General features: G+C 40.3%; 3 protein-coding genes and 1 gene segment (V, D, J or C); 2 read left to right on the top strand and 2 right to left on the bottom strand.

Annotated features, from left to right (window-relative positions):
• Positions 1-27,671: 27,671 nt before the first annotated feature.
• Positions 27,672-125,418, bottom strand: LOC102997302 (immunoglobulin kappa light chain-like). The gene is made up of 5 exons (XM_057558766.1): positions 125,370-125,418; positions 125,178-125,240; positions 95,716-95,950; positions 31,239-31,276; positions 27,672-28,176 (listed from the first exon to the last, which is right to left on the bottom strand). Exons 1-5 carry the CDS (start codon positions 125,416-125,418, stop codon positions 27,854-27,856), a joined length of 708 nt encoding a protein of 235 aa, XP_057414749.1. The 3' UTR covers positions 27,672-27,853.
• Positions 56,377-56,917, bottom strand: LOC130709447 (immunoglobulin kappa variable 3-11-like). The segment is given in 2 exon segments: positions 56,377-56,681; positions 56,869-56,917. Coding segments are annotated over 2 exon segments (354 nt in total).
• Positions 69,147-70,519, top strand: LOC130709446 (lysine-rich coiled-coil protein 1-like). Its single transcript, XM_057558765.1, has one exon. The coding sequence runs from the start codon at positions 69,234-69,236 to the stop codon at positions 70,005-70,007; it is 774 nt and encodes a 257-aa protein (XP_057414748.1). The 5' UTR covers positions 69,147-69,233; the 3' UTR covers positions 70,008-70,519.
• On the top strand, positions 108,473-109,844 carry LOC130709445 (lysine-rich coiled-coil protein 1-like). The gene has a single exon (XM_057558764.1). The coding sequence runs from the start codon at positions 108,560-108,562 to the stop codon at positions 109,331-109,333; it is 774 nt and encodes a 257-aa protein (XP_057414747.1). The 5' UTR covers positions 108,473-108,559; the 3' UTR covers positions 109,334-109,844.
• Positions 125,419-129,145: the final 3,727 nt, after the last annotated feature.

The following is a 129,145-nucleotide window of genomic DNA, read 5'->3' as shown; positions in this document are numbered from 1 at the left end:
GTCTAATCTTTCTTTCTGGGGATTTTGGGGCAATATTTACCAAGAATCTTCAAATGAATCAATCCTTTTTAGTCACATCCAGGAATCTAGTCTGATCAAATACTTATAAATGTAAATAGAAATTTATGTACAAAGATGTTCATACCAATGTTACAATCTGGCAAACATTAGAAGTTTGAATGACACAAATCAGTTAAGGTGTGATGTCATGAGATATTATGCAGCCATTAAGAAAGTTTTGTAAAGAATGAAAGATACCAGAAAAACTTTATAGAATAATATTGAGGGATAAATTAACCAAAGATTGTAGATGTGAGTGACATATGTCAGTCATGACCTAGTCAGGAAAGTAAACCACTCTAGGCATTTCAAACAGAGGGAACTCATTATGGGAAATGCTTCACAGGAGATGGAAGGGCAGAGAATCAATCCTTATGTTAAAACAACTCAGAGATGAGTGACGGCCACAGGCCACTGCCCTCCCAGGGCTGGAGGAGGTGGTGTTACCAGAACCCAGAAACTGGGCACTTGGTAGAAGCTAGGACCACAGAGGAGATGTAGCCAGTGCTGGAAAATTCCTCCCCAAAGCAGAGAGGGACTAAGGCCTTGGTTTAACCCTAATTCCCACTCTCTAAACTTTCGCCAGCGCCTCCCATCAGCCAACCAGCCAAAGTCAGTCGGCAATGGAGCCAAGGGCAGGAAATGCATCTGACAGTAGATAGAGCATGATCTCCACTAGATGAAAACTGTGCGTATTAAATGATGTTAAAATTAATAGTTATTTTGCTGATGGAATTATATATGACTTTTACTTTCATGGTTTTTTGTATTTTCTAAAGAACCCAAACAATATTACTAAAAAAAATGGTGAGTATATTCAGGGGAGATGCCGAATATTCTTACAAAGATAATACGTACCTAAGGATGGATGTGATGCAGTCAAACAACAGCGTTTTAGATACTGGGTCTCTTTCATCAAGCTCCAGGCTTTAGTGAGTGGTCCTCCTAGCGCTGGATGTTCTCTCTTCATGGCAGCCAGCAGGGGGCACGCCAGCCCAGCACACAGGCTGGCTGGCAGGCTGGGGTTTCCGGCGGCCCTTGCCGAGTGGGACCCTAGGGGAGAGGTTGCTCTGTTGACTAGCCTGGCCCCAAGAGATTTGTCTCTGTCAGGCCTCCATCTCAGAGCTGCCCCTCCCTTCCATTTTACACAAGCTATTGCCAAGATTCATGAGAAAGCCAAGCCAAGCACCCCTGGAACTTGAGGGGCTTTCATTGTCCCTTTGGGGTGTTTGGCACGTGTGTCCATTGAATCTTGAGCCCCACTGTACTGATTATGCTGGGCCTAAGGGGACTTTCCTGGAGGTGCCAGTGGTCACTGGTTAGACTCTCAGCCCTAGATGTCATATAACAGTACATGCTGTACGAATCCATCTTGGCGTTTCCTTGAGTATGGACCTGAAACTGCTGTGTGCAAAGCTCCATATTTTGCAGTTTCTGCTGTTTCTTCAAACTATCTCACCTAAAGCGACTGATTCTGGTAGACCAGCTTGGGCTGCTTCACCAGCTAAATGCCAAAAGTAGTTCGAGCTGCATTACTGAGTGGCCAGAGGACTTTTTTTTTTTTTGCGGTCAACATGAGTACCTTGACAGTCAAGGTACCTCTGTTCACCTAACCTTTATCTTTGCCTGTTCCCCGGGGTACACAGAGCTTTCGCATGGCTGGAAGTGCAGGCTGGGCTGGGCTGGGCTGGAATTCCTGCCTTCCCGAAGCAACTCCATGACCTCTTCAGGCAGATGATCTTCCCTGGACACCTATATACAGGTCCCCAGGGGTCACAGGAGATTGCGCTAGGGAGTGGGGAAGCTTACCTGGGAGAGAAGGGGTCAAATTCTGAATAGTGGACATTGTAAAAATGTAGCAGGTCTCTGATACTGAAGGCACCTGCAGCCCCATCAGGAGCTGCCCTGGGCTGCCACTAGGGCCCCCACAGTGAGTGCTGCCAACCTGCTGCCCGTGCAGAAACTCTGGGGTAAGAGCTGGGCCCTGGAGTCCCACCCAGGCTGTGTGTGTGTGTGTGTTGTTGGAAAATCCAAGGGAGGTCCAGTGAGGTGGAAGCATAATTTCATATAACTCTGGATAGTGTGTCTTTTCCAGGCATCCTCTCTCTTACTCCCCAACGGAGAGAGTGTGCTTTCATTTGGGTGGTTTCCTTTCCCTTAATAAGTATAGAATGCTTTACAAGTTTATGCTTTTCTGTTTTGGGAAATGAGTTAAAACTTCTCTAAGGAGAAGATTGCTTTGGTGAAATGTAATTAAAGAGATTGCGTAAGCAAAATACAATTTGTAAGTGTTAAGAGGGTGACATGCAAATTTTTTTTTAGTTTTATTGTTTTTTTAAATTGAAGTATAGTTGATTTGCAGTGTGTTAGTTTCAGGTGTACAGCAAAGTGATTCAGATATATATATATATTCTTTTTGAAATTCTTTTCCCTTACTGGTAGATGCAACTTTAATTGGGAAAAATAAGCATAGTTTCATCAAAGTAAACTATTTTAGGCATGAAAAGTTAAGTCTCTGATTAAGCATGAATCCAGGCTGATAATGCTTGTAAATGTTGATCTGGGAAGTTCTTGGGGTACTTTGCAGTGCTGAGAGCTGGGTCCTCTGGGCTGCTGGCTTAGATCAGCTCCTTTCACTCAAGTACAATTTTCTTGGGTTTTATTTAAGGCACTCTTATTTTTTATTGAGATATAATTCACATACAATAAAATTCACCTCAATTTCATCTTCCTAAAATTGATTGCTGTTATATAAGATGTATGCATAAGTATTTTTCCATTTATGTTTAAAAGTTTTGAGGAGAAAAGGGGAATCTTTCTCTAAGTAACCTTGTAGATTTTTGTTTTTAATTATGGCAAGTACTCATTAATTATAATTTTTTCTTTTTGTTCCTTTTCAAAAAATTGAAGTATAGTTGATTTATAGTGTTTCCGGTGTACAGCACAGTGATTCAGTTATACATATATATATATGTATATGTATATTCTTTTTCAGATTCTTTTCCATTATAGGTTATTACAAGATATTGAATATAGTTCCCTGTGGTATACAGTAGGTCCTTGCTGTTTATTTTATATATAGTAGTGTATATCTGTTAATCCCAAATTCCTAATTTATCCCTCTACTCTCATTACTTATAAATTCATTTCATGGGGCAAAATATATTTTCTGCATACCCCTATCCATAGGAACCTCAAGGGATCATGTCATTTTTGTATACCAGATACAAATAATGGCAATTAGTAAATGACCCCAAATATTTATCCAAATAAGAGACTGAATTCTAGAACTTATTTTTTGAATACTTTTCTGTAATTAAAATAATTAACACTTTGATAACTTGAATTTTTATAGTAAGGAAAATTCTAAAAGAATTCCACAAGTATTGGTTTTGGAAGTAGTTCAAAAATTAGTTTGCTCTGTAAGGAGAGTTTATGTAGCATGTACCTCGAGGTCTCACTTCTTGTTATGTCTTTTCTAACATTCCAGTTTTGTGTTTCAGCTCACTTTTATTAAAAAACCTACTTGAGAACTAAAGTATTTTATTAAAAATTTATTAGTCTGGGGGATATGGAGTGGTGGAGAGAGAATTATTTCCCATGATTTTTCTTTTGTATTGTATGAGTGTTTTGCCAAGTTCATGGATTACCTTTTTAACAATCAAATGGAAAAATTTTCAGTAAAATACTTGATGCCCTTTAGTGTTTTTTCATTAACCTATTTCTGCCTTTTTAAGTCCTTTCAAGAATGGAACTAGACAAATGGATGTGAGAAATTAGAGAGAAGCAACTTAATTCACTAAAGCATGCATCTGCCCCCAAACATACCCTTGGTAATTTATTTTAGGCAATTGTCTAAACCTAAAGTATTTTCAGTTCTCAATCCAGAATGACTGAACTTATTTTTATAGTTCACGTGTCACTTGACAATAAAGGATAATTTCAGATTCTGAGAAGTATTTGCTGTAACTGGTAGAATTTAACCTTTCAAATCACTGAGTCCAAACTGTTAGGAAGCAATAAGCTCTCATGTTTGTCTGGTTAAATAACAGTGCTTTATTTACCCTGGGTGCTGGGGCAGGATCTTCACAGCTGGGGAATGATCTGCCCAGGGCCTGGCACAGAGCTGGTGCTCAGGAGGTATTGGTTCTATTTGAATCTGAAAACAGAACAATTTATTTCTGACTTCCACTGTGCAATCTTGGCAATATTTTCCTGTTCCGAAATATTACTTATTGGAAAATGATATTCTAATAACAAAAATTTCGAAGGAAGAAAATTCACAAATTTGAACTTTATAACAGTTTTAGCATTTTGTCCACGTTTTCTTTCCAGCCTTTGTTCGTAGGCACATGTATTTTTACATAAAGCTAACTGTAAGGCATATAGAGTTCCATACTTTACAGATGCCTCATTAATTGAATTTTCCATGTTGCTGCACAGACTTCAGAAGCCTCCTCTCAAATGACTGTAAGTTAGGTCACTGAGTTGGCTTTCCATAATTTCCTTGGCCACTTCTCCTATTGTTGGGCATGTAAGAGTTTTCTAACGTTTGGTTTTTAGACTTCTTGAAATTTTTGAGTTAAAGGGAATGAGATTTTAGTGGCTTCTGATATGTGTTACTAAATTTATTTTGAAAAGGTCATACCAATTTACAATGCCAATTAAGTGTTTCACAAGTGTCATTTTTCACCCATAGGAGAATTATGTTACAGTCTGTTTATACACATCTGTATCTCTCCTGTACAGCCAGCAAAAAAACTGGCTTGAGGGTGAAGTAAGACCTAGACATACATAAATACCTGTATGTTCACTGTGAATGTCTAAGCTTCACACACTAAATTCTACAGATATTATCTCACTGAGAAATACAGAGATAACCCACTTAGCTCCAGGCCTCAAGTCTGGCATTAGGTCTTTTTTGAGAGCCCGATTCTGTAAGTTTTTGGTCACAAACCCTTATCAGCAAAAAGTGGAGACTTTGACTTTCTGTTTCCGACTATGATCACAGGTGTCTCTCCAGAAAGAAGGATTTGAGGGAAATTGTTCCCACCCATGTAATTATTCAGGACTAACTAAGTGCCCAGCATGGAGGCAGGAAGGAGAGCACGCCTGTGAGCCCACCACACGTGGAGAAAACAGTTTTGTTTCATGTTGCCGGTGGGATAGGAAGTGACACCATGTTGCTTTTTATGAAATGAATTCTGTGCTTGTCCCTGGGAACTGTTGTTCAGAAGACTGGGTACAATAAGCTTGCCAGGAGTTTTCTTAAACATTGTTTGCGTGACCGTTATTCAACACTGTGTAGGACATAAGGTGTTTTTATCCTCAATTTTATACTGAGACTTTATTTTATCTGGACTAAGTGACTCAGTCAGCATAACAGGAGCAGAACCAGAGCCAAGTACAAAAGTCTGTATTCAAATCCAGTGTGGTTTTACTAGGTTTTATTGCCATCTTAGGCCACTTTATTTATTTATTTATTTATTTATTTATTTATTTATGGCTGCGTTGGGTCTTCGTTGGTGTGCGCGGGCTTTCTCTAATTGAGGCGAGCGGGGGCTACTCTTCGTTGTGGAGTGCAGGCTTCTCATTGCGGTGGCTTCTCTTGTTGCGGAGCACAGGCTCTAGGTGCACAGGCTTCAGTAGTTGCAGCACACAGGCTCAGTACCTGTGGCACGTGGACTCTAGAGCACAGGCTCAGTAGTTGTGGCGTGCATGGGCTTAGCTGCTCCGCAGCACGTGGGATCTTCCCGGACCAGGGATCAAACCTGCATCGCCTGCATTGGCAGGTGGATTTTTAACCACGGCGCCAGCAGGGAAGTCCCAGGCCACTTATTAAAAACGTGCCATTTGAGGGTAGAAATCTCTCAATCTGCATCCCCAGCACAGACGAAGGGGAAATTAGATCAGTTGCCTTCACAATTTTGTCCAATGTTGACTCATTGGATAGGGTACCCAAACCAGGATACTCAGGGATTTCTAGATTTAATTTGTTTCCTTCTGACGGCATTGTTTATATCATCTGGGTAGTCTCCTACTTTCGCTCTTGCACTCTGTAGGCATATTCTCAACACCCACGTGGGTGAGAGCCTGCTTTGGGTGATAAGCTCCTAAAGGTCTCTGGAGGCCTGGTACAAGACCCACACATCAGGGGGGGTCATAGGTTAACCTGCATGGTGGGCCCAATCCATCGCTGGTGGAGCTGTTACCTTACTTTCTCTTTGGCTAGTTACCTTCCTTAGAGCAGTGCCTCATTATATGCCTTTTCATCTGCTGAAACTTTAAAAATCCTTGCTAAAAGGAATACTTCAAAGCCTCTTTTTCATATTATTTATTTCTATATTATACTTAGCAAGTCATGTTCAAAGAAAGGACCTTAAAAATTCTTCATATTGTCATGAAGGAATCATAGCACCTTAGATGTGGAAGGAAACTTCACAGACACCCAGTTCAACCTGCTCATCCTACAGACTGGAAAACTGGGCCCCACTGGCTTGCTCTAGATTGTTAGCAAAGTGGTGCTAAGGAGGGTCTCCAGCACATCTTTGGATTCCAGTCCACTGTTTTAAAGACTGTGTAACGAGCACCTGATGTTTGCTCTTCTATGAAAGGAGAGCAGACAAAAAGAAAAATACCCTAGTTCTGGAATCAGAGGCATACAATATTCATGATCATGGGAACCCCTTACAACTGTGAAGCCCTCTGTAGTTTATAAAGCTCTTGCACACTCAGAAGTAGGAATTCATACTCAGAAGTATGAATACATAAAATCAAATTTATTTGCTATTTTCTGAGATAGTTTCTTAATTGGCCAACATTTTGCCCCTTTATAGTACTACAGTAATTTTTGGGGAGATTCTGAAGTGACTTCTGAATTATCAACGAAATAAAATTGCTAGAGAGAGGAAACCAGATCTACTGGTTTTATTTCACCTCAGTCATGATCTTTTAAAATCTATTTACTTTAACTAGAATAACCCATGCCTTAAGTAAGGCAGCTAACAGGGAATTTTCTGAGGTTGCTTAAAAAATTTTGGCGATTTTGTTAGTCCTCCATTGGATGCTTCTTCTTTCACCTTTTGTGAAAGAAGTAGGGTTTGTGGATTTTGATAACTACACACAACAGATTTTATATCATCAAGTTTTGATAGAACAAGGAGGTCTAATGACATGATTTAAACTAAAATTCACAGAATCCTTTGAATTTGAATGACAGTTTCTTGAGAAGAGGATGGGGAGGGGGGCGCTAGAAAGTGGCTGCTGTATCATTAGTGGAGCCCTGAGGCTGGGATTGATTGCTTACGTTCCGAAATGAAGAAACAGCAGTGAAGCATCTCATGTGAGCTGGAAAGTTGTAAAGCAATGCGTGCGTGTAGGTTGATAAAAAGAACAAGAGTAGTTACTTTTACCTAGGCTCTGCACTAGGTGCTTTCATGTTGTCACTGTTCTTACGGTAACCTTCAAAGAGGTGCTCAGTTATTATCTTAAAATTACGGACGAGGAAACTGATGTTTTGAGAGTGTCACTAACTTGCTCAAGGCCAGTCACCCAAGTTATGGTAGAGCTGGATTCAAAGTCATGTCCGCCTGTTCTGAAGTCCATAATCTTTTCATGGAACTTTTATTACCATGCTGAAAAAACTATGATTAAAATATTTTTCTGCTTTTCTTGGTAATTTATTCCAAGATTGAATGATTTCCTTTTTCTGGACATGTGCGGGCTCTTCACTTCTCTTCCTCTAACTATGGCTGGGCTGGACCTTCTCTTGTTTCCCATTCCTCCTGCGTAATCAGCACACAGTGGTTGGGGGAGCGCCTGTATCAGCCAGGCTATTAAACAGTCTCTTTCTCCGACTTTTCCTTACTTCCCCCTTGGTGTTATGGGGAAAAGCTCTGTAGTAACTGAAACTGGGAGTCTTAGGAGAAAAGGTTCCACTGTGGGGTACACGTCAGCAACATTTGGTTCCTCCATTGTGGCTTAAGCAACCTGTGAGCTGGACCCTCATGCCGGCCCCCTAGTGAAAAAAAGCCTGTTTTCATTTCTTCTCTTGCCAAGCCCAGCTGGATAGCGCAGGTGCAGGGCTGGGCTCTTAAAATAGAAGCCTTTGTTCCATGTGACGTGGCCACATGGAAACCCCCTTGCCTCTTCACCTGCTGTTCAGATTAATGAAATGATGAAGATCTGTTTTCCATCGTGCCATTTTCCTGACTTCTGTGGGACCTTTCATTTGTCAGTTGACGTTTCTAATTTCTTCACTTATAAAATAGAGGTAACCTCGAGGATCCTTCCTAGCTTTGATATTCTGTGTCCGTGTTTCTGATGAGAGCTCAGATCTTGGAATTCACCATCTCTATTTTGTTTCATTCTCCCAGCAATATTATTCTAGCAGGAGTAGCTGAGCCTACAAATGAGTCTTGTTGGTTTGAGTACGTCACCCCACTATCTTGACTTCCCATTTGTTCTGCATCAGCAACCCTCTCTAAACAAGTGTCAAGCACCATTTAAAACCTTGAATAAATCCCCATGTATACGTATCGGATCACAGAAAACAACAGGTGATTTAATTTAACATCAGGGAGGGTTATTTCCATGACAGCTGTTTTTCCTTTCTGGCATAAGAATTAAAGATTCCTTTCAAAAGTTCTAAATCTTAAGAGATTAGACTTTTTTAAAAAAATATAAATTTATTTATTTATTTATTTTGGCCGTGTTGGGTCTTTGTTGCTGCGCACGGGTTTTCTCTAGTTGCGGTGAGTGGGGGCTACTCTTCGTTGTGGTGTGTGGGCTTCTCATTGCGGCGGCTTCTCTTGTTGCAGAGCACAGTCTCAGGCACGCCGGCTTCAGTAGTTGTGGCACGCGGGCTCAGTAGTTGTGGTGTGTGGGCTCAGTAGTTGTGTTGCACAGGCTTAGTTGCTCCATGGCATGTGGTATCTTCCCAGACCAGGGCTCGAATCTGTGTCCCTTGCATTGGCAGGTGGATTCTTAACCACTGTGCCACCAGGGAAGTCCCAAGAGATTAGACTTTAAGAAATTGATATTTATAAAACTCCTCCGGATTTTTTCCTGATGGTCAAACTAATCTTTGAGTCCTATTCTCCATTTTTTGTAATTTAGGAATAGTAATGCCTCCTTCATGGGGTTGTTGTGGGAAATAAATGGGAAAAAGGATGTGGCTCTGCTTAGCAAGTGCCTGACACATATTAGGTGCACAGAAAATGTTTGTTCACTTAGGGTCAAATAATAAGTTACATTTTTTCTGCTCATGTGTGCTACCTATTGATTGGCCTAGCTACTGATTTGGCCCCATGATCTCAAGAAGCTAGCAATATTTTAATGAGACAAAATAAACATATGAAACAATTAGAGAACAACTTAAATCAGGACATGACCAGTTGTTGCTCTGGGGATAAGATGCCCCAAGCAGAGCAGGCAAATTCTCACAGTGATGGTCTCTGAGTCAAGTTTTCAAGGAGAGTGGTGTGTCAGCATAGCTGACCATTCTAAGAAAGAGTCAAGGCCACAGGTTGTGGGTTCCAACAATGGGGAAAAGGCTAAGTAAAATTATGCACTATCAATAAGAGAGAATGATGTGTATCTTTCAAAATGATCAATATAATATCTAAATCAAAAATAGAAGTGCTGGGAAAAAACAGCAAGTGAAAGAAGTTGAACACAAAATTGTAGTAATGATGTGAATTACCCCTGTCACTATGAATGAAATACATAAATAAATATTAGAAAATAAGATGATGTGAGGAATGAAAATAATAGATGTATTAGGGTTATGGACTTATGGATAAATTTCAAAAACATTCTCTTCAGTAGTCTTTCACTTTTAATAATCGACATAGACCAAATATTTTGAATAACTTCATAGTGAATAATGGCCTGGATTGAATTTTGTACCAGTGCATGGGTGAAGGCTCCATCCTTCTCTGGGGTAGGACTTCCTCTCTGATATTCAATGTGATCTCTGTCTTGAATGACCTGATTTTTTTTTTTAAAGAGAAAAAAGTATAAATCCAGTAGGTTGTGGAGTCCTCTTCCATTTACATTTCTTCCATTACATTTACAATTCTTCCTAAATTCCCTACAACCTGATATTGAACCCAAAAGAAGGGAGAGGCCCTGAGAGCTCTGATTTTGAGCTTCATGGATTTGTCCTGCTACTTCTCTAGAAAATGTCTGCTTCCTCCATGAATCAGTCGGCCCCAATAGAGGCTCATATCTCTTCAAGAAGAAAACAATATACCAACAGTCAACTTGGCAAATGGATAATTTATGTTTTATTTTGGCAGATGGACCCCTTATTTTCAAAAGAATTCCTCATAAATATCCCTTAAAAATATATTGACCTTTCAGGAACACATTGATTTCATGCAGTGACTTGCCCTATAGATCAAATCATGAGTACTTAGGGCTGGTTCTGCTAGAGCTTGACCAACCCTAACCCTAACCCTGACACTCTTTTTTTTAGGGTTCTTGTTAAGGGGAAGAATCTGAGGAGATGCAACACAACTGGGACCCTCAGTAGTCTTCCAGCTTTCAATTCGATTTAAGTCAAATTGATTCGACTCTACGCAAGCCCATCCAATGCAAACTAGTCCAGTCTAACCAGCCCAGAAAACATGTGGGTGTTTTGGGCCAGTGACTCTGAGGATCAGTCATTCCCCCCGAATCAGAAGTTAACAAAGCAGCCTGGCCCAGGTTGCCCTCTCATCTTTCCTGCCACCACCGGGATTCCTTTCCACTCACCCTATGTGCCAACTTCTCAAGGCCTCCTTGCCTGAGTCTGCTAGAGGAAGGAGAAATGGGCAGAGAGCCTCAAGACTGGCTTCTAGTCTTGGCTCAACTTCAACTGCTAAGTCATTGGAAGTTCACTAGTTATCTACTTAGTCAAATACAAAGTGCTGAATAAGTCAGTCAATCTCTCGAGGGCTTAGTCTCCATATTTATTACAATAAAGAGGGTAGACTGACTTTTCTGGCTGCTTCTCTTCAGTCCTAGTGGTCTGTGAATTCACCTCCAGCTCTTTTATCCAAACTTCTTGATTAATTCAAACCAAATCCAAATCACTGTGATACTTTTAGCTGGCTCTTCTTGGGGTGATAGTACTCAATTTGGCACTATTCTAATTTTCCCATGTCTATGCCCATTTTGGGGGGGCGGCAAGGATTATGTTCTATTTTTTACACAGACTTCTTGAGGATAGAACTTGTGACTTCCATGTCCTTATATCTCCTCACAGTGACCTGAACTTCTAGGGCCATTGTAAAAATGACATTCTTCTCGGCGAGTCTATCCTTTCTTTTAGAGTCTTTCTCCTGTCTATAAAACATTCTTCACTCAAGAGTAAAAAGTTATCAAAATTTAAATAAATCCTTGAATTTTTATAGCTCCAATATTTCTTTTTAGAGTAAATGTTGGAAGTAACTTTATACACACAAATTTTTTTTAAAAGGTTTATTCTTAAAACTAAATGAGGGGGCTTCCCTGGTGGCGCAGTGGTTGAGAATCTGCCTGCTAATGCAGGAGACACGGGTTCGAGCCCTGGTCTGGGAAGATTCCCACATGCCACGGAGCAGCTGGGCCCGTGAGCCACAGCTGCTGAGCCTGCGCGTCTGGAGCCTGTGCCCCGCAACGGGAGGGGCCGCGATAGTGAAAGGCCCGCGCACCGCGATGAAGAGCGGTCCCCGCACCGCGATGAAGAGTGGCCCCCACTTGCCGCAACTAGAGAAAGCCCTCGCACGAACCGAAGACCCAGCACAGCCAAAAATAAATAAATAAATAAATAAAATTAAAAAAAAAAAAAAAAAAAAACTAAATGAGGTTGTTTGATAAATCCATCTGGTGAGAAACACAAACAATCGTTTCCAGTTGTGAAAGAGCAGTGATATTAAGTTATTTTAGTGCAAATAAGCAGTTCTTTCCTGTCAACTCAAAGACTTCTTACCTCTGGTCAAACCATTCTGCCCAAAAGTGTACTTCCTTTCCACTCAAAGAGAAAGTGCCCATCGTGTGTGCACAGAGGTGGAGAGAATGGCATGGTGCTGGGTAGGGTGTGGTGTTGGTGGATTTGGATTAGATTATCTGGGATTGTGAGAAATGACATTTCATTTCTGGGTGGCTGGCTCCAGAAGGTGCAATCTCCTATCCTTACATGAAATCGGAACTTACATTCATTGGAACTGAAGGCAGCATAGAGCATATATGCTATATAAGGATAGCAAAGCAATAGGAAGACCAGTCCCTGAAGTTCACTTTTGGAAAGTGGATTCCAAGTCCAGCGGGACTCTTTAGGAGGACCTGGATGGTCAGATCCAATTATGTTGTTCCAGGCAGGTGGTTGTGTTGAGCAAAAGGAGGAACAGGCTTGAAATCAGAGGGCAGGTATCTGAGAGACGGCTTTTCCACTTGGGCAAGTCTCTCAATCTTTCCGGTTCTGTTTCTTCATCTGTAAACTGGGGTAATAGTGTCACACCCTGTGAGTTGGTCTATCCAAATAACAAACAAACACAACCACGCACACAGAAAAACAACCCCTATAATAGTTCTCCCAACACATATCAACCGTAAACAATTCATTATTCATTCACCCATTTATTTATTCAACAAATGCTTTTGCAACCAAGGCACTGTGCCTTGTGCTAAGCACTGCAACAAGTATACAACTGCATAAAAATGAAGGTGCAAAAATTCTAGTTCAAGTCCTTAATAAATGGTAGATGAATCATAAACCAAAGCATGGAAATAAAGAATGACTTTCAGTTGGTTCTCCAGCTACTATTGTGATCCTCAAATATTGTTTTGGTGCACAGTTTTTGAGCAAAACAGTGCCATTTTCTTTATAATGGACAGAAGGCCCTCCTTTTTAGGAGCTTATATTTTGATGGGAAATAGAGGCAGAGATCCTTGGGTCTTACACAAATCAAATACATAAGTGATGGATCGTATGCACAGTGATGTGGGGAATCAAGAGAGTAGACTCTGGATAAAATCAGCAGAATTTCTCATTATTCACAGATGATCTTTTAGGAAAGGTGGGATATCTGGAGGTCAGCTGAAAATAGAACCAAGTTTTCATTGATTTTCAGACATACCTGCAGATAAATAACTAATGATTATGAGGTTAACAAGTTTGATACTGTTCCATTGAACAAACCATTCATGCCTCATTATTTTGGAGTGTGTCATAAATCTGACAACACGGGTGAGAAGTTTATTTGCAACTGTCATATCAGATAGGCCTAGAGAAAACACAACTTGTTTGATTTTACTTATTAACTCTGACTACAGAATACAGTAACTGGAAGAAGTGCATTCCTTTTTCTTACATAAAAATTAGGGGTTACTATATTTCTGAGCAAAATGCATATTAGAAAACCATGTTGAGGTTGAGAGTGGAGAGAGCCAGTGGCTGGGGTGAGAAACGCTCTGGACAGAAGCGTGCGTCTGTGGGTCTGCGTGTGTGTTGGTTGGGGGCGAGGAGGGTTGCATTGTTTCATTTTTCACATCTGTCTGTTTAGCTTCTCCTGTTTCAAGAACTTTGGATTTTTACAGTCAATTTAGGAGACACTGTGTCTTCAAGCATTTATAATCCTAAAAGAGTAGGGAGGGGGAAGGGAGGAGAAGACAAGCTCACATCAGGGCAGGAAGGCTCAGACCCATCCAGCCCTTCGATTTGGGGCTCTCTTCACAGTTGCTGCAATCCGAGGAAATCTTTCCATCTCAGGGTGGCTGCTCTGGTCAATAAAGTCATAGGAGACTCTTTGCTAGATCATCATTGCTAGATTATTTAATTGCTAGATTATCATCTAGCATTGGAACCCAGGTACAATGCATGGCAGACCAGCTGATCATCACCTCAATGCACAGCCTCTCTCAGAAACCCGCAGCCTGGGCTGGGCCCTCAGGAGAAAGACCTCTTCAGAGCCTACCCAATTTCTCTCTGTTTCTCTGTCTTTTTGTCTCTCTCATTGTTCCCATCTCTGTTATCTTTTGTCTTTCTTCCAGCTCTCTTTATTTTCCTTTTCCCTCGAATCCTTTACAAAATGTGCTTTAATTCAACACGCTTTGGAATAAAATTATAAACATTAGTTTGCTAAATAAAACACTGCACACACACACATGAAATATTTTCTGTTTGTTAAAATCAAAGAAGAGAATTTAAACAGCCCTCCGGAATGTAGAAGTCTGGGGCAGATTGTCTGTTTGGATTGGTGATCCTCAATCCAGAATTTCCTCATGTCTGGATTGTGGGCAAAAAAAGAAAATGTATGTGGGAAACCCATATGTGGATCTTTGAGTCTGTGGAGAGTACAGAGAAGTGAATGGGAGTAGGAGGAGGTCCTCATTTTATTCAGGTCCAGGGAACAGATTTAAGCTTCTGTTTGGTGACTGAGGATCTTAAAGGGCTCAAGGTGAGTGTTGGTAGGTCATGCTGCAGCCCCATGAGGTCAGGGACAGTTGTGTACTCCTCTTCACGGTGCATCTTCCCTCACCTACCTCCTAGCCCCCAGGACACAGACCCTAGTGCTCATAAATGTCTATAGAATGAAAGAATCCAGGAAAGAATCCAGGTGTTGGGTCAGAAGTTGTAAGAGAATGGGTTGAATATATTCTGATTCCCCAAGTTATTTATCTATTTATTTTCTTATTCCTCTCTATCCGTGATGTTAGTTTTTTCCTTGTTATGGTCTCTTTTCAACAGGGAAGGGCAAAAAACCCAGTTTCGGTTACTAGAGGACTTCAGTAAATGAGCCATCACCTGTCTGCCCATGAACCAAGTGGGTGGGAAGCCAGGTCTTCCGTCCAAGAAGAGTTTGTGATGCCTTAGACTCCAGAGTATCCTTTCCACAAGGATATAAACACACTTTTAGTTCACTATCCTTCTGGTGAGGAAGACAACTGAACGGTTGGACCACTTGAAACCATGTGGTAATATCTGGAGAGCACATTTCTTTCTTTTTTTTTTTTTTCAGCATGAAATATTGTTCTTTTGCGAAATGCACCTTCACCTTAATCCTGGAACATTTTTAATGTTCCATTACGGTGTCAGGAACGATGTGCTGGGAGAGGAAATACCCTGAGCTGAACTTGATCCTTAGGCCTGTGGGTAAGATATTGTAGCAACAAATAGTTCCTTCACTCTGTGCCTCAGTTTCTCCATTTTTCAGATTGAGAGATTTTTCTTGCTTTACATGTCAAATTGGTAAAGAGGAACTGCGATGTTTTATTGCAAATTGGAAGAAATGAAGATTTCAAACCAAACTAAAAAGGTTTCTTTGTGGAATCACTGCAGGGGGAATATCCACTGAATGCAGCCATGGAATCCAAGAACCTATTAACAATTAAGAATCAGAAAAGATCATGGATTGACCATATACTCTGTGACATGCCCTGTCCTAAGTGGATTATATACAGTATTTCATTTAATGTTCATAGTAATACTGAGACAGAGGTTTTACTTCTATTGCTTTAGTATAGACAAAGAACCTAAGACCAAGAGGAGGTAACTAAGTTTTGAAGTGATGAGTCCCCATGTCAGAGCTCCTTAGCCTATGGCTTCCCAGTCACAGGGCTGGAGCCCTGGAGTGATTTGTGAGGATACCCTTGGTGTCAGGTAAATCCCAGGTTGGCTAATGTTTGGGCAGGAGGATGAAGGTATGTATGTATCTTCCCTGACCTCCAACGTGTATTATGGGCCCATCCTGTGTGGTTCCACAGGGTTCTCTAGACATCCCACCCTCCAACCCACTGCTCTGTGTGGGATTTCTGCTAACTCGTTTCTGCACTAGGCTGGGAGCTCCTTGAGGTTGAGAGCTCTATCTTGTTCACTATGTTTCTGCAGAACAGTACTACACAGAGCCCGGTAGTGAAGATACTAATCATAAGGTTTGTGGAATGAATGAAGGTGGGCATTCATACATGCAATCACACAAACGGGTAATTCCTATAGTAGTTAGGGTCGCTTGGGGTAGAAGGGCAAACAACTAACCCTGTGCCTACGGTAAGGGCCAACAGATGGCTGAATGGATGTGTGGATGGCTACACGCATGGATGGAAGGGGGAGATAGTACAATAGAAGAGAATGCTTCTGTCCTGGGCACTAGGAAATTTATGAAATATGTTCTGAAATGTTGCTGTGACTCATCCTATCCTTCCCAGCCTCCTATCCCTGAGATGCCCAAACTATTCAGCATGAATTTTTTCTTGCTGCTCTCAAACACTTCCAGGACCTCTGTGGGCCTCATGAGGAACCTGCTTGCCCACAACTTCTTTCTCACATGCTGTGTATATAGATTCTATTACTGTATCAGACCACTTAGGGGATGCCAACCATTCTGGGCTGAGGTTTTCAAGTAGGAGAATTCTAGGACTGGAGATGGGGCAGTGGGGTTTGATAGAATGGTATTAAACAAGGTTAGGGTCCATGTTACTTCCATTCCAGTGCTGGACACAGACTTAGCCAGGTGCTATGGGGGCCCCAGGTGCAGGGGGCTGTGGAAACTACTGTAAGGGCGTGGAGTGCACCACCCAGCCTGTTGAAGGAGGATGGGAGTGAAACCAGCAGATGTGCTCAAGGTTCTGTTTTCAGTTCCCCAAAAGATCTTCTTGACCAAAGCGGTGTGACCGTTGCTATGACAGTTGCTATCTTGGTCCTTGGGGCTCTCCTTTGTAAGATGTCATTACTTTTTTTGGTCTTCTCAGACCAGTCACCATGAAACTCAGTAAGAACCAGTCTGGGTTTGGGGGGGGTCTGGGCATGGTTTTGGGGCCTCAGCGCTTTGATGGTGAAAAACATTGGGGTGCTAAGAGGGACGTTTGGTTAGTGAGTTATTTTTCCAAACTAGACCAACATACCTAGTTGTCTTAGGCTTGGCTGACTCTCCACTTTTGCTGAGGGTCGTGAATTCCTCCCCCGAGAAGTCTGCAATTAGCTCATTGTTACCTTTAGTAAAAACAAAACAGGTAGAAAGAACACTGGCTTCGAATCTCAATTCTGTCTCTAAGTGACCAGGCTATGCCATGCTTTTTAGTCTCCTCATCTGTTAATGAGAGATTTGATTTCTAAGCTCCTCTCACTCTAGGATTCAATGACTCTTTGCCCCTGAAAATGGCAAGTGTGAATAGTGGTTATTAAGGGATTGTGTTTTAGAGTTTGGGCTCTTGATCAGGCTGCCTGAGTCTGAAAACTGATTTTGGTATTTACTGATTGTGTGACTTGGACACAGTGTTTACTCTAAGTCTTAGTTTCCTTATAATACAAACTACCCATGGGTTGTTGGAGGATTCAGTGACGTGATCTCTGTCAGTGCTGAGACATTGCTATCCATTACTCTATCATAGAGTACAAACCTGTTACAACTCAGCATGTGTTGAGCCACCGACAGTATTACAGAAGGTCTTCTCTGTGTATTCTTTGTTTCCTACCTTGACCGTCAACATTTTGTTACAGTGTCATAGATTGGAGGCAGCTCCTCATTTGCTCTGTGAGCCCCTGATGAAATAAAAACTTGTATACTTTCTTGAAAAGGACTCATAGAGAGAGAAGATCCTTATTCACCATCCAATCCAACACTATTGTTAGTATTAGAGGAGTTGATTGAGGCCTAACTGGTGCGATTACAAACCAATAACATTGAAAACCTACAGAGAACCTGCCACGTGCAAAACTATGAGAAAGACATGGTGGTTTGGGCTTGGTAACCGTAGTTTAAGTCATGGTTCTACCTCACATGAGCTCTGTAATACTAAGCACTTGACATAACATTCTTAGTCTCAGTTTCCTCATCCATGAGGCAAGGTTAATAAGTCATCAGTGCCCATGGACACCCCCTTCTCTTCTGTTACTGGGTTAGCTGTCTGTGTTCCTAGATAAGGGCAACACCTCCACCTGTGCTCCCCCTTTCCCACCTCACCTTCTCAAGGACATGCTCCAGTAGTTTTCCCTTCTCTCTCCTACAGCACCAGATCTTCTTTCTCTACTAGATGATTCTCATAAACATTTGTCAGGAAGGAAGAAATTTTCCTCTACCCTTCTAGATTTTTCTGGCTGGTCTGAGATTTAAATTGACCTGAGACAGATTAACAGGAGAAAAACACAGTTTAATAACCTGCCTAAGTGGGAGAGACCCAGAAAAACTGAGCAACTCGCCAAAATGGCTGAAACCGTCACCTTAATTACCATCTTCAGCTAAAGACGAAAGAGGATGTTGGGGGTAGCGGCTTGGGGTTTGAAAGGGGAGGAAGGCAATTCACATGGTGATGGAAAAGTAAATGTTGGGTGAATAAATATTTGCTGGGCCAGGCAGAGATAATGGGACATGGAGTGCACTCTGATCTCTGAGAGTTTCCCCACCACACGCAGCCCATATTCTTTGTAGACATGTCTGGTGATAGCTCTACTCTGGGAACAGGCCCTCAATCTAAATTTTTTTAGGCAGTTAGGGGGAAGGTCAACATTTCTTCCTGAGTCTTTTGAGCCTTAATTGTTTTCAGCTCAAAATAATCCACATGCCAAAGAGACATTTTGGGGTGGCAAGTTTTGCTCCCCGACACATTCAAAAATGCTGTCATTTCTCTTCTCTTTCCAGATACTGCCTCACTCCTCTCCTTCCCTTTTCCAACTCTTTCCTTGAAAGAATTGTTCATACCCACTGTCTCCAATTTCTTTCCTCCGATTTTCTTTTGAATCCATTCAGATCAGCCTTTTGCCTGCCATTCTATAGAAACTGCTCTTATCTATTCACCAATGACCCCCTATGTCACTCAATCCAATGGTCCATTTTCATTCCAATTGACAACTGATCAATTTTCCCTCTTTGGAACATCTCTTCTCTTGGATTCCAGGACACTACTCTCCTGATTTTCCTTCTTCTCTGACCAATCCTTTTCAGTCTTCTTTTCTGGTTCCTCCTCATCTCACTAATCACTTAATGTTAGAGTGGCTCCCAGTTCAGTGCTTGGATTTCTCTATCCATGCTCACTAGCTAGGTACCCTCTCACATTCTTTTGCAATCTGATGGCTTTTAACACCATCTGCATGGTGCTGACACTACATTTATGTCTCTAGTACTGACCTCTCTCTTCTGAATTCCCGGTTCTTATATTCAGCTGTCTACCTGCCATGTTTGCTTGGTTGTCTAATAGCCATCTCAGATTTAACATGTCCAAAATAGAGCTCCTAAATAATCAATAATCAAGGCAATGTCTATTGGTATCAGGATAGACAAATAGGCCATGGAATGGGAAAGAAAGCATAGAAATAGACCCTATTTTACGGGGTCAATTTTTTTCAACAAATATGCCAAAGTAATCCAACAAAGGAAAGGAAAGTCTTTAAAAATAAATGGTGCTGGAACAACTGGATATTATGTGAAAAAAAATGTATGTTGACTCCTATGCCTCATACTATATGCAAAATTAATTCCAGATGGGTCAAAATTGAGCTCCTGTCTTTTCTCCCAGACCTGCACATTCTGTAAGCTTTCTTATTTCATTAGAACAACTCTATCCTTCTAATTCCTTAGGCAAAAAACCCTGGATGCACCCTTGTTTCCTCTGTCTTTCCCCACATCCACACTGTCAGCATGTCCTATTAGTCCTACTTTCAAAGCAGCACCATCTCTTGCTTGGGTTATTCTAGTAGACTCCTAACTAGGGCTCCTACTGCCACATCTGCCCTCATCCACCTCTGACAGTTTGTTCTCATCAGAGCACCCAGGGACATCCTGTTAAGTATAAGCCAGGTGAAATTATTCTTCTGCTCAAAATCCATCCACATTCATCTCACTTGGAGTAAAAAAATTCTTCCTGTGACCCCTGAGAGCCTGCAGGACCTGCCCTTCCCCCCTGTAACTCTGTGCAGTGAACACTCTGGGTACACATCTACTTCAGGACTTTTCAATCATTGCTGTTCCTGCTGCCGAGAATGATCTTATCCACTTATCATGATTCACTTCCTCACTTCATTTAGGTCTTTACCTAAATGTTACCTTCTCAGTGACAACATTCCTGATGACTTGTCTGAATTTATAAATCTACTTTAACAATTCCTGCCCTCTTTCTCTTTAATACATATCATTAAGATAATACATTTTTATGTGTTAATCTTTTTTATTATTTATCTCTCCAACTAGACTATAAGTTTCACGGGGGCAGAGAATTTTACCTGTGCTGTATCTCTATCATCTAAAACAGTGCTGGGCATATTTTAAGCATTCAATCAATACTTACAGAATGAAAGAATGAGAAAAGGAGGTCTGTCAAGGAAAACTTGGAGGGCCCTGCACTGACATGCCCCCACGGGCAGCAGGGTTGGTACCTTTCTCCTGGGCAGAGATAGCATCTCAGCACACTTTGAAGCTTACCATGCATGAAACAGCCATCATTCCTGGGTAAAAAGAGGTCCATATCCATGACACAGAGCTGGGCATCAACTATTTGGGAATAAAAATAATTGGACATCTTGGAAGCAGCATGTGGATTGTATATACACTAAGACACAGTAAGAAGACTTAAAACTTCCTGGTAGTTGGGAGTGGGTTTAGAATAATAATAAATATTTAGTGTCATGAGGTTGGGGTAGTCCAATTACTAACCCACCACTTCCACCCACCACTCCTATGGGCCACCCACACCATCCCAAGTACTCTTGGGCACGTCAGTTCCCCTCTGGGCCCTCTTCGCATGATCTTAAGACAAAGAGCTAGATTGGGGACCTTGGAGTCCTTTTCCAGCTCTAATGTCTGTATGTATATCAGAGTGGCTTCAAAAATGGGCCGTAGCTTTCTATTAACTTTTTTCTAAGAAGAAGACTTTTCCAGAATTAACCATGTATCTTACTTAATTAATTAATTAACCATGTATCTTAGATTTGGTGCTAACATATTCCCACAGGTCCTAAAGCAAGTTGACACTTGAATATATTATTTTGGAGAAAGGGAAGGAAGAAGAGAAGATGAGTCAAGAAATAATAACAAAAAAAGATCAGGAAATGGCAGAGGGAGAGAAAGAAATTGGGGAGGGAAAGGGAGATAGAGGAGGAGGAAGAAGCAGCAAAAGCTGATTGATAGACAATAAGAAATGAAAGAGGAAAGGGGAAGGGGAAGTGGAGATAGATGTTTATCTGTTTGTCTTTTTACACTGTGCCTCGTTCAAGAACTGACAATTCCAAGGTCTAACTCTTCCATTGTGTCCCCAGCCTAACAAGTCTCTTTGTTCTTTCTTGAGACCCCGGACCCCAGGGATCTCAGGTGCCTGCCAGGCCTCTTCATCTTCTCATAGAAGGTGCCACAGGTCCACAGACTATTGGTCATTTCCCTTTTCCCTAAACCATTCTCCTATCTGGTGCTGTTGCTTCATGGTGCTGGTGTAACCTTCTTGTGCATCACTTGACTGTCCTATTAGACTGTAAGAGCATTAATGGTTTACTGAGGCTGACTTGTCAGTACAGGTGGAAGTTTGTTGAGAACCAAACTCTCATCTCTGTCATCCCCATTATGTTAGTTTGCTTGGGCTGCTGTAACAAAGGACCACCAACTGGGTGGCTTAAAACAGCAGAAATTTATTCTCTTTCAGTTCTGGAGGCCAGAAGCCTGAAATTAAAGTGGTTCTTCCTTGAAGCTCTGAAGCAGAAGCCACCCCGTGTCTCTTTCCTAGCTTTGGTGGCTCCCCAATGATCCTTGACATAAATTAGCTTGCAACTGCATCACTCCAATCTCCGCCTTCATCACCACATGGCTTTTTCCCTGTGTGTCTCTGTATCTCTAATCTTCCTCTCCATAGAAGGACACCAGGCATTAGAGTTAGGGCCCACCTTAATCCAAAATGACCTCCTTTTTCTTTTTTTTGCATTTTATTTTATTAGTTTTTAAAATTGGGGCATAGTTTCTTTACAATGTGGTGTTAGTTTCTGCTGTACAGCGAAGTGAATCAACTATACGTATACATACAGCCCCTCTTTTTTGGATTTCCTTCCCACTTAGGTCACCACAGAGCACTGAGTAGAGTTCCCTGTGCTAGGCAGCAGGTTCTCATTAGTTATCTGTTTTATACATAGTAGTGTATATACGCCAATCCCAATCTCCCAATTCATCCCAATGACCTCATTTTTTAAAACTTTTTTTAAAAACCTTTTATTTATTTATTTATTGGCTGAGCAGCCTGCGGGATCTCAGTTCCCTGAACAGGGATCGAACCTGCACTCCCTGTTGTGGAAGTGCAGAGCCTTAACCACTGGACCACCAGGGAAGTCCTTAAAACTTTTTATTTTGAAAAACTTATAGATTAACAGGAAGTTGCAAAGATAGAACAGAGAGGTCTGGTGTGCCTTTCACTCAGTTTCCCCTGATGGTTACTTCTTAACATGATTACAGCACAATATCAAACCCAGCAATGTGACATTGGTACAATGTGTGTGTATCGTTTTATGTCATTTTATCACATGTCTAGATGTGTGGAACCACCACTGCAATCCAGAAACAGGATTATTCCCTTACCACCAAGATCTCCCTTTATAGTCACATTCAGTCTTTTCTCCCCCCCACCATCCCTCACCCCTGGCAACTAGTAATCTATTCTCCATCTCTACAATTTTGTCATTTCAAGAATGTTATGTAGGGGACTTCCCTGGCAGTCCAGTGGTCTTCGGCACAGCCAAGAAAAAAGAAAGAAAAAAAGAACGTTATGGAAAAAGAATCATGTACTATATTACTCAGCCATAGAAAGGAACGAAATTGGGTCATTTGTAGAGACATGGATGGACCTAGAGACTGTCATACAGAGTCAAGTAAGTCAGAAAGAGAAAAACAAATATCGTATATTAACACATATATGTGGAATCTAGAAAAATGTTACAGATGAACTGGTTTGCAAAGCAGAAATAGAGACACAGATGTAGAGAACAAATGTATGGACACCAAGGGGGGAAAGTGGGGGATGGGGGGTGGGATGAATTGGGAGACTGGGATTGACATATATACACTAATATGTATAAAATAGATAACTAATAAGAACCTGCTGTATAGCACAGGGAACTCCACTTCGCTGTACAGTAGAAACTAACACAACATTGTAAAACAACTATACCCCAATTAAAAAAATAAAAATAAAAAAGAATCATGTACTATGTGACCTGTTGAGACTGGCTTTTTTTCACTCAGTATAGTACACTTCAGAATCATCCAAGTTGTTGCATGTATCAGTACTTTGTTCCTTTTTTTTTTTAAAGGAATTCTTTTATTTTTTTTATTATTTATTTATTTATTTATTTATTTATTTATTTTTGGCTGTGTTGGGTCTTCGTTTCTGTGTGAGGGCTTTCTCTAGTTGCGGCAAGCGGGGGCCACTCTTCATCGCGGTGCGCGGGCCTCTCACTATCGCGGCCTCTCTTGTTGCGGAGCACAAGCTCCAGACGCGCAGGCTCAGTAGTTGTGGCTCACGGGCCTAGTTGCTCCACGGCATGTGGGATCTTCCCAGACCAGGGCTCGAACCCATGTCCCCTGCATTGGCAGGCAGATTCTCAACCACTGCGCCACCAGGGAAGCCCACTTTGTTTCTTTTTATTGCTACATGGCATCCATGACATGGATGTATCACAATTTGTTCAGCCTATTGAGAAGCATGTTGAGGGATCTACTGAGTCACCTTTTGAGTCACCTATTGAGGGCCATGTTGGTTGTTTCCAGTTTTTAGTTATACATACAAACCTGTTATGAAAACTAGGTACAGGTTTTTGTGTGGACGTACTTTTTCATTTTGGGGGGATAAATGCCCTGGAATGCAATTGCTGGTGTATTTTGTTTAGTTTTTTAAGAAGCTGACAAACTATTTTCTAGAGTGTTGCCTGAGGCATCTTACTTTTCTACCAGCAATGTATGAAAGATCCAGTTCACTGCATCTGCACCAGCATTTCAGTATTTACCTCTGCAAGAACCCTATTCCGAAATGAAGTCACATTTATAGGGAATGGGAATTTGAGCGTATCTTTTTGAGGGACACAATTCAACCCATAACACCTGTCTTCACTTCTTTGGGTCATGGTGGGTCTGGTTTCAGAGTTTTGCTTTATGAGAAGACCCTTGCTTGGGATCAAATGTGCCATTGATTGTTGAGTTTTGCCACCAGAGATGAATGAGAAAGTTTATGTCATTTGAAGGGACATTACTGAGTCTTTCTGAACTCTACTCAGACCTCCAAAATTTCAAAGACGTGATAATAATGAATATTCTCAAGAGGTACAACGTCAGTGTTGTCCTTCTATCCACTTTTTTCCATGAGTGTTCTTTCCCACTTGCTCCAGGACTGACAAAGGAAAGGAAAAAAGAGAAGAAAAATTGGATTATAAATTTATTGAGGGAAAGGACCCCATTTTAGTTAGTTCTGTACCTCTTTCAGGGTATAGGCTAAGAAAGGTGCTCAGTAAATGTTTGGATGGATGAGTAAGTGAGAGGGGAAGGGCTGGGGTGCACCCACAGAAGTGAGGGAGGAGAGTCAAAGTTGGTTTTATATGTGCCCCTCTTGCCCCCCGCTTCCCAAACACATATCCTTTTATACATGGGATCCCAATATCTGGACCAGGTTAATTCCATCCTTTGCCCATTTTTGAAGGTTCCATTTCTATGTATGTATGCTCCTGGTTAGCCAGATAGAGGAGGAGTCCCTGGGAAGGTAGCATTTGACCCTCTATTCTGTGCAGCATTGTAAGTACTAGAAGGCTGAATTGTATAGGTGTCAAGAGAGCAGAATTAGGGGACTTCCCTGGTGGTCCAACGATTAAGACTCCTCACCCTCGATGCAGGGGGCATGGGTTTGATCCCTGGTCAGGGAACTAGATCCCGCATGCTGCAACTAAAAAATCCCTCGTGCCGCAACTAAAGATCCCGCATGCCGCAACTAAGACCCAGTGCAGCCAAGTAAATAAGTATTTAAAAAAAAAAAAAAAGAGAGAGAGAGCAGAATTAGGCAGGTAAGGGATTTGATTCCTGGACCACCACTTACCAGCTGTGTGGCCTTGACCTATCACTTATGCCTCTTAGCCTCTCTTATCTGTAAATTGAGTATATTTCTTTATGTGAACTTATCTTGAAGTAGAATGTATATACAGAGATGTGCACAGATCATAATTTTACAGCTCGGTAAAGTTTTACAAAGTGGCACACATCGCATTACCAAAACTTCATAAGCCCCTTCTTGTCTCCTTCTAGGCACTACCTCACCCCACCCCCCAGCCAAAAGTAATCCCTATCTCAATTTCTAGTTGTATTTTTCGTGGTTTTGAACTTTATATAGATGATAATATTTAGGACATGTCTTTTGTGCTTGGTTTCTTTTGCTTATGTCATGTTTATGAGATTCATCATTGTTGTTGGGTACAGTTGTAGTTTATTAGTTCTCTTGTTGAATAGTATTCCAATGTGCAAACATGCTACAAGTTAATGACCCATTCTCCTGTTGGTGGACATTTGGATTGTTTCCAGTTTTTGGCTTTTATTAATGAAGCTACTCTGAAAAATTCTTGCATGAGTTTTTTTGGTGGACAGGGACACAGTCATTCAGGTGTAGGATTGCTGGGTTATAGAGTATGAATATCTCTCAGCTTTATAGAACCTGACTCACATTGTAATGAACGCTTTTAACCATGTAACGTAGTGAGAATTAAATTATGTTGTGGAAAACAATCAGCATGGTCTTTGGCAGTAGATAACTAATAAGAACCTACTGTATGGCACAGGGAACAGTACTCAATACTCTGTAATGACCTATATGGGAGTAGAATCTAAAATAGAGTGGATATATGTATATGTACAACTGAATCACTTTGCTGTACCCCTGAAACTAACACAACATTGTAAATTAACTATATTTCAATTAAAAAAAAAAAGGGGGTTTCCCTGGTGGCGCAGTGGTTGAGAATCTGCCTGCCAATACAGGGGACACGGGTTCGAACCCTGGTCCGGGAAGATCTCACATGCCACGGAGCAACTAAGCCCGTGCGCCACAACTACTGAGCCCGCGCACCACAACTACTGTGCACCTAGAGCCCATGCTCCGCAACAAGAGAAGCCACCGCAATGAGAAGCCCGCTTGCCGCAACTAGAGAAAGCCTGTGTGCAGCAATGAAGACCCAATGCAGCCAAAAATAAAATAAATTAAATAAATAAATTAAAAAAAAAAAAAAAAAGAAGAAGCAAGCCTCTCATACCATGGCCCAGGAGAGGGCTGGGAAGAAAGGTGGCTTATGGGTTTTATGGAAGAGTGTCTTATAGAGGACAGTATGGTAGGGTAGAATGGAGGATGATGATTTTTATAAATGATGGTGTAGTTTTTAGCAACTCAATATTTAGTTCCTTAGAACTGCTGGCAGCAGTCCCCAACCTTTTTGGAACCAGGGACCGGGTGGAAGACAATTTTTTCACAGGGCAGGGGGAGGTGGTGGGAGGGGTTGGTGATGGTTCAGGTGGTAATGCAGGTGATGGGGAGCTGCAGACGAAGCTTCTCTCACTTGCCTGCCACTCACCTCCTGCCATGCAACCCACTGGGGACCCCTGCCTTGGAAGATAAACTGGGTCATTAGAAAAACAATGTTTTGTTCCTTTTAATGGCTGAGTAATATTCCATTGTATATATGTGCCACATGTTCTTTATCCATTCGTCTGTTGATGGACACTTAGGTTGCTTCCATGTCCTGGCTATTGTAAATAGAGGTGCAATGAACATTGTGGTACGTGACTCTTTTTGAATTATGGTTTTCTCAGGGTATATGCCCAGTAGTGGGGTTACTGGGTCGTATGGTAGTTCTATTTTTAGTTTTTTAAGGAACCTCCATACTGTTCTCTATAGTGGCTGTATCAATTTACATTCCCACCAACAGTGCAAGACGGTTCCCTTTTCTCCACACCCTTTCCAGCATTTATTGTGTGTAGATTTTTTGATGATGGCCATTCTGACCGGTGTGAGATGATATCTCATTGCAGTTTAGTTTTGATTTGCATTTCTCTAATGATTAATGATGTTGAGCATTCTTTCATGTGTCTGTTGGCAATCTGTACATCTTCGTGAGGTGGATGGACCTAGAGACTGTCATACAGAGTGAAGTAAGTCAGAAAGAGAAAAACAAATACCGTATGCTAACACATATATATGGAATCTAAAAAAAAAAAAAAAAAAAAAAAAGGTCATGAAGAACCTAGGGGCAAGACGGGAATAAAGATGCAGACCTACTAGAGAATGGACTTGAGGATACGGGGAGGGGGAAGGCTAAGCTGGGACAAAGTGAGAGAGTGGCATGGACATATATACACTCCCAAATGTAAAATAGATAGCTAGTGGGAAGCAGCCGCATAGCACAGGGAGATCAGCTCGGTGCTTTGTGACCACCTAGAGGGGTGGGATGGGGAGGGTGGGAGGGAGGGAGATGCAAGAGGGAAGAGATATGGGGACATATGTATATGTATAACTGATTCACTTTGTTATAAAGCAGAAACTAACACACCATTGTAAAGCAATTATACTCCAATAAACATGTTAAAAAAAAAAGAAAAGAAAAAAAAACAATGTTTAAAAGGCTTAAATCAGGAAGGAGAGAGAAATCACAGGTGCAAGGATTCACTTTATTTATTCAATTTCCCCCCAACATTTGCATGATTAAAGCCAAAGAGGGGGACGAGGATGAGGTGGGGAGATGGGCTGGAGGATTGCAATAGGGAAAAGGGCCTGAGGCCTGAGGAGGCGAGGGAGGGGGCTGGGACCCAGCACAGGTGACGCACAAGCCTGTGGGCCTCTCACTCTAACATTCGTTCTTATTGAAGCTCTTGACCAGGGCGGAGGCCAGGGACTGGTGACTGACCTCGCAGGTGTAGAGACTATGGCTTTGGTACTGGGAACTGGGCAGCGTCAGGGTGCTGCTGAGGCTGTAGGTGCTGTCCTTGCTGTCCTGCTCAGTGAAACTCTCCTGGATGTTGCTGTCCTGGACAACTCCATCCACTTTCCAGCTGACTTTGATAGTTTTGGGGTAAAAGCCATTCACAAAGCACACGAAAGAGGCAGTTCCAGTCTCTAACTGCTGTTTGGATGGGTGGAAGAGGAAGGCAGATGGCTGGGCATCAGACCCTGAGGAAGGAAGCACAGAGAGTGGTGTTTAAGTAACAGGGAAGTTCTCCACTTGGGTGCATTGTTTGTGGGTGAGCCTGGAACTGTAAGGGACAGACATGCAGAGAGCAGCATGCCTATTCTGTGGCATCCAGGGAGCAACTAGGGAAGCCAGGAAGCATAGTTCTCATCGCCATGATTTGGCGATTTTCCCTATAGCCCCTACCCCTTAAGAAAGTTCTAAATTGCTTTGTTTGAACTCTTTGCAGCCTTTCGAAGCTCTCTGCATGCTCTTCTGACCTTACCTTTCTCTCCTTCATCTGTGTTCTCTGCCTCCTGCAGGGAACCCAGTGCTTCAGGCCAAGAAACAAAACCACTTCATTGGACCCCTCAGAGTTTAGAAGTGAGAACAGGACTTGCACAGATCATTTCCCCTGCGCCTCTCCTAGTTCTGTGCAGTGATATCAGGCTGCCTTTCACTTCCTGGGCTTCCTTTGGGCTTGTTGGGGTCAGACCCACCCTGCAGGGTGAGCCCCAAACTCAGTCTGGGCCCGGGTCAGTGGGGGGATCGGCCCCTTCACCCTCTGTGATCAGGCCAGCAACTCACCCACTCCTCGCAAAGGCCTCAGAGGGAGACATGGGTCCTGGCCTGATGGCTGTCACCATATGGGGCAAGGTTCAGCCAGACCAGGAGGGTCAACTGTAATTTTGGCCACCTGCCCAGGAGGAACTGGCTAGCTTCACTTCTGACCATGAACAGCTGCCAGATGGCCTGCTGGAAACGCCCTTTGTGGGCCTTCAAGCCCTCAGGTGGGAGAGCGTGAGTTAAATAACAAATCAAGAATCTTCTTTTGCTGTGAGAAGTCACAGATAAGTGAAGAGATTTTTATAAAGCTATAAACCTTTATAAAGCTATAAACCTTTATAAAGCTATAAGCCTCCATGTTAACCAAGCAGTTTAATATAAGATACTGAATTTTTAATGTTTTGATACTTTCTTCTTTTCTAACCATCGTCACTATTTTTTTCAGAGAATTTTATAAAATAGCCTTAGTAGCAAAATAATATGAATTCTAGAAAAAAAGGAGAGGAAATATTCTATGAAGATACTCCTATTTGGATCAATTTTTGATAGCTTTAAACTTTCTATCTTGCATTAAACAATTAGCATATTTGATATGGAAACTCTTGTAAGACCTCTTACTAGCTTTCTAATGGAGTTTAAAATTTATTAAAAGATGTTTAAAAGGCCCTAAATACAGTTTTAGAACAGTTTAAAATACTTACATCGTTTAAATAGTTTGAAAAGAGTTTTAAAATGGCCCTAAAATAGTCCTGTCATGTTGTCACAGACCAAAAATAATCTTTTTCAAGTATTGCTTTTGAAATTACCTGGCGTAAACAACAATGACAATAACAAATAACTAAACTATTTTAAAGGGTATATAATTAAAATAGCCAGATTAAAAATGTTCTAATCACAGAATGAGGGGATTGGAAAACACATTCTATTAAGTTTTTATCAATGGCATTTATATATGGTTAGATATTTTGTACACCTGAAATATAATCCTACTGAAGCCACTAAATTTCTGAGAATTAAAAACATGTCACAAATTTATCTTATTTTTTGTCAGCGAATATACCTTAATGATATCTATTTTGAACTCAGTAAAAATTAATTGATCAAAACCTGAACGGCCAGATTGCTGGCCTTCAGTTATATTTTTGCTGGTGTCGATTTTGCCCTGAAAGAATTTATATATATATATATATATATATATATGTGTGAAATATATATATATATATATATATATATATATATATATTTCATTTGGATTGAGCTTTTATGACTTAAATACATTTGATGAGAAGATATTTAAAAAATTACATATCACTGCGAAAAAATAGCTTTAAGTTCTTTATAGTCTTCTACTGGAAATTTTTATTAAGAGGATATAATAATGTGAATTTCATTTCTGGAATCGCTAATAAAAATCAGGTTTCTCCCTGTTTTCCCCATGTTAACTCATGCCCATCACATTTCTGTTCTCTTCCGTTAGCGACATTATTTGTATCACTGTGTCAGGAAAGAGGGCTACAGCACAGCTGAATGGGCGATCGCGGGGTTGCCGTGGCCTTTGGTGGCATTTAGCGGCCAGGTGCGCCGTCACCAGAGTCCTGGGACCCGGCCGCCAATGTCATTCAATCACGAAAAAAGACCACCAAGAAGTCTACAGACCACCCTAGCTGTGCCACGGCCTCCTCTGCAGTATAAAAACACCAGCAAGTAATAACAAAGAACATACTCAAAATATTTCCTATTTTTCTACATGTCCGTGGGCATCTAAAAAACGCAATTATTTTATTTTCCTTCACTTAAACAAATTACTTCAAAACTGAGCTTTTGGGGACAACCGTCTTTCCTCCATTATGATAAGAGATCATTTCCAGTTTAGTCTAATATAGAAATGTAGTTTTTTAAAAACGAGTAATCTGTTAAGGTATAGAATCTCTATAGAATTTCTAAATATTGACAGTTTAGCACTCATTTTAGCCTCTAAAAATGATATCGCTGCTGATTCACAATTAAGCGGCAACTTTAACACAAATAAATATGCTTTTCTAACTTCTTACTGATTTTGTAGTGCATCCTATTGATTTTTTTTTTTTTTTTTTTCATCCTATTGATTTTTATTCTCATAAAATAATATATCGGACAGAAGAGAGAAAACAGACTAAGAAATACATTTCTCTACTTTTCCGTGTTGTACATACGAGCAAAAATCAATACAATATTTGGCAAATTTCAATGAAAATCAATTCGCTTTAGCTCTTTTAGAGCTGCAAGGATTCCTTTTTCATCGACACTAATTTTTTTTCCCTTTGAGTCATTTGGTGTAGATTAATCTTTTTGTCTACAAATCCAGGTTTGGAGCTGAGTTTAACTTTTGAAACTGATAATAAATCTGAAATGTTCTCATTTACCCATCTCCACAAAACTCATACTTAAGCCTCTAAAAGTCAACACTGGCATTTAGACCCAGACACATTTCAGAAGGTAGTAGAGAAAAATTACTTACGTTTAATCTCCAGATGTGTCCCTTGGCCAAAGGTGATCCTCAGCGTTAACTTAATTACTTTCCCCTCAACAAAAACCTGTTTTTGCTGCTAAAGTCATTTGACTGTGGGATACAGAGAAAATCTGGCCATTTAGATGCCACGTCAACTAACTAGCTCTTTGCTCTTCCGAGACAACCTGATTTTCAGTCCCTTTCTGATCTAATTTTCAGAAGAATCCCATTCTGTTCGAAAGTGACCTAAACTCATATCCCAAGCATGAAAACTCCCAAATTTCAAAACTCTATAAGAAAAAGGAGTAGAAAAGTGCACTTACGTTTGATTTCCACCTTGGTCCCCTGGTAGAACGTAAGCCACAGTGAGTGAGCTAACACACTCCCCTGATCAACAACCTCCCTCTGAAGCCAATCACAGGAAAAAGGCTAATTCACAGAAAAATTCAGATTTTTCTTCCCCTTTCTCTCCACAAACTCTACTCTCCTTACAAATTCAACAACTTTTCTGTTTGTTCAGCTTAAAAATTGACTATCTTCTGGTTTTCTGCCTTTTACTTTTGGGTCACCAGGAATGGCTCATTTAACCAAAATGTCACAAATTTGCACAAATGATACAGCAGGATGAAAACCTCACAAATAACTGAGCAAAAATGTACTCACGTTTAATCTCCACTGTGGTCCCTGGGCTGAAAGTGAACCACAGTGATTCCCCTTAACTTCCACTTGCACAAAACCCTACCCTGAAAGGGCAGCAAGCCCCCTTCCCCAATTCAGTTATTTTGGTTTGGAAATCTTAAAAATTAGTCATCAGTTAGCCTCCTGTAGAACAATTTCCCCTCCTCTGTACCTAATCTGGGAATGAAATTTGTTTTATCCCTGACACCTAATGAATGAAAACACACAAAAGGGAACAAAAAGCAAACCAATTAGACAGAAACGGCAAAGAATCAGTTGAAAAAAATACTTACGTTTGATCTCTATTTTGGTTCCTGAGCCGAAAGTATAGACACAAAGTTTCCTCTTAACCTTGCTCCTGTACAAAAACTGTGTCCCTTCCTGACCATTGAGCAAAGCTCTGTTCAAAACATATGCTTTGCTCCCCAATAAATTTCTGAAACTATCACTCAGACAAGGTATTCTCACCCAATGCCTGACTCTTGTTCTTCATAGAAAACGTGCAATCAATTCTCCAGTTTGATTACGGACTGTAGCTTTGCCCTGGAGGATCTCAGAGTCTGGTTTCAAAGAGTCAGCATACGGATCACTTCAGAGACACAGGGACCATAAGACACAGACAACCGAGAAAGGAAAGTTTAGGTTTTACTCACGTTTGATCTCCAGCTTGGTTCCTCCACTGAACGTCCCCCACAGTGGTAGCTATCCACTGTCTCACTGTGCAAAAACCCTTCTCACCTAAGGGGAACAGAGCCCTGGGTCAGCTACTGAAGCTTAACTCCATTCTCAAGCAGGAGTGGAGGCCCTGGGGCTTCCCTGACAGAGAACGTTTGTCATTCTTAGGTGAGCTCTAAAATCCTAGAAGATGATTTATTTATATCTATGGCCTGATGGTCCCATATTTTAACAGTCTCCCACATCTGGACTGCTGCTTATTTATTTATTAATTTGTTTGTTTATTTTTTGGAAAGTAGGTTGAATATAAATTACAAAGAAAGATAAGCACATTAAAAAAAAAAACCCTGTACTTTTAAGCAATTGAAATATAGTTGATTTAAAATGTTGTGCTAGATTCAGGTGTACAGCAAAGTGATTCAGCTATATACACACATACATATGCTTTTATATATATATTCTTTTTCACATTCTTTTCCATTATACATTATTACAAGATATTGAATGTAATTCCCTGGGCTATAGAGTAGGACCTTGTTGTTTATCCATTTTATGTACAGTAGTGTGTATCTGTTAATCCCAAACTCCTAATTTATCTCTCCCCTGCCTTTCTCCTTTGGTAACCATAAGTTTGTTTTCTACATCTGTGACTCTATTTCTGTTTTATAAATAAGCTCATTTTAAAAAGTGCACTTCTTTATACCTTCTTGTGGGGGTGGGGGGGCTTTTGCAAATGATAAACCTCATTCAATGTCATTATGAACCTTTTTAGCTTCTTTCGTTAATAATATTAATAAAGAATGTTTTCCTATTTGAACCTCTCCTTTGCCACCATGTTGTTTCAAAAAAGACTAAATGCGTATCAAACAAAGGCCCATGTCTTATTTTGAAATCTATTTTGGAATGAAGCTATAGATGGCCTGTGAAACAAAAGCAAAGATCAAAAGAGTAGAAAAGCAGACTTTACTTGGTTGGTTGTCTGTTGTCACAGAATAGGTAGAACTAGAGGGGTACCCACCATGCCACAATGAGCTGAACCAGGTGCATGCTGTCTTTGGAGCTGCCAGGGAATCATGGCGTGCCTTGGTGTTTCCATAGTAACCGCATCAAGGGCCCTGAAGACCTCATTTTGCTCTGAGTCCAGCTTTACTTATTGCAGTCCTGTTTCCCTCTTAAACTTCCATTCCCACCTTAGCATACATTGCTCCCAGCATCTTCAAGCCCTTACTGTACTTCTGTGACCTCCAGCTTTTACAAAACTCTCCCTCTTCTTGGAGACACTTTTGCTCACCTCCATGAGCTTGTGAACAACAAATTGTCTTTCAAGACTCAACTCAAGAGAGACCTTCTGTTGCGTTATCTCCTAGCAAGTGACTCAACTTTGTAGAGTACAGAGGGAGGTCACTGGGCCTAGAACACCTAGTTGCTCTTATCTGCTGTCAGATTCTTTCTACCCTACTGGATTGTAAGCTGGTTGATGTTTCATTGTCTTATATTTGGAAGGCCCAGTCCAGCATCTTCACTTGGTAAATGCTCAACAAACATTTGCAGAATGAATGAAAAAAAAAACCCCCAAAAACAAAAATACAACCCTACCACAAATAGTTGAAAATCAATAATAGATCAGAGCTGATAAATTATAATGGACCAAGGACTAATACAGACCACTGAAATAGGTTTTACAAAAGAAATTGTAATAGTAATTCTGAAGATTAAGGTAGCCTTCATTGATTTTGTCACTGAGAGCTTTGCTAGTTACCTTGAATAGCAGAATCGGCAGTGGATCTCACCAGAAGACGAAGAAAGAGAGAAAGCAAATTGGAGATAGAGAGTGGAAATTAAGTGTAAAAATTACACTGAGGACACAGTCGACATGGATATTAAAGAGGATAGAAAGTGATTTTCTCTGCAGAGATGCAAGCAATACCAATCTAAATAGTTGAAATTTATTGAGCATTTGTGAAGTGCCAGACATTGTACATTGGTCACCACATTTAATAATCCCTCCAAATTTAGGAACTAGAGACTACTCTATCCCTTATTTTGTAGACGAGGAAACTTGAGTGCAGAGAGGTTAAGTGACTTGCTCATGGCAGTGAGTGGCAGAGCTGGGATTTCCACTCAGAGCTCATGCACTTAGTTGCACCAGTCTGCAGATTAGACCCTGGGAATGAAGTCACCCAATGGAAGCAATGCACTTGGCAGAAAACACTGGGGTGAGGGGAGAAAAAGGAAACTCCTTAGATTGTCCCCAGGTTGGAAATGAGTAGAAAAATAGTCTCTAGAAAAATAGAAAATAACTGACATCTTCACCATAAACTAATTATGATAGAGCTTTGCATTGGAGCACAAAGCAGCCAATAAGAGGATGAAGTAGGATGATTAACCAGCCTATTTGAGAGGTCTGCCTCCCACCAGTACCACAGAGTAAATCACCCAGCGTTTTAGAGACACAATGACACAATTTTGCTCTTCACAAAGTTTGAAGGATGGGGGCTTCCCTACCTGGCTCCAGAATATTTGTGTCTGATAATCCATCCTGAAGTTTGTGGTTCAAAGGTTTTCTTCAGCTCGTCATTCACAGTAGAGTCCCCGGCAGGTGATTCTTTGACTTCAGTTTGATCCCTCCCTCCTTAGGATCATAGTGTCTGTCATTTGTACTTGACTTAAGCTGATATTCCAAGAGGGTAGGAGGAAATTCTGGAGTCCGCATTCAGTGGTGCTCAGAATCTGATCAATTGCCGGTCTTCGGGCTAGAGTGCCACAAATGGACATCTGCCCTGCGTCTCCAAGGGGGTAAGGATGGCTTCATTAGCCTGGAAGGAGGGAGACAGAGGAGGTCACTTGGAAACTCGCTGCTGCTTTGCTGCTTTGGAGCTGTGTCTCTTTCCATTCATCTCTGAAGAGAGACATGCTGAGAGAAGCAAAGTCCTTTGCCCAACCACGTGCAAACGCGCGTGCCGTAAACGTGACCCAAGATTTTGGTCCCACTCTGGAAAATGTAGACACTCATCTTGTTTCCACGAGGACATTAAGGCTGCAGGTGTTTCTTGACGTTCTAGAGTGAAAGAGACAACAGCAGCAACGTACCAGGGCTTATGGACCCTTGGAGATTTACATATTGAGGCTTGTGGTTTCCAGCGGGTTTCCACTAGCGATGAGCCCTTTGAGCTCGGCCCTGGAGTTCCCTGGCTCGCTGTCTGTCTGCTTGGCACCCAGCCCTGCGTCTCCTCTCACCCTACTCAGAGAAACCCATCGCGGACCAGCTCCGCAGACAGCTGTGAAGTACATGAATTCAGGTTTGGTTCTTCACACTTCTTGCCTTTGTTGTCAAAATCCTCAGGTCCTTTATGGACACTCTACTCTGCTTTGTGCTGGCTCAGGGACCCTCACTGAGTGCCCCCTCCCACCCCTCTGACCATGGCCCCCCCCCCCCCAAGTCTTGCTCATCTTGACTAAGGACCTGGGCTCTGCATCTTTCCTGCCCACTCTGCGACGTTGCCTCATTCCCTCAATATGTATATCCAGATCCCATTTCAAAAGGATTCCAATCTCTCTCTGCTTTCTTGTTCCACCAGCTCTTCTGTTCAGCTCCACGGGTCAGTTAAGGCGGTTACCACTCAACCTAATATTTTGCTGCTGTTGACTCTGCCCTGTTCTTCTTGTCCTTGTAGGTTTGTTTATTATTATTATTATTATTTTGGCTGCACCGTGAAGCTTGCGGGATTTTAGTTCCCTGACCAGGGATTGAACCCAGACCCTTGGCAATGAGAGTGCAGAGTCCTAACCACTGGACCGCCAGGGAATTCCCTGTGGGTTTATTTCTTTAAAATAATTTCTGAAAAAAATTTTTTTTTGCATTTTAGGTTTTTTTAATTTTGTTTTTTTTTTAAAAGTATTTATTTATTTACTTACTTTTTGGCTGTGTTGGGTCTTTGTTGCTGCGCACGGGCTTTCTTTAGTCGCGGCGAGCGGGGGCTGCTCTTTTTTGCGATGCGCTGGCTTCTCATTATGGTGGCTTCTCTTGTTTCAGAGCACGGCCTCTAGGCACACAAGCTTCAGTAGTTGTGGCTCGCGGGCTGTAGAGCACAGGCTCAGTAGTTGTGGCGCGCGGGCTTATTTGCTCTGCGAGATGTGGGATCTGCCCGGACCAGGGCTCAAACCCGTGTACCCTGCATTGGCAGGCGGATTCTTAACCACTGCGCCACCAGAGAAGCCCCTTAATTTTGCTTTTAAACAAGGGGGTATTGTGATTGAATGTGTGAGTTTAATTCATCATCTTAAACTGTATCTTTCTTAAATTGGCTCCTTTGGGTTCTAAGTGGGGTTAAACTAGGCTGGTTCCTGGCTCTTCTCCCAATACTAATCAGCATCACATTTAAGGGCTATTAGTCTGGTGCTGGGGAAAGAAGCACAGATCACTCCCTTCCCCTTAACGCACCCTCCACCCCAAAGTGCCCTGATCATCCTGGCTGAGACTAGAGTTCCGAACCTAAGAGGGAAGGATGGGAAGAGGGCAGGGTGGCAAGAAAACAAACAACAAAGAAACAAAAAGAAAAATCAAGAAACCCAACAATTGAAGCAAGGAATAATGCGGACTTTTACATTGAATATGATGGACCTGTCCACCACTCTCAAACTCCCTTTGCAATGACAGAAAAAATATAAAAATGAGAATAAGTGTATTCCATGATTGGAGCATCACAAAGGATCCTGTTAGGAGAAAAAGAAAATTGGGGGAAAACTGCACAGATTTAAATTACATGATTGAAATGATGGAGCAACTAGAATCTAGAATCTTCCATTCCATCACAAAAATAGGCAGGGATCCTTGAAGCAGCCAACACTAGTTTTTCCCACAAAGCCCTCAAAAAAGCACATGCACCTTGGAGTTAAAAGACATTGGGGCTGGAAGTGGGATGGGGGCTGGTGGAAGGTAGAGTAACACCTGGGATGCCTGGCACTTGCCCTTCAGGCCATGTGACTAGTGATGGAAATAAAAAGGGGTCAAGTGACAGGCATTCAACAGCAATGGGATAAACGTCTTCCAAAGCACCAGAAGAAGGAAAACAATTAATAAACCAAAGTAGCAAAATTCAGGACAAGGAAATAAAAAATCAAGAGAAAAATATGATAAACAGAAATATAAAATAAGATGGGCGGGCCAAGTCCAAATAGAACAAACTATAATAAAAGTTAAGTTATCCAAAGCTTGAAGGTAAGGCAAAATGATGACTACTGAGAAAAATTCTCTCCTTGACCAAACTCTACTCAGGCTCCTCTGAACTCTCTTCTCAAGCAGGCCCTGAATTTTGGGCTTCTGTGTTTATCACTGCATTGTCCAGTTTTAGCAAGAATCCTGCTAAGTCAATTTAACCAGAATTCCCCATCCTGCATCCCCCCTTGATATCTAATTGAGTTCCTTATATCCCATCATCTCCCAGGTAACGTCTGAGAACCCTGGCCTGCCTTCAGCAAGGCTCCCATCAGGTTGGTTCAGCCAGAATCAGAATTACCCCTGATGTTTCCTCTTAGAAATTTTCTATCCACTGACCCCTACCCTGCTCCTTGGCTATAAATTCCCACTAGTCCTTGTATTTGAAGCCCAATCTCTCTCCCCTTCTGTATAACCCCATTGCTGCATGGTGGTCCCTACACTTATGATGGTAATGGTCCGGAATAGGGTCTGCCTTACCTTTTTTTTTTTTTTTTTTTGGCTGTGCTGCGTGGCTTGTGGGAACCTTGACCAGGGGTCGAACCTGGGCACTTGGCAGTGAAAGCGAGGAGTCCCAACCACCGAACTGCCAGGGAATTCCCAAGCCTTACCATTCTTTAATAACTGTCATACATGATTTTTCTTCAACACTATGTGTCCTTTCAAGGTCCTTTGATTTGCTAGAGAAATAAAGTTTGTTTGACTTGTATTTATTACTGATTACAGACTAGATTCCAAAAAGTTAGATATTAGCCTAGAAAAAACTGATATCATGAAAATGACAAATGATTTTTTTCTGGGAAGACCACTCCAAGGCTTATGGTTTTATTGCTCTGTAGGACATTAACCAGTTTTGAATCTTGTTTAGCAATCTTATTCTAGCCTTGATAGGGGTGTGTGTGTGTATGTGTGTGTGTGTGTGTGTGTGTGTGTGTGTGTGTGTATCTATGACCTCCTTTCACCAGCTTTATCATCTGGTTCTGTCATCAATAAATTAAATGAATCTTTGACACATGCTCACAATATATATGCATGAGAACTTTAATTTTTTTGGAAAAATTTGTACCTTGACAATATAAATGAGAAAAACTTTACAACTGAGAGACCAAGAACAGTGAATGAAACACACAAATCTGGCCATATGTTGTTGAAAAGAGATGTATTTAAAACTAATACATGAAATGATTGGAACAACTAATGCAATGGATGAGGATTGTCAGGCAACTGCTAACTGAAGGAAGGACAATATGTAATATTGGAGAAATAGAATTAGAAGAAAGAGCACTTCCAGGGACAAAATCAAATATAATAAATGATATAAGACCGAAGAGCTCAGACTGTGGGAAATACATTTATATCAGATTGATCTGTTTTTGTGAATATCATTTGGAAAGCACGATAGCAAGGCAGTGGGTATTGAGACTGCCAGTTTTCCCAAGGACAGGAAATGGGTGGGCTTGGGGCCCAAGGAGGGGTGTGTCCCTTGGGGCTCAGGGACCATTAGGGGCTGAGAGAGAGGCTGGTGGTGGCAGTGGTGGTGAGGAAGATGAGGAGGGTCAAAACGCACTTGAAGTCATGGCAGTGCCTCCAAGTCTCTAACTTATATTCACGCTCATACTCAAATGTTCTTATGTCAGGAACAGACTGCTCAGGTCGAGTGATTAGATAGAATGAAATGCTTTCAGTCTCTGGGTCCGTTTCCTCAAGATTCAGCAAGCGGGGAGGTTTGTTTAGCCTAGCTTGGGTCCAGGGCTACCCCTTGGCTAAGGAAAGGGTCGGTCCCATGACATCCTCAGCTGACTCCACCTAATCAGAAGGAAGTAATTCCTCAAAAGGGGAGGTTAGTTTGCTCTTAGGAAGGGCAAGGATGCAGTTAGGAAATGGAATGTCCATTGCTCTCTGTTCTTCTGTGAATTTTGAATCCTAAGCTGGTGAATTAGGATATTTTGACTATAGATAAAAGATACAATTCACCAAGGAGACTTAATAGTGATGGACTTTTATACTGAGTCAAAATGCATCAAAATACGTTAAAAATTTTTATTAGAGACACAATAAGAACTTGAGAAAATGACAGTTACACCAGAAGACTGTCTATATATACAAAGAAGTTGGGACCAACACAATGAAAACTGGAATCTCTCTCCCTTCTTCATTCCTTCCCAGACCCATCATCCTATCCTGTGTAGAATAACAGAACTGACAGTAGTGTGAAATAATTTTGCTGGCATCAACGTGTTAAAGATTATTTGCCTCTTTCCCAAGTGTGTTTATGTAATAAGGGACATTTCCAAAAGTAGCTGAGAATATTTCTAAGTTCCCTGGTTGAGAAGCACAAGCTTCAAATAGATTCTTTCTAATCCACATACTGACCCCCATTAGAAAAAGAAAAAGAGATATATGTCTCAATTCATTTTAATATATATGTGTATATATATAATACACACACACACATATATCAGTAGATACTTGGGTATATAACATTGAAAACCTAATCTTTTCAAATGCCTATGGAATATTTATAACATTTAGCTGTGTACTGGGCCAAAAAGAGAATGAAACATTTATACATTGTCCCAAAGTAGAAATCATTTTGGTCACATTATCTTTACCACAATGCAATAAACCTAGAACTTAGCCATAAAGTAGCCAACTAACAAATTACTGACTTGGAAATTAAAAAATTACCACTCTAAAAATCTTAAAAAGGAAATATATCAAATTACAGAACAACGAATTATTGAAACATCAACAACAGTGAGAATACTGCATATTAAAATGCAGTATTTTATTTATTAAGTATTAAGTATTTATTAAATACTCTTAGTATTTAATACTGCATATTAAAGTTCATGGGATGGAATCAAAGTGGGTCTCAAATGAAAATGTGTTGTCTTTACTGATTAAAGAGCCAAGAGGACTTCCCTGGTGGCACAGTGGTTAAGAATCTGCCTGCCAATGCAGGGGTCACGGGTTTGATCCCTGGTCCGGGAAGCATGCCGGAGCAACTAACATGCCACGGAGCCACTAAACCCCTGCACCACAATTTCTGAGCCTGAGCTCCAGAGCCCGCAAGCCACAACTACTGAGCCCACGTGCCACAACTACTGAAGCCTGCGTGCCTAGAGCCTGTGCTCCACAACAAGAGAAGCCACTGCAACGAGAAGCCACCGCAATGAGAAGCACGCGCACCTCAACGAAGAGTAGCCCCAGCTTGCCGCAACTAGAGAAAGCCCGTGCACAGCAACGAAAACCCAATGCAGCCAAAAATAAAATAAATAAATTTATTAAAGAAAAAGAGCCAAGAGATCAAACATAATAAACTAAGCATTAAACTCAAGAAGCTAGCCACAGAACAAGATAAACCAAAAGAAGGTAGAAGGACATATTTAGTAAAAATTAAAACAGAAGCACATAAAAAACAAAGCTATTTTGGTGAATAAAACCAAGATATATTTATTTGAAAATGATCAAGAAAATAGACAAATTTCTAGACAGTGTGACCAAGGAAAAAGAGAAAAACACATATAGACATTGAGAATGAGAAAGAGATTATAGCATACCAAAAAGCTTTTAAGAATTAAAGCACGTGCTGCCTGGATTTCCCCCATTCTTCCAGCCTTCTGGGGCCATCCTCACTATTATTTTTTTCCATTTCCTTTTTTGGTAGTGATTTGGGGGTAACCTCACTATTGAGATATAATTAACATGCCATACAATCCACCCATTTAAAGTACACAGCTCAGTGTTTTTTAGTACATTCACCATATCACACTACAAATGCAACCATCATCATAATTTGGGAATATTTTCATCACCTCGAAAAAGAGGTGATGACCTGTTCTCCTTCTCTGTCACCTCTTAGTATTCTCATCCTTCCCAGCTGCTGGCAACTGCTAATCTACTTCCTGTTTCTCTATATTTTCTCATTCTGAACGGTCCATAAAAGTAGAATCATAACATATGGTCTTTTGTGTTTGGCTTCTTTCACTTAGCCTAATGTTTTCAAGGTTCATCTCTGTTGTAGCGTGTTATCAGTGCTTCCTTCTTTTTTATTACTGAATAATATCCCACTGCATGGATATACCACATTTTGTTTATTCATTAATCAGTTAATTCACCCTTTTTTGTTATTCAAATAAAACTGCCCGGGCCTCCCTGTGGCATGTTGGTGAAGGCTGCACCTTTCCAGGGATTCTCAGAAGCTTCTCAAACGTGTGGTCCCTTCCTGTTTCAGATTCTTATTGCAATGGGATTATTGGTCTCCCTGACTGCTGTCATGATTCCTGTACCATTGCCTTCTCTCTGCCCCTCCTCACCTCATGCTTGACTCGTCCTCTTACATCAATTTCCAGAAACCCACTTGTCCAGGGTTTCTAGGTTAGGCAGGGTTGGTTTGATAGAATGTTTATTCTTCTCATTTTCTACCCATATCCAGATTAAAGCCCCCATAGGCCATTGCTTTTTTAAAATTTTATTTTTGTTTTTAAATTTTTAATATTTTCTTCCAGTTTTATTGAGATATAATTGGTGTACAGCACTGTGTAAGTTTAAGGCATACAGTATCATGATCTGACTTACATACGTCATGGAATGATGATCACAATAAGTTTAGTGACCATCCATCATCTCACACAGAGACAATATTAAAGAAGTAGAAAACACATCCTTTTCCTTGCGATGAGAATTTAGGGTTTACTCTCTTAACAGCTTTCATATGTAACACACAGCAGTGTTAATTATCTTTATCAGGTTGTACGTTACATCCCTAGTACTTATTTATCTTATAAGTGGAAGTTTGTACCTTTTGACCACCTTCATCCAATTGCCCCTCCCCCCAGATAGGCTTTTGCTTTTTGAACATCTAAATGAAGGGCACAATTCCTTATCTCCCAAAATAAATGGAATAATTTGCGCAAGAAGAGATAGACACTAATTTTAGAAGAAATTGAGGAGTTTGTCAAAGACCTACCTCCTCCAAAAGAACCAAATACAAGACAGTTTTCAAGCAGTTTCTTTATAAGCTTTTTTTTTTTTGAAACTGATAATTCCTATGTCAAGGAGATACACAGATATGGAATACTTTTCAATTTATTCTCTGAGTTGGCATGACTGTGATACTGCAAGTGGATTGGAGTAGTCCTCAAAAGAAACCTAGGACCCTTACAGATTCGAAAGGCTCATCTCTATTCCTTGAACCCCAAATTTCATGGCCCTTTAAAGTGAAGTGAGGAGAAAGGGTAAATATTTAGTCAATCTTGTAATTGACGTGGCTGGGAATTTGGATAAGTACTAGACAAGGGGTAGCTGCCGAAATTAATAACAGAAACCAGGAGGAGTCCACCCAAATGTAAGGCACATACACCGGGACACATCAACCTAGAGAAAAACCAGGATCGCAAAAATAACCACGCACAACGTATCATTGACACTTGTCTCTGCCCAGGATATCATATCTTCCACTTCCATGAAAAAGAATATTCTTCACATTCCTCATTATTTCTTGCATCACCCAGGCATCTCATGAGGGATCGCACTCACCGCTGCGCTCTCCGTGATTAACAAGTGTCTGGCATACACTTGGTGTCCAATACATGTTTACCCAAATGAATGAGTGAAATGAACAAGGATCGTTCAGCAGTCACGTGGTCCTTGCTGTTTTCTCCTCTCTTGCTCTGGCGCGCCCTCTGGTGATCACTTTCGGTAATTTCTGAAGCCCTGAAAACTGCTTCTGAAGGTGGTGCCTTAACTGGGCCTGTCTGGGCTGCAGCTGAGTCTGGGACCATGTTAGACTGAATAGTATATAGACTTAGTGTGATCTTGGAGGGTCTTTGTAGATTTGCGGACTGTTTGAACTGGAAGAGACAAACCATGTCGAGCTCCATTCATTACCAACAGGAGAAAATTGGGTCCCTAAGAGAGGAAGTGATTCACTCCAGGCCACAGAGGTGGGGAAGATCTGGGCTGCAGGAAGAACCCAGTGCCTTGCCTCCCAATTAAAGTACTTCCATTACATTTCCTGAGGCACTTGGCAAAACCCTCGTAAACCAGGAAAATTGTTTGCACAGTTGCCATCTGTTTCCCTTAAGTCAGAGGAGACATTTTAATGCATTTTCTGAAATCCAGTGACAGAATGAAAAATGAGTCTGTGCAGCATGAAAATACGTTTCTTTCTTCAGCGTGACAGCTGCTCCGGAACTCAGTCAGGATACAAACATCATATTTAATATAGAAAAGAGCCTGAACTATTGACTTTTATAACTGAGGAAACAAAGGCCCCCTTAATGATACTGAGGTTGTAGGAGCACCGTCAGGGTCTAAACCTTTGCCTTCTAAGAACCAGTTTGTGATTTCCACTAAATGCTGCCAGTTGGAATAATCTTCAGCCTGATAAGTGTATTAACTAAGAGCAATGATATCTACTCTAATAGATACAATCCAAAGCTTGAGTGACTTAATGCACTGGAAATTTGTTTTTCACTTGTGTGAAGTTCTAATTGGCAGCGGAGGGTAGGGTTTCTGTCCCATGCTGTCTCTGAGGGACACAGGCTGACAAAGGCCATCTTCAGCTTAAAGCTCCCGTAATGAGTTGCAAGACTACTGATTATGAAAGGAAAACTGACCTCACAGTCACAGCCACTGAATTAGGCTGGAGTTCCAGACTAGAATGGAGGCTTTGTGGGTGACGAGCTTTACACATAATGAAGTTCTCCATTGCTGCCTAAGAGATTTTGGCTATTTAAGGAGAGGGTAAAACCCGAGTGACCCAAACTCTCCAGGTAGGTAGGCAATCACTTTGGTAAAGTGGTATTTTTCATACTTCCCACATCCTGCCTTGCATCATGGAATTTTATAATCATATTTGAACAGCTTGAAATCCTTCTGTATTTGCCATCGTGCCTCGATACTGAGTACTCAGTGATTGCTCTTCAAACTGAATTTGATAAATATGTGTATTTGGGAATATGTCACATTGAAACTACTTGGATATAAAATTTAATTAGAAAAATTAGAATTTTCATGGATAAATCAACAAGTGTCTCCTCCCTCCCTCCCTTCCTTCCTTCCTTTTTTTCTCCACACTAGTATTGCTGGGGTCCACTGTTGTGCAGACAGCAGTAACATAACGTCAGGAGGACATGAGGTATGACAAAAGATGTAGAGATCCTTGAAGAACATGGAGAACCACATATCTTATCAAATATTCTCTAGATGGGTGCACAGTCTCTCCTGCCCAGTGCCATGCAGGCTTCATCCCAAGGGCTGCCACTTCCTATTTATACCTCACAGAGCAGTAGGGCAGTGACTGAGGCGGGGAGAGAGAGTGTAGCACTTAGATTTACATGGAATAATTAAACAGAAAGGAGATGACAAATACAGAAGATTCTTTCTTCTGGACAGGTCTTTACTATTACAGCCTTAGAAAAATTACTGCTGATTATTTTGTCTTTTTGTGAGATTGACTCCTTCTCATAGTCTTGGCAAAGTGATCTACAGATTCAGTACAATTCCTATCAAAATTTCAATGGCATTTTCCACAGAAATATAAAAAACAATCCTAAAATTTGTATGGAAACACAAAGACCCCCAAACAGCCAAAGCAATCTTGAGAAAGAAAAGTAAAACTGGAGGCATCATACTTCCTGACTTCAAACTATACTACAAAGCTTTAGTAGTCAGAACAATATGGTATTGGCATAAAAAGACAACAAAACAAAACAAAACAAAAACAAACTATATGGAGCTAGAATGAGATTGTTTTATAGAGTCCCTACATTTTAACTGGTTCACATCCTCAACTTGAAACCTGGGAAATTTAAACGACTGGACACCCTGTTATTTTTAAGGCATTCAACAACAATGTTTAATTATTAAAACACTTTATGTTCTTAACAAACAATATTTAATTGTTAAGGAACTGATGATTCAGTTCCTAGAGCAGGAATCCTGTCATGGGTGGATGGGCAAGGGTGCCACCCTCTTTACTTTGCCCTCCAGTGACCTGGCAGCTGAACTAGTAAGTCACGTTTTGCAGGGAATAGGGTTTTGCTTTCTTGTCAAGAACAAAGTAGGTGCTTAGTAAATATAAGGTGTCTTTAGCTTTTACTATATGAGTAGTTATGCATATAAATTTATTAAAAACCCTGGATATTCAGTTGTCTTCACTATTGAACTGTGGATGTATATTTGGACCATTGAATATTCCACCTAAAGCTGATACTGGTTCCTTGTTTTATTGTTGCTGCTATTTTTTGTTTTTGAAAGTTTAAAAAACATACAAGGTGACTTCCACTTCCCAAAAGAAAGAAGTACTTTTCCTTATTCCTCCCACTAAGTACAGCTAAAAACCCCAGGCATCATGTTAAAAAAAATAATACTCTGAGAGGTGATGTTATGGGGTGGATTGTGTTCCTCCCAAGAGATACGTTGAAGTCCTAACACCCAGTACCTTAGAATGTGACTTAATTTGGAAATAAGGTTGTTGCAGATATACTTAATTAAATTAAGATAAGGTTATACTGGAAAAGGGTGGGTCCCTAATCCAATATAACTGGTGTTCTTATGAAAAGAAGAAAATACACAGAAACCCAGATGGGAGAATGCCATGTGATGACAGGCAGAAATGGAAGAGATGCAGCTGCAAACCACGGAATGCTAAAGATTGACAGCTACTGCCAGGAGCTAGGAAGAGGTAAGGGAAGATTGTCCCTGACAGGTTTCAGAGGGAGCATGGCCCTGCCCACACCTTATTTGGAGCTTCCAGCCTCCAGAATTGTGAGAGAATAAGTATCTGTTATAAAAGTCACCCAGTTTGTGGCTTAAAAAGCCACGCAGTTTTTGGTACTTTGTTATGGTGACCCTAGGGAATTAACACAGGTAGAGAGAATAAGGCAGACCATGTAGGGGTCTTGGGACCTGAAAAATGATAGAAAACTGCCTAAGTTTTCTTTTTGCCTCATATATCACAGAGCAGGTGTTGGAGAAACTAGCAACTTGGGAACACAAATGGGCTTAGACAAAAAAGAGCCCTAACAAATGCTGGCTCTTTCTTGCCAAAGGACTAGGAAAAGGGCAGCCTAGAAAGGGAGAAAGCTTTTAGACAATAACCACAGAGACAGCCAAATGTCACAGAAAAGACAGTGGCCCCACCTCCACCCACACCAGTAAAGTCCAAGTGGTTCTGCCTGGAACACTGGAAAAGTCATCTTGTGATAAGTAGGGTGAAGGTCACAAACTAGGGTGAGGGAGCAGGAAGGAAAGGAACCTGTTCCGTCCCTGAGCCCCCTGCCCCAGGTTCTGTGAGAAAAGAACACTCCCTCATGTTATCAAGATTCCCTGGTTAGATTCCAACTGAGTGCAGCCAAGTGAAATTCTAACAGATACAGCTTTCTAATATTTTCTCTTAGAGTTTTACATCGAGGACTATAAATGAGTTTGGGTTCTTTCTTCATGGTCAGTCTTTAATTTTGGTTTCAAGATTATCCTAGCCTCATGACATGATTTATAGTTCTAAATACTGGTAGTTTACTCTCTTTTACTATTCCCTGGACAATTTTCATAAAATACAGGGATTGTTTTCTTTTTTTTTTTGAGGTTTTTGTAAAACTTAACCATACAGTTATCTGGACCTGGACATTGACCAAAGTGAAATTTCTGTAGCAACATATTTAGAGAGAATCAAGGAATTTGAATAGAAACTGGTTATTAGATATGTTAGGGGATTACTCTTAATTCTGTATTATAGTGGCACGGTGGCTGCTTGGGAAAAGCAGTGTACTGAAATTCTTAATGGATTCGCTTCAAAATACTCCAGCGTATGTGTGTTTTATATATCTTTGTATAAGGTTGACCATTTCTATAAACATTAAAAATGAAAATAATTAAAAAGAAACAGTGTCACGTTGCTGACTGTGACTCGCCTCACACTGAAGTCAGGGTGCAGTTATGAAGTTCTGTCAGTTAATTGCAGTGCTGTATAAGCCAACAAGACTGCAAATGGCTACCTAGTCTTCCCTGGATCCCTGAGGTTGCTAGGTAACAAAAGCAGTATTATGAGCCACGTCAGATTTTATTGTTTTTAGTCAAAAAGTCATGCTAAGATTTGCAGAGAAAAAAAAAAAAACAGGAACAGAGCAATCCTAAATTATTTTAAAAACCATATGAGATTTATGAATGTTTTAAGGAGAATTTAGGTAGAAAAGTAAAATAAAACAAAACCCCTATAAACTGGTAAACTTATTACCCCTATGTAAACATTTTGGTCTCTCTGTGTGTCTCTCTCTCTTCCTTTTTCTCTACCTCTATCTCTCTTATCTCCCTATCTGCAGTTTAACACATATATGTATATTTTAATTTAACATATATGTATTATATACATATTTGCATACTTTTGACTATGATTTTGAGCTTTGCTTTTAAAAATTGTATAATAATGAGCACCACTTTTAGTTCAGTCTATAGAAAGAGGTGCATATTTTAAGGGATTTTCTGACTGTAATATAGGCTATATTTCATAGATCCTGAAATATTTGGTCAACTAATACAATTGTATTTCAACTTAAGTTAACTTAGGTTATATAAGATAGCTCTAAGGAGTGGCTGTGGAATATGATGTATAGAAATAATATAGACCCTGTCACTAGGCCAACCTGGGTTAGAATACTTTTTTGTGTAATTGTGGACAAATTATTCTTTTTGAACCCCAATTTTGTTATCAGAAAAGTGATCCTGTAGTATGAGAATCCTTATGCAGTAATGAAGTCTAAAATTAGACAAACAATGTAGAAGAACTAGTTTCCATTCTTAGGATTTTCTCTTTGATTTTATCATTAACCCATTGGTTTTTTTAGTAGCCTGTTGCTCAGTCTCCATATGATTGTTTTTTCCCCATTTTTCTTTCTGTAGTTAATTTCTAGTTTCATACTGTTGTGGTCAGAAAAGATGCTTGAATTAATTGCTATCCTCTTAAATTTGTTGAGGCTTGTTTTGTGACCTAGTATGTGTTACCTAATATGACCTAGAGAATGTTCTATGTGCACTTGGAAATAATGTGTATTCTGGGTTTTTTTGGATGGAATGTCCTGAAGATATCAATTAAGTCCAACTGGTCTGTTGTGTCATTATGGGTCTCTGTTGCCTCATTGATTTTCTGTCTGAAAGATCTGTCCATTGATATCAGTGGGGTATTAAGAGTCTCCTACTATTATAGTATTCCTGTCAATTTTTCCCTTTATACCTGTTAGTATCTGTTCTATATATTTATGTGCTCCTATATTGGGTGCATATATGTTAACAACTGTAGTATCCTCTTCTTGTATTGATCCCTTTATCATTATATAATGTCCTTTGTCTTTCTTTATGGCCTTTGTTTAAGGTCTACTTTGTCTGAACTGAGTATTGCTACCCCTGCTTTCTTGTCATTTCCATTTTCATGAAATATCTTTTTCCATCCACTCACCTTCAATCTGTGTGGGTCTTTTACCCTGAAATGAGTCTCTTGTAGGCAGCATATTGTAGGTTCTTGTTTTTGTTTTTTTTTTAATCCAATCTGCCATTCTATTTCTTTTGATTGGAGCATTTATTTAGTCCATTGACATTTAAAATAATTATTGATAGGTATGTACTTATTGCCATTTCAAACCTTGTTTTCCGGTTGATTTTGTAGTTCTTCTTTGTTTATTTCTTCTTCTTTTTGCTTTTCCTTTTGTGATTTGATGGTTTTCTTTGGTATTATGCTTGAATTCCTTTCTTTTCTGTTTTTGTGAATCTATTGTATGATTCTGATTTGTGGTTACCCTGGTTTTCAAGTATGTTGACCCATAACTATAGCTACCTGCTTTAGACTGGTAGTCATATAAGTTCAAACACATTCTAAAAGGTCTACATTTTTTTACTCCCCTCCCTCCATTTTGTGATTTTGATGTCCTATTTTACATCTTCATGTTTATCCTTTTCCTGTTAACTGTAGTTATAATCACTTTTATAAAAATTTTTGATTGTTTTTTAATCTATGTACTGGCTTATTTAAATGATCTTTACTCCTTTTATATATTTGCCTTTCCTATTGTTATTTTCCCTTCCTTATAGAATCTTGCTTCTTTTCTGTTTAGAGAAGACCTTTCAATATTTCTTTTAGGGTAGGTTTAGTATTACTGTATTCTTTTAGTTTTTGCTTGTCTGTGAAATTCTTTATCTCTCCTTCCATTCTAAATGATAATCTGGCTAGGCAGGGTATCCTAGTTTGCAGGTTTTTCCCTTTCAGTATATCATGCCACTCCCTTCTGGCCTGCAAAGTTTCTGCAGAAAAATCAGCTGATACCTTTTTCGGGGTTCCCTTGTAACTGACTCTTTAATTTTCTCTTGTAGCTTTTAGAATCCTCTCTTTATCTTTTAACTTTTGCCATTTTAATTATGATATGTCTTCATGTGGGTCTGTTTGGGTTCATCTTGTTTGGAACCCTGTGTGCTTCCTGTACCTGGATATCTATTTCCTTCTTTAGGTTTGGGAAGTTTTCTGCCATAATTTCTCTGAATATGTTTTCAGGAACAATTATTATGCGCAGGTTGGCATGCTTTATATTATCCTGTAGATCTTATATGTTGCTTTCTTTCTTTTTTTTTTTTTTTTTTCATTTGTCTTTCTGTCTGCTGTTCTGCTTGGGTGATTTCCATTATTCTATCTTCCAGATCACTTATTCATTCATCTGCATTATTTAGTCTGCCATTCATTGCTTCTGGATTGGTTTTTATCTCAGCAATTGTGTTGGTTGGTTCCTCTTTATAGTTTCTACTTCTTTGTTACAGTGATCTGTATTTCCATTGATAATCTCTCTTGATTCTTTTAGCATTTTTATTACATCCTTTTAGAACTCGGGGTCTGGTAGACTGGAGAGGTCTGTTTCATTATTTGTTCTTTCAAGGGATTTCTCTTGTTCTTTTACTTGGGAGTAGTTCCTCTGCTTTTTCATTTTACTTAACTTTCTCTGTCTCTATGAATTCAGGAGAGACAGTTATCTACTCTGGTCTTGAAGGGGTGTTTTTATGTGAGACCATCCTTGTGTAGACTATGTGAGTCCAATATTTTTGGTGTGAGGGTTGTTTTCGGTATGGATGCCAACCATACCAAAGACAGAGTGTGCTGGTCATTATTCCCTTTATCAGGGGTTTGACTGGTGTTGTGATGTCCAGAGCCTGCACTGGATGTCAGGTGGGGCCTCCTCTTTTCTCCATGGCTGTTAGAGCCCTGTTGCAGGTGGAGTCAGCCATTATTTCTATAATTAAGTGCTCCACCCCTTTCTTGCTCTTACTTTTGGTACTCCAATAATGTGTGTATTGATTCGAGGGGCGTCTCATAAGTCCTGTTAGCTTTCTTCACTCTTTTTCATTTTGTTCCTCTAACTGGCTGATTTCATATGATGTGTCTTTAAGTTTGCTGTTTCTTTCTTCTGCATGATCAGGTCTGCTGTTGGTACTCTCTCTTAAAATTTTCACTTCATCTTGTATTATTTACCTCCAGCATTTCTGTTTTTTTAAATGGTTTTTATTTCTTTATTAAATTTCCTACCTTGTTCATGTTTGTTTTTCTGATTTCATTTAGTTGTCTGTGTTGTCTTATAGCTCAATAAGATACTTTAACACCATTATATGAATTCTTTGTCAGAGAGTCCATGAATCTTGTTTCTTTAGGTCAGTTACTGGAGCTTTATGAGTTTCCTTTGGTGGTGTCATGTTTGCCTGATACTTTGTGGTCCCTGTGGCCTTGTGTTGGTGTCTGAGTATTTGAAGGCACAGTCATGTCACTTCTGCCATTGTTTACAGACCGTTTTTTTGGTAGGTAAAGATCTTCTCTTGCTGTGTCCTTGGTCTGATGGGACTGTCTCTGGGGTCTTAGTTGAGTGAAGCTGGAGCCAAGTCATGTGGCTGCTGTTGGGTTCATGACTGAGTTATGATTGGCAGATCTGGTACTGGGGTCATGGGTGGGTGTGATTTATGACAGGTCCCTGGGTAAATGAGAGTGTCTTTGGGACCATGGTCAAGCAGGGCTTGAGCTGGGTCATGGGCTGCTTCTTGGTCAGCAGTTGGGTCTTCAGATGGTAAACCTGTTACCAGGGGCATGCATGGGTTTATCTCCTGCTGGGTACCTGGGCAGGATCCTACCAGGTCACTGGGTGGGTTGATGAGTGGGCAGGACTGCCTCCAGAACTATGGTCAAGAAGGGCTGGAGCTGGGTCACAGGGCTACTTCAGGGTCTGCAGTTGGGATTAAGGTTGATGAGTCCCTTACAATGGACATGGGTGTGGCTCCTCCCTGATCCCTTGGCATAAAGAGCTCATGGTAGGGCTGCAGCCAAGTAGAGCTTAAGCCAAATCCAGCAGCTGCAGCTGGGACCATGTTTGATGAGTCTGCCACCAGACATGTGCCTGCCTCCTCCAAGGGGTCTTCATTGGTCCTGGACTCCGCCAAGATTTCACAACTTCCTACCTGGATCCCAAAGCTCCCACAAAGGTACTTTTGTCTATGGATGGCTGCCAAGTCATTGTTTCTGTGGACGGATGTGGGAGATTGAGGCCCATGGATGCTGTTTCTGCCACATCTGTGGGAGATGGAGGATCACTGGCTGAACCTCACTGAATGCCCTCAACTGGGGAGCTTATGTGAAGGGATGATCATCACTGACAGATATTTACATGCTTGACCATAGTAACAAGTTGCCATATCCTCACATTCCAGGTTGCTGACGCTGGGAGTGAAGTCATTCCAGACTCATCACCACTGAACTGAGTGGGAACTCAGAGAACTCAGTTGGAAGCTGGTCCATGAGGAGCACGGGAGCTCTCCAGGCTTGTGCTGGAACCAGGCTAGGTTGTCCCTCTCATCAGTGTGCACGAGGCTGGTTCCAGCCCTGCAGCTGATTAAGGCTCTCCAGACCTGTGACTACAGAGTATGAGTAAGAGGAATCTGCACTCACAGAGAAAGACTGGACCTATAATATTATGCAGCTTGTTTAGAAAGAAAAATGAAACAGAAAAACTCATCTCTGCAGTGTGAGAGCTGAAGAATTGAATAACGTTGTGGCATTTTTTTCCTATTACATCTCAAAAACATGTTTCCAATGAAACACAGTTAACACTGGAGGGACCATTCATTGTAGTTCTGTGATTTGGCACAATTTTCCTCACCAGGAACACAGAGCAGCAGGAGACCAAGGACCTGGGCCAGTGACATCATCTCCTTGTCCCTCAACTGTCCAATGATGGTGAGCCCCACACCCCATCAAGGTGCAATTAAAAATCTCTTAGCTGGAGGGCAGTGCCTGGGGACCTGGGTGGACATGCAAAGATTAAAGAGATGGAGAAGATGATGCTCCAGTGTCTGGAGGAGACTCAGGAGGAGACGTGGGGATGAGAGAGAGAGAGAACAAATCTATCCATAGTTCTTTCTCCACCTTTTTTGGTCTGGTTGCTCCTATGCCTTTGAAGTGTCTTTTATGCAAAATACGTAAGACCATGGAGAGGAAGAAGGGGACAGAAGGCTCCAGGCAGTCTGTGCCTGTGCTGTTAGCTTGTTTTTCACTTGTTTGTTTGTTGACTATGCTCAGTTGTTTCTGTCAGAGGAGATCCTGAGCAAGGATGGGGCAGCTGGGCCTGTGGGCTTGCCTTGGTGGGGAAGTTAGTGTTTGAGGCTCAACCACTGTGGGAGGACTCTTCAGGGTTTGAAGACAAAAATAGACTGCATAGTCTTCAGGCTCCAGGTCCCCAATGGTGAGAGTGAAGTCTGTCCTGAACCCACTGCCACTGAACCTGGTGGGTACCCCACTAACTTGGGTGGAAGCATGGTAAAAGAGACTTTTTTCTCACACCAGTTAGAATGGGTATCATCAGAAAAGCTACCAACAACAGATGCTGGAGAGGGTGTGGAGAAAAGGGAACCCTCTTGCACTGTTGGTGGGAATGTAAATTGATACAGCCACTATGGAGAACAGTATGGAGGTTCCTTAAAAAACTAAAAATAGATTTACCATATGATCCAGCAATCCCACTACTGGGCGTATACCCAGAGAAAACCATAATTCAAAAAGACACATGCACCCCAATGTTCATTGCAGCTCTATTTACAATAACCGGGACATGGAAGCAACCTAGATGCCCATCGACAGACGAATGGATAAAGAAGTTGTGGTACATATATACAATGGAATATTACTCAGCTATAAAAAGGAACGAAATTGAGTCATTTGCTGAGACCTGGATGGATCTAGAGACTGTCATACAGAGTGAAGTAAGTCAGAAAGAGAAAAACAAATATCGTATATTAACGCATGTATGTGGAACCTAGAAAAATGGTACAGATGAGCTGGTTTGCAGGGCAGAAGTTGAGACACAGATGTAGAGAACAGACATATGGACACCAAGGGGGGAAAACTGCGGTGGGGTGAGGATGGTGGTGTGCAGAATTGGGCGATTGGGATTGACATGTATAAACTGATGTGTATAAAATTGATGACTAATAAGACCCTGCAGTATAAAAAACCAAACAAAACAACTAATACTAAACTTTCATTGGGTTATTTGTATGGAAATATGTTAATATAAATGTTTCAGACACTACGTGAAATTTCTAAAAATCTTATATGTTCTGGTATAATGTTATAAGTCATAATTCTAGTTATTACTTTTAAATGTATATCTCAGAAATAACTAAATTTCCTTGTCAATTACACTATTATGAACTTTCATCAGATCTTTAACCGTGGGCATTTTTACGTCTTTTGTCATTTACAGACAGCTCTGGGTGTACTCTGATGCTTTTGCAAATATGTTCCTATAAAAGGGTTTCATCTTCAAGGAATTCATGGAAAAGACGCTGACAAGTACAGGTTTCTGGTAACTGTACTGCTGAACTGAATGAATAAGCATTTTCAGAACTCTAATGAAAAACTAATGAACTCATAAAAGTGCTAACAAAAGATCAAGATAAAAAAAATTAATTACATGGGACTGAGTGAACTGTTGAGGATGATTATAATTTTTGTGACTTTCTGTTTGAATTAAAAAAAAAATCCCACAGGGACTCAGAGGCAAAGAATATACAAATCAATTTTCACTGCAAAGTAAAGGAGCTGTTACAGTGGAGGATTACTGGACTGAATGTCAATGTTATGACATAGTATGAGTGTGTTTCGTGTTTGGTAATTGCAATCATTGCTGCCTTTGTTGTGGTCATCCATTTACAATGCTTGGTGTCAGTCTATTTATCTCTTGTAAAAATGAAATACAGTGTGTGTGTGTGAAAAAAAAATCTCTAGAGACCCTTGAACTTGAAGACCTGATGGAACTGTGCATTCTTTCATATTCATAGGACTATGTAACTCTTGAGGATCTTTAAAATTAGATCCAATTGGATTTTGGATATTTTATATATATACATATATATATGTTTGGTTTTATTTTTGGCCGCGCCACGCGGCATGAAGGATCTTAGTTCCCCAACCAGGGATCGAACCTGCGGCCCCTGTAGTGGGAGCGTGGAGTCCTAACCACTGGACTGCCAGGGAAGTCCTGGATTCTGGATATTTCACATGGTTTTCTTCTGACTCAAGGGCAGAACGTATAGGTTCATGCTACTAATATTCCCTTTGAGTCAGAAAATGTCTCCTAACTGCTATTTTTAACAGTTTCTGTATTCTTCATGACACCAATAAACGAGTTAATAACATGATTGAGTAGCAAACTCAACAGTAATGCTCAACAGTGTTTCTACTTAAATTCTTGATTCTGTGATTGTACTTCCTTTTCTTTTATACTGAAAATCTTGATTCCTAAAATAATACACACAATCACTAGTATGTTCATTCTAATACAAGAAAATGGTTTCAAAATACCATATTAATATGATCAATAAAGCTACAGAATAAAGTCTAAGATTTAAAAAAAAATCCTGTTGAGATTTTGATTTTGACTAGGTTTTTTTCAATTTCTTTGAATAATATTCTGGAGTCTACAGTGTATTTTGTTATTTTTTCCTAAGTATATGATGCTTTGGATGCTCTTGTAGATGGTGTGTTTTGTAATTTTAATTTTTATAATTTGTTGCAGTTATAGAGAAATCAAATTTTTTTTTTTTTTCTGTATATTGACCTTGAATCCAGTGGTTGGCTATTCCTCTTATTGATTTCAGTAGTTTTTCTGAAGATTATTTTGAATTTTCTCTGCACACAATCCATTCATCTTGACAGTTTTAATTCTTCCTTTCCAGTTCTGTTCTTTGTTGTTGTTACTGTTGCCTTATTGCACTGGCCAGGACACGTATATCTTTAAAGGCATCCACTCATGTGAGTCTGATCCAATGCCACTGGCAGAGAAATTGTACCTAAACCTGGCTGTGCATTTAAGTCCAAGAAAAATTCCAGGAATCCGCGTGCAAATCTTGTCATGGGGTTACTTTTCAGAACGTTAGGATTTCCAAATAGAGGTAGAGATGCTGAAACTGTGCAGCCATCACAGCAGCTGCTTATAAAGGAAACAGCTGGTATAATGAAAAACCCTCAAAGGTTTGCGGAGCCTTTTGTTTCACATTGAATCACTGTGGATACCCGCTATAGTGCTGATAGCAGTAATAAACAGCAACATCTTCAGGCTCCAGGCTGCTGATGGTAAGAGTAAAGTCTGTCCCCGACCCACTGCCACTGAACTGGGCCGGGATGCCAGAGGCCCTGGTGGTTGCATCATAGATGAGGAGCCTGGGAGCCTGCCCAGGTTCCTGCTGGTACCAGGCTAAGTATTTGCTAACACTCTGACTGGCCCTGCAGGTGAGGGTGGCGCTTTCCCCTGGAGACAAAGACAGGGAGGCTGGAGACTGTGTCAACGTGGCTTCTCCAGTGGTATCTGAGATTGGAAATAAAACAAAAAAGTCACTCATGTAATCTAGATCCTACTTGTTGTCTTCCCAACAGGGCTAGGATCAGCGATCTACACTGAGCTTTAATTTTTTGCTTGCTGAGCAAAGATGCAGGACCCAACTGCATGAACCAAATCTTCACTGACATGCAGAACCACCCCATGTTCCTCTCACCTGGGATCCAGAGTAACAGGAGGTAGAGAAGCTGAGCTAGGGCTTCCATGATCCACTCAGAGGCAGATCCGAGGCAGATCTTCCCCAGAGCACTGACTCAGGCATAGATATGGGCTCCGGGCAACAGGGTGGGCCGGGAGGAACATGCAAAGCAGCTGGGGTGGGGCGAGCTGGGTTTCCAGCTGCAGAAACCACGTGCCTCCTCTTCTCTACACTTGAGCAACCCATCCCCAGGTGGGCAAGTCAGAAAAGCCTATTGACTTAGTCTGAGGGATGAATTTTTCTCCTTTCGTCACAGAATTTCCTTCCCGTGTCCTCTCACTTCATTATTCACCTGGATTCAGAGAGATGGTGTTAGGTATAAGCCTGCTGGAAACAAAATAAACGCCTTTGGTTCTATTTTCCTCTTTCTACCAGCGCTCTGCCAAGATGTCTCCCTTGGTGCATGCTTGGGTCTAAATGGATTGAGAAGTTTATAGGAACTGTATGTTCCAGATACACCTTTCATTTGCTGCACGGTGCTATATCCCAAGGGCACTGCCCAAGAAGTCACCTTATTCTTTGTTAGAATTAGGAAAGAGTAATATCAGGTTAGGCCAGGCAACATGGTTGTAAGGGTAACCACAACTGCACAGATGAGGAGGACCCTGGATCTCCCCTCCTCCCTCCCCCCTCCCCCCTCCAGTGTACTGATACCATATACATGAAGACAGACAATGGTACTGTCCATGCAGGCAGAGTTAATTACTCTGTATCTATCATGAAGGAGAAAGATGTAATATGCCAGATTTACTTCTGGAAGATTACTAGGTTATTTTGTAGTGAATGGATTATTCATTCCTTGTCCAATAGATTTTTAAGAATTTAGAGCCTTTTCACATCTATTCATATTATTTATCTTCTTTATATCACTGAGTTATGGGGACATATCTGAATTTGTACTTAAGATTTGTACTAATATGAGTTGTATCATTTAAGAGTAAAATTTTTCTGTATTGTTGGGAGGAGGTTCTTGATCCCTGATCACAGTTTTGTTAAGGAGAAGCTTACGTCACACACTTTTCACAGTATTATATATGTGAAGGGTGAATAGTCTCATACCCAGAAAAACCAACAGGTCACATAGACCATACTACTAGTAAGATAGATTTGAAGCCCAGTGTGGTCACTTTTCATTCGTTTGTCAAATGATTGCTATATATTTAATGCAATTTGTTCATTTTTCTGTTTAATCTATGACTTGATGAAGTTTTCTTGCTACGAATCCAAACTTGCTGATGATTCTTGGAAGCACATTCAAGTAGAGTTTGGTCCATCCCCTGTCTTAAAATTCTGAGGGTTGGGGAACTAGTGATGATGCTGGGTTGTCTGCGGTCCTATGATTAGAGTGATATTTTGCTCTCTTCAGAGTTCGAAACATGCTTTTCTTGCTTTCTCTCCAACTAAGGCAGGGGTTTTCAGGTATGACACAACACCAGAAACTGCAAGAAACTTTATAACCTCCTTCCACTTAGAACCTATGGATACTGAGGCCAGAGCGGCTTTCTCTTTGACTCTGATGCTCTTAATAAGATAAATTATTAGCAGTACCAATGAGAGATGCTATGAAGGAGAAGAGCAAAAAAAATATGCACAGCCATGATTTGTAAAGAAAGGACCAGACACTGGTTATCTGTCGTCACCAACTGCTCATCTCCAGCTAAGCATTTATGAATGTTCTGTCCCACCATTTCCATCCAGGCCAGCCAAGGTCAGAAATTTTCTATCTCTACATCTGAGAAGTATCAGCCACCTTCCTAACTCCATTTGCTATTACATGCTAGATGCTCTCTGCATTGCACACACCACTGCTTTCTATTCCCTCTTAACCCAAGCTATTCTTCTTTAGAAGTTAAGGTCTTCCTTAGACCAAGTGCTCATGTATACCCTTGCATCTCTTATGTTCCCTAAACCTGCATATTCTACCATACTATCACCAAATCTTTTCCAGATCTTAAGAGAGCATAGTTTTCAATGTTTGCATTTAGGACATTAGAGCCCAAGCATGATGAGGAAGCAACCACATAGGAAAAGGAAGGGGGAAGACCCTTGTGGGGTTTGGAGCCCATAATATGGAAAGGGCATCTGTGTGGGGTGGAGTTGGAAGTGCAACATGGGTTGCTGGGGCTGGAGCAAGGAATGATGGCACTATTTTCCCAGTTTGGGTGTGCCAGCTGATGGGTGTTTAAGGGGGATGTTCACGTGGGCGGGGGCCCACAGTGCAGGAGTCAGGGCGCAGACTGGGTGAGGAGTCCACCCGTGCAGGAGGCACAAAATGGTGATGGCTGTGCAAGGGCTATCAGAGCTGGAGCAAGGTATATGTGTGTGTGGGGAGGGAGGTGGGGTTGTCTGCACAGGAGGTGGAAGGGACAGCCACCCCCGGAGATTGATTTCAAATCAATTTGATCAAGTAGTTTGATCAAGTAATTAAATGCAATAATGATACTTGGAGTCAAATTTTCACTGTTAGAGAAAGAGTCATGAATAATCGAAGGAGAGTGTTAGAATAAACTCTGTGGTGTTAGATGGGAATTGGAGATAGTGTAAACCCTTGGGCTTTTGTAGATACAGATATGAATATGCACATGTATATATGTGTGTGTGTAGATAGATAGATGATAGATAGATAGATGATAGATAGATAGGTAGATAGATAAATTTTCCCTAGGCTGGAAGCAATGACACCCCGGTCCCAAATAGCATCCATAGTGCTCAAATCTTGGTTTCTAAATACCATTCTCCACTAAAAGGAACCAATAATTCTTGGAGAAATGTCTGATTCTGGATCTAGGACAGGAAAAAAGCCAGATGAGCCTGGACCATCTAGTTCCAGAAACTAAAGAAATGCTCAAAGAATGATGGGGTTGTGGCAGAAGGAAATAGAAGCCAACTTCAATGGTTCACCAACTGGCCAAATCTGGGAAACTTTGAGTATCAAAATAATTAATGATGGTAACATATTATAACCCATTGATAAAACTAGGAATCCATGAGTTCATACTGATGTTTTGATGAGGAATAGGGATTCATATAGTATCAAAGAACTTATTCATATGTTCTTATTAAGTACAAAGGGGCAAAAGTAACTATGCAGCAGAGGTCTGGCAGGCACTACCTTAATTAAAGATTCTAAGGAAACATCATCAGTAAAGGGACAGATTGAAATCATGCACCACCTGATAGGATGCAGTGAGAAGAGCAGAACTTTGCTTCTGGATATTACTGCACATTATGGGCTGAATCATATCCCCCAAATTCATATGTTGTAATAGCCAGTGGTAATTACCTCAGGATGTAACTGTATTTGAAAATAGGTTCATTAAAGAGGTAATGAAGTTAAAATGAGATGTGACCACTAATCCTGTATGTCTGGTGTCCTTAAAGAAGAAGAAATTGGAACACAGACACACACACATAGGGAAGAACATGTAAAGACGCAGAGGGAAGATGGCAACTTGCAAGCCAAGGAATGAGGCTCTGAATTAAGGATTACAAGAGGAAAATATAAGTGCTTCAGGGAGGAGTCACTATAAATCTGAGGCACAAGAAGAAGAAGTGGATGTCTCTTTCATCTAGGAAAACTTCATTTTTCAAGAAAAAATGGAGAAGGGTAAAATGGAAGAAGGTTCCCTTCACAAGACATGAATATTAAACATAAAAAAGTGCTCTTCTAAAACTAGATCCAGGCCACTTTTATATACAGTGTATTGATTTTTGTCACTGACCTGTGTCTTGTGTAGTTTCATGCTGCAGAGACATGATGCACTGAAAGACCACTGTTTGTAATCAAGAGATGATTTGGATATCTGACAATTAATGAGACTACCATTGGCTTTATTTTCCCAGGAAACACAAGTGTTAAACTGTAGTGATTTTTTTCCGCTTTCCTCTGACTCCTTTTTATGATGCAGGATGAGGATAAAATAAGTGCACCTGGACATTCATTGCCCCATTCACCCTGTGTAATGACATTTCTTCAGGGGAGGAATCTCAGAGGGAGTGGGTAGGAGGGGCAGCAGAAAGCTTATTTGTGTATTATCTGTCCCTCCCATTAGACTGAAAGCTCTATGAGGTCAAGGGTTCTGATGGAGTTGTTCAAAATGTCCTGTGCCTAGGAGAGTTCATGATACTGTTTGTTATTTGTGTAATTCTATATATATATATATTTCATTTGGAGTAGGAATAAATAAAGAACTGCTCTAGCAGTGCTTGGGAGCTGAAGCTATTTACTTTAGGTCAGTTAGAGAAAGAAATCTGAGAGGACTTCAAATGATATTCGAGAAACTAACTGATTGACCTAAAGATTAGTAACAAGGGTGGTTCATCGGTATGTGGCAATTCATTTTCTAAGACAGCATATGTGTTAAGGGAAATATGAGAGGTATAATTTGGATGTATTGAGAGCTTATGAGCTGTCCAAGAGGAACTTCAAATATGAATTTAAAATTGAAAAGAGAATCTGAGATAGATACAAACGTGTGCATAATATCTTCATTCTATTCCGTGACATGAATATATTTTATATACTGACGCCATATTTATATGTTTTAAATAAGTCCTGTATACGTACTCACAATTAATTTATTTATTATAAGTTAATTTATGTTTTCAAGTTTCCTTCAACTGTTTTGAAAAAGTACAGCTGTATTAAGAAAATTTTACATTTGGGAATTTTGGCGAATTGTATTGAAAATCACAGTTGTAGGTTGGTTTCTGGGCCTCTTTTGGGCATACAATCACATCTCCTGGGGTAGTGATACTTTTGTCTCCGTATTTTTATTATTTGTCTTCACAACTCACTGCACAGGCACTTTTGATTTCATGCTCTGATGCTTTGCATAGGCTCCTGGAGCCCTAGGCTGGCTGCTCAGGCTCTATTCATGGGGTTTCCTGGAAATGGGGCCTGAGTGCATCGGATGGGTGAGCAGCATCAAGATGATGCCAGAGCCACAATTTCTCACCTTCCTGGTCCTCTGGGTCTCAGGTGAGAGATTTAAAGGAGAAATATCTTTATAAAACTAAAAATTGACTTTACCACGCAGAATGAATAAACCGTTTTACCTAAAACAGTGTGATTAGGTTTGACAAAGAACAAACCGTACATTTTTAAGATATATATTTTAATATATTCATGATGCAATATATGGTGACTGGTCCATTGTGATTGCAGGTGCCTCTGGGGCCATCGTGATGACCCAGTCTCCAAGCTCCCTGGCTGTGTCCACAGGACAGAGGGGCACTATCAACTGCAGGTCCAGCCAGAATCTTTTTTTTTTTTTTATAAATTTATTTATTTATTTTTCGCTGTGTTGGGTCTTCATTTCTGTGCGAGGGCTTCCTCTAGTTGCGGCGAGCGGGGGCCACTCTTCATCGCGGTGCGCGGGCCTCTCACTATCGCAGCCTCTCTTGTTGCGGAGCACAGGCTCCAGACGTGCAGGCTCAGTAGTTGTGGCTCACGGGCCTAGTTGCTCCGCGGCATGTGGGATCTTCCCAGACCAGGGCTCGAACCCGTGTCCCCTGCATTGGCAGGCAGATTCTCAACCACTGCGCCACCAGGGAAGCCCCAGCCAGACTCTTTTATACTCCAACCAGAAAACCTATTTTGCCTGGTACCAGCAGAAACCAGAAGAGTCTCCTGAACTGCTCATCTCCTGGGCATCCATCCAGACATGTGGGAGTCCTGATTGATTTAGTGGCAGTGGGTCCACAAGAGATTTCACTCTCACCGTAGGCAGCGTCCAGCCTGAAGGTGTGGCAGTTTATTATTGCCAGCAGTATTAGATCAAAGCGTCTTACGGTGCTTCAGCCTCAAATATAAACCTCCTCCCTAGAGCCATGGGTCAGGGAGTATTTGCTGCACCAGCTGCTTCCTTCCAGCTCAGCCCTATTTCTCCCTTAGCCGTAGGAGAAGCTATGTCTCCTCTACATTGTTCAAAATTTCTTTTTATTTTTTATTAAAAAATTTTTTTTATACAGCAGGTTCTTATGAGTCATCAATTTTATACACATCAGTGTATACATGTCAATCTCAATCACACAATTCATCACACCACCACCACCACCACCCCCAACTGCTTTCCCCCCTTGGTGTCCATACATTTGTTCTCTACGTCTGTGCATTGCTGTGCGTTAATTTTGTATCCTGCAACTTGACCAAATTCATTGATTAGCTCTAGTAGTTTTTTGGTGGCATCTTTAGGTTCCTCTATGTATAGTGTCATGTCATCTGCAGGCAGTGACAGTTTTACTTCTTCTTTTGCAATTTGTATTCCTTTTATTTCTTTTTCTTCTCTGATTGCCGTGGCTAGGACTTGCAAAGCTATGTTGAATAATAGTGGCGAGAGTGGACATCCATGTCTTGTTCCTGATCTTAGAGGAAATGCTTTTAGTTTTTCACCATTGAGAATGATGTTGCTGTGGGTTTGTCATATATGGCCTTTATTATGTTGAGGTAGGTTCCCTCTATGCCCACTCTCTGGAGAGTTTTTTTCATAAATGGGTGTTGAATTTTGTCAAAAGCTTTTTCTGATCTATTGAGATGATCATATGGTTTTTCTTCTTCAGTTTGTTAATATGATGTATCACATTGATTGATTTGCGTATATTGAAGAATCCTTGCATCCCTGGGATAAATCCCACTTGATCATGGTGTATGATCCTTACAATGTGTTGTTGGATTCCGTTTGCTAGTATTTTGTTGAGGATTTTTGCACCTATATTCATCAGTGATATTAGTTTGTAATTTTCTTTTTTTGTAGTATCTTTGTCTGGTTTAGGTATCAGGGTGATGGTGGCCTCATAGAATGAATTTGGGAGTTTTCCTTCCTCTGCAATTTTTTGGAAGAGTTTGAGAAGGATGGGTGTTAGCGCTTCTCTAAATGTTTGATAGAATTCACCTGTGAAGCCATCTGGTCCTGGACTTTTGTTTGTTGGAAGATCTTAAATCACAGTTTCAATTTCATTACTTGTGATTGGTCTGTTCATATTTTCTATTTCTTCCTGGTTCAGTTTTGGAAGGTTATACCTTTCTAAGAATGTGTCCATTTCTTCCAGATTGTCCATTTTATTGGCATAGAGTTGTTTGTAGTAGTCTCTTAGGATGCTTTGTATTTCTGCAGTGTCTGTTGTAACTTCTCCTTTTTCATTTCTAATTTCATTGATTTGAGTCCTCTCCCTCGTTTTCTTGATGAGTCTGGCTAATGGTTTATCAATTTTGTTTATCTTCGGAAAGAACCAGATTTTCATTTTATTGATCTTTGCTATTGTTTTCTTTGTTTCTATTATGTTCATTTCTGCTCTGATCTTTATGATTTCTTTCCTTCTACTAACTTCGGGTTTTGTTTGTTCTTCTTTCTCTAGTTCCTTTAGGTGTAAGTTTAGATTGTTTATTTGAGATTTTTATTGTTTCTTGAGGTAGGCTTGTATTGCTATAAACTTCCCTCTTAGAACTGCTTTTGCTGCATCCCATAGGTTTTGGATCATCATGTTTTCATTGTCATTTGTCTCTAGGTAGTTTTTGATTTCCTCTTTGATTTCTTCAGTGATCTCTTGGTTATTTAGTAACATATTGTTTAGCCTCCATGTGTTTGTGTTTTTTACGTTTTTTTCCCCTGTAATTGATTTCTAATCTCATAGCATTGTGGTCAGAAAAGATGCTTGATATGATTTCAATTTTCTTAAATTTACTGAGGCTTGATTTGTGACCCAAGATGTGATCTATCCTGGAGAATGATCCGTGCGCACTTGAGAAGAAAGTGTAATCTGCAGTTTTTGGATGGAAGGTCCTATAAATATCAATTAAATCTATCTGGTCTATTGTGTCATTTAAAGCTTGTGTTTCCTTATTAATTTTCTGTCTGGATGATCTGTCCATTGGTGTAAGTGAGGTGTTAAAGTCCACCATTATTATTGTGTTACTGTCAATTTCCTCTTTTTTTAAAAAAATTAATTAATTAATTAATTTATTTATTTATTTTTGGCTGTGTTGGGTCTTCGTTTCTGTGCGAGGGCTTCCTCTAGTTGAGGCGAGCGGGGGCCACTCTTCATCGCGGTGTGCAGGCCTCTCACTGTCATGGCCTCTCTTGTTGCGGAGCACAGGCTCCAGACGTGCAGGCTCAGTAGTTGTGGCTCACGGGCCTAGTTGCTCCGCAGCATGTGGGATCTTCCCAGACCAGGGCTCGAACCCATGTCCCCTGCATTGGCAGGCAGGTTCTCAACCACTGCGCCACCAGGGAAGCCCCAATTTCCTCTTTTATAGCTGTTAGCAGTTGCCTTATGTACTGAGGTGCTCCTATGTTGGGTGCATATATATTTATAATTGTTATATCTTCTTCTTGGATTGATGCCTTGATCATTATGTAGTGTCCTTCCTTGTCTCTTGTAACATTCTTTATTTTAAAGTCTATTTTATCTGATATGAGTATTGCTACTCCAGCTTTCTTTTGATTTCCATTTGCATGGAATATCTTTTTCCATCCCCTCACTTTCAATCTGTATGTGTCCCTAGGTCTGAAGTGGGTCTCTTGTAGATAGCATATATATGGGTCTTGTTTTCGTATCCATTCAGCGAGCCTGTGTCTTTTGGTAGGAGCATTTAATCCATTCACGTTTAAGGTAATTATCGATATGTATGTTCCTATGACCATTTTCTTAATTGTTTTGGGTTTGTTTTTGTAGGTCCTTTTCTTCTCTTGTGTTTCCCACTTAGAGAAGTTCCTTTAGCATTTGTTGTAGAGCTGGTTTGGTGGTGCTGAATTCTCTTAGCTTTTGCTTGTCTGTAAAGCTTTTGATTTCTCCACCAAATCTGAATGAGATCCTTGCCGGGTAGAGTAATCTTGGTTGTAGGTTCTTCCCTTTCTTCCCTTTCAGTATATCATGCCACTTCCTTCTGGCTTGTAGAGTTTCTGCTGAGAAATCAGCTGTTAACCTTATGGAAGTTCCCTTTTATGTTATTTGTCATTTTTCCCTTGTTGCTTTCAATAATTTTTCTTTGTCTTTAATTTTTGTCAATTTGGTTACTATGTGTCTCAGCACGTTTCTCCTTGGGTTTATCCTGCCTGGGACTCTCTGCGCTTCCTGGACTTGGGTGGCTATTTCCTTTCCCATGTTAGGGAAGTTTTTGACTATCATCTCTTCAAATATTTTCTCAGGTCCTTTCTCTCTCTCTTCTCCTTCTGGGACCCCTATAATGCAAATGTTGTTGCATTTAATGTTGTCCCAGAGGGCTCTTAGGCTGTCTTCATTTCTTTGCATTCTTTTTTCTTTATTCTGTTCCACAGCAGTGAATTCCACCATTCTGTCTTCCAGGTCACTTATCCGTTCTTCTGCCTCAGTTATTCTGCTATTGATTCCTTCTAGTGTATTTTTCATTTCAGTTATTGTATTGTTCATCTCTGTTTGTTTGTTCTTTAATTCTTCTAGGTGTTTGTTCTTTAATTCTTCTAGGCCTTTGTTAAACATTTCTTGCATCTTCTCGATCTTTGCCTCCATTCTTTTTCCGAGGTCCTGGATCATCTTCACTATCATTATTCTGAATTCTTTTTCTGGAAGGTTGCCTATCTCCACTTCATTTAGTTGTTTTTCTGCGGTTTTACCTTGTTCCTTCATCTGGTACAATGTCCTCTGCCTTTTCATTTTGTTTGTATTTTTGTGAATGTGGTTTTCCTTCCACAGGCTGCAGAATCGTAGTTTGTCTTGCTTCTGCTGTCTGCCCTCTGGTGGATAAGGCTATAAGCTTATTGGATAGATGATTGCTACAGGGGCTCCTTCTTGATCTGTGTCTCAACAAGTGGCACCTATCTGTCTTTTTGATTATAGCCATCCTAGCAGCTATGAAGTGAAATCATTTTATTATAAAACATATTTAGGGATTCCCTGGTGGCGCAGTGATTAAGAGTCCGCCTGCCAATGCAGGGGACACGGGTTCGAGCCCTGGTCTGGGAAGATCCCACATGCCGCGGAGCAGCTGGGCCCGTGGCCACAATTACTGAGACTGCGCATCTGGAGCCTGTGCTCCGCAACAAGAGAGGCCACGACAGTGAGAGGCCCGCGCACCGCGATGAAGAGTGGCCCCCACTTGCCACAACTAGAGAAAGCCCTCGCACAGAAACGAAGACCCAACACAGCCATAAATAAATAAATAAATAAAATTTTAAAAAAAATGTTAGTTTAAAAAAAAAAACATATTTAAACATATAAGGAGAGAAAACAGTATTATGAACGCTCATGTACCCACCATCCAGTTTTAACAATTATCAACATCTTTTTAATCTTATTAGTGACTTTTTACAGTTTTATTGAGGTATAGTTGACATACAGTAAACTGTATGTATTCCAGGTATACAGTTTGATAGTTCTTGAAGGGTGTATATACCCATGAAATGATCACCACAATTAAGATAGTAAACATATCCATACCCACGAAAATGCCACTTATAGTCGCTCCCTCCTACTTTTTCCTGCCTCATCCCCAAGCAACCACTGTGTTACTACAGGTTAGTTTGCATTTTCAAGACTTTTATATATATGGAATCATATATTATGTACTCTTTTGTCAGGCTTCTTTCATTCAGCATGATTATTTTGAGATTCATCTATTTCAAGTGTATCAATAATCTATTCCTTTTTATCATTGATTCCATTCTATAGATATACCACTAGTTGATTTATGCATTCACCTGTTGATCAATATTTGGGTTTTTTTTTTCCTTTCCAGGGCTATTACAAATAACACTGCTATGAACATTCATGTATAAGTCTTTATGTGGACATATACTTCCTTTTCTTTTGGATAAATACCTAGGAGTGGAATAACTGGATCGTATGTTAGGTGTATGTTTAACTTCCTCAGAAACTACCAGACTGTTTTCCAAGTAGTTGTGTCATTTTACATCCCTACCAGCAATGTATGAGAATTCCAATTGTTCCACATCCTCACCAGTCTCTTTAATTTCAGTCATTCTAGTGAGTGTGAGGTAGTACCTTTTTGTGGTTTTAATTGACATTTCCTTGATGACGAATGACATTGAGCATCTTTCATTTGTTTATTGTCCATTTGTATATATTCTTTTCTGAAGTGTCTGTTCAAATCTTTTTACCCATATTTAATCAATTATTTGTTACATTATTTTGCTCTAGTCAGAATTTTTATACTGTTTGAGTTGAATAAGAGCTAAATTTTCTGACTCACCAAATTAGGCTTCACTTAGACTTTCTTTTTAATCTCAAATTGCCAGTAAAGCTAGCTGATCATTAGTGACTCTAGATTGCTCTCAGACTTGTTCTGTTAATGGAAAGAAATGTTTGTTTCTACGTGGGTTAGGCTGCCTCCTAATTTTTGGAAATAAAGTATAACACAAAAATATCTAGCACATTGTCATCTCATAGTGACTTTTCTGTTAGATTTGTAATGCAGGATTTGAGGTGGGGTGAGAGAAAGAGAAATAGTAGTTGTACTGCCCCCACCCCCCAAAAGAAATTTAAACAAGCAAAGACTAGCACTATCTGCTTTACATTTCTTTTGAAACTTTTCTCTACATAAATCCTAGCCCCTCTCAGCTGTCACCTCCATTTCCTTCCTTAACCCTCCCCCCAGTGCTTTACTAGAGAACAAACCAGAAGGCATTCTAGAATGCTTTTTTCACCAATCAGAAGTAACGGAATGAAATCCAAGACCCTGTTCAGAAGATACGCAACTCTTTTCCCTAGTCTTTCCTCATGCCCTATACCTACGATTAGTTTTGTCTCATAGCTGAATTTCTAATTTCCAGCATTCCCAAACCATTTTACAAACATCATTTTATTATTAAGTCTTACAGTACTCTAGTCAGGTGAGTATATGTGTTCATTTTATTTTGTTTGAGTAAACAGAAGATTTTAAAGATCAAATTACTTCTCTATGGTTTATTACTTTTCTTAGACAACAGTATACAAAAAATTGACTAATCTGAACTTTAGAAATTGTTTGAACATTCACATCAGGCCAGTCACCATGGATGTGTAAGTTGTTAATCCCTACATTCCTTACGTTTTTAGCCCTACAAAAGAATTCTATATGTCAGCTCCTTTCTACCCTCTTCATCCCGCTTCTGAGAAAGATAAAATTATTTGTGAGCGGCCTAGGCGATATTTGACCTTTCTGATGCTCCCTTTTGGCATTTAATGTCATGATGTTTAACTTTCATGCCAAAGTAGGTTTTAATTTGTTTGGGCTTCTTTATTTTGTTTTTTGAGACTCTTTTCAAGAGTAAAGGAAATATTCAGCATAAAATAATATAGTAAGAAGAATTTTCTCCCATCTTCTCTACAGAGAATCCCTTGTCAACCTAATGAAGCATTCAAAGAAGACATCTGACTCTTTTCGAGATGAACTTGAAGATTACATCAAAGTGCAGAAAGCCAGAGGCTTAGAGCCAAAGACTTGTTTCAGAAAGAGGAGAGAGGATTATTTGGAAACCTGTGGATACAAAGAAGAGGTTAATTTTAGACCCAGGTGTAGAATGTTTGATCAAAGACTCCCTTATGAACCCATCCAGACCTACCAAAGACCATGCAATATTTCACAAGCAGTGGAGAAGCGGTTACCTCAGTGGCTACCAGCTCATGACAGCAGGCTGAGACTAGACTCCCTGAGCTACTGTCAATTCACCAGGGACTGTTTCTCAGGAAAACCAGTAGCCCTGAACTTTAGTCAACAAGAGTATAGCTGTAGCTCATACAGTGTAGAATCTGGAGTTTACAGGCACCTCTCCTTAGAAAACAGTACCAGTGCCCATCAAGCTAGTTATAAACAGATACAGCAGAAGAGAAAAAGACACCCAGAGGAAGGCCGGGAAAAACCAGAAGAGGAGCGGCCCAAGCATAAGAGGAAGAAAGCTTATGAGGAAATAGATTTAGACAAACACAAGAGCATCCAAAGAAACAAAACAGAGGTGGAAACAGTCAGAGTCAGTACAGAAAAGCTTAAGAACCGAAAGGGCAAGAAAAGCCGAGATGTAGCCTCTAAGAAAGAGGAACGTAAGCGTAGAAAAGAGAAAAAGGAACAAGGGAAAGAGAGGACAGAAGAGGATATGCTTTGGGACCAGGCTATCCTTGGATTCTGAAGCTCTTGCATTGGATCTCCTGAGGTTAAACTGAAAAAGTAGTTGAGGAGCTTGGTTTTATGATGTCCATGTTCATATCGCTTTTTTCATGTGAACAGGTACAAAGGCTAAGTGCACAGAAAACATTTAGTGTACTTGCTCTCCAACATGGAGATTACTTTTCCTCTCTTCTAAAATCATTACTACATTTTTCTTATACATAACATAATTTCCCTTAATGAGGGTGGCTCTGGTTTTATTCATCAAATTGCTATGATGGTGGAAGTATTTTTCCCTTGGGAGGTCATTTATTTTCAATTGGAGGATTAATAGGCTTTACAGAGTCTATTTCTTGATTGGGTTTTAGTTTGGGGTGGGTGTTTTTATATTAGTTTTCTCTGTGAAGCAGTTTAGATTGATTATTTTTTTCCTTCGTTAGATCTAACTTGCAGTATATTTTCTAGATTGGAAAGTGGAAAATGACATACATTATAATAAGCTTAAGTTACATACAGTTTTAAACGTTTCAAGAAGTCTTGATACAAAATCCATTTATATTTTGAAAATGTTTATAATATAATAAAGTTCTAATTTCTACAATTTGTTTTGTTTTCTGATTTCTACATTTTTGAACACACAGTGATGTGTTCCTATTCAATGAAGATTTCCTTCTGGAAGAGCAATAACTGAGCATATATCAACCCACTTTTTAGGGCAGAAATCGGAACGACCACAATTTTTCCAAATAGTTGAAATTGGGGAATTTATAAGAAAATGCCATTAGAGGGACTTCCCTGGCAGTCCCGTGGTTAAGAATCCGAGCTTCCACTGCAGGGGGCACAGGTTCCATCTCTGGTCAGGGAACTAAGATCCCCCATGGAGCGTGATGTGGCAAAAAAAAAAAAAAAAAAAGCCATTGGAATATTCTTTCCTGACCAGTGTTTTCATTCTGATAATCCCCTTTTTTACGATAAGCATATCAAGTGTTTGAGCACTGCTATTTTGTTGTAGAAAGAGTGGTGACCTGGGAATCTGAATCCCAGGATTGTAGACTCAACTATGCCATCAAGTTCTTATGTGACTTTGGGGAATTCACTTTATTTTCCTCATTATCAAATATACCTAGAAGGACTGGCCTCTAAAATGCCTTGGATAACAACAAGATGCTGTGATATGAAAATTCTCTTTGCATTCTACAATGTTGTGCTCACATGTTTATTGTAATATTAACTTTAAAATTATTTTGCTTAAATTATTTTTTATTATATATATTCCCTTCCCCTGCTCAACCCTCTGCATGTAACCAGTCTCCCCACCCTTGCTAAGCTGCTGCCTTACTCAGCTCTGACCCCTCTCTGGGTCCCCCACCTTGCCTAGCCTCCTACCTCAGTGGGTCCCAAATAGCAAAGAAGAAAGGAAGGAGGGCTTCCCCGGTGGCGCAGTGGTTAAGAATCCACCTGCCAATGCAGGGGATACAGGTTCAAGCCCTGGTCTGGGAAGATCCCACATGCCACGGAGCAACTAAGCCCGTGTGCCGCAACTACTGAGCCTGCGCTCTAGCGCCCGTGAGCCACAGCTAATGGTCCCATGTGCCACAGCTCCTGAAGCCTGCACGCCTAGAGCCCATGCTCTGCAATAAGAGAAGCCACCGCAATGAGAAGCCTGCGCACCGCAACGAAGAGTAGCCCCTGCTCACTGCAACTAGAGAAAGGCTGTGCGCAGCAACAAAGACCCAACGCAGCCAATAAATAAATAAATAAAATACATTTTAAAAAAAAGAAGGAAGGGGAGGAGGGGGAGAGGGTAGGTGACCCATTTTATTTTAAACTAATGACCACAAACCTCCAACCCATCAGTTTTCCCTAGTAAATTTCCCACCCTCAGAGATGTCTTATAGTCTCCCCTCTCTCCTCAAACCTTCCCCTCCCTGGTACCTGCCATACGGGGCCCCCTTTCTCTCAGCTGATGACCTCACCTCACACTCCAGTGAGAAAAACAGAAGCCTTCAGAGGGGGACTTATTCATTGTCCTACCACTGGATCTCTAAGCTTCCCTCAAGTATTCTGTTCTCTGTCTTCTCTACAATAATAGTGTCCCTGCTCTTAATAAAGACAAATCCCTCCCCACATGCACTGAATCCTACACCCTTTTACCTTTTCAAGGACTTCATCTCTCTCCTGCACCTTGAATCTCTCCTCTACTGGATTATTCCTTTATATGCAAACAAGCTTCTGTTTCCCCTCTTCAAAAAACAAAGTAAACAAACAAAAAAAAACAAAACTCCCTTGACACCCTACATCCTCTTTCAGCTATCTCCTTTCTCTTTCACATCAAACTTGTCTACAACAGCTGTGTATACTCACACCTCTCATTCTCCCCTCCACCTATTCTAGTTTCTGTTCCTACCATTCCTCTGAGGCTGCTCTGATTAAAGTCTCCAATGACTTCCATGTGGTCAAATCCAGCCTCTCAGCAGCTTCCATTTGGTTAATCAGTCCCTCTTCCTTGAAACATTCCTCTCTCAGCTTCCATAGCACCACATTCTCCTGATTTTCCCTACCTCCATAGCCGCTGCTCCTTATGGTCTCATTTACTGGTTCCTCTTCTCCCCGCCTCTGAATGCATCAGGTATATTGCATCAGGAGCCAATCCTAGACCACCACTCTTTCTAATCGCACATCCTAAGTGATCTCATCCAGGCTCATGGCTTTAAATTTACCTGTATGTTGATTTGTGGACTGAATGTGTCATCCCCCAGATTCATATGTTGACATCTAATCCCCAGTGTAATGGTATATGGAGCAGGTACCTCCCTACCTTTGGGAAGTAATTAGGTCATGAGGGTGGAGCCCTCATGAATGGGCTTAGTGCCTTTATAAGAAGAGGTCAGAGAGCTAGCTGAGCCACCCAGTCTATGGTAACGTGTTACAGCAGCCCAAACTGACTAAGACAGTTGATGACCTCTAAATTTCTATTTCTAGACTAGATTTCCCCCCCGAGTTCTAGACTCATAACCAACTGCATTTGTTGTTATTTCCACCTAGAACACCAAAAGGGCACTTACATCCCTCGTCACCAGTCATTCTTCCCTCAGTCTTCCTCATCTCTGCAAATAACAACACCATCTTGATTGTTCCAGCCAAAAATCACTAAACTCACACTTGACTCTCTCCTACATCAGAGCCATCAGTGATTCTTCCTGGTTATATCACCAAATTCTCTCTCCTATTGTCCAATTCTCCCCATCTTCATTGCCACCACCCTGACCCAAACCATCATTTATCTCTGGTATTATTTTGCTTTTATTTGTACCAAACAGGACTAATAGGTCTGAGAAAAGCTGAAAACTGGGAGAAGTCATCAGAGGCTCTGAGTTGGTGAGCGCAAAGCCAGCAACAGGAGTACTGAGAGACCAAATAGTATCATGGTCATCTAGCACTGAGGATTTCAGAAATATCCAGCAAATATTTCCTTCCAGAAAGACAAAGCCTTACCTGAAAAGAAAACTGCTAGGCTAAGAAACCTAATAGATCAGGGAAGTAACACCAGGGCTAAGGGAAAGGGAAGGTACCAATAGTAGGGAGCAGGGGAAAGTCCCAGGTGAAGAACCCGGAAAATTCTGCAACAGCAAAATACATCTGAGGTGAGAATGCCACCTTGCCACGCAAGACCCGTAGGCCTGTAGGAAATAGAGCAGAAACACTTTTCTGAACCGAGCTTAGCTCTGAAAGGCAGAGAAGTAGCCATATTTTGAGCCCTTCACTGTACCAAGAGGGAGCCCTCAAGCCATGATGCTGGGAAAGTTACCCTAGGCCATTCCCTCTCCACAAAATTGTGTTCACAGTAGTTCAGGTCACCACATTGCATTTAAACTTTGGAAAGGAGGAGGAGAATATGATCTAGCCACACAAAGTGTTACAAAAGAAAATTGGACTGAAATACTTTGACAAGACACCAGAAAAATGCAGACACAAAGCAGATGAAAACTCTAATCTGACTCTTCAAACAAAGCTGCAAGAGATCAAGAAAGCAATTAAAGCTTTAAGAAAAGCACATAAAGTGGAAAAAGAACTCTGAAATAAAATGGCCAGACAACTATGCAGCTGAAAAAGACAACAATTAATTCCAAGAAAAATAAAATATAATGCAGTAAAGAAAAAGTAATTGTATTTTTTAGTCAAAAATATTCATTGAGCATCAAATTTGAGCCAGACTTGGTTACTAAACAATGACCTTGAGAGACACAGGAAAAAATTAGTAAAAGAAAAAAAATCATTTCAGAAATAAAAGGAATACAAGAGAGTATAGACACCATAGAAAGAACAGGGAAATAAACGGTAAGAAAGAGTAATGAAGATAATCCAACAAAAGTAAATTTACACCTTGCAAGAAGGTGGTAAAGATAAAAGATGAGCAAAGGAGATCCAAATATACTGGGAGTCTCTAAAGAAGAAGAATGAATGAAGCAGCACAAACATTTAAAACTCTATAATTTGTGTTTATTAATGACAACAATATGTATACACATTTGCAAAACAGTTGCATGTGCACAGGCAATAGGCTGCTGACTTTGGGCGATGCATGGGGTGTTCGGAATTCTCAGGCTCCAAGACAGTTGAACTTTCAACTCTGACAACTTTGGCTTTGAATTTCAGTTGTGCACTCACAAGCTGTGTGTGGTAGATTCTTTGTCGGGGAAAATGTCAGCGATAATTTCCCCTCCCTGTAGCCACCCCTTGTTTCCCATCCAATAAGGCTGGGCTTGGCCATGTGACCTGCTTTGGCCAATGGGAGAACAGCAAATGAGATGCGAGCTGGATTTAGAAAAGTGCCTGTGTTTGCCCTCATGCCGCTTTTGGAACTCAGCCACCTCGTACAAGCCCTACTGAATAATGAGAGACTCGTGGCTATGTCTGCACCACCCAGCTGCCATTGAACTCTCTTCCTCCCTCTGACCATGGCCCCCCCCCCCAAGTCTTGCTCATCTTGACTAAGGACCTGGGCTCTGCATCTTTCCTGCCCACTCTGCGACGTTGCCTCATTCCCTCAATATGTATATCCAGATCCCATTTCAAAAGGATTCCAATCTCTCTCTGCTTTCGAGTTCCGCCAGCTCTTCTGTTCAGCTCCACGGGTCAGTTAAGGCGGTTACCACTCAACCTAATATTTTGCTGCTGTTGACTCTGCCCTGTTCTTCTTGTCCTTGTAGGTTTGTTTATTATTATTATTATTATTATTATTTTGGCTGCACCGTGAAGCTTGTGGGATTTTAGTTCCCTGACCAGGGATTGAACCCAGACCCTTGGCAATGAGAGTGCAGAGTCCTAACCACTGGACCGCCAGGGAATTCCCTGTGGGTTTATTTCTTTAAAATAATTTCTGAAAAAAATTTTTTTTTGCATTTTAGTTTTTTTTAATTTTGTTTTTTTTTAAAAAGTATTTATTTATTTATTTACTTTTTGGCTGTGTTGGGTCTTTGTTGCTGCGCACGGGCTTTCTTTAGTCGCGGCGAGCGGGGGCTGCTCTTTTTTGCGATGCGCTGGCTTCTCATTACGGTGGCTTCTCTTGTTTCAGAGCACGGCCTCTAGGCACACAAGCTTCAGTAGTTGTGGCTCGCGGGCTGTAGAGCACAGGCTCAGTAGTTGTGGCGCGCGGGCTTATTTGCTCTGCGAGATGTGGGATCTTCCCGGACCAGGGCTCAAACCCATGTACCCTGCATTGGCAGGCGGATTCTTAACCACTGCGCCACCAGAGAAGCCCCTTAATTTTGCTTTTAAACAAGGGGGTATTGTGATTGAATGTGTGAGTTTAATTCATCATCTTAAACTGTATCTTTCTTAAATTGGCTCCTTTGGGTTCTAAGTGGGGTTAAACTAGGCTGGTTCCTGGCTCTTCTCCCAATACTAATCAGCATCACATTTAAGGGCTATTAGTCTGGTGCTGGGGAAAGAAGCACAGATCACTCCCTTCCCCTTAACGCACCCTCCACCCCAAAGTGCCCTGATCATCCTGGCTGAGACTAGAGTTCCGAACCTAAGAGGGAAGGATGGGAAGAGGGCAGGGTGGCAAGAAAACAAACAACAAAGAAACAAAAAGAAAAATCAAGAAACCCAACAATTGAAGCAAGGAATAATGCGGACTTTTACATTGAATATGATGGACCTGTCCACCACTCTCAAACTCCCTTTGCAATGACAGAAAAAATATAAAAATGAGAATAAGTGTATTCCATGATTGGAGCATCACAAAGGATCCTGTTAGGAGAAAAAGAAAATTGGGGGAAAACTGCACAGATTTAAATTACATGATTGAAATGATGGAGCAACTAGAATCTAGAATCTTCCATTCCATCACAAAAATAGGCAGGGGTCCTTGAAGCAGCCAATACTAGTTTTTCCCACAAAGCCCTCAAAAAAGCACATGCACCTTGGAGTTAAAAGACATTGGGGCTGGAAGTGGGATGGGGGCTGGTGGAAGGTAGAGTAACACCTGGGATGCCTGGCACTTGCCCTTCAGGCCATGTGACTAGTGATGGAAATAAAAAGGGGTCAAGTGACAGGCATTCAACAGCAATGGGATAAACGTCTTCCAAAGCACCAGAAGAAGGAAAACAATTAATAAACCAAAGTAGCAAAATTCAGGACAAGGAAATAAAAAATCAAGAGAAAAATATGATAAACAGAAATATAAAATAAGATGGGCGGGCCAAGTCCAAATAGAACAAACTATAATAAAAGTTAAGTTATCCAAAGCTTGAAGGTAAGGCAAAATGATGACTACTGAGAAAAATTCTCTCCTTGACCAAACTCTACTCAGGCTCCTCTGAGCTCTCTTCTCAAGCAGGCCCTGAAGTTTGGGCTTCTGTGTTTATCACTGCATTGTCCAGTTTTAGCAAGAATCCTGCTAAGTCAATTTAACCAGAATTCCCCATCCTGCATCCCCCCTTGATATCTAATTGAGTTCCTTATATCCCATCATCTCCCAGGTAACGTCTGAGAACCCTGGCCTGCCTTCAGCAAGGCTCCCATCAGGTTGGTTCAGCCAGAATCAGAATTACCCCTGATGTTTCCTCTTAGAAATTTTCTATCCACTGACCCCTACCCTGCTCCTTGGCTATAAATTCCCACTAGTCCTTGTATTTGAAGCCCAATCTCTCTCCCCTTCTGTATAACCCCATTGCTGCATGGTGGTCCCTACACTTATGATGGTAATGGTCCGGAATAGGGTCTGCCTTACCATTTTTTTTTTTTTTTTGGCTGTGCTGCGTGGCTTGTGGGAACCTTGACCAGGGGTCGAACCTGGGCACTTGGCAGTGAAAGCGAGGAGTCCCAACCACCGAACTGCCAGGGAATTCCCAAGCCTTACCATTCTTTAATAACTGTCATACATGATTTTTCTTCAACACTATGTGTCCTTTCAAGGTCCTTTGATTTGCTAGAGAAATAAAGTTTGTTTGACTTGTATTTATTACTGATTACAGACTAGATTCCAAAAAGTTAGATATTAGCCTAGAAAAAACTGATATCATGAAAATGACAAATGATTTTTTTCTGGGAAGACCACTCCAAGGCTTATGGTTTTATTGCTCTGTAGGACATTAACCAGTTTTGAATCTTGTTTAGCAATCTTATTCTAGCCTTGATAGGGGTGTGTGTGTGTATGTGTGTGTGTGTGTGTGTGTGTGTGTGTGTGTGTGTGTGTATCTATGACCTCCTTTCACCAGCTTTATCATCTGGTTCTGTCATCAATAAATTAAATGAATCTTTGACACATGCTCACAATATATATGCATGAGAACTTTAATTTTTTTGGAAAAATTTGTACCTTGACAATATAAATGAGAAAAACTTTACAACTGAAAGACCAAGAACAGTGAATGAAACACACAAATCTGGCCATATGTTGTTGAAAAGAGATGTATTTAAAACTAATACATGAGGGCTTCCCTGGTGGCGCAGTGGTTGAGAATCTGCCTGCTAATGCAGGGGACACGGGTTCGGGCCCTGGTCTGGGAAGATCCCACATGCCACGGAGCAGCTGGGCCCGTGAGCCACAATTGCTGAGCCTGCGCGTCTGGAGCCTGTGCCCCGCGATGGGAGGGGCCGCGATAGAGAAAGGCCCGCGCACCGCGATGAAGGGCGGTCCCCGCACCGCGATGAAGAGTGGCCCCCGCTTGCCGCAACTGGAGAAAGCCCTCGCATGAACCGAAGACCCAACACAGCCAAAAATAAAATAAATAAATAAATAAGAAAATCCTTTAAAAAAAAAAAAAAAAAAAAAAAAAAAAACAAAAAAAAAACTAATACATGAAATGATTGGAACAACTAATGCAATGGATGAGGATTGTCAGGCAACTGCTAACTGAAGGAAGGACAATATGTAATATTGGAGAAATAGAATTAGAAGAAAGAGCACTTCCAGGGACAAAATCAAATATAATAAATGATATAAGACCGAAGAGCTCAGACTGTGGGAAATACATTTATATCAGATTGATCTGTTTTTGTGAATATCATTTGGAAAGCACGATAGCAAGGCAGTGGGTATTGAGACTGCCAGTTTTCCCAAGGACAGGAAATGGGTGGGCTTGGGGCCCAAGGAGGGGTGTGTCCCTTGGGGCTCAGGGACCATTAGGGGCTGAGAGAGAGGCTGGTGGTGGCAGTGGTGGTGAGGAAGATGAGGAGGGTCAAAACTCACTTGAAGTCATGGCAGTGCCTCCAAGTCTCTAACTTATATTCACGCTCATACTCAAATGTTCTTATGTCAGGAACAGACTGCTCAGGTCGAGTGATTAGATAGAATGAAATGCTTTCAGTCTCTGGGTCCGTTTCCTCAAGATTCAGCAAGCGGGGAGGTTTGTTTAGCCTAGCTTGGGTCAAGGGCTACCCCTTGGCTAAGGAAAGGGTCGGTCCCATGACATCCTCAGCTGACTCCACCTAATCAGAAGGAAGTAATTCCTCAAAAGGGGAGGTTAGTTTGCTCTTAGGAAGGGCAAGGATGCAGTTAGGAAATGGAATGTCCATTGCTCTCTGTTCTTCTGTGAATTTTGAATCCTAAGCTGGTGAATTAGGATATTTTGACTATAGATAAAAGATACAATTCACCAAGGAGACTTAATAGTGATGGACTTTTATACTGAGTCAAAATGCATCAAAATACGTTAAAAATTTTTATTAGAGACACAATAAGAACTTGAGAAAATGACAGTTACACCAGAAGACTGTCTATATATACAAAGAAGTTGGGACCAACACAATGAAAACTGGAATCTCTCTCCCTTCTTCATTCCTTCCCAGACCCATCATCCTATCCTGTGTAGAATAACAGAACTGACAGTAGTGTGAAATAATTTTGCTGGCATCAACGTGTTAAAGATTATTTGCCTCTTTCCCAAGTGTGTTTATGTAATAAGGGACATTTCCAAAAGTAGCTGAGAATATTTCTAAGTTCCCTGGTTGAGAAGCACAAGCTTCAAATAGATTCTTTCTAATCCACATACTGACCCCCATTAGAAAAAGAAAAAGAGATATATGTCTCAATTCATTTTAATATATATGTGTATATATATAATACACACACACACACACACACACATATATCAGTAGATACTTGGGTATATAACATTGAAAACCTAATCTTTTCAAATGCCTATGGAATATTTATAACATTTAGCTGTGTACTGGGCCAAAAAGAGAATGAAACATTTATACATTGTCCCAAAGTAGAAATCATTTTGGTCACATTATCTTTACCACAATGCAATAAACCTAGAACTTAGCCATAAAGTAGCCAACTAACAAATTACTGACTTGGAAATTAAAAAATTACCACTCTAAAAATCTTAAAAAGGAAATATATCAAATTACAGAACAACGAATTATTGAAACATCAACAACAGTGAGAATACTGCATATTAAAATGCAGTATTTTATTTATTAAGTATTAAGTATTTATTAAATACTCTTAGTATTTAATACTGCATATTAAAGTTCATGGGATGGAATCAAAGTGGGTCTCAAATGAAAATGTGTTGTCTTTACTGATTAAAGAGCCAAGAGGACTTCCCTGGTGGCACAGTGGTTAAGAATCTGCCTGCCAATGCAGGGGTCACGGGTTTGATCCCTGGTCCGGGAAGCATGCCGGAGCAACTAACATGCCACGGAGCCACTAAACCCCTGCACCACAATTTCTGAGCCTGAGCTCCAGAGCCCGCAAGCCACAACTACTGAGCCCACGTGCCACAACTACTGAAGCCCGCGTGCCTAGAGCCTGTGCTCCACAACAAGAGAAGCCACTGCAACGAGAAGCCACCGCAATGAGAAGCACGCGCACCTCAACGAAGAGTAGCCCCAGCTTGCCGCAACTAGAGAAAGCCCGTGCACAGCAACGAAAACCCAATGCAGCCAAAAATAAAATAAATAAATTTATTAAAGAAAAAGAGCCAAGAGATCAAACATAATAAACTAAGCATTAAACTCAAGAAGCTAGCCACAGAACAAGATAAACCAAAAGAAGGTAGAAGGACATATTTAGTAAAAATTAAAACAGAAGCACATAAAAAACAAAGCTATTTTGGTGAATAAAACCAAGATATATTTATTTGAAAATGATCAAGAAAATAGACAAATTTCTAGACAGTGTGACCAAGGAAAAAGAGAAAAACACATATAGACATTGAGAATGAGAAAGAGATTATAGCATACCAAAAAGCTTTTAAGAATTAAAGCACGTGCTGCCTGGATTTCCCCCATTCTTCCAGCCTTCTGGGGCCATCCTCACTATTATTTTTTTCCATTTCCTTTTTTGGTAGTGATTTGGGGGTAACCTCACTATTGAGATATAATTAACATGCCATACAATCCACCCATTTAAAGTACACAGCTCAGTGTTTTTTAGTACATTCACCATATCACACTACAAATGCAACCATCATCATAATTTGGGAATATTTTCATCACCTCGAAAAAGAAACCCTGTTCTCCTTCTCTGTCACCTCTTAGTATTCTCATCCTTCCCAGCTGCTGGCAACTGCTAATCTACTTCCTGTTTCTCTATATTTTCTCATTCTGAACGGTCCATAAAAGTAGAATCATAACATATGGTCTTTTGTGTTTGGCTTCTTTCACTTAGCCTAATGTTTTCAAGGTTCATCTCTGTTGTAGCGTGTTATCAGTGCTTCCTTCTTTTTTATTACTGAATAATATCCCACTGCATGGATATACCACATTTTGTTTATTCATTAATCAGTTAATTCACCCTTTTTTGTTATTCAAATAAAACTGCCCGGGCCTCCCTGTGGCATGTTGGTGAAGGCTGCACCTTTCCAGGGATTCTCAGAAGCTTCTCAAACGTGTGGTCCCTTCCTGTTTCAGATTCTTATTGCAATGGGATTATTGGTCTCCCTGACTGCTGTCATGATTCCTGTACCATTGCCTTCTCTCTGCCCCTCCTCACCTCATGCTTGACTCGTCCTCTTACTTCAATTTCCAGAAACCCACTTGTCCAGGGTTTCTAGGTTAGGCAGGGTTGGTTTGATAGAATGTTTATTCTTCTCATTTTCTACCCATATCCAGATTAAAGCCCCCATAGGCCATTGCTTTTTTAAAATTTTATTTTTGTTTTTAAATTTTTAATATTTTCTTCCAGTTTTATTGAGATATAATTGGTGTACAGCACTGTGTAAGTTTAAGGCATACAATATCATGATTTGACTTACATACGTCATGGAATGATGATCACAATAAGTTTAGTGACCATCCATCATCTCACACAGAGACAATATTAAAGAAGTAGAAAACACATCCTTTTCCTTGCGATGAGAATTTAGGGTTTACTCTCTTAACAGCTTTCATATGTAACACACAGCAGTGTTAATTATCTTTATCAGGTTGTACGTTACATCCCTAGTACTTATTTATCTTATAAGTGGAAGTTTGTACCTTTTGACCACCTTCATCCAATTGCCCCTCCCCCCAGATAGGCTTTTGCTTTTTGAACATCTAAATGAAGGGCACAATTCCTTATCTCCCAAAATAAATGGAATAATTTGCGCAAGAAGAGATAGACACTAATTTTAGAAGAAATTGAGGAGTTTGTCAAAGACCTACCTCCTCCAAAAGAACCAAATACAAGACAGTTTTCAAGCAGTTTCTTTATAAGCTTTTTTTTTTGAAACTGATAATTCCTATGTCAAGGAGATACACAGATATGGAATACTTTTCAATTTATTCTCTGAGTTGGCATGACTGTGATACTGCAAGTGGATTGGAGTAGTCCTCAAAAGAAACCTAGGACCCTTACAGATTCGAAAGGCTCATCTCTATTCCTTGAACCCCAAATTTCATGGCCCTTTAAAGTGAAGTGAGGAGAAAGGGTAAATATTTAGTCAATCTTGTAATTGACGTGGCTGGGAATTTGGATAAGTACTAGACAAGGGGTAGCTGCCGAAATTAATAACAGAAACCAGGAGGAGTCCACCCAAATGTAAGGCACATACACTGGGACACATCAACCTAGAGAAAAACCAGGATCGCAAAAATAACCACGCACAACGTATCATTGACACTTGTCTCTGCCCAGGATATCATATCTTCCACTTCCATGAAAAAGAATATTCTTCACATTCCTCATTATTTCTTGCATCACCCAGGCATCTCATGAGGGATCGCACTCACCGCTGAGCTCTCCGTGATTAACAAGTGTCTGGCATACACTTGGTGTCCAATACATGTTTACCCAAATGAATGAGTGAAATGAACAAGGATCGTTCAGCAGTCACGTGGTCCTTGCTGTTTTCTCCTCTCTTGCTCTGGCGCGCCCTCTGGTGATCACTTTCGGTAATTTCTGAAGCCCTGAAAACTGCTTCTGAAGGTGGTGCCTTAACTGGGCCTGTCTGGGCTGCAGCTGAGTCTGGGACCATGTTAGACTGAATAGTATATAGACTTAGTGTGATCTTGGAGGGTCTTTGTAGATTTGCGGACTGTTTGAACTGGAAGAGACAAACCATGTCGAGCTCCATTCATTACCAACAGGAGAAAATTGGGTCCCTAAGAGAGGAAGTGATTCACTCCAGGCCACAGAGGTGGGGAAGATCTGGGCTGCAGGAAGAACCCAGTGCCTTGCCTCCCAATTAAAGTACTTCCATTACATTTCCTGAGGCACTTGGCAAAACCCTCGTAAACCAGGAAAATTGTTTGCACAGTTGCCATCTGTTTCCCTTAAGTCAGAGGAGACATTTTAATGCATTTTCTGAAATCCAGTGACAGAATGAAAAATGAGTCTGTGCAGCATGAAAATACGTTTCTTTCTTCAGCGTGACAGCTGCTCCGGAACTCAGTCAGGATACAAACATCATATTTAATATAGAAAAGAGCCTGAACTATTGACTTTTATAACTGAGGAAACAAAGGCCCCCTTAATGATACTGAGGTTGTAGGAGCACCGTCAGGGTCTAAACCTTTGCCTTCTAAGAACCAGTTTGTGATTTCCACTAAATGCTGCCAGTTGGAATAATCTTCAGCCTGATAAGTGTATTAACTAAGAGCAATGATATCTACTCTAATAGATACAATCCAAAGCTTGAGTGACTTAATGCACTGGAAATTTGTTTTTCACTTGTGTGAAGTTCTAATTGGCAGCGGAGGGTAGGGTTTCTGTCCCATGTTGTCTCTGAGGGACACAGGCTGACAAAGGCCATCTTCAGCTTAAAGCTCCCGTAATGAGTTGCAAGACTACTGATTATGAAAGGAAAACTGACCTCACAGTCACAGCCACTGAATTAGGCTGGAGTTCCAGACTAGAATGGAGGCTTTGTGGGTGACGAGCTTTACACATAATGAAGTTCTCCATTGCTGCCTAAGAGATTTTGGCTATTTAAGGAGAGGGTAAAACCCGAGTGACCCAAACTCTCCAGGTAGGTAGGCAATCACTTTGGTAAAGTGGTATTTTTCATACTTCCCACATCCTGCCTTGCATCATGGAATTTTATAATCATATTTGAACAGCTTGAAATACTTCTGTATTTGCCATCGTGCCTCAATACTGAGTACTCAGTGATTGCTCTTCAAACTGAATTTGATAAATATGTGTATTTGGGAATATGTCACATTGAAACTACTTGGATATATAATTTAATTAGAAAAATTAGAATTTTCATGGATAAATCAACAAGTGTCTCCTCCCTCCCTCCCTCCCTTCCTTCCTTTTTTTCTCCACACTAGTATTGCTGGGGTCCACTGTTGTGCAGACAGCAGTAACATAACATCAGGAGGACATGAGGTATGACAAAAGATGTAGAGATCCTTGAAGAACATGGAGAACCACATATCTTATCAAATATTCTCTAGATGGGTGCACAGTCTCTCCTGCCCAGTGCCATGCAGGCTTCATCCCAAGGGCTGCCACTTCCTATTTATACCTCACAGAGCAGTAGGGCAGTGACTGAGGCGGGGAGAGAGAGTGTAGCACTTAGATTTACATGGAATAATTAAACAGAAAGGAGATGACAAATACAGAAAATTCTTTCTTCTGGACAGGTCTTTACTATTACAGCCTTAGAAAAATTACTGCTGATTATTTTGTCTTTTTGTGAGATTGACTCCTTCTCATAGTCTTGGCAAAGTGATCTACAGATTCAGTACAATTCCTATCAAAATTTCAATGGCATTTTCCACAGAAATATAAAAAGCAATCCTAAAATTTGTATGGAAACACAAAGACCCCCAAACAGCCAAAGCAATCTTGAGAAAGAAAAGTAAAACTGGAGGCATCATACTTCCTGACTTCAAACTATACTACAAAGCTTTAGTAGTCAGAACAATATGGTATTGGCATAAAAAGACAACAAAACAAAACAAAACAAAAACAAACTATATGGAGCTAGAATGAGATTGTTTTATAGAGTCCCTACATTTTAACTGGTTCACATCCTCAACTTGAAACCTGGGAAATTTAAACGACTGGACACCCTGTTATTTTTAAGGCATTCAACAACAATGTTTAATTATTAAAACACTTTATGTTCTTAACAAACAATATTTAATTGTTAAGGAACTGATGATTCAGTTCCTAGAGCAGGAATCCTGTCATGGGTGGATGGGCAAGGGTGCCACCCTCTTTACTTTGCCCTCCAGTGACCTGGCAGCTGAACTAGTAAGTCACGTTTTGCAGGGAATAGGGTTTTGCTTTCTTGTCAAGAACAAAGTAGGTGCTTAGTAAATATAAGGTGTCTTTAGCTTTTACTATATGAGTAGTTATGCATATAAATTTATTAAAAACCCTGGATATTCAGTTGTCTTCACTATTGAACTGTGGATGTATATTTGGACCATTGAATATTCCACCTAAAGCTGATACTGGTTCCTTGTTTTATTGTTGCTGCTATTTTTTGTTTTTGAAAGTTTAAAAAACATACAAGGTGACTTCCACTTCCCAAAAGAAAGAAGTACTTTTCCTTATTCCTCCCACTAAGTACAGCTAAAAACCCCAGGCATCATGTTAAAAAAAATAATACTCTGAGAGGTGATGTTATGGGGTGGATTGTGTTCCTCCCAAGAGATACGTTGAAGTCCTAACACCCAGTACCTTAGAATGTGACTTAATTTGGAAATAAGGTTGTTGCAGATATACTTAATTAAATTAAGATAAGGTTATACTGGAAAAGGGTGGGTCCCTAATCCAATATAACTGGTGTTCTTATGAAAAGAAGAAAATACACAGAAACCCAGATGGGAGAATGCCATGTGATGACAGGCAGAAATGGAAGAGATGCAGCTGCAAACCACGGAATGCTAAAGATTGACAGCTACTGCCAGGAGCTAGGAAGAGGTAAGGGAAGATTGTCCCTGACAGGTTTCAGAGGGAGCATGGCCCTGCCCACACCTTATTTGGAGCTTCCAGCCTCCAGAATTGTGAGAGAATAAGTATCTGTTATAAAAGTCACCCAGTTTGTGGCTTAAAAAGCCACGCAGTTTTTGGTACTTTGTTATGGTGACCCTAGGGAATTAACACAGGTAGAGAGAATAAGGCAGACCATGTAGGGGTCTTGGGACCTGAAAAATGATAGAAAACTGCCTAAGTTTTCTTTTTGCCTCATATATCACAGAGCAGGTGTTGGAGAAACTAGCAACTTGGGAACACAAATGGGCTTAGACAAAAAAGAGCCCTAACAAATGCTGGCTCTTTCTTGCCAAAGGACTAGGAAAAGGGCAGCCTAGAAAGGGAGAAAGCTTTTAGACAATAACCACAGAGACAGCCAAATGTCACAGAAAAGACAGTGGCCCCACCTCCACCCACACCAGTAAAGTCCAAGTGGTTCTGCCTGGAACACTGGAAAAGTCATCTTGTGATAAGTAGGGTGAAGGTCACAAACTAGGGTGAGGGAGCAGGAAGGAAAGGAACCTGTTCCGTCCCTGAGCCCCCTGCCCCAGGTTCTGTGAGAAAAGAACACTCCCTCATGTTATCAAGATTCCCTGGTTAGATTCCAACTGAGTGCAGCCAAGTGAAATTCTAACAGATACAGCTTTCTAATATTTTCTCTTAGAGTTTTACATCGAGGACTATAAATGAGTTTGGGTTCTTTCTTCATGGTCAGTCTTTAATTTTGGTTTCAAGATTATCCTAGCCTCATGACATGATTTATAGTTCTAAATACTGGTAGTTTACTCTCTTTTACTATTCCCTGGACAATTTTCATAAAATACAGGGATTGTTTTCTTTTTTTTTTTGAGGTTTTTGTAAAACTTAACCATACAGTTATCTGGACCTGGACATTGACCAAAGTGAAATTTCTGTAGCAACATATTTAGAGAGAATCAAGGAATTTGAATAGAAACTGGTTATTAGATATGTTAGGGGATTACTCTTAATTCTGTATTATAGTGGCACGGTGGCTGCTTGGGAAAAGCAGTGTACTGAAATTCTTAATGGATTCGCTTCAAAATACTCCAGCGTATGTGTGTTTTATATATCTTTGTATAAGGTTGACCATTTCTATAAACATTAAAAATGAAAATAATTAAAAAGAAACAGTGTCACGTTGCTGACTGTGACTCGCCTCACACTGAAGTCAGGGTGCAGTTATGAAGTTCTGTCAGTTAATTGCAGTGCTGTATAAGCCAACAAGACTGCAAATGGCTACCTAGTCTTCCCTGGATCCCTGAGGTTGCTAGGTAACAAAAGCAGTATTATGAGCCACGTCAGATTTTATTGTTTTTAGTCAAAAAGTCATGCTAAGATTTGCAGAGAAAAAAAAAAAAACAGGAACAGAGCAATCCTAAATTATTTTAAAAACCATATGAGATTTATGAATGTTTTAAGGAGAATTTAGGTAGAAAAGTAAAATAAAACAAAACCCCTATAAACTGGTAAACTTATTACCCCTATGTAAACATTTTGGTCTCTCTGTGTGTCTCTCTCTCTTCCTTTTTCTCTACCTCTATCTCTCTTATCTCCCTATCTGCAGTTTAACACATATATGTATATTTTAATTTAACATATATGTATTATATACATATTTGCATACTTTTGACTATGATTTTGAGCTTTGCTTTTAAAAATTGTATAATAATGAGCACCACTTTTAGTTCAGTCTATAGAAAGAGGTGCATATTTTAAGGGATTTTCTGACTGTAATATAGGCTATATTTCATAGATCCTGAAATATTTGGTCAACTAATACAATTGTATTTCAACTTAAGTTAACTTAGGTTATATAAGATAGCTCTAAGGAGTGGCTGTGGAATATGATGTATAGAAATAATATAGACCCTGTCACTAGGCCAACCTGGGTTAGAATACTTTTTTGTGTAATTGTGGACAAATTATTCTTTTTGAACCCCAATTTTGTTATCAGAAAAGTGATCCTGTAGTATGAGAATCCTTATGCAGTAATGAAGTCTAAAATTAGACAAACAATGTAGAAGAACTAGTTTCCATTCTTAGGATTTTCTCTTTGATTTTATCATTAACCCATTGGTTTTTTTAGTAGCCTGTTGCTCAGTCTCCATATGATTGTTTTTTCCCCATTTTTCTTTCTGTAGTTAATTTCTAGTTTCATACTGTTGTGGTCAGAAAAGATGCTTGAATTAATTGCTATCCTCTTAAATTTGTTGAGGCTTGTTTTGTGACCTAGTATGTGTTACCTAATATGACCTAGAGAATGTTCTATGTGCACTTGGAAATAATGTGTATTCTGGGTTTTTTTGGATGGAATGTCCTGAAGATATCAATTAAGTCCAACTGGTCTGTTGTGTCATTATGGGTCTCTGTTGCCTCATTGATTTTCTGTCTGAAAGATCTGTCCATTGATATCAGTGGGGTATTAAGAGTCTCCTACTATTATAGTATTCCTGTCAATTTTTCCCTTTATACCTGTTAGTATCTGTTCTATATATTTATGTGCTCCTATATTGGGTGCATATATGTTAACAACTGTAGTATCCTCTTCTTGTATTGATCCCTTTATCATTATATAATGTCCTTTGTCTTTCTTTATGGCCTTTGTTTAAGGTCTACTTTGTCTGAACTGAGTATTGCTACCCCTGCTTTCTTGTCATTTCCATTTTCATGAAATATCTTTTTCCATCCACTCACCTTCAATCTGTGTGGGTCTTTTACCCTGAAATGAGTCTCTTGTAGGCAGCATATTGTAGGTTCTTGTTTTTGTTTTTTTTTTAATCCAATCTGCCATTCTATTTCTTTTGATTGGAGCATTTATTTAGTCCATTGACATTTAAAATAATTATTGATAGGTATGTACTTATTGCCATTTCAAACCTTGTTTTCCGGTTGATTTTGTAGTTCTTCTTTGTTTATTTCTTCTTCTTTTTGCTTTTCCTTTTGTGATTTGATGGTTTTCTTTGGTATTATGCTTGAATTCCTTTCTTTTCTGTTTTTGTGAATCTATTGTATGATTCTGATTTGTGGTTACCCTGGTTTTCAAGTATGTTGACCCATAACTATAGCTACCTGCTTTAGACTGGTAGTCATATAAGTTCAAACACATTCTAAAAGGTCTACATTTTTTTACTCCCCTCCCTCCATTTTGTGATTTTGATGTCCTATTTTACATCTTCATGTTTATCCTTTTCCTGTTAACTGTAGTTATAATCACTTTTATAAAAATTTTTGATTGTTTTTTAATCTATGTACTGGCTTATTTAAATGATCTTTACTCCTTTTATATATTTGCCTTTCCTATTGTTATTTTCCCTTCCTTATAGAATCTTGCTTCTTTTCTGTTTAGAGAAGACCTTTCAATATTTCTTTTAGGGTAGGTTTAGTATTACTGTATTCTTTTAGTTTTTGCTTGTCTGTGAAATTCTTTATCTCTCCTTCCATTCTAAATGATAATCTGGCTAGGCAGGGTATCCTAGTTTGCAGGTTTTTCCCTTTCAGTATATCATGCCACTCCCTTCTGGCCTGCAAAGTTTCTGCAGAAAAATCAGCTGATACCTTTTTCGGGGTTCCCTTGTAACTGACTCTTTAATTTTCTCTTGTAGCTTTTAGAATCCTCTCTTTATCTTTTAACTTTTGCCATTTTAATTATGATATGTCTTCATGTGGGTCTGTTTGGGTTCATCTTGTTTGGAACCCTGTGTGCTTCCTGTACCTGGATATCTATTTCCTTCTTTAGGTTTGGGAAGTTTTCTGCCATAATTTCTCTGAATATGTTTTCAGGAACAATTATTATGCGCAGGTTGGCATGCTTTATATTATCCTGTAGATCTTATATGTTGCTTTCTTTCTTTTTTTTTTTTTTTTTTTCATTTGTCTTTCTGTCTGCTGTTCTGCTTGGGTGATTTCCATTATTCTATCTTCCAGATCACTTATTCATTCATCTGCATTATTTAGTCTGCCATTCATTGCTTCTGGATTGGTTTTTATCTCAGCAATTGTGTTGGTTGGTTCCTCTTTATAGTTTCTACTTCTTTGTTACAGTGATCTGTATTTCCATTGATAATCTCTCTTGATTCTTTTAGCATTTTTATTACATCCTTTTAGAACTCGGGGTCTGGTAGACTGGAGAGGTCTGTTTCATTATTTGTTCTTTCAAGGGATTTCTCTTGTTCTTTTACTTGGGAGTAGTTCCTCTGCTTTTTCATTTTACTTAACTTTCTCTGTCTCTATGAATTCAGGAGAGACAGTTATCTACTCTGGTCTTGAAGGGGTGTTTTTATGTGAGACCATCCTTGTGTAGACTATGTGAGTCCAATATTTTTGGTGTGAGGGTTGTTTTCGGTATGGATGCCAACCATACCAAAGACAGAGTGTGCTGGTCATTATTCCCTTTATCAGGGGTTTGACTGGTGTTGTGATGTCCAGAGCCTGCACTGGATGTCAGGTGGGGCCTCCTCTTTTCTCCATGGCTGTTAGAGCCCTGTTGCAGGTGGAGTCAGCCATTATTTCTATAATTAAGTGCTCCACCCCTTTCTTGCTCTTACTTTTGGTACTCCAATAATGTGTGTATTGATTCGAGGGGCGTCTCATAAGTCCTGTTAGCTTTCTTCACTCTTTTTCATTTTGTTCCTCTAACTGGCTGATTTCATATGATGTGTCTTTAAGTTTGCTGTTTCTTTCTTCTGCATGATCAGGTCTGCTGTTGGTACTCTCTCTTAAAATTTTCACTTCATCTTGTATTATTTACCTCCAGCATTTCTGTTTTTTTAAATGGTTTTTATTTCTTTATTAAATTTCCTACCTTGTTCATGTTTGTTTTTCTGATTTCATTTAGTTGTCTGTGTTGTCTTATAGCTCAATAAGATACTTTAACACCATTATATGAATTCTTTGTCAGAGAGTCCATGAATCTTGTTTCTTTAGGTCAGTTACTGGAGCTTTATGAGTTTCCTTTGGTGGTGTCATGTTTGCCTGATACTTTGTGGTCCCTGTGGCCTTGTGTTGGTGTCTGAGTATTTGAAGGCACAGTCATGTCACTTCTGCCATTGTTTACAGACCGTTTTTTTGGTAGGTAAAGATCTTCTCTTGCTGTGTCCTTGGTCTGATGGGACTGTCTCTGGGGTCTTAGTTGAGTGAAGCTGGAGCCAAGTCATGTGGCTGCTGTTGGGTTCATGACTGAGTTATGATTGGCAGATCTGGTACTGGGGTCATGGGTGGGTGTGATTTATGACAGGTCCCTGGGTAAATGAGAGTGTCTTTGGGACCATGGTCAAGCAGGGCTTGAGCTGGGTCATGGGCTGCTTCTTGGTCAGCAGTTGGGTCTTCAGATGGTAAACCTGTTACCAGGGGCATGCATGGGTTTATCTCCTGCTGGGTACCTGGGCAGGATCCTACCAGGTCACTGGGTGGGTTGATGAGTGGGCAGGACTGCCTCCAGAACTATGGTCAAGAAGGGCTGGAGCTGGGTCACAGGGCTACTTCAGGGTCTGCAGTTGGGATTAAGGTTGATGAGTCCCTTACAATGGACATGGGTGTGGCTCCTCCCTGATCCCTTGGCATAAAGAGCTCATGGTAGGGCTGCAGCCAAGTAGAGCTTAAGCCAAATCCAGCAGCTGCAGCTGGGACCATGTTTGATGAGTCTGCCACCAGACATGTGCCTGCCTCCTCCAAGGGGTCTTCATTGGTCCTGGACTCCGCCAAGATTTCACAACTTCCTACCTGGATCCCAAAGCTCCCACAAAGGTACTTTTGTCTATGGATGGCTGCCAAGTCATTGTTTCTGTGGACGGATGTGGGAGATTGAGGCCCATGGATGCTGTTTCTGCCACATCTGTGGGAGATGGAGGATCACTGGCTGAACCTCACTGAATGCCCTCAACTGGGGAGCTTATGTGAAGGGATGATCATCACTGACAGATATTTACATGCTTGACCATAGTAACAAGTTGCCATATCCTCACATTCCAGGTTGCTGACGCTGGGAGTGAAGTCATTCCAGACTCATCACCACTGAACTGAGTGGGAACTCAGAGAACTCAGTTGGAAGCTGGTCCATGAGGAGCACGGGAGCTCTCCAGGCTTGTGCTGGAACCAGGCTAGGTTGTCCCTCTCATCAGTGTGCACGAGGCTGGTTCCAGCCCTGCAGCTGATTAAGGCTCTCCAGACCTGTGACTACAGAGTATGAGTAAGAGGAATCTGCACTCACAGAGAAAGACTGGACCTATAATATTATGCAGCTTGTTTAGAAAGAAAAATGAAACAGAAAAACTCATCTCTGCAGTGTGAGAGCTGAAGAATTGAATAACGTTGTGGCATTTTTTTCCTATTACATCTCAAAAACATGTTTCCAATGAAACACAGTTAACACTGGAGGGACCATTCATTGTAGTTCTGTGATTTGGCACAATTTTCCTCACCAGGAACACAGAGCAGCAGGAGACCAAGGACCTGGGCCAGTGACATCATCTCCTTGTCCCTCAACTGTCCAATGATGGTGAGCCCCACACCCCATCAAGGTGCAATTAAAAATCTCTTAGCTGGAGGGCAGTGCCTGGGGACCTGGGTGGACATGCAAAGATTAAAGAGATGGAGAAGATGATGCTCCAGTGTCTGGAGGAGACTCAGGAGGAGACGTGGGGATGAGAGAGAGAGAGAACAAATCTATCCATAGTTCTTTCTCCACCTTTTTTGGTCTGGTTGCTCCTATGCCTTTGAAGTGTCTTTTATGCAAAATACGTAAGACCATGGAGAGGAAGAAGGGGACAGAAGGCTCCAGGCAGTCTGTGCCTGTGCTGTTAGCTTGTTTTTCACTTGTTTGTTTGTTGACTATGCTCAGTTGTTTCTGTCAGAGGAGATCCTGAGCAAGGATGGGGCAGCTGGGCCTGTGGGCTTGCCTTGGTGGGGAAGTTAGTGTTTGAGGCTCAAGCACTGTGGGAGGACTCTTCAGGGTTTGAAGACAAAAATAGACTGCATAGTCTTCAGGCTCCAGGTCCCCAATGGTGAGAGTGAAGTCTGTCCTGAACCCACTGCCACTGAACCTGGTGGGTACCCCACTAACTTGGGTGGAAGCATGGTAAAAGAGACTTTTTTCTCACACCAGTTAGAATGGGTATCATCAGAAAAGCTACCAACAACAGATGCTGGAGAGGGTGTGGAGAAAAGGGAACCCTCTTGCACTGTTGGTGGGAATGTAAATTGATACAGCCACTATGGAGAACAGTATGGAGGTTCCTTAAAAAACTAAAAATAGATTTACCATATGATCCAGCAATCCCAGTACTGGGCATATACCCAGAGAAAACCATAATTCAAAAAGACACATGCACCCCAATGTTCATTGCAGCTCTATTTACAATAACCGGGACATGGAAGCAACCTAGATGCCCATCGACAGACGAATGGATAAAGAAGTTGTGGTACATATATACAATGGAATATTACTCAGCTATAAAAAGGAACGAAATTGAGTCATTTGCTGAGACCTGGATGGATCTAGAGACTGTCATACAGAGTGAAGTAAGTCAGAAAGAGAAAAACAAATATCGTATATTAACGCATGTATGTGGAACCTAGAAAAATGGTACAGATGAGCTGGTTTGCAGGGCAGAAGTTGAGACACAGATGTAGAGAACAGACATATGGACACCAAGGGGGGAAAACTGCGGTGGGGTGGGGATGGTGGTGTGCAGAATTGGGCGATTGGGATTGACATGTATAAACTGATGTGTATAAAATTGATGACTAATAAGACCCTGCAGTATAAAAAAACAAACAAAACAACTAATACTAAACTTTCATTGGGTTATTTGTATGGAAATATGTTAATATAAATGTTTCAGACATTACGTGAAATTTCTAAAAATCTTATATGTTCTGGTATAATGTTATAAGTCATAATTCTAGTTATTACTTTTAAATGTATATCTCAGAAATAACTAAATTTCCTTGTCAATTGCACTATTATGAACTTTCATCAGATCTTTAACCGTGGTCATTTTTACGTCTTTTGTCATTTACAGACAGCTCTGGGTGTACTCTGATGCTTTTGCAAATATGTTCCTATAAAAGGGTTTCATCTTCAAGGAATTCATGGAAAAGACGCTGACAAGTACAGGTTTCTGGTAACTGTACTGCTGAACTGAATGAATAAGCATTTTCAGAACTCTAATGAAAAACTAATGAACTCATAAAAGTGCTAACAAAAGATCAAGATAAAAAAAATTAATTACATGGGACTGAGTGAACTGTTGAGGATGATTATAATTTTTGTGACTTTCTGTTTGAATTAAAAAAAAATCCCACAGGGACTCAGAGGCAAAGAATATACAAATCAATTTTCACTGCAAAGTAAAGGAGCTGTTACAGTGGAGGATTACTGGACTGAATGTCAATGTTATGACATAGTATGAGTGTGTTTCGTGTTTGGTAATTGCAATCATTGCTGCCTTTGTTGTGGTCATCCATTTACAATGCTTGGTGTCAGTCTATTTATCTCTTGTAAAAATAAAATACAGTGTGTGTGTGTGAAAAAAAAATCTCTAGAGACCCTTGAACTTGAAGACCTGATGGAACTGTGCATTCTTTCATATTCATAGGACTATGTAACTCTTGAGGATCTTTAAAATTAGATCCAATTGGATTTTGGATATTTTATATATATACATATATATATATATGTTTGGTTTTATTTTTGGCCGCGCCACGCGGCATGAAGGATCTTAGTTCCCCAACCAGGGATCGAACCTGCGGCCCCTGTAGTGGGAGCGTGGAGTCCTAACCACTGGACTGCCAGGGAAGTCCTGGATTCTGGATATTTCACATGGTTTTCTTCTGACTCAAGGGCAGAACGTATAGGTTCATGCTACTAATATTCCCTTTGAGTCAGAAAATGTCTCCTAACTGCTATTTTTAACAGTTTCTGTATTCTTCATGACACCAATAAACGAGTTAATAACATGATTGAGTAGCAAACTCAACAGTAATGCTCAACAGTGTTTCTACTTAAATTCTTGATTCTGTGATTGTACTTCCTTTTCTTTTATACTGAAAATCTTGATTCCTAAAATAATACACACAATCACTAGTATGTTCATTCTAATACAAGAAAATGGTTTAAAAATACCATATTAATATGATCAATAAAGCTACAGAATAAAGTCTAAGATTTAAAAAAAAATCCTGTTGAGATTTTGATTTTGACTAGGTTTTTTTCAATTTCTTTGAATAATATTCTGGAGTCTACAGTGTATTTTGTTATTTTTTCCTAAGTATATGATGCTTTGGATGCTCTTGTAGATGGTGTGTTTTGTAATTTTAATTTTTATAATTTGTTGCAGTTATAGAGAAATCAAATTTTTTTTTTTTTTCTGTATATTGACCTTGAATCCAGTGGTTGGCTATTCCTCTTATTGATTTCAGTAGTTTTTCTGAAGATTATTTTGAATTTTCTCTGCACACAATCCATTCATCTTGACAGTTTTAATTCTTCCTTTCCAGTTCTGTTCTTTGTTGTTGTTACTGTTGCCTTATTGCACTGGCCAGGACACGTATATCTTTAAAGGCATCCACTCATGTGAGTCTGATCCAATGCCACTGGCAGAGAAATTGTACCTAAACCTGGCTGTGCATTTAAGTCCAAGAAAAATTCCAGGAATCCGCGTGCAAATCTTGTCATGGGGTTACTTTTCAGAACGTTAGGATTTCCAAATAGAGGTAGAGATGCTGAAACTGTGCAGCCATCACAGCAGCTGCTTATAAAGGAAACAGCTGGTATAATGAAAAACCCTCAAAGGTTTGCGGAGCCTTTTGTTTCACATTGAATCACTGTGGATACCCGCTATAGTGCTGATAGCAGTAATAAACAGCAACATCTTCAGGCTCCAGGCTGCTGATGGTAAGAGTAAAGTCTGTCCCCGACCCACTGCCACTGAACTGGGCCGGGATGCCAGAGGCCCTGGTGGTTGCATCATAGATGAGGAGCCTGGGAGCCTGCCCAGGTTCCTGCTGGTACCAGGCTAAGTATTTGCTAACACTCTGACTGGCCCTGCAGGTGAGGGTGGCGCTTTCCCCTGGAGACAAAGACAGGGAGGCTGGAGACTGTGTCAACGTGGCTTCTCCAGTGGTATCTGAGATTGGAAATAAAACAAAAAAGTCACTCATGTAATCTAGATCCTACTTGTTGTCTTCCCAACAGGGCTAGGATCAGCGATCTACACTGAGCTTTAATTTTTTGCTTGCTGAGCAAAGATGCAGGACCCAACTGCATGAACCAAATCTTCACTGACATGCAGAACCACCCCATGTTCCTCTCACCTGGGATCCAGAGTAACAGGAGGTAGAGAAGCTGAGCTAGGGCTTCCATGATCCACTCAGAGGCAGATCCGAGGCAGATCTTCCCCAGAGCACTGACTCAGGCATAGATATGGGCTCCGGGCAACAGGGTGGGCCGGGAGGAACATGCAAAGCAGCTGGGGTGGGGCGAGCTGGGTTTCCAGCTGCAGAAACCACGTGCCTCCTCTTCTCTACACTTGAGCAACCCATCCCCAGGTGGGCAAGTCAGAAAAGCCTATTGACTTAGTCTGAGGGATGAATTTTTCTCCTTTCGTCACAGAATTTCCTTCCCGTGTCCTCTCACTTCATTATTCACCTGGATTCAGAGAGATGGTGTTAGGTATAAGCCTGCTGGAAACAAAATAAACGCCTTTGGTTCTATTTTCCTCTTTCTACCAGCGCTCTGCCAAGATGTCTCCCTTGGTGCATGCTTGGGTCTAAATGGATTGAGAAGTTTATAGGAACTGTATGTTCCAGATACACCTTTCATTTGCTGCACGGTGCTATATCCCAAGGGCACTGCCCAAGAAGTCACCTTATTCTTTGTTAGAATTAGGAAAGAGTAATATCAGGTTAGGCCAGGCAACATGGTTGTAAGGGTAACCACAACTGCACAGATGAGGAGGACCCTGGATCTCCCCTCCTCCCTCCCCCCTCCCCCCTCCAGTGTACTGATACCATATACATGAAGACAGACAATGGTACTGTCCATGCAGGCAGAGTTAATTACTCTGTATCTATCATGAAGGAGAAAGATGTAATATGCCAGATTTACTTCTGGAAGATTACTAGGTTATTTTGTAGTGAATGGATTATTCATTCCTTGTCCAATAGATTTTTAAGAATTTAGAGCCTTTTCACATCTATTCATATTATTTATCTTCTTTATATCACTGAGTTATGGGGACATATCTGAATTTGTACTTAAGATTTGTACTAATATGAGTTGTATCATTTAAGAGTAAAATTTTTCTGTATTGTTGGGAGGAGGTTCTTGATCCCTGATCACAGTTTTGTTAAGGAGAAGCTTACGTCACACACTTTTCACAGTATTATATATGTGAAGGGTGAATAGTCTCATACCCAGAAAAACCAACAGGTCACATAGACCATACTACTAGTAAGATAGATTTGAAGCCCAGTGTGGTCACTTTTCATTCGTTTGTCAAATGATTGCTATATATTTAATGCAATTTGTTCATTTTTCTGTTTAATCTATGACTTGATGAAGTTTTCTTGCTACGAATCCAAACTTGCTGATGATTCTTGGAAGCACATTCAAGTAGAGTTTGGTCCATCCCCTGTCTTAAAATTCTGAGGGTTGGGGAACTAGTGATGATGCTGGGTTGTCTGCGGTCCTATGATTAGAGTGATATTTTGCTCTCTTCAGAGTTCGAAACATGCTTTTCTTGCTTTCTCTCCAACTAAGGCAGGGGTTTTCAGGTATGACACAACACCAGAAACTGCAAGAAACTTTATAACCTCCTTCCACTTAGAACCTATGGATACTGAGGCCAGAGCGGCTTTCTCTTTGACTCTGATGCTCTTAATAAGATAAATTATTAGCAGTACCAATGAGAGATGCTATGAAGGAGAAGAGCAAAAAAAATATGCACAGCCATGATTTGTAAAGAAAGGACCAGACACTGGTTATCTGTCGTCACCAACTGCTCATCTCCAGCTAAGCATTTATGAATGTTCTGTCCCACCATTTCCATCCAGGCCAGCCAAGGTCAGAAATTTTCTATCTCTACATCTGAGAAGTATCAGCCACCTTCCTAACTCCATTTGCTATTACATGCTAGATGCTCTCTGCATTGCACACACCACTGCTTTCTATTCCCTCTTAACCCAAGCTATTCTTCTTTAGAAGTTAAGGTCTTCCTTAGACCAAGTGCTCATGTATACCCTTGCATCTCTTATGTTCCCTAAACCTGCATATTCTACCATACTATCACCAAATCTTTTCCAGATCTTAAGAGAGCATAGTTTTCAATGTTTGCATTTAGGACATTAGAGCCCAAGCATGATGAGGAAGCAACCACATAGGAAAAGGAAGGGGGAAGACCCTTGTGGGGTTTGGAGCCCATAATATGGAAAGGGCATCTGTGTGGGGTGGAGTTGGAAGTGCAACATGGGTTGCTGGGGCTGGAGCAAGGAATGATGGCACTATTTTCCCAGTTTGGGTGTGCCAGCTGATGGGTGTTTAAGGGGGATGTTCACGTGGGCGGGGGCCCACAGTGCAGGAGTCAGGGCGCAGACTGGGTGAGGAGTCCACCCGTGCAGGAGGCACAAAATGGTGATGGCTGTGCAAGGGCTATCAGAGCTGGAGCAAGGTATATGTGTGTGTGGGGAGGGAGGTGGGGTTGTCTGCACAGGAGGTGGAAGGGACAGCCACCCCCGGAGATTGATTTCAAATCAATTTGATCAAGTAGTTTGATCAAGTAATTAAATGCAATAATGATACTTGGAGTCAAATTTTCACTGTTAGAGAAAGAGTCATGAATAATCGAAGGAGAGTGTTAGAATAAACTCTGTGGTGTTAGATGGGAATTGGAGATAGTGTAAACCCTTGGGCTTTTGTAGATACAGATATGAATATGCACATGTATATATGTGTGTGTGTAGATAGATAGATGATAGATAGATAGATGATAGATAGATAGGTAGATAGATAAATTTTCCCTAGGCTGGAAGCAATGACACCCCGGTCCCAAATAGCATCCATAGTGCTCAAATCTTGGTTTCTAAATACCATTCTCCACTAAAAGGAACCAATAATTCTTGGAGAAATGTCTGATTCTGGATCTAGGACAGGAAAAAAGCCAGATGAGCCTGGACCATCTAGTTCCAGAAACTAAAGAAATGCTCAAAGAATGATGGGGTTGTGGCAGAAGGAAATAGAAGCCAACTTCAATGGTTCACCAACTGGCCAAATCTGGGAAACTTTGAGTATCAAAATAATTAATGATGGTAACATATTATAACCCATTGATAAAACTAGGAATCCATGAGTTCATACTGATGTTTTGATGAGGAATAGGGATTCATATAGTATCAAAGAACTTATTCATATGTTCTTATTAAGTACAAAGGGGCAAAAGTAACTATGCAGCAGAGGTCTGGCAGGCACTACCTTAATTAAAGATTCTAAGGAAACATCATCAGTAAAGGGACAGATTGAAATCATGCACCACCTGATAGGATGCAGTGAGAAGAGCAGAACTTTGCTTCTGGATATTACTGCACATTATGGGCTGAATCATATCCCCCAAATTCATATGTTGTAATAGCCAGTGGTAATTACCTCAGGATGTAACTGTATTTGAAAATAGGTTCATTAAAGAGGTAATGAAGTTAAAATGAGATGTGACCACTAATCCTGTATGTCTGGTGTCCTTAAAGAAGAAGAAATTGGAACACAGACACACACACATAGGGAAGAACATGTAAAGACGCAGAGGGAAGATGGCAACTTGCAAGCCAAGGAATGAGGCTCTGAATTAAGGATTACAAGAGGAAAATATAAGTGCTTCAGGGAGGAGTCACTATAAATCTGAGGCACAAGAAGAAGAAGTGGATGTCTCTTTCATCTAGGAAAACTTCATTTTTCAAGAAAAAATGGAGAAGGGTAAAATGGAAGAAGGTTCCCTTCACAAGACATGAATATTAAACATAAAAAAGTGCTCTTCTAAAACTAGATCCAGGCCACTTTTATATACAGTGTATTGATTTTTGTCACTGACCTGTGTCTTGTGTAGTTTCATGCTGCAGAGACATGATGCACTGAAAGACCACTGTTTGTAATCAAGAGATGATTTGGATATCTGACAATTAATGAGACTACCATTGGCTTTATTTTCCCAGGAAACACAAGTGTTAAACTGTAGTGATTTTTTTCCGCTTTCCTCTGACTCCTTTTTATGATGCAGGATGAGGATAAAATAAGTGCACCTGGACATTCATTGCCCCATTCACCCTGTGTAATGACATTTCTTCAGGGGAGGAATCTCAGAGGGAGTGGGTAGGAGGGGCAGCAGAAAGCTTATTTGTGTATTATCTGTCCCTCCCATTAGACTGAAAGCTCTATGAGGTCAAGGGTTCTGATGGAGTTGTTCAAAATGTCCTGTGCCTAGGAGAGTTCATGATACTGTTTGTTATTTGTGTAATTCTATATATATATATATTTCATTTGGAGTAGGAATAAATAAAGAACTGCTCTAGCAGTGCTTGGGAGCTGAAGCTATTTACTTTAGGTCAGTTAGAGAAAGAAATCTGAGAGGACTTCAAATGATATTCGAGAAACTAACTGATTGACCTAAAGATTAGTAACAAGGGTGGTTCATCGGTATGTGGCAATTCATTTTCTAAGACAGCATATGTGTTAAGGGAAATATGAGAGGTATAATTTGGATGTATTGAGAGCTTATGAGCTGTCCAAGAGGAACTTCAAATATGAATTTAAAATTGAAAAGAGAATCTGAGATAGATACAAACGTGTGCATAATATCTTCATTCTATTCCGTGACATGAATATATTTTATATACTGACGCCATATTTATATGTTTTAAATAAGTCCTGTATACGTACTCACAATTAATTTATTTATTATAAGTTAATTTATGTTTTCAAGTTTCCTTCAACTGTTTTGAAAAAGTACAGCTGTATTAAGAAAATTTTACATTTGGGAATTTTGGCGAATTGTATTGAAAATCACAGTTGTAGGTTGGTTTCTGGGCCTCTTTTGGGCATACAATCACATCTCCTGGGGTAGTGATACTTTTGTCTCCGTATTTTTATTATTTGTCTTCACAACTCACTGCACAGGCACTTTTGATTTCATGCTCTGATGCTTTGCATAGGCTCCTGGAGCCCTAGGCTGGCTGCTCAGGCTCTATTCATGGGGTTTCCTGGAAATGGGGCCTGAGTGCATCGGATGGGTGAGCAGCATCAAGATGATGCCAGAGCCACAATTTCTCACCTTCCTGGTCCTCTGGGTCTCAGGTGAGAGATTTAAAGGAGAAATATCTTTATAAAACTAAAAATTGACTTTACCACGCAGAATGAATAAACCGTTTTACCTAAAACAGTGTGATTAGGTTTGACAAAGAACAAACCGTACATTTTTAAGATATATATTTTAATATATTCATGATGCAATATATGGTGACTGGTCCATTGTGATTGCAGGTGCCTCTGGGGCCATCGTGATGACCCAGTCTCCAAGCTCCCTGGCTGTGTCCACAGGACAGAGGGGCACTATCAACTGCAGGTCCAGCCAGAATCTTTTTTTTTTTTTTATAAATTTATTTATTTATTTTTCGCTGTGTTGGGTCTTCATTTCTGTGCGAGGGCTTCCTCTAGTTGCGGCGAGCGGGGGCCACTCTTCATCGCGGTGCGCGGGCCTCTCACTATCGCAGCCTCTCTTGTTGCGGAGCACAGGCTCCAGACGTGCAGGCTCAGTAGTTGTGGCTCACGGGCCTAGTTGCTCCGCGGCATGTGGGATCTTCCCAGACCAGGGCTCGAACCCGTGTCCCCTGCATTGGCAGGCAGATTCTCAACCACTGCGCCACCAGGGAAGCCCCAGCCAGACTCTTTTATACTCCAACCAGAAAACCTATTTTGCCTGGTACCAGCAGAAACCAGAAGAGTCTCCTGAACTGCTCATCTCCTGGGCATCCATCCAGACATGTGGGAGTCCTGATTGATTTAGTGGCAGTGGGTCCACAAGAGATTTCACTCTCACCGTAGGCAGCGTCCAGCCTGAAGGTGTGGCAGTTTATTATTGCCAGCAGTATTAGATCAAAGCGTCTTACGGTGCTTCAGCCTCAAATATAAACCTCCTCCCTAGAGCCATGGGTCAGGGAGTATTTGCTGCACCAGCTGCTTCCTTCCAGCTCAGCCCTATTTCTCCCTTAGCCGTAGGAGAAGCTATGTCTCCTCTACATTGTTCAAAATTTCTTTTTATTTTTTATTAAAAAATTTTTTTTATACAGCAGGTTCTTATGAGTCATCAATTTTATACACATCAGTGTATACATGTCAATCTCAATCACACAATTCATCACACCACCACCACCACCACCCCCAACTGCTTTCCCCCCTTGGTGTCCATACATTTGTTCTCTACGTCTGTGCATTGCTGTGCGTTAATTTTGTATCCTGCAACTTGACCAAATTCATTGATTAGCTCTAGTAGTTTTTTGGTGGCATCTTTAGGTTCCTCTATGTATAGTGTCATGTCATCTGCAGGCAGTGACAGTTTTACTTCTTCTTTTGCAATTTGTATTCCTTTTATTTCTTTTTCTTCTCTGATTGCCGTGGCTAGGACTTGCAAAGCTATGTTGAATAATAGTGGCGAGAGTGGACATCCATGTCTTGTTCCTGATCTTAGAGGAAATGCTTTTAGTTTTTCACCATTGAGAATGATGTTGCTGTGGGTTTGTCATATATGGCCTTTATTATGTTGAGGTAGGTTCCCTCTATGCCCACTCTCTGGAGAGTTTTTTTCATAAATGGGTGTTGAATTTTGTCAAAAGCTTTTTCTGATCTATTGAGATGATCATATGGTTTTTCTTCTTCAGTTTGTTAATATGATGTATCACATTGATTGATTTGCGTATATTGAAGAATCCTTGCATCCCTGGGATAAATCCCACTTGATCATGGTGTATGATCCTTACAATGTGTTGTTGGATTCCGTTTGCTAGTATTTTGTTGAGGATTTTTGCACCTATATTCATCAGTGATATTAGTTTGTAATTTTCTTTTTTTGTAGTATCTTTGTCTGGTTTAGGTATCAGGGTGATGGTGGCCTCATAGAATGAATTTGGGAGTTTTCCTTCCTCTGCAATTTTTTGGAAGAGTTTGAGAAGGATGGGTGTTAGCGCTTCTCTAAATGTTTGATAGAATTCACCTGTGAAGCCATCTGGTCCTGGACTTTTGTTTGTTGGAAGATCTTAAATCACAGTTTCAATTTCATTACTTGTGATTGGTCTGTTCATATTTTCTATTTCTTCCTGGTTCAGTTTTGGAAGGTTATACCTTTCTAAGAATGTGTCCATTTCTTCCAGATTGTCCATTTTATTGGCATAGAGTTGTTTGTAGTAGTCTCTTAGGATGCTTTGTATTTCTGCAGTGTCTGTTGTAACTTCTCCTTTTTCATTTCTAATTTCATTGATTTGAGTCCTCTCCCTCGTTTTCTTGATGAGTCTGGCTAATGGTTTATCAATTTTGTTTATCTTCGGAAAGAACCAGATTTTCATTTTATTGATCTTTGCTATTGTTTTCTTTGTTTCTATTATGTTCATTTCTGCTCTGATCTTTATGATTTCTTTCCTTCTACTAACTTCGGGTTTTGTTTGTTCTTCTTTCTCTAGTTCCTTTAGGTGTAAGTTTAGATTGTTTATTTGAGATTTTTATTGTTTCTTGAGGTAGGCTTGTATTGCTATAAACTTCCCTCTTAGAAGTGCTTTTGCTGCATCCCATAGGTTTTGGATCATCATGTTTTCATTGTCATTTGTCTCTAGGTAGTTTTTGATTTCCTCTTTGATTTCTTCAGTGATCTCTTGGTTATTTAGTAACATATTGTTTAGCCTCCATGTGTTTGTGTTTTTTACGTTTTTTTCCCCTGTAATTGATTTCTAATCTCATAGCATTGTGGTCAGAAAAGATGCTTGATATGATTTCAATTTTCTTAAATTTACTGAGGCTTGATTTGTGACCCAAGATGTGATCTATCCTGGAGAATGATCCGTGCGCACTTGAGAAGAAAGTGTAATCTGCAGTTTTTGGATGGAAGGTCCTATAAATATCAATTAAATCTATCTGGTCTATTGTGTCATTTAAAGCTTGTGTTTCCTTATTAATTTTCTGTCTGGATGATCTGTCCATTGGTGTAAGTGAGGTGTTAAAGTCCACCATTATTATTGTGTTACTGTCAATTTCCTCTTTTTTTAAAAAAATTAATTAATTAATTAATTAATTTATTTATTTTTGGCTGTGTTGGGTCTTCGTTTCTGTGCGAGGGCTTCCTCTAGTTGAGGCGAGCGGGGGCCACTCTTCATCGCGGTGTGCAGGCCTCTCACTGTCATGGCCTCTCTTGTTGCGGAGCACAGGCTCCAGACGTGCAGGCTCAGTAGTTGTGGCTCACGGGCCTAGTTGCTCCGCAGCATGTGGGATCTTCCCAGACCAGGGCTCGAACCCATGTCCCCTGCATTGGCAGGCAGGTTCTCAACCACTGCGCCACCAGGGAAGCCCCAATTTCCTCTTTTATAGCTGTTAGCAGTTGCCTTATGTACTGAGGTGCTCCTATGTTGGGTGCATATATATTTATAATTGTTATATCTTCTTCTTGGATTGATGCCTTGATCATTATGTAGTGTCCTTCCTTGTCTCTTGTAACATTCTTTATTTTAAAGTCTATTTTATCTGATATGAGTATTGCTACTCCAGCTTTCTTTTGATTTCCATTTGCATGGAATATCTTTTTCCATCCCCTCACTTTCAATCTGTATGTGTCCCTAGGTCTGAAGTGGGTCTCTTGTAGATAGCATATATATGGGTCTTGTTTTCGTATCCATTCAGCGAGCCTGTGTCTTTTGGTAGGAGCATTTAATCCATTCACGTTTAAGGTAATTATCGATATGTATGTTCCTATGACCATTTTCTTAATTGTTTTGGGTTTGTTTTTGTAGGTCCTTTTCTTCTCTTGTGTTTCCCACTTAGAGAAGTTCCTTTAGCATTTGTTGTAGAGCTGGTTTGGTGGTGCTGAATTCTCTTAGCTTTTGCTTGTCTGTAAAGCTTTTGATTTCTCCACCAAATCTGAATGAGATCCTTGCCGGGTAGAGTAATCTTGGTTGTAGGTTCTTCCCTTTCTTCCCTTTCAGTATATCATGCCACTTCCTTCTGGCTTGTAGAGTTTCTGCTGAGAAATCAGCTGTTAACCTTATGGAAGTTCCCTTTTATGTTATTTGTCATTTTTCCCTTGTTGCTTTCAATAATTTTTCTTTGTCTTTAATTTTTGTCAATTTGGTTACTATGTGTCTCAGCGCGTTTCTCCTTGGGTTTATCCTGCCTGGGACTCTCTGCGCTTCCTGGACTTGGGTGGCTATTTCCTTTCCCATGTTAGGGAAGTTTTTGACTATCATCTCTTCAAATATTTTCTCAGGTCCTTTCTCTCTCTCTTCTCCTTCTGGGACCCCTATAATGCAAATGTTGTTGCATTTAATGTTGTCCCAGAGGGCTCTTAGGCTGTCTTCATTTCTTTGCATTCTTTTTTCTTTATTCTGTTCCACAGCAGTGAATTCCACCATTCTGTCTTCCAGGTCACTTATCCGTTCTTCTGCCTCAGTTATTCTGCTATTGATTCCTTCTAGTGTATTTTTCATTTCAGTTATTGTATTGTTCATCTCTGTTTGTTTGTTCTTTAATTCTTCTAGGTGTTTGTTCTTTAATTCTTCTAGGCCTTTGTTAAACATTTCTTGCATCTTCTCGATCTTTGCCTCCATTCTTTTTCCGAGGTCCTGGATCATCTTCACTATCATTATTCTGAATTCTTTTTCTGGAAGGTTGCCTATCTCCACTTCATTTAGTTGTTTTTCTGCGGTTTTACCTTGTTCCTTCATCTGGTACAATGTCCTCTGCCTTTTCATTTTGTTTGTATTTTTGTGAATGTGGTTTTCCTTCCACAGGCTGCAGAATCGTAGTTTGTCTTGCTTCTGCTGTCTGCCCTCTGGTGGATAAGGCTATAAGCTTATTGGATAGATGATTGCTACAGGGGCTCCTTCTTGATCTGTGTCTCAACAAGTGGCACCTATCTGTCTTTTTGATTATAGCCATCCTAGCAGCTATGAAGTGAAATCATTTTATTATAAAACATATTTAGGGATTCCCTGGTGGCGCAGTGATTAAGAGTCCGCCTGCCAATGCAGGGGACACGGGTTCGAGCCCTGGTCTGGGAAGATCCCACATGCCGCGGAGCAGCTGGGCCCGTGGCCACAATTACTGAGACTGCGCATCTGGAGCCTGTGCTCCGCAACAAGAGAGGCCACGACAGTGAGAGGCCCGCGCACCGCGATGAAGAGTGGCCCCCACTTGCCACAACTAGAGAAAGCCCTCGCACAGAAACGAAGACCCAACACAGCCATAAATAAATAAATAAATAAAATTTTAAAAAAAATGTTAGTTTAAAAAAAAAAACATATTTAAACATATAAGGAGAGAAAACAGTATTATGAACGCTCATGTACCCACCATCCAGTTTTAACAATTATCAACATCTTTTTAATCTTATTAGTGACTTTTTACAGTTTTATTGAGGTATAGTTGACATACAGTAAACTGTATGTATTCCAGGTATACAGTTTGATAGTTCTTGAAGGGTGTATATACCCATGAAATGATCACCACAATTAAGATAGTAAACATATCCATACCCACGAAAATGCCACTTATAGTCGCTCCCTCCTACTTTTTCCTGCCTCATCCCCAAGCAACCACTGTGTTACTACAGGTTAGTTTGCATTTTCAAGACTTTTATATATATGGAATCATATATTATGTACTCTTTTGTCAGGCTTCTTTCATTCAGCATGATTATTTTGAGATTCATCTATTTCAAGTGTATCAATAATCTATTCCTTTTTATCATTGATTCCATTCTATAGATATACCACTAGTTGATTTATGCATTCACCTGTTGATCAATATTTGGGTTTTTTTTTTCCTTTCCAGGGCTATTACAAATAACACTGCTATGAACATTCATGTATAAGTCTTTATGTGGACATATACTTCCTTTTCTTTTGGATAAATACCTAGGAGTGGAATAACTGGATCGTATGTTAGGTGTATGTTTAACTTCCTCAGAAACTACCAGACTGTTTTCCAAGTAGTTGTGTCATTTTACATCCCTACCAGCAATGTATGAGAATTCCAATTGTTCCACATCCTCACCAGTCTCTTTAATTTCAGTCATTCTAGTGAGTGTGAGGTAGTACCTTTTTGTGGTTTTAATTGACATTTCCTTGATGACGAATGACATTGAGCATCTTTCATTTGTTTATTGTCCATTTGTATATATTCTTTTCTGAAGTGTCTGTTCAAATCTTTTTACCCATATTTAATCAATTATTTGTTACATTATTTTGCTCTAGTCAGAATTTTTATACTGTTTGAGTTGAATAAGAGCTAAATTTTCTGACTCACCAAATTAGGCTTCACTTAGACTTTCTTTTTAATCTCAAATTGCCAGTAAAGCTAGCTGATCATTAGTGACTCTAGATTGCTCTCAGACTTGTTCTGTTAATGGAAAGAAATGTTTGTTTCTACGTGGGTTAGGCTGCCTCCTAATTTTTGGAAATAAAGTATAACACAAAAATATCTAGCACATTGTCATCTCATAGTGACTTTTCTGTTAGATTTGTAATGCAGGATTTGAGGTGGGGTGAGAGAAAGAGAAATAGTAGTTGTACTGCCCCCACCCCCCAAAAGAAATTTAAACAAGCAAAGACTAGCACTATCTGCTTTACATTTCTTTTGAAACTTTTCTCTACATAAATCCTAGCCCCTCTCAGCTGTCACCTCCATTTCCTTCCTTAACCCTCCCCCCAGTGCTTTACTAGAGAACAAACCAGAAGGCATTCTAGAATGCTTTTTTCACCAATCAGAAGTAACGGAATGAAATCCAAGACCCTGTTCAGAAGATACGCAACTCTTTTCCCTAGTCTTTCCTCATGCCCTATACCTACGATTAGTTTTGTCTCATAGCTGAATTTCTAATTTCCAGCATTCCCAAACCATTTTACAAACATCATTTTATTATTAAGTCTTACAGTACTCTAGTCAGGTGAGTATATGTGTTCATTTTATTTTGTTTGAGTAAACAGAAGATTTTAAAGATCAAATTACTTCTCTATGGTTTATTACTTTTCTTAGACAACAGTATACAAAAAATTGACTAATCTGAACTTTAGAAATTGTTTGAACATTCACATCAGGCCAGTCACCATGGATGTGTAAGTTGTTAATCCCTACATTCCTTACGTTTTTAGCCCTACAAAAGAATTCTATATGTCAGCTCCTTTCTACCCTCTTCATCCCGCTTCTGAGAAAGATAAAATTATTTGTGAGTGGCCTAGGCGATATTTGACCTTTCTGATGCTCCCTTTTGGCATTTAATGTCATGATGTTTAACTTTCATGCCAAAGTAGGTTTTAATTTGTTTGGGCTTCTTTATTTTGTTTTTTGAGACTCTTTTCAAGAGTAAAGGAAATATTCAGCATAAAATAATATAGTAAGAAGAATTTTCTCCCATCTTCTCTACAGAGAATCCCTTGTCAACCTAATGAAGCATTCAAAGAAGACATCTGACTCTTTTCGAGATGAACTTGAAGATTACATCAAAGTGCAGAAAGCCAGAGGCTTAGAGCCAAAGACTTGTTTCAGAAAGAGGAGAGAGGATTATTTGGAAACCTGTGGATACAAAGAAGAGGTTAATTTTAGACCCAGGTGTAGAATGTTTGATCAAAGACTCCCTTATGAACCCATCCAGACCTACCAAAGACCATGCAATATTTCACAAGCAGTGGAGAAGCGGTTACCTCAGTGGCTACCAGCTCATGACAGCAGGCTGAGACTAGACTCCCTGAGCTACTGTCAATTCACCAGGGACTGTTTCTCAGGAAAACCAGTAGCCCTGAACTTTAGTCAACAAGAGTATAGCTGTAGCTCATACAGTGTAGAATCTGGAGTTTACAGGCACCTCTCCTTAGAAAACAGTACCAGTGCCCATCAAGCTAGTTATAAACAGATACAGCAGAAGAGAAAAAGACACCCAGAGGAAGGCCGGGAAAAACCAGAAGAGGAGCGGCCCAAGCATAAGAGGAAGAAAGCTTATGAGGAAATAGATTTAGACAAACACAAGAGCATCCAAAGAAACAAAACAGAGGTGGAAACAGTCAGAGTCAGTACAGAAAAGCTTAAGAACCGAAAGGGCAAGAAAAGCCGAGATGTAGCCTCTAAGAAAGAGGAACGTAAGCGTAGAAAAGAGAAAAAGGAACAAGGGAAAGAGAGGACAGAAGAGGATATGCTTTGGGACCAGGCTATCCTTGGATTCTGAAGCTCTTGCATTGGATCTCCTGAGGTTAAACTGAAAAAGTAGTTGAGGAGCTTGGTTTTATGATGTCCATGTTCATATCGCTTTTTTCATGTGAACAGGTACAAAGGCTAAGTGCACAGAAAACATTTAGTGTACTTGCTCTCCAACATGGAGATTACTTTTCCTCTCTTCTAAAATCATTACTACATTTTTCTTATACATAACATAATTTCCCTTAATGAGGGTGGCTCTGGTTTTATTCATCAAATTGCTATGATGGTGGAAGTATTTTTCCCTTGGGAGGTCATTTATTTTCAATTGGAGGATTAATAGGCTTTACAGAGTCTATTTCTTGATTGGGTTTTAGTTTGGGGTGGGTGTTTTTATATTAGTTTTCTCTGTGAAGCAGTTTAGATTGATTATTTTTTTCCTTCGTTAGATCTAACTTGCAGTATATTTTCTAGATTGGAAAGTGGAAAATGACATACATTATAATAAGCTTAAGTTACATACAGTTTTAAACGTTTCAAGAAGTCTTGATACAAAATCCATTTATATTTTGAAAATGTTTATAATATAATAAAGTTCTAATTTCTACAATTTGTTTTGTTTTCTGATTTCTACATTTTTGAACACACAGTGATGTGTTCCTATTCAATGAAGATTTCCTTCTGGAAGAGCAATAACTGAGCATATATCAACCCACTTTTTAGGGCAGAAATCGGAACGACCACAATTTTTCCAAATAGTTGAAATTGGGGAATTTATAAGAAAATGCCATTAGAGGGACTTCCCTGGCAGTCCCGTGGTTAAGAATCCGAGCTTCCACTGCAGGGGGCACAGGTTCCATCTCTGGTCAGGGAACTAAGATCCCCCATGGAGCGTGATGTGGCAAAAAAAAAAAAAAAAAAGCCATTGGAATATTCTTTCCTGACCAGTGTTTTCATTCTGATAATCCCCTTTTTTACGATAAGCATATCAAGTGTTTGAGCACTGCTATTTTGTTGTAGAAAGAGTGGTGACCTGGGAATCTGAATCCCAGGATTCTAGACTCAACTATGCCATCAAGTTCTTATGTGACTTTGGGGAATTCACTTTATTTTCCTCATTATCAAATACACCTAGAAGGACTGGCCTCTAAAATGCCTTGGATAACAACAAGATGCTGTGATATGAAAATTCTCTTTGCATTCTACAATGTCGTGCTCACATGTTTATTGTAATATTAACTTTAAAATTATTTTGCTTAAATTATTTTTTATTATATATATTCCCTTCCCCTGCTCAACCCTCTGCATGTAACCAGTCTCCCCACCCTTGCTAAGCTGCTGCCTTACTCAGCTCTGACCCCTCTCTGGGTCCCCCACCTTGCCTAGCCTCCTACCTCAGTGGGTCCCAAATAGCAAAGAAGAAAGGAAGGAGGGCTTCCCCGGTGGCGCAGTGGTTAAGAATCCACCTGCCAATGCAGGGGATACAGGTTCAAGCCCTGGTCTGGGAAGATCCCACATGCCACGGAGCAACTAAGCCCGTGTGCCGCAACTCCTGAGCCTGCGCTCTAGTGCCCGTGAGCCACAACTACTGATCCCATGTGCCACAGCTCCTGAAGCCTGCACGCCTAGAGCCCATGCTCTGCAATAAGAGAAGCCACCGCAATGAGAAGCCTGCGCACCGCAACGAAGAGTAGCCCCTGCTCACTGCAACTAGAGAAAGGCTGTGCGCAGCAACAAAGACCCAACGCAGCCAATAAATAAATAAATAAAATACATTTTAAAAAAAAGAAGGAAGGGGAGGAGGGGGAGAGGGTAGGTGACCCATTTTATTTTAAACTAATGACCACAAACCTCCAACCCATCAGTTTTCCCTAGTAAATTTCCCACCCTCAGAGATGTCTTATAGTCTCCCCTCTCTCCTCAAACCTTCCCCTCCCTGGTACCTGCCATACGGGGCCCCCTTTCTCTCAGCTGATGACCTCACCTCACACTCCAGTGAGAAAAACAGAAGCCTTCAGAGGGGGACTTATTCATTGTCCTACCACTGGATCTCTAAGCTTCCCTCAAGTATTCTGTTCTCTGTCTTCTCTACAATAATAGTGTCCCTGCTCTTAATAAAGACAAATCCCTCCCCCCATGCACTGAATCCTACACCCTTTTACCTTTTCAAGGACTTCATCTCTCTCCTGCACCTTGAATCTCTCCTCTACTGGATTATTCCTTTATATGCAAACAAGCTTCTGTTTCCCCTCTTCAAAAAACAAAGCAAACAAACAAAAAAAAACAAAACTCCCTTGACACCCTACATCCTCTTTCAGCTATCTCCTTTCTCTTTCACATCAAACTTGTCTACAACAGCTGTGTATACTCACACCTCTCATTCTCCCCTCCACCTATTCTAGTTTCTGTTCCTACCATTCCTCTGAGGCTGCTCTGATTAAAGTCTCCAATGACTTCCATGTGGTCAAATCCAGCCTCTCAGCAGCTTCCATTTGGTTAATCAGTCCCTCTTCCTTGAAACATTCCTCTCTCAGCTTCCATAGCACCACATTCTCCTGATTTTCCCTACCTCCATAGCCGCTGCTCCTTATGGTCTCATTTACTGGTTCCTCTTCCACCCGCCTCTGAATGCATCAGGTACATTGCATCAGGAGCCAATCCTAGACCACCACTCTTTCTAATCGCACATCCTAAGTGATCTCATCCAGGCTCATGGCTGTAAAGTTACCTGTATGTTGATTTGTGGACTGAATGTGTCATTCCCCGGATTCATATGTTGACATCTAATCCCCAATGTAATGGTATATGGAGCAGGTACCTCCCTACCTTTGGGAAGTAATTAGGTCATGAGGGTGGAGCCCTCATGAATGGGCTTAGTGCCCTTATAAGAAGAGGTCAGAGAGCTAGCTGAGCCACCCAGTCTATGGTAACGTGTTACAGCAGCCGAAACTGACTAAGACAGTTGACGACCTCTAAATTTCTATTTCTAGACTAGATTTTCCCCCCGAGTTCTAGACTCATAACCAACTGCATTTGTTGTTATTTCCACCTAGAACACCAAAAGGGCACTTACATCCCTCGTCACCAGTCATTCTTCCCTCAGTCTTCCTCATCTCTGCAAATAACAACACCATCTTGATTGTTCCAGCCAAAAATCACTAAACTCACACTTGACTCTCTCCTACATCAGAGCCATCAGTGATTCCTCCTAGTTATATCACCAAATTCTCTCTCCTATTGTCCAATTCTCCCCATCTTCATTGCCACCACCCTGACCCAAACCATCATTTATCTCTGGTATTATTTTGCTTTTATTTGTACCAAACAGGACTAATAGGTCTGAGAAAAGCTGAAAACTGGGAGAAGTCATCAGAGGCTCTGAGTTGGTGAGCGCAAAGCCAGCAACAGAAGTACTGAGAGACCAAATAGTATCATGGTCATCTAGCACTGAGGATTTCAGAAATATCCAGCAAATATTTCCTTCCAGAAAGACAAAGCCTTACCTGAAAAGAAAACTGCTAGGCTAAGAAACCTAATAGATCAGGGAAGTAACACCAGGGCTAAGGGAAAGGGAAGGTACCAATAGTAGGGAGCAGGGGAAGGTCCCAGGTGAAGAACCCAGAAAATTCTGCAACAGCAAAATACATCTGAGGTGAGAATGCCACCTTGCCACGCAAGACCCGTAGGCCTGTAGGAAATAGAGCAGAAACACTTTTCTGAACCGAGCTTAGCTCTGAAAGGCAGAGAAGTAGCCATATTTTGAGCCCTTCACTGTACCAAGAGGGAGCCCTCAAGCCATGATGCTGGGAAAGGTACCCTAGGCCATTCCCTCTCCACAAAATTGTGTTCACAGTAGTTCAGGTCACCACATTGCATTTAAACTTTGGAAAGGAGGAGGAGAATACGATCTAGCCACACAAAGTGTTACAAAAGAAAATTGGACTGAAATACTTTGACAAGACACCAGAAAAATGCAGACACAAAGCAGATGAAAACTCTAATCTGACTCTTCGAACAAGGCTGCAAGAGATCAAGAAAGCAATTAAAGCTTTAAGAAAAGCACATAAAGTGGAAAAAGAACTCTGAAATAAAATGGCCAGACAACTATGCAGCTGAAAAAGACAACAATTAATTCCAAGAAAAATAAAATATAATGCAGTAAAGAAAAAGTAATTGTATTTTTTAGTCAAAAATATTCATTGAGCATCAAATTTGAGCCAGACTTGGTTACTGAACAATGACCTTGAGAGACACAGGAAAAAATTAGTAAAAGAAAAAAAATCATTTCAGAAATAAAAGGAATACAAGAGAGTATAGACACCATAGAAAGAACAGGGAAATAAATGGTAAGAAAGAGTAATGAAGATAATCCAACAAAAGTAAATTTACACCTTGCAAGAAGGTGGTAAAGATAAAAGATGAGCAAAGGAGATCCAAATATACTGGGAGTCTCTAAAGAAGAAGAATGAATGAAGCAGCACAAACATTTAAAACTCTATAATTTGTGTTTATTAATGACAACAATATGTATACACATTTGCAAAACAGTTGCATGTGCGCAGGCAATAGGCTGCTGACTTTGGGCGATGCATGGGGTGTTCGGAATTCTCTGACTCCAAGACAGTTGAACTTTCAACTCTGACAACTTTGGCTTTGAATTTCAGTTGTGCACTCACAAGCTGTGTGTGGTAGATTCTTTGTCGGGGAAAATGTCAGCGATAATTTCCCCTCCCTGTAGCCACCCCTTGTTTCCCATCCAATAAGGCTGGGCTTGGCCATGTGACCTGCTTTGGCCAATGGGAGAACAGCAAATGAGATGCGAGCTGGATTTAGAAAGTGCCTGTGTTTGCCCTCATGCCGCTTTTGGAACCCAGCCACCTCGTACAAGCCCTACTGAATAATGAGAGACTTGTGGCTATGTCTGCACCACCCAGCTGCCATTGAACTCTCTTCCTCCTCACCAGATACAAGGCACCTTGGCCACCCAGCCCGCACTGAGCCAGCCCAGCCAACTCACAAAATTGTGAGAAATAAATGTTTGCTGTTTTAAATCATAAGTTTTGTGGTGGTTTACAATGCAGCAAAAACTATATACTGCGTGACTTTAGGTGAGTTTCTTAATCTGAGTCTCAGTTTTTTCACCTGTGATGTGGAGATAAAACAATGACCCTTGGAGGGCTCTTTGGAGGATTAAATGAGGAAATATATGTGAAGTTCCTGGCACAGCATAAATACTCAATAATAAAAAGAACCAGCCTCTGCAGGCTGGAATGGTGGCCGTCCTCAGGCTGGGGTACACAGTTTTAGTGCTTTGTAAGCAGTCCTCAAATCTAGAATGCCAGAGGGAGCCTGTGAAAGCACTGGAAGGATGGGGCAGCAGAGGCCCAGCTACCAGGTGCATGCCCCAGGCCACAGCACTAGCCATTGGGGGTGGGGGGGACTGCGCTCTAGGCTATTCCCTGCCACTATCACCGCCCGCCACCCCATCCCGGCGCCCCCCCACCCCCAGCGATGGATGCAGGGGCACTCAGTGACTTAGCTGGCTCCTCCGGGAACGTAAAGTATGGACCTCTGCGGACCAGAAACAAGCCAAAGGGCTTCCCTGGTGGCGCAGTGGTTAAGAATCCGCCTGCCAATGCAGGGGACACGGGTTTGATCCCTGGTCCGGGAAGATCCCACATGCCGTGGAGCAACTAAGCCCCTGCGCCACAACTACTGAGCCTGCGCTCTAGAGCTCACGAGCCACAACTAGAGAGCCCGCGTGCCACAACTACTGAACCCGCGTGCCTAGAGCCCGTGCTCTGCAACAAGAGAAGCCTGCGCACTGCAAGGTAGAGTAGCCCCCGCTCGCTCTGGTACTTACATTAAGTACCAAATGGGAGAAGACAGCCAATGTGGGGAGAGAGATGCTACCTCTGGGATTTTAGCAATTACAAAGGTCAGTAGAAGTCAGTAACATGTCTGCTATAAGACACGAAGTACTAAGGCTGGATGCCCCAGATCATCTCCACAAAGTCCAGAGTTCTACAGGTGCCCTAATAACTTCTCCTTCAGAATGGTATTTTCTGGACTAAAAAATATATTACCGCAGTAAATATCAGAGGCTTACTAAATGTTTTTATACTAAAATTGTCATTCTAATAAGCAAAAAGCCAGTACTTTAGCCTTGCAAGCACTTAGGAAATTAAGATTTGAGATGGTATATAAAATGATATCCAGGTGAAGATTGAAAATATTACCCTAAATGTCTTACCTCCCTTTATTTTATTCATAGATACCACGTTGAATGAGCAAAGACTGAACTTTTTACAGATATCTTTTGTAAAAGGCTGATAAGGAATAGTGCCATAATTTGAATTGCAGTGGGTTTCACGTTATGAGGTAGGTTGAAAATAAAGGGCTTCTAAATTGTTAGTATTTTTTATACTGAAGCTGATACTTTGACTTCAAAGCAAGCAAAACTCTAAAAGTGTTAGTTCAGACTAAATATATTAAAACTCATGAGTGCTATCTTCAAATTCAGAGGTGTAAATTTTGGATCACTTTCTCTAAAATAAACAATATTGTTTATTTTTCAAGGGTAAAACACATACTCAAAAAGTTAGCTTTACTTTCAGATTTACAGGAAGCAAAATAAGAAATTGAAGATGCATTTTATGAGTTTTCAGATGATTGATCTATGTTGATGTAATTCTAAACTTTGAATTATTTAATTGTTATAACAAGCTTGAGCTTGGTTTCAGGTGAATGGGAGTGGAGTATTGGACAAAAATAGATTTTTTAATCTCTGCATCATGGTTTTTAGCTCCTCAGTTGTTGCACAGTCTCACTATTTGGGGAAAGTTCATGCTAAAAAACTGAAGCAATTAATGGGTGAATATGATCAAATTTCTCCACCAAGTTCTCAACCTGATAAGGGGTAAGGTACCATTCACCTCTTCGTTGATCTCTTCACCATCTGTGATCTTTTGGGATTGGCTTCTTTCACTCTGCATGTCTTCAAGGTTCATCCACGTTGTACCATTTATTAGTATTTCATTCCTTTTTATTGCTGAATAATATTCCATTGTGTGAATTGCCACATTTTATTTATCCATTCATCAGTTGATGATCACTGAGTCATTTCTGCATTTAGCTGTTAGGAATAGTGCTGCTGTGAACACTTTTCTACAAGTTTTTGTGTGGACATAGATTTTCAGTCCTCTTGCGTTGAAACCTAAGAGTGAAATTGCTGGGGTTATGTGGTAACTCTATGCTTGACACTTTGAGGATCTGCCTAACTGTTTTCCAAAGTAGCTGCACATTTTATATTCGCACCAAGAATGAATGAAGTTTCCAGTTTTTCCTCCTTTTTGTCAACACTTACTATTATGTCTTTTTTTTGTATTTTTTTTATGCAGCAGGTTCTTATGAGTTATCCATTTTATACATATTAGTGTATATATGTCAATCCCAATCTCCCAATTCCTCACACCACACCCCACCATCACTTTCCCCCCTTGGTGTCCATATGTTTGTTCTCTACATCTGCGTCTGTATTTCTGCCCTGCAAACAGGTTCATCTGTACCATTTTTCTAGGTTCCACATACATGCATTAATATACGATATTTGTTTTTCTCTTTCTGACTTACTTCACTCTGTATGACAGTCTCTAGATCCATCCATGTCTCTGCAAATGACCCACTTTAGTTCCTTTTTACGGCTGAGTAATACTCCATTGTATATATGTACCACATCTTCTTTATCCATTCGTCTGTCGATGGGCATTTAGGTTGCTTCCGTGACCTGGCTATTGTAAATAGTGCTGCAATGAATATTGGGGTGCACGTGTCTTTTTGAATTATGATTTTCTCTGAGTATAGGCCCAGTAGTGGGATTGCTGGATCACATGGTAATTCTATTTTTAGTTTTTTAAGGAACCTCCATACTGTTCTCCATAGTGGTTGCATCAATTTACATTCCCACCAACAGGGCAAGAGGGTTTCCTTTTCTCCACACCCTCTCCAGCATTTGTTGTTTGTAGATGTTTTTATGATGCCCATTCTAACTGGTGTAAGGTGATACCTCATTGTAGTTTTGATTTGCATTTCTCTAATAATTAGTGATGTTGAGCAGCTTTTCATGTGCTTCTTGGCCACCTGTATGTCTTCTTTGGAGAAATGTCTATTTAGGTCTTCTGCCCATTTTTTGATTGGGTTGTTTGTTTTTTTTAATATAGAGTGGCATGAGCTGTTTATATATTTTGGAGATTAATCCTTTGTCCATTGATTCGTTGGCAAATATTTCCTCCCATTCTGAGGGTTGTCTTTTCATCTTGTTTGTAGTTTCATTTGCTTTGCAAAAGCTTTTAAGTTTCATTAGGTCCCATTTGTTTATTTTTGTTTTTATTTCTATTACTCTAGGAGGTGGATCAAAAAAGATCCTGCTGTGATTTATGTCAAAGAGTGTTCTTCCTATGTTTTCCTCTTAGAGTTTTATACTGTCCGGTCTTACATTTAGGTCTCTAATCCATTTTGAGTTTATTTTTGTGTATGGTGTTAGGGAGTGTTCTAATCTCATTCTTTTACATGTAGCTAGCTATCCAGTTTTCGCAGCACCACTTACTGAAGAGACTCTCTTTTCTCCATTGTATATCCTTGCCTCCTTTGTCATAGATTAGTTGACCATAGGTGCGTGGGTTTATCTCTGGGGTTTTTATCTTGTTCCATTAATCTATGTTTCTGTTTTTGTGCCAGTACCGTATTGTCTTGATTACTGTAGCTTTATCGTATAGTCTGAAGTCAGGGAGTCTGATTCCTCCAGCTCCGTTTTTCTCCCTCAAGACTGCTTTGGCTATTTGGGGTCTTTTGTGTCTCCATACAAATTTTAAGACTTTTTGTTCTAGTTCCGTAAAAAATGCCATTGGTAATTTTATAGGAATTGCATTGAATCTGTAGATTGCTTTGGGTAGTATAGTCATTTTCACAATATTGATTCTTCCAATTCAAGAATGTGGTATATCTCTCCATCTGTTGGTATCACCTTTAATTTATTTCATCAGTGTCTTATAGTTTTCTGCATACAGGTCTTTTGTCTCCCTAGGCAGGTTTATTCCTAGGTATTTTATTCTTTTTGTTGCAATGATAAATGGCAGTGTTTACATAATTTCTGTTTCAAATTTTTCATCATTAGTGTACAGGAATGCAAGAGATTTCTGTGCATTAATTTTGTATCCTGCAACTTTACCAAATTCATTGATTAGCTCTAGTAGTTTTCTGGTAGCATCTTTAGATTCTCTATGTATAGTATCATGTCATCTGCAAAGAGTGACCGTTTTATTCTTCTTTTCCAGTTTGTATTCCTTTTACTTCTCTTTCTTCTCTGATTGCCATGGCTAGGACTTCCAAAACTATGTTGAATAATAGTGGTGAGAGTGGACATCCTTGTCTCGTTCTTGATCTTAGAGGAAATGGTTTCAGTTTTCACCATTGAGAATGATGTTTGCTGTGGGTTTGTCATATATGGTCTTTATTAGGTTGAGGTAGGTTCCCTCTATGCCCACTTTCTGGAGAGTTTTTATCATAAATTGGTGTTGAATTTTGTCAAAAGCTTTTTCTGCATCTATTGAGATGATCATATGGTTTTTATTCTTCTATTTGTTAATATGGTGTATCACATTGATTGATTTGCATATATTGAAGAATCCTTGCATCTCTGGGATAAATCCCACTTGATCATGGTGTATGATCCTTTTAATGTGTTCTTGGATTCTGTTTTCTAGTATTATGTTGAGGACTTTTGCATCTATAGTCATCAGTGATATTGGTCTGTAATTTTTTTTTTTTTGTAGTATCTTTGTCTGGTTTTGCTCTCAGGGTGATGGTGGCCTCATAGAATGCGTTTGGGAGTGTTCCTTCCTCTGCCTCTGCAATTTTTTGGAAGAGTTTGAGAAGGATGGGCGTTAGCTCTTCTCTAAATGTTTGATAGAATTCACCTGTGAAGCCATCTGGTCCTGGACTTTTGTTTGTTGGAAGATTTTAAATCGCAGTTTCAATTTCATTACTTGTGATTTGTCTGTCCATTATTTCTGTTTCTTCCTGGTTCAGTCTTGGAAGGTTATACCTTTCTAAGAATTTGTCCATTTCTTCCAGGTTATCCATTTTATTGGCATAGAGTTGCTTGTAGTAGTCTTTTAGGATGCTTTGTATTTCTCCGGTGTCTGTTGTAACTGCTTTTTCATTTCTAATTTTATTGATTTGAGTCCTCTCCCTCTTTTTCTTGATGATTTCGGCTAATGGCTTATCAATTTTGTTTATCTTCTGAAAGAACCAGCTTTTCGTTTTATTGATCTTTGCTATTGTTTTCTTTGTTTCTATTTCATTCATTTCTGCTCTGATCTTTATGATTTCTTTCCTTCTACTAACTTCGGGTTTTGTTTGTTCTTCTTTCTCTAGCTCCTTTAGGTGTAAGTTTAGATTGCTTATTTGAGATTTTTGTTGTTTCTTGAGGTAGGGTTGTATTGCTATAAACTTCCCTCTTAGAACTGCTTTTGCTGCATTCCATAGGTTTTGGATCGTCATGTTTTCATTGTCATTTGTCTCTAGGTAGTTTTTGATTTCCTCTTTGATTTCTTTAGTGATCTCTTGGTTATTTAGTAACATATTGTTTAGCCTCCATGTGTTTGTGTTTTTTACGTTTTTTTCCCCTGTAATTGATTTCTAATCTCATAGCGTTGTGGTCAGAAAAGATGCTTGATATGATTTCAATTTTCTTAAATTTACTGAGGCTTGATTTGTGACCCAAGATGTGATCTATCCTGGAGAATGATTCGTGCGCACTTAAGAAGAAAGTGTAATCTGCTGTTTTTGGATGGAATAGCCTATAAAATATCAATTAAATCTACCTGGTCTATTGTGTCATTTAAAGCTTCTGTTTCCTTATTTATTTTCATTTTGGATGATCTGTCCGTTGGTGTAAGTGGGGTGTTAAAGTCCCCCACTATTACTGTGTTACTGTCGATTTCCTCTTTTATAGCTGTTAGCAGTTGCCTTATGTATTGAGGTGCTCCTATGTTGGGTGCATATATATTTATAATTGTTATGTCTTCTTCTTGGATTGATCCCTTGATCATTATGTAGTGTCCTTCCTTGTCTCTTGTAACATTCTTTATTTTAAAGTCTATTTTATCTGCTATGAGTATTGCTACTCCAGCTTTCTTTTGATTTCCATTTGCATGGAATATCTTTTTCCATCCCCTCACTTCAATCTGTATGTTTCCCTAGGTCTGAAGTGGGTCTCTTGTAGATAGCATATATATGGGTCTTGTTTTTGTATCCATTCAGCAAGCCTGTGTCTTTTTGTTGGAGCATTTAATCTATTCACGTTTAAGGTAATTATCGATATGTATGTTCCTATGACCATTTTCTTAATTGTTTTGGGTTTGTTTTTGTAGGTCCTTTTCTTCTCTTGTGTTTCCCACTTAGAGAAGTTCCTTTAGCATTTGTTGTAGAGCTGGTTTGGTGGTGCTGAATTCTCTTAGCTTTTGCTTGTCTGTAAAGCTTTTGATTTCTCCATCAAATCTGAATGAGATCCTTGCCAGGTAGAATAATCTTGGTTGTAGGTTCTTCCCTTTCATCCCTTTCAGTATATCATGCCACTTCCTTCTGGCTTGTAGAGTTTCTGCTGAGAAATCAGCTGTTAACCTTATGGGAGTTCCCTTGTATATTATTTGTTGTTTTTCCCTTGCTGCTTTCAATAACTTTTCTTTGTCTTTAATTTTTGCCAATTTGATTACTGTGTGTCTTGGCGTGTTTCTCCTTGGGTTTATCCTGCCTGGGACTCGCTGCACTTCCTGGACTTGGGTGGCTATTTCCTTTCCCATGTTAGGGAAATTTTCATCTATAATCTCTTCAAATATTTTCTCTGGTCCTTTCTCTCTCTCTTCTCCTTCTGGGACCCCTATAATGCGAATGTTGTTGTGTTTAATGTTGTCCCAGAGGTCTCTTAGGCTGTCTTCATTTCTTTGCATTCTTTATTCTTTATTCTGTTCCACAGCAGTGAATTCCACCATTCTGTCTTTCAGGTCACTTATCCATTCTTCTGCCTTAGTTATTCTGCTATTGATTCCTTCTAGTGTAGTTTTCATTTCAGTTATTGTATTGGTCATCTCTGTTTGTTTGTTCTTTAATTCTTCTAGGTCTTTGTTAAACATTTCTTGCATCTTCTCGATCTTTGCCTCCATTCTTATTCCGAGGTCCTGGATCATCTTCATTATCATTATTCTGAATTCTTTTTCTGGAAGGTTGCCTATCTCCACTTCATTTAGTTTTTTTTCTGGGGTTTTATCTTGTTACTTCATCTGGTACATAGCCCTCTGCCTTTTCATCTTGTCTATCTTTCTATGAATGTGGTTTTTGTTCCACAGGCTGCAGGATTGTCGTTCTTCTTGCTTCTGCTATATGCCCTCTGGTGGATGAGGCTATCTAAGAGGCTTGATGGGAGGGACTGGTGGTGGGTAGAGCTGACTCTTGCTCTGGTGGGCACAGCTCAGTAAAAGTTTAATCCACTTGACTGTTGATGGGCGGGTCTGGGTTCCCGCCCTGTTGTTTGTTTGGCCTGAGGCAACCCAACACTGGATCCTACCTGGGCTCTTTGGTGGGGCTAATGACAGACTCCGGGAGGGCTTATGCCAAGGAATACTTCCCAGAACTTCTGCTGCCAGCTTCCTTGTCCCCACGGTGAAACAGAGCCACCCTCTGCCTCTGCAGGAGACTCTCCAACATTAGCAGGTAGGTCTGGTTCAGTCTCCCCGGGGTCACTGCTCCTTCCCCTGGGTCCTGATGTGCACACCATTTTGTGTGTGCCCTCCAAGAGTGGAGTCTCTGTTCCCTCCAGTCCTGTCGAAGTCCTGCAATCCCCACTAGGCTTCAAAGTCTGATTCTCTAGGAATTCCTCCTCCCGTTGCTGGACCCCCAGGTTGGGAAGGCTGATGTGGGGCTCAGAACCTTCACCCCAGTGGGTGGACTTCTGTGGTATAAGTGTTCGCCAGTCTGTGAGTCACCCACCCACCCACCAGTTATGGGATTTGATTTTACTGTGATTGCGCCCCTCCTACCGTCTCATCGTGGCTTCTCCTTTGTCTTTGGATGTGGGGTATCTTTTCTGGTGAGTTCCAGTGTCTTCCTGTCGATGATTGTCCATCAGCTAGTTGTGATTCTGGTGTTCTCGCAAGAGTGAGTGAGAGCACGTCCTTCTACTCCGCCATCTTGGTTCCTCCTCCTCTGGTAACACTCTTATCCATCGTTTGTAGATTTTTTGATGATGGCCATTCTAACCAGTGTGAGGTGATACCTCACTGTTGTTTTGATTGGCATTTCTCTAATAATAAGTGATGTTGAGCATCTTTTCATGTGCTTTTTGGTCATCTGTATGTCTTCTTTGGAGAAATGTCTATTTAGATCTTTAGCCCATTTTTTGATTGGGTTATTCTTTTTTTTTTTGATATTGAGCTGCTTGTTTGTTTTTGTTTCACAATAAGTGGCAAGGAGCTATTAGATATGGAAATGTAAATAACATGAGAAATTTGAATGAAATTTTGACCCATCTAATACCAGGCAAAAATATGAATTAGAGTATAGTCTTCATGTGAGAGGTAAAATACTGATGCTTCTAGAAGAAAGTATAGGAAAATATCTTTAGGCCCTAAAGGTAGGCAAAAATTTATTGAACAGAACACACACATAAACACATGAAGCAAACACAAAAGAACAAAAGAGATAATAGAGTGCTTTATAATTAAGAATTTCAAATGATATATAATTTATGTATTATATGTGATTCATATTACATAAATATGCATAAACATGTATAGGTAGACATATAAAGAGTCATTCAACACAATTGGTCATCAGGGAAATATAAATTTTAAATACAACATCATTTCAGGTTTACCAATACAGATTTTTTTAAAAAGTCTGACAATACCTCATATTGGAAAAGACTGCAGCAACTGGAACTTTTATACATGGTTGGTGGATTTTAATATGTTCACCATTTTGGAAAATGATTTTGCAATTTTACCAAACCCATCCCAATCCTATGACTTGGCACTTCCACTCTTAGGAATGTACCCAAGGGAAATGAATACATAAGTCCACAAAAGACATTGCAAGAATATTCCAAAAACAACTATATTCATAAAAGCTAAAAACAACTCCTTAATTAAAGAATGAATAAATTAATTTTGATATACTCATATACAAGATATTCTGCAATGAAAAGGAACAAATTACTGCCACACCACCAACATAAATGACGCTTAAAATATATTGGTCAAATAATTGAGCAGAAGGTAAGGAGATTCCGCATATGCCCCCAGCCCAACACATGTACAGCTGCCCCCATTATCAACATCACTCACTAATGTGGTATATCTTACAACTGATGGACCTACACTGACACATCAAGATCATTGAAAGTGTATAATTTACCTTAGAGTTCACTCTTGGTGTTGTTCATTCTGTGGGTTTGGACAAATGTATAATGAAATGTTTTACATCATTTTAATATTATACAGAGTATTTTCGTAGCCCTGAAAAATCTCTGTGTTCTGCCTTTTCATTTATGTCCCCCACTGCACCCAATCTCTGGCAACCACTGACCTTTTTATTATCTCCATAGTCTTTCCATTAAGAATGTCATATAGTTGGAATCATACAATATGTAGCCTTTTCAGATTGACTTCTTTCACTTAGTAATATGCATTTAAGTTTGCTCCATGTCTTTTCATGGCTTCATAGCTATTTCTTTTTAGAGCTGAATAATATTCCATAGTCTGAACATACAACAGTTTATTTACCCCTTCCCTTACTGAAGAACATCTTGTTTGCTTCCATATTTGAGCAACAATGAAGAAAACTGCTATTAACATCCCTGTGTAGGTTTTTACGTGGATATATGTTTTAAACTAATTTTGGTAAATACCAAGGAGGGCTATTGCTGGATCAAAATGTGAGTGTGTATGGATATCTACCTAGGTAAGCACACTTCAGGTGTTCCCAGACTACAGCTGAGTGGGGTTAGAGTAGGTTCACTGGCTCTGCCGGTCCACAGGTTATAGTGGGTAATAAGTCCGCTTATTCTCACCCAGTTTCCAGGGGGGTAAGTATCCTTCTGGGTCCCTTCGTGGACGGTGCTGTCTTACAATTCCCACAGCAGGGGGCATAATTCCCACACCTGGAGCACCAGGGAATCACTTATTTCTTCCACTGCTTCACTTAATATCATACTCCCCAGACTTTAAAAGGTTATAGTTTAGATTCACACTCCATGTATTTAAAAAAATCCCTGCTTGGAGTATGTAGACTGGCTTTTGCTGAATGACCCCTGACTGGTACCATAAACAAGACCCTTCAGGTGTAATCACCTGTCCTTTTTTAAATCAGATGATGAAGTGTCATGCTGCTGGGCCTGAGGAGGGGCAAAGGGAGTTAGTGTGCTGAGGATGCTCTCTGCTACTCCTACCAAACCTTCCAGTCACATTCAAAGTGTGGGTGTATCTGAGAAACACTCTCAGCAGATGAGGGCTCCAGGAGCAGCTGGGGCAGCCCAGCCTCACACATCTGCGTCTCTGAGTGGTTTATGTTCTGGCGTGTAACACTGTGGGGTGTATACCACCAAACTGCGGACAGTAATAAGTTGCGGCATCTTCAGCCTCCAGGCTGTTGATGGTGAGGATGAAATCTGTCCCAGATCCACTGCCACTGAACCCGGATGGGACCCCAGTTTCCAACTTGGATGCAAAATAGATCAGGAGCTCAGAAGCTTCCCCTGGTTTCTGCTGATACTAGGCTAACAAAGTGCCAGTGCTCTGACTGGCCCAGAAAGTGATGGTGACTGTCTCCTAGAGATGCAGACAGGGAAGATGGAGACTGGGTCATCTGGGTTTCACAGTTGGCACCTGTGATTGGAAACATAAAAAAAAAAAAAAATCCATGTTATTACTAATATTATAAGAGGACTTCCCTGAAGGGCCAGGCAGTACTGACCACACTGGGCTGAGCAAATTCCCAGTGTTCTCCTTCCTTACCTGGGAGCCAGAGCAGCAGGAGACAGAGGAGCTGAGTGGGGGCCTCCATGTTCACTCTATGTCCTGACAAGGACTGATTCTCTCACAAGATATAACCAGACTATTAATAAGTCTTCAGGGCAATGGGTTGTTCTCCAGCAATATGCAAATTAGCAAGGGATGGGGCAGAGTTAGGCACCGCTGCAGGACTGGCCAATCTCAATAACACAGCACAGGTGCAGTGTCTTCCAGATGCCCAAGTCTGATTGGAGCAGCTCGAATTTGACTAAAGACAGTGCGTTTCTTCCTGGAGGCCGAGGGATTGAATCAGTCTAGTGTCCTTTCAGTACAGTGATCTTTTGCTATTTTCAATGTTCATACAATGTTTTTCTTGCTACTTTTCCATTTAAGATAGGTTCTATAATTTCTTTAAATGATACATCTGACTCCCTGATGCCCTTGGAGTGATAAATTATCAGCACAGAGAGATAACCCAGGATAACTACAGAGCTTCCCCTCCATATTCAACAATGTACAGATGGATACAGACATGTGAAGAATCTACTGATGTCATAGAAAAATTTCTCTGAACTTATTAGAGGAAAAACCTGCAGAGCTCACACAGAGCCAAGATTAGTTGTTTCGATAAGCCAGAGAAGAAAATGTCAAAATTCATGAGGCGTCATATTGTGTATTCTGAAAGGCTTTGTTTCAGTAGTGAGGCAAAATTATCCCTATACCAAATGCCATTTTGGTCTGTCCTAATAAAGTTTAAAAACAAGACCAATAGAGTCCAACAGTTTCAAGTGACAAGACTAGGTACTGCAGAAGAAAAGATTAGTGATTTTAACAATAGTAAATATCCAAAATTGAGCACAATGGGGAAAAATATTGAAAAAATACAATAAAATGAGCTGAGCATTAGTGAGATACGACAACTTCAAGCAGTCTATTGTGTGTATAATTGAAGTCCTGAAGAGGAAGAGGTAAGGAGGAGAAGTACAAAAAATATTTGAATGTATTGTCTACAATTTTCCAGGGTTTAAGAAATCATTCCGGGGCTTCCCTGGTGGCGCAGTGGTTGGGAGTCTGCCTGCTAATGCAGGGGACACGGGTTCGAGCCCTGGTCTGGGAAGATCCCACATGCCGCGGAGCGGCTGGGCCCGTGAGCCACAATTGCTGAGCCTGCGCGTCTGGAGCCTGTGCTCCGCAGCAGGAGAGGCCGCGATAGTGAGAGGCCCGCGCACCGCGATGAAGAGTGGCCCCCGCTTGCCGCAACTGGAGAAAGCCCTCGCACAGAAACGAGGACCCAACTCAGCCATAAATAAATAAACAATTAAAACAAATACTTAAAAAAAAAAAAAAGATATTAAAAAAAAAAAAAAAAAGAAATCATTCTGAAGGTTTTCAAAATTAAATAGCCACAGTCAGCTAAAAACCAAGAATTCAGTGGCTGAATAGAGAAGTCCAAGAAAAATCACACAACTAACCTATAACTCCCTCTGTAGTCCTGGCTGTAGTTGCAAATAAGTTTCTAGCATTTGAGTGGCTGGGGGAATATCAAGAAATTATCTTCGAAATGAAAACACAACCCTCATAACTAAAAAGTAGAGTCAACATTCGTTGGTCCTCTTTGGATTCTGAAGGTAACATATACATCTTGGAGTCAAGTGTTCTGCTTCATTTCTTAATAACTTGTAAGGTTTCTAGTTCTGAGTGATCCCCAGAAGAGGACTCTGCACTAAGTACAACCTGCAGTGGACACTATTACCTATAGTGGATCAATGATGCTAAAGTGCCTGGGGTAGATTGGGACAGTGTGTGAAGGTTGCAGAAAGCTCCAGCAGGAGAACCACAGTTCAGACCTCTAGAGTAGTGGAATAATGCCATAATCCGTTCTGAAGATATCAATTCCCTTTTTGAGATATGGGTCCTGATTTGCCATTAATCCCTAGCTGTCTATAGGCCAAAAAGGAGCTATGTGACCTGAGTTGCTCTTTATGAATTGAGTGGTAACTGATCCACCCGTTTATAAATATATGCATGCACAAGAGCATTCTATCATCAGGTAGAAGCAGGATATACAGGCTAGGGCTTGATTGTGTCTCCAAAACACATACGATTTATACATGTAAGTTGCTCAAACTCTCTTGACACCTATACTTGCTGAATTCCCCCCTTTTTCCTCATGCTATACCTATAGCCTTATGCGGATTCCTTTTACCAAACTGATTAAGAAAAGAAAGAATTCAGATTGAATTTATGCAGAATGCTTTCATCCTTTCAAAGTAGATTTTTATAGCCTTAAAACCCACTTTAAGGATAGTAGGGGAAGAATCATATCCAATTAATTTGATTAATTTGAATCATATCCAATTAATTAAAATCTTATGAGATGTATTAACTGCTTTCTTCATCCCACTGCTTTCCTCCTCATAAAGGCAGGCATTCAAATTATCTTTCTCTCATTGTAGTCTCAAAGGGGAGCAGGAGTCCTGGTCTCCTATGATTACCTGCTATTACTGGAAAACCCTGCATCATTTAAAAATGTATACAATTTTAATTTAAAAATATTTTCTGAATGTTTAACATATGCAATAAATATCTTGGTTTAATGGAAATAAATTAATTCAAAAATTCACATTAAAATTAATTGACGCATTTAAGGTACAATTTTCAACTGCAAACTTAGCAATATGGTACATGAAATTGGATATATAAATTGTGAAATATCACAGGGGATTTGTTTTGAGAATATTTAAATATACAAAATAATGTTATCAAATATATATAGAGAGAGGAAAAAGTACAAGAGGAAGAATGAGAAAAGAAAGAAAGGAAAGAAGAGAAAGAAGGAGGGGAAGAATGAAGGAAAGAACTCATATGCTCACTATCCTGTTGAGAAATTACTCTTGAAGTTTGCAGGTGTTTATTTTATCAAGATGGGAACTAATCAACTTTGCTAGGAGATCTGCAAACCTTTCTGCCCAACAGGATTTGAGACACAAAGCAATTTCCTTGTTTGCGAGGAACCACAAGGCTCCGCTGAGAGATAAGCTTGCGTGTGTTAAGGTTTATGTTCAGACAGGTGAAGTTGTAAAGGGAAAGTTATATATTGACAGAAATCTTTCCAGTATTACAAGAGCCCCCAAGTTGCTGACTATCCCCAGAATCTGAGAATGTCACAGAACTTACCTGAGGTCACAGAACATTGATCAGTCACTTTACAAAACAGAGCTTAGGAGCCTCTCCTGATCTTTGAAATTTCTAGGCTGAAGTCACTGGCCTGCAGCCAGTGGTGAGTTTCTGTCATGGAGTCATGGAGGCTGGAAACAGTCAGCATGGTATCCCTTCTGGCCCCAGAGAGTAAACATGACCCACATGTCTCCAGTGTTCTCCAGATTGAACCACCGTCTTCTCAGCAGAGTGAACCCGGATCCTCGCACTGCAGTGTGGGTGCTGTGCTCGCCGTTCCCTCAAGGACTCCTTCCTCCAGTGGTTTCCCTCCCTGTGGCGCATCCCTTGCAATGTGACTCTGCAGCTCCTTCATCAGGAGGTGGAGTCTATCTGCCCACCCTTGATTCTGGGCTGCCTGTGACTTGCTTCGGTCAATAGAATGTGGCAGACAAGATGTTGTGTCAGCTCCAAATGTAGACCAGAAAAGACCTTGCATAATTTCTCCTTAGTTTCTTGGCCTCCTATAGCTGACATGCTATCGAGTCATATCTGAAGACCATGGAAGATTAAAGACCATGTGGAAGAGAGTCCAGTTATCCAAGGTAAAGCTATTCTAGGGG

This window comes from Balaenoptera acutorostrata, chromosome 12 (assembly GCF_949987535.1).
Source record: "Balaenoptera acutorostrata chromosome 12, mBalAcu1.1, whole genome shotgun sequence".
Taxonomy (NCBI): Eukaryota; Metazoa; Chordata; class Mammalia; order Artiodactyla; family Balaenopteridae; genus Balaenoptera; species Balaenoptera acutorostrata.
The sequence above is the reverse complement of the archived record's forward strand: the minus strand, read 5'-3'. Positions and strand labels throughout refer to the sequence as shown.

Coding starts and splice junctions, on each gene's coding strand:
- LOC102997302 (XM_057558766.1), bottom strand. CDS start 125,418: ATGGAGGCCCCCACTCAGCTCCTCTGTCTCCTGCTGCTCTGGCTCCCA. Junction 125,241..125,369: donor CCTGCTGCTCTGGCTCCCAG/GTAAGGAAGGAG, acceptor TTCCAATCACAG/GTGCCAACTGTGAAACCCAG. Junction 28,177..31,238: donor GACACATCTGGAGATTAAAC/GTAAGTAATTTT, acceptor TTCCTTCCTCAG/GGTCTGATGCCCAGCCATCT.
- LOC130709445 (XM_057558764.1), top strand. CDS start 108,560: ATGAAGCATTCAAAGAAGACATCTGACTCTTTTCGAGATGAACTTGAA.
- LOC130709446 (XM_057558765.1), top strand. CDS start 69,234: ATGAAGCATTCAAAGAAGACATCTGACTCTTTTCGAGATGAACTTGAA.